At 41.4% G+C, this 144,179-nt stretch overlaps 1 protein-coding gene and 1 non-coding gene across 4 annotated transcripts; both read right to left on the bottom strand.

Moving 5' to 3' along the window:
• Positions 1-61,007: 61,007 nt before the first annotated feature.
• Positions 61,008-132,836, bottom strand: dipk2ab (divergent protein kinase domain 2Ab). Of its 3 annotated transcripts, XM_017705238.2 has the most exons (5): positions 132,625-132,836; positions 132,178-132,254; positions 113,330-114,236; positions 78,742-79,045; positions 61,008-65,770 (listed from the first exon to the last, which is right to left on the bottom strand). In XM_017705238.2, exons 3-5 carry the CDS (start codon positions 113,981-113,983, stop codon positions 65,439-65,441), a joined length of 1,290 nt encoding a protein of 429 aa, XP_017560727.1. In that variant the 5' UTR covers positions 113,984-114,236; positions 132,178-132,254; positions 132,625-132,836; the 3' UTR covers positions 61,008-65,438. The 3 variants fall into 3 exon arrangements, with proteins under 3 accessions (XP_017560727.1, XP_017560717.1, XP_017560735.1); XM_017705228.2 differs by having other exon boundaries at positions 132,178-132,836; XM_017705246.2 differs by lacking the exon at positions 132,178-132,254.
• Positions 118,468-118,574, bottom strand: LOC119263139. Its single transcript, XR_005130146.1, has one exon. It is a non-coding gene; the product is annotated as a U6 spliceosomal RNA (small nuclear RNA).
• Positions 132,837-144,179: the final 11,343 nt, after the last annotated feature.

Here is a 144,179-nt window from a genome sequence, read left to right as displayed (position 1 = left end):
TAAAAATCAGAAGAACATGTATCCATATCATGCATCTCTCTCTCTCTCTCTCTCTCTCTCTCTCTCTCTCTCTCTTAAACATCTACACTGATGCATCTTCTTGATACCTGTATGAATCTTATCCAGTCTGCTACGAGTTCCATTCCCCCCAACGCATCACCCATCTGAATAATGAAACACATAGGCACTGTTTCCCACAGTGTCGACTCCAGAGACAGACAGATGGTGAGATTAATCAGTAATAAACCCTCTGATGAGCATTACTTCCAGAATTATTAATGAGAGTCATACATTTGTGCATCTGCATGTCCTGATGACTAACTGCTTATTATGCATTCCCCTCAGCACTACAACGATTAAAATGTTCCGCCATTATTTTCCTACTCCATTAATTACTGTTTTTGTAAAGATATTTTCATGAAGCTTGTTTAAGGATTATGTGCAGGCCTCAATGCATAAGGCACTGAAATAGCAAATTGGGTCTCCCTTTTAAGCTAAAGGCTTTCAGCTAAGCTATATGGATCTCAGAGAACGTGATCATTTTTAGTGCTTCGTGGCACACAGTCATTGTGCTGTTCCATGTTATGGAGGTTCTGAAAGTGACCGTGACAGTGTTAAAGTAACTTAATAATGATGAGAACCGTGTCTCTCGTCTGCTTGGAGCAGAATATGGATGATGTCTCAGAAGAGCTGTGATGATGAGATTTGTCTTATTCATGCTTAGAAGTTTCAGCCAAATATGAATTTTGAATGTTACACTGCCTTTTACTCCATTTTTTTGTTTTAGTCATGAGGGAAGGCGGTGGGGGGGGTGTAGGGAGTAGGGGGAGAGCAAGGCCAACTGTGGTCTCTGGGACTTCCGGCCACTGATGGCTGTAGCATCATCAGGGATCAAACTCACAGTCTCCTGATGATAAAGCCAAGGCTTAGATGGTTGCCACTCTTTTTTATCAGTGGGCTAAGGATAGCTAGCATAACTCATCAGTCCAGGAGGAGGATGTGAACAGGCTGTTTAAGAGGCTAAATCCACACAAGGCTTCGGGCCCTGACTCCGTGTCCTCTGCCACCTTGAGACACTGTGCTGATGAGCTGGCCCCAGGCTTCACGGGAATCTTCAACTCTTCCCTGGAGTCATGCCATGTCCCAGCCTGTTTCAAGTCCTCCATCATCGTCCCTGTCCCCAAACCACGCACCACAGGACTTAATGACTACAGGCCTGTGGCCCTGATGTCCGTAGTCATGAAGACCTTTGAACATCTGGTTTTATCCCACCTCAAGTCCATCACCAACCCCCTTCTGGACCCCCTGCAGTTTGCCTACAGAGCCATAAACCTGGCCCTCCACTTCATCCTGCAGCATCTGGACTCCCCAAGAACCTACGCTAGGATCCTGTTTGTGGACTTCAGCTCTGCATTCAATAGTATCCTTCCCACTCTGCTCCAGGACAAGCTCTCTCTGCTCCATGTGCCCGAAACCACCTGCAGGTGGATCACAGACTTCCTCACAGACCGCAGTCAGCGAGTACGGCTGGGGAAGATTGTCTCGGACACGCGGACTTTAAGCACAGGATCTCCTCAGGGCTGTGTACTTTCCCCCCTGCTCTTCTCCCTGTACACCAACTGCTGCACCTCCATCCATGACTCTGTCAAACTGATTAAGTTTGCGGACGACACCACCCTCATTGGACTCATCTCAGTCGGTGATGAGTCTGCCTACAGGAAGGAGGTGGACCGGCTGGTGACCTGGTGCAGCAACAGCAACTTGGTGCTCAATGCCCAGAAGACAGTGGAGATGACTGTGGACTTCAGGAAAGCCACAAGCCCCCTGCCCCCCTTTATCCTTACCGACACCCCCATCACCACTGTGGACTGTTACCGGTTCCTTGGCACCACCATCACCCAGGACCTCAAGTGGGAGCTGAACATCAGCTCCCTCATCAAGAAGGCTCAGCAGAGGATGTACTTTCTGCGGCAGCTGAGGAAAGCCAAACTGCCGGCCCAGCTGATGGTACAGTTCTACACGGCCATCATCGAGTCCATCCTCAGCTCCTCCATCACAGTGTGGTATACTGGGGCCACTGCCAGGGAGAGACAAAGGCTGCAGCGCATTGTGCGCTCCGCTGAGAAGGTGATAGGCTGCAGCCTCCCATCTCTCCAAGACCTGTACGTCTCCAGGACTGTGGGGAGAGCGGATCGGATTATAGCAGACCCTTCTCACCCCGCACACGGACTATTTGATCCACTCCCCTCGGGCAGGAGGCTTCGGTCCATTTGGAACAGAACCTCCAGCCACAGGAGCAGTTTCTTCCCCTCTGCCATTGGACTCAAGAACAATATATAATCACGTCACTTACCTCTTTATAACCCTGCCCTGGTCACTTTACTTGAATTGCACTACTCCACCTGCACTGTTGTATATAGTACTGTTGTACATGCCTTTTGTATCTAACAGTTACCCAATAGCTAGCATAAGAGTGTTCAAAGAATAGCTAGCCCAAGAGGAACTATATTCTGCTCGAATATAAATGTACTGATTATATGCACCATCCTGTACACTGCCAGTAGATAAGCCTGCTAAAAAACTTTGAAAACTGATGGGTAGACTACCCATGACCACCACAGGTTGGTGAGTAGTTTAACTTAATGTAGATAAACAATGTTGTCATTTAGTTGTGGTGTTCAAGGCACTTGCTAACGATGGATGGATGGATGGATGGATGGATGGATGGATGGATGGATGGATCCTTTATTGATCCCAAAGGAAAATTAGCAGCCAGTAGCAGTCACACAACACAGTACAGTAATAGTAATAAGGGTATAGACATATAACAAGAATAAATATACAGATCCTATCTACAGGCATATATACAAATAAAAAAAATACAACAGTCTGTGATAACATCTATAACCTGAGATGAGAGATGCAATAATGACTGTATAAGAATTTACAGGTAACGGCATATAATGACCACACTGAATGAATAAATTTGTGCATATATTGTAACAAATAAAGTGTCCAGTTATGCAAGATGTGCAATGAGGTATGCAGAAAGTGCACTATGTGCAGCACGCTGTCTATATGTGCAAATGAATAGATAAACACAAGATAAGCATGAGATTCCGATTCAGTCCTCCTCTCTCTCCACCCTTCTCTGCTGCTGACTTTTTGCTTTTGATCTTGGGTACAAAATAATCAATTTTTAGTTATTTGTTAATTAGATAAAACAGGCAGGCAGTACACTTTAAACAAAACAATGCTTATAGGCAAAAAACATCTTGGTGACATAGTGGGTTGAGTTTGTTCGGTGTGGTCTGTGGTGTTATAAATGAGGAGACACTGGTTAAAATATGAATGGGAAACTTGTACCACTCAACATCTGTTTTTGGAGAAAGTCCCGCCTTTCAATAAAAAAATAGCCAATCAGCTTCCTGATTACACCATAAACAGCGATAAAGAGGAGTGGAGAACTGTGCAAGTGAAGTAACAAGAATGACCTGAAAAATTGTTGAGCTAAACGCTGCAAACTGTTTATGAGGGTTTTGTAAGATTTTCCAGTGACTTCAAATATGTTGTTTAAACAGTAATTTAAATTTCAGTTTCAAGTATTTTGGTCAGCCTCCATTCAAAGAAACAGGTCTAGCCTTGTACACCTGGAAATAACTGCCCGGTGGTGTTATATGCGTAATATGGCTGCTAAGTCCAGACCTTTCTGATAAGGACTTTGGAGCTGCTTGCTGAACAGAACTACTAATCAGTGCGTAGTTCATTCTGAGACCACCTCCTGACTATGATTGGTCCACTGCACAAAGCTGGCTTCTAGCAGCACTGAGTCACACCCTAAGTTCTTTTTAAATATACTTGCAATAGCCTGTTCTGCAATAGTGCAGCTTCATTTTGGTCTTTCATCATTTGAACTACACTCAGTCTCCTCATAATCAGCAATAATGCTAGCATACATTACCCACCTATCAAAATGTACAGTGTGTCTGCTTACATTAACAACTTGATCATTTGCAAGTGGTGACATGTTTATAATGATCTAACAGACAAAAAATGGCATTTGCAGAGTATCCATTGTGAGCCTTTCCACCTGAAAAAATACCATCAGAACCAGATTAAAACCTAATGGTTTTGCTTTCTAATGATTATTGGCTTAATGGTTACCATTAGAGAGCACTAGTTTCCTTTAGGACACCTTTAGATCCCTTTGGGAAACCATTAATTACATCTGGAATCAGTCCCAGAACACCTGTTAAACCATTAGAAGCCTTGGCACTTTGATATCAACTCATCAGGGAAACACAAAATTACTGACTATTAAACACCACCAGGAATCAACTGAAACTGTTAATGGTTTCTATGTTTTTTTTTCAGCAGTGTAAATTTCCAACCTTGCCTGTGTGATTTTACCTGTCAGTTCTGGTAGTTATTTGCCAGTCAGTTATTTACCTAAAAATCTCATTCCAATCACCTCATCAAAGTTGGCAGCCCTGCTAACAGTCACCCAAAAATAGCTAGCATAACTTTAATAGGGATTCGGGTATAGCTTATGTCGCTCTGAATTAATTGGAAAAGATGAACTAAATCTTAAGATCTTGGGTTGGGACTAAATTGGCCACTTTTTAGTTTATATAAGTATACTTCCAAGTATACTTAAGGTGTAAGAGTAGTAAACTAAGAGCACACAATCACAACCCCATTTCCAAAAAAGTTGGGATGCTGTGCAGAATGTAAATAGAAATAGAATGCAATGATATGCAAATTATGTAAACCATATTTTTAAAGGAAAATACTACAACGACAACATATCAAATGTTGAAACTGGGAAATTTTATTGTTTTTTTTTTTTCTTCAAATATATGGCCATGTTGAATCTGATACCAAAAGCACATTCCACAAAAGTTGAGACAGGCCCTGTTTACCACTGTGTTTCATCAATGAATATTTCTTGTCATTTTTTAATTTCATAATACACCAAATGCTTTCAGTGGGTGACAGATCTTGACTGCAGGCAGGCCAGTTTAGCACCTGGATTCTGGATTTTAATATAGAGCCATGCTGTTGTAATACATGCAGAATGTGGTTTGGCATCATCTTACTGAAATAATCAAGGCCTTCCCTGAAAAAGACGTCATCTGAATGGCAGCTTATGTTGCCAAAACGTGTATATATTGATCAGCATTAATGGCGCCTTCACAGATGTGCATGTCACCCATGCCATGTGCACTAATGTGCCCCTATACCATCATGAATACTGGCTTTTGAACTATGTGCTGAGAACAAGCTGAGTGGTCTTTAGCCCAGAGGACACCGTGTCCATGATTTCCAAAAAATAATTAAGTGCTGATTTGTCAGACCACAGGACACTTTTCCACTTCCTTTCAGTTAATTTTTAAATGCCCAGAGAAGGCGGCAGCATTTCTGGATCTGTTTATATTTGGTTTCTTCTTTGCATTTTAGAGTTTTACCTTGCATTTGTGGATGCAGCGACAAATTGTTTTCAGAGACAGTGGTTTTCAAAAGCTTTTCTGAGCCTGTGCAATGATTTCCACTACAGAATAACGTCTGTTTTTAATGCACTGTTGCCTGAGGGCCCAAAGATCACAGCCAGCATATATTGATTTTTGGTCTTGCCCCTTGCATACAGAGATTTCTCCAGATTCTCTGAATCTTTTAATGTTATTATATACCGTAGATGATGAAAAGCAAAAGTTCTTTGTTACTTTACATTGAGAAATGTTAATCTTGAATTGTTGCACTATTTACCCATGCAGTCTTTACCAGTCTTTTCTTGCCCCATCCCAACCTTTTTGGAATGTGTTGTTGGCAACAAGCTCAAAACAAGCATATATTTTTCAAAAAACAATGAAATTTCTCAGTTTCAACTTTTAATATGTTGTCTTTATACTATTTTTCAATTAAATATAGGGTTTAAATGATTTGCACATCATTGCATTTTGTTTTTATTTACATTTTGCGCAGAATCCCAACGTTTTTGGAAATAGGGTTGTGGTTTACATCTGCTGTGAACTACACTGTAAACGAATTTATAGTACTAGTTTACATATGAAAGTATACTTTGAAGTATTCCATGGATAAACATATATATTCAACTAGTTTACATCTATATTTTACTTTGTACTGCAACTATACTGTGAAGTTGGGTTTGCACAACTTCAGAATATCAACAGTTGCCAAAAGTTATATAATGAAATTTGAGCTGATGTCGACTAAACACTGATGACATCATGAATAAAACTATAGGGGAAGTTTACTTAAGTGTGCTATTAGTATCCTTCTTTTAAACTAAATATAAGTGGCTGTGCTCTCAGTTTACTTTTTATATACTTGGGTCATTCCACTAGAATGGTTCAAATTGGACTTTGACATTTTCAAATTTTTTGCTTAAATGTATCATTGATATGTAAACCTCACAGTCAAACATGTAACGGGGTTGAGTGTGACGGGGTTGTGATTTTTGCACAAAATGGCCGCTGCTCTACATACTGTATACCAGAGAGAGAGCACATGGCATGCATGAGATTCAGAATTAGCTTATAGTTTTGAAATAAAAAAAACTTTTATATATCTTATATATCTTTTATATATCTCTTTAAATATCTTTTTTTCATGTGACGGTGTTGAGTCACTGAGTTTGGCGACCACAATATCACAAGATAAATGACCAAAATTAAATAAAAGAAGGAAGCCACTTGCCTGTCTTTGCTGTCCTGTTGTCCAAAAGACTTGAGTGATGTCATTTCTTGATGTATATGGATCATATGGATCATACCATTGTTTTTGTGGGGGAGATTCATTTGTGTTATGGGGTTGAGGGGTTACTTAGGTACAGAACTAAATAATGTGATTTTAATAAATAATTATCAATTAATTTTGAAAAATAATATCACAAATAATTAAACACAGACAGTTGTTTAGGTTGACATCAAAATATATGGACTTTTTTATAGTTGTATTTGGTATATTCTAAGTATACTTTCGTTGAAGGCCATGAGGGACATGACAAAATAGGTGGTGTCAGCAAAAATAAACAAATAAACAAAGTTCTCATAAAAAGATCAAATTAAAAAAAATACACTGTATTAAAGGAGATATTTCAATGTATGTGTAAAGCTGTTAAAATATAGATTTTTGTGACCCAGTAGATAAAATACACCTAAAGAGGAGATGAGGACTCAAAATGTGCCATTTCCATGGAATGACCCACTTATGAAAGACATATTAGACAAAATTATACATAAGTATACTTGGCTTTTACTGATAATTTTAAGTATATTTGGCCTATACTCGTACTTATACTTGTATACACACATACTTGTATATACACTCACCAGCAACACTGCTGTGTCTGATCCACTTGTACCAGCACAACACACACTAACACACCACCACCACATCAGTGTCACTGCAGTGCTGAGAATGATCCACCACCTAAGTACCTGCTCTGTGAGGGTCCATGGGGGTCCTGACCACTGGCTATCAAAGTATCAGAGAAACAGATGGACTACAGTCTGTAACTGTAGAACTACAAAGTGCAGCTATACAGTAAGTGGAGCTGATAAAATGGACAATGAGTGTAGAGGTGGTCATAATGTTATGCCTGATCGGTGTACAAATATACACTAAACATACTTGCCAGTATAAGTCAAGTATACTTTAGTATAATTTTCTTTAGTGTATCTCTGATAAGTCGGCCCGGTGGCGTGGTGGGTAGCGCTGTCACACTGGCCTGTGTTCGAGTCCTTGGCCAGGCGAACAGCAGTCCTCTCTGTGTGGAGTTTGCATGTTCTCCCTGTGTCTGCGTGGGTTCCCTCCGGGTTCTCTGGTTTCCTCCCACAGTCCAAAGACATGCAGTCAGGCTGTTTGGACATGCTACATTGCCCCTAGGTGTGAATGTGACTGTCTGTCTGTCTGCCCTGCGATGGACTGGTGACCTGTCCAGGGTGTATCCTGCCTTTTGCCCAGTGACAGCTGGGATAGGCTCCAGCTCCCCCCGCGACGCAGAAGGAGAAGCGACTCAGAAGATGTGTGTGTGTGTGTGTGTGTGTATCTCTGATAAGTACATAAAAAGTAAACTGAAAGCACACTCACTTATTTTTAGTTGGACTGTGGACTACTACCCCACTTGAATAGACTTGGCTAAACATGGCTAACTCTTTTCGAATCTCACATAAAAACAGGTCAAGATCATGTTAATGAATAAGAAATGAAGGCTAGCATTTAGCATTATGTAAATGAGACCATGCCTGCCACCCGCTGGCTTTCAGTAACCGTTATCCAGCTTAATATATCTGGGGAACGTGCTCCTTTAAGTGGCCCGGGTGAAGGGAGAACCTTGACAGGGATGTTCCTGACATGTTAGCAGGGAATGTAGCCTATCCTAGCCAGTCTCCTTCAGGAAACTACAGAAAGAAAGAAGTTTTCCTTTGAAAGGAGGAATAAGGAGTAAACTAGATTAAGTTGGAAAGCCAAAAACTTCAGAGCCAGCTCAAGAAAGCTCTGTAAATTGATATTGATCCTGTTTGTAGCTTTGTTCCTAAAGCTCAGTAAAACCTGTCACCAATCCACCCCCAAAACCCCCCCACCCCCCACACCTCCATTTTTTTTTTCTTTCAATCTAGATCACCTGGCCACTCATCTTATCCATCGCAGCTTTAGGAATCACTTCTTCCCCTCAGAACAGAAATGTACTGTTATTATCAGACAGTGGGGATGAATCTGACCTAACTGCCTGTAATTGGATGCTCCACAATGGCAACGGTGGCATTTCCAGCACAATGGAGCTCCTCTGTCCCCCTCATGCTTATAATGAATTCATAATAAATTGGATTGTCCTACATAAACCCAGAGAATGAAATGAAATATTCAGTGACTTCATTTGAGAAATCCTCACACATTTTTTTTCTGCTTGCTTAAGATGAATTAATATGAAAGGCTGCTGGAAGGCAGCGGCAAGATTTATCAGGAATAAACAGACCCTCTTCTGCAGGCTATGAATCAGCGTTCTGTGTGACGCAGCCTTTGACCGGCTATGAATTGTCATGAGTTTGCCTCACAAGACGACAAGAAGGAGGTGCGCATGTATTTGTTTATGAGTTTTTTTTTCCTTCCCTCTTAACAGTATCCTGGCCTTGTTTTCATTAAGCACTTAATTCATGGAACATTCTAGACGGCACTCTCCTGCTGTCCTCCCACACTGAGCAGCTCCCTTTGCAAAGAATGCATACTGAGTAAACAGGAACTTAATTGAGGACATTGCCCACTTAACCCCTTTGCTGGCCTCCTCATTCATATCTGAGTTTCTGAGCTGGTTGGACCAATGCCAAAAAATCTGATTTGCACAATTCCCTCTACCTCAGATTTGCACAATTCCCTCTACCAATCAGCCAAGACAAGTTTATTGACTGAAGTTTACTCTTCTTTAGGTTTGCACTGAAGTTACTAGGCTAATGTTGCTATTAAGTCGTGAAAGTGACCTGCATGGCTAAATAATCCCACTCAAACCATGTCAAGCTGTTACATAATCTCAGACTTGCATGCAGGTTGACACTTTAACGTATTATTATCTACAAAATGGGTGAACGGACAGACAGATTTCAGGCCTTATGGTGGTTGCTACTGTTTTTAGCTACATACTAGGCCCTCTCCTCAAACAACTAATGTCCCTTTGACTCACAGGTGTCTTGAGCTCATCACTACCTGGATGGGACAGAGCTTTCTGCAGTTGAATAGAGATAAAACAGAGATTTTTTATTTGGGAATAGCAAAGAAAGGCACAAAGAACAAACTGTATTCAAGAGCCGTAAAAAATCTAAAGAACTAGTACGTGACCTTGGTGTACTAAAGGACTCTGACCTTAGTTTTAGCTGTCATGTCAAAGCAATTACTAAATCAGCTATTTATCACCTTAAGAACATCAACAAGCCCTGAAGAAACTCATCCATGCGTTTATGTCTAGGTAGCATAATAGCTAATCCAGGTAATTACATTAGCTGACAACTTCAGCTAAATTACTGCACTAGCTATCAAACTACATAATAGCCAACGGTTTCACATTGTTTTGCCTCTTTCATTTAGACACCACATTCACTGTCTGTATTGCTTCATTCTCTCCATCAGATGTGTATAGCCCGCCTTCACTGGACACTGGAGGAGTGAAAACACATTCTATGGAGTGACCAATCACGCTTCTCTATGTGTCAGTCTAATGGATGAGTCTGGGTTTGGCGAATGCCAGGAGAACGATATCTGCTTGACTGCACTGTGCCAACTGTAAAGTTTGGTGGAGGAGGGATAATAATATGGGGTTGTTTTTCTGGAGTAGGTCTAGGTCCCTCAGTTCCAGAGAAGGGAAATCGTTAGACATTTTGGGCAGTTATATGCTTCCAACTTTGTGGGAACACAAAGCAATGTCCATAAAGTATTGATTGTAATGTATTGTAGTGCACTTAGTGTTGTCTTGTGTTGTATTGTGTTGTATTGTATTGTGTTGTGTTGTATTGTATTGCACTGCTCTGTGTTCAACTCTGTTCCTTTTCTCTGGGTATCAACAGCGACTTTGTTTCTAGCAGTATCTGAGCTCAGGACTGTCTTTCTCTCTAACCTATTGGAAAGTCACAAAGATACTTTCTCTAGATAGACAAAGCACTTCTTGTAAGTCGCTCTGGATAAGAGCGCCTGCTAAGTGCTGTAAATGTAAAAATAAAAGCATGGCTGGGTGATTTCGGTGTGGAAGAACTTGACTGGCCAGAGTCCTGACCTCAAACCTATCAAACACCTTTGGGATGAACTAGAACGGAGATTGTGAGCCAGGCCCTCTCGTCCAACATCAGAGTCTGACCTCACAAATGTGCTTCTGAATAAATGGGCAAAAATTCACACAGACACTCTCCAAAATCTTGTAGAAAGCTTCCCAGAACAGAAGCTGTTGTAGCTGCAAAGAGGGACCAACTCCATATTAATGCCTATGGATTTAACATGGGACATCATAACTACTCCTGTAGGTGTAATATGTAACTGTCCCAATACTTTTGTCCCTATAGTGGATCACAATAGCCAAATTTTCCAACCTTGTTTACATATGTCTTTCTCATAGATGTAAATGCAGACATTACTCGATTATTCGGTTTTTTCTTTACCCATCTATATGTGTTTTTGGGACTTCATTGAACAGTTTAAGCTTATTTGAGCTTAAACAGCTTTTCTGCTCATGTCATGCATTCATCCTAATCTAACAGAACCTTGTGGGCTGTTGACTGTTGAGACTATACAACTATACAACCAGGTTCCAGTTTATGGAAAGATTTAGTTTGTAATAAGCCAAATGCTGAAGCGAGTTGCTAATGATGCTTGAATAGAGCTCTTTTCATTTCCCTTTCATGTGTTATAGCCATAGTTGAGCATGTAATTGTACAGGACGCCCACCTGCTGTTTGCAGATCTTTGATGTATTACTATCCCACCTCAAACACACTAAAAATACTCAAACCCAGTGAGGCGTGAAACACTTGTAATAGAATCGTCGCAGCACTCTATGGAAATTGTCAACAGAAATGATATGGTTTACCGCAGTCGGCTACAGAGCACAAATCGGAGGCGACTTTGAGAAGGAGGTGTCAGACTTATTGCTTAATCTGACCAGGTCTGTTCTGCTTTAGTGCTGTTCCTTCCTTTTTCCATATCTACTGAAAGTGCTTTGTGTGCTTGGCACTGAAAACCGGCAGCGAGGGGGAAAAAATGCCATCTATCTCAATAACCGCATCCTGTCTCACCTCAGAGGATTTCATTAGAGTCCACAATGAGTGCAGAGCCACAGAAAGGCTCCGGCTGGAGCTTCTGAAGCTGGATACTGGTGGCCTGCAAGAACTCTCAGAGAGTTTTCTGATTCAGTGCCACAGCAGCGGAGGACAAAACTGAGATTGATACAGTTTCATTGCTATTGTGTCATTCTTTAGAAAAGGCCTCAGGAGGGAAAGATGCTCAAGAATACCAACAGAAAAACAGATTGGCTTAGCACTATAATAAAGGGGGCTTTTATGTGAAGGGTAATTAGAATAAGAGGTTTGGGATGATGTCTGCTCCAGGATTAGAAAGGTATTTTTCATTTAGGTTCATTTTGAGAAGAAATGGTATTTTTCCGTTTCTGCTCCGGTGTTTTATGGCCAATTCCCTACCTTCTTTGGCAACAATGAAATAAAGGAATGACTAATATTGTTCTTCTGACATAGCATACTGTGCTATTAGTAGGCCTACAATAAAATTAAAATAATGCCAAATCAGTCACTGCTGCATTAATTCATTTTTTATTTTTGTACATTTAGTTAATAAAGCAATAAGCTTTGCTGTAAATTTATCACAGAAAGGTTGTCCTTAAAACTCTCTTCTCTGTGATGAAATCAGAGTAAAGCACAGCCTCAAGTGGCTTTATAAAACAGCAGCCAATATGAAATACGATTTTCCAGAAAATTATTTATTATTGACACTACATAAATCAACAAAAATAAGTATTCCACCAAGAAATATAGTTCCTTTAGGGCCCATGTGTCCCATGGCACAATCCAATCCAGCCCTGGAAATTATTTAGATTTTCTATTAATATTAGCCCATTTCCCATCAGCAGCACTACAGTCCCCAGCATGCACTGCAGCATAATTTGCACAGACACCCCACTACCAATAGCAATCTATGGAACAGCAGTTTTCTACCCAGTCGCCATGTCGACCATGTCATATCACCAGAAGTTGTCTTTCAGCTGCAGTTCAACCAACATAAACACTTTAAACCCTATAAACTCTCAAGAGCTCAGAAACTGATTCCAAGAATTAATGAACTTGTGGTAAGAATAGATGTCAGGTGTCAGGACCAAGCACAAGACTGACAAGTAGGGGACGTTTAAGAGACTCAACAGTTATCCGTAGCCTAAATATATCAAGTATTCCATGTAATATTTGAAGGTTCGGTACAAGTGGCTATATTTTGCTGTTGATGTTTTGGTGTATTAAAATATAAATGCCCTCTGACCCTCAGATTTGTTGAGATTTTTTAATATGGCCCTTTAATATGGCTTTTTAGCGGTTGAGTGCAACCATTGACCACCGAATGAGGAGACTGTTAGGTCACCCATCACTGTATGTTGTGGTCATTTCATGATTTTGTTGGTCATATAATAATAAACATATGATAATGCAGCACTGTTTAATGCAAAAATTAATCGTTTAAAGTTTCAAGTCCATTTAACATCAAACTGTAACTTTATAAGTACTGTTTGGTGACTAATTTACCACCGTGAGCTTTATTTAGGGCGGCACGGTGGCGTGGTGGGTAGCGCTGTCGCCTCACAGCGAGGAGGGCCTGGGTTCGATTCCCCGGCTGGGCGGCCAGGGTCCTCTCTGTGTGGAGTTTGCATGTTCTCCCTGTTTCTGCGTGGGTTTCCTCCGGGTTCTCCGGTTTCCTCCCACAGTCCAAAGACATGCAGTCAGGCCGATTGGACATGTTAAATTGCCCCTAGGTGTGAGTGACTGTCTGTCTGCCCTGCGATGGACTGGTGACCTGTCCAGGGTGTATCCTGCCTTCCACCCGAAGACTGCTGGGATAGGCTCCAGCATCCCCCGTGACCCTGACGGAGAAGCAGCTTGATGGATGGATGGATGGATGGATGGATGGATGGATGGATGGATGGATGGATGGATGGATGGATGGATGGACGGAGTTTTATTTAGCACCAATACAGCAGTGCCCTTCTTGTCACGCCGGGGCTGAGTCTTAAATGGCTCCCTGCTCCCTACATAGTGCACTACATAGGTATTTAAATACTGGATCCTGCAGCCCAATGGTGCAAAATACAGCTAAGAAATAGTCATTTGGGATTCAGACACACCCACACTCGATAAATGATGCACTGTAGAGGCTGGAATCGCTGAACTTTCATAGCTAACACATTATTTAGAGAATACTGAGCCATTTGGGATTCAGCCTCAGACATTTAAAGCATGTAATCATTCAAACATTTTTTAGTTAATCTTATCGTAAGTGCTTTAATTCAAGCCTGTTATATTAATGATGGAGTTATTTAGGCTGTTGGCTCTTTCAGCCTGTTAGCTAGCTGACCAGCCTAGTTCTGGTTAAGAACATAAGTTGTCAGCCCCTTTGTACTTCATTAGTACACTCGGTGGTCCATGCGAGCAGCATGAGAGTCAAAGATTATTCTATTGTGTAGTAATACGCAGCTCAGTTGTTGTGAGGTGGTCATAGGTGTGTGTATATTGTGGATTTCACCACGGCTTCAAATGCGACTCAGCCATTCAAATCACTGGAACTACTTTATGAATAAGATTTAAACCAGTTCAAAATGTTTTCATTTTTTGACCTAATTTGAAATGACCCGTTGCCATGACATGTTCTATCAAAATTTCATGATGAACGGACCAACAGAAATAGTGCAAAATTACTTGGACAAACATTTTTTCTAGTTACTTCCATTAAAAGTACATTTTTCTATCTCCTGTAAAGTTACCTTTTTGGAGATACAAGGTTTTGTTCGGACAGCAGTGATATACGTTATGTACACTACGTGGTCAAAAGCATGTGGGCACCCAAACATCACATCTATATGGCTATCACATCTATTCTATACTGAAAATTTGGTTGAGGAGGACAAACTGTGTAAGACAGACTCTGAGCCGATGTTTCAGGATCCATGTTCTGTGCTGCTTAAGTCAGTTCTAGAAATAGACGTCTTCCAATCCTAATGTTGGCATTGTTTCACTAGCTTGTAATTCAGAAAGTCTCTTTTTCACATTTCTAACAACACTCTCTCTCTCTCTCTCTCTCTCTCTCTTTCTCTCTTTCTCTCTCTCTCTCTATCCCCCCCCCCCCCCCCACCTCGTCTCTGTCTCTCTCTGGTTTTCTTTCCCTTTCCTCTGATCCGTCTTGTCACAATGAGGCGTCTCCCAGCCAGCTCTTCCTCACTGTTGGATTACAGATTTCCCCAGGGGTTGTTTTCTCTTCCCTTGCCACCCCCTCCATTTTGTCTTCCTCCACCCACATCCCCGCGTTCACAATAAGCCTCTTATCCGCTGTGCCCCGTTCTCCTCCGCTACAATACAGCTACCTTCCCCACCACTGCCATTTAGTGGGAGAGGTTAGATTCAGTTCTCCAAACCAAGTCTTTCAAACTGTCCATTATAATGAACCGAACATCTGATTCAGTGATTCACTGATTCACACGTCAAGTCAACTTTATTCTTCTCCAAGTACAATTCAATTTCACTCACTGAGTCCGATGTAAGCTGCTTCTGCTCACTAATGGAGTCAGACTTGGAATTCACAAAGCACAATCACTTAACAGAAAACCTAAGCCAGAGAAATATGTAAGTGAATTCAGTGGTTGTTACAATCAGTGCAGAACCCTCAGGGCCTTCAGAGCCTAACGATGTCTGGGAATTAAAAATACATGTCTGTGATTTTTGTTTAATGGAAACAATCATAACGCTTGTTGCATCTAAACTCTTTGTTTTGTAGTACTATTCCTATTGTGCAGTTAAGTTTGGGTTGGAAACAAAAAGGTACAAATATAGAGACACCAAATAGAAAACTGTGTAATAAGGGTAGGTAGACACAGCCAGTGTAGCTCTACCATTGGTCAGGTGAGGGGTTGGCAACATGTGACTCTTTTAGTGCCCTGTTGTGGCTCATAAATGGTCATAAATGCTGGAGATAATGTTGCCTAAAACTGCTAATTCACCCTTTAACCCTGAAAGCTGGCCCACAGACTGTTGGTCACCATTGCAATGACAATAACAATCACTATCTAAACAGCAAAGAATGAGATTTACGATGAACATCAATAATTTATTGCATTTAGAAGCACTCAAATGGTTTCCAGATACATTTAATCTGCAACAAGAAACTGTCAAAATACTAAAAAGTCATGAAGCTGGAGTCAGTTTTGAACTTTCTGAGTCCACCTTAAATGGTGCAGCAGTTACATTCTGGCACCTCAGGCACTATTTAAAGTGAAACAGGAAAATTAGATCAAGAAGCTGGCGAATGAGAACCTTCAACCTTCATTCAGCCTCATAAAAATGTTATGACATTTTTCAAGAAACGACTCCACTTTTGCGTAAACGTTTCCTGCTGGAGATGTGAGAAAAGCGGCTATAGCTGAACTAAAGTTTAAAGCAGAGCAAAGTAAGGCACAATCCCATTTCTTCTTTTTACCGCTACCCCTTGTTTTCGAGTGTCACCCTAACCCCTTGGAATGGAGTTATAAAAGGTAGTGGTTGAAATCTTGCTCTACAAAATGGGACAACCATCAAATAAAAAAAAAAAAAACATTTAAATCACTTCATTAAAATCTACTAGCGCTGTTCTGTGGGCAACCCGGCCCATCTTCAGCGATAGCAGAGAAGGGAAACGTTCAGCTCCTCACTGCTGGGCTTTAGTTACATTTAGGGTAATGTATGCAAGAGGGGGTATAAGACAATTATATATTATTGGCCACCGTTAATTCCTTGGTGATGAAGCTGAAGTTGAAGCTACTAGATGTTTAATATTTATTATCACAGTCTCCACTTTATTATATTCATAAGAACTTAAATCTCGTGTACATATTGTAGATTTCTCTGTATCTCTGTTTTAAATCATTAAAGTGTTTATTCTTTTACATAAATGGTTGCAACTGCAATTCCCTTTGGGATCAGTAAAGGATTCAGATTCTGATTCTGATTCTGATTCTGATTCTGAAGTCAGATATCCTTGTTCAAATTTTCCTGTTCCACCTTAAATGGTGCAGCTGTTACATTCTAGTGCTTCAGGCATCAATACTGCTGGACTATTTAAGATGGAATGGGAAAATTAGCTTGCTAGCTACCGAGACATTAGCATACTTTAAGCAATTTGTTATTCTTGTTACGAAGAAAACGAGCATAATACATTGAAATGACATTAAACTAAGACGATGTTTGTTGTAATGTTTAAAGGAGAAAATACTTACATTTGGAGATTTCTTCTGTCACCCACACAGCCATCTTGCCGGTTTTTCTTATTTATTTTTTGTTTCTCATAACACACTGTCGCTGAAAAACCTCTGTTTAGAGGGCCATATAGCCCTAACACTTCGCCCGACCCCTCTACCCCAACAAAAATTGGGAGGCCCTAACCCTAGACGTAAGTGTGCAAAACAGAGGGCTAAGGGCTAAGTGGTAGGGGCAAGGTGTGTAATGGGATTGGGCCAAAGTCTGCATTTTCATGTCTATTATTACATTTGGTGGTTTGATTTTTGTTGAAAGGACAAAACAGCTCTTCTTAACATTTGGGTTGCGACCCCTGGGTTAGGTCTCCAGTAGGTGTTGCATGTTAGATTAACCATGAACTTAATTAGGAAGTGACAGGGGAACAAATTATGCTTTGACCTTCTGAAAGTCTTGCATCACTGACTGTGCATACAGAGAGGAGTCTGAGCAGGTTTCAGTCAGTTGTTAGAAATGGAAAACAGCAGCAGCTCTGTAACAGGACTTGTTACAGAGAGTTACTGTAAATTATCACAGCACATTGGAGTTGAAACTATATAATGAATATTAACTTAAAGTGCAGAGTTTACTTTACATCCAAATCATATAATTATAAGTGTATAGAGCTATATTATCTGCTCATATTCAGCCAAATGCTTTAAAACTCACTGGAAAGCACTTCACAGTGCAGCAGAGTAAGTACCTGAAACATGCTTTTTAAAGGCAAATTAATTGACTGTTGTGCAATAGCAAAGTCAGTTACTTGACCTCAATCCAATCAAGCATGCATTTCACTTTTTGAAGGTAAAACTATAGTAAAATGTCCAAAGAACAAGCAGGAACCGAAGAAAGGCCTGGCAATGCATCACGAAGAAATAAAGCATCTTGGGGTTCTAGATTGCAGACAGTCATTAACTTGAATTCACTCTTTGCAATCAAGTACTAAAAATGACAATTTCATTAATGATTGTTAGTTTACCAATTACTTTTTGAGTCCCTAAAAATAGGCTGGGGGTCTATGTGTGACAATTGCTTGTAATTCCTACATCATTCACCTGATATAGAAATTAAAGCTGAAGGTTTGAGCAAAAAGTCATTATTTAATTTGAAATCCAATATGCTGTGGCAGTGAGCTAAAATAACTATTTTTCAATTATTTTACAGTTTTCAGTGTCTAAATACTTGTGGTCCTGACTGTATGTGTTAATGTATGTTTGTGCTTCAAAGAAAACATGAACATTGTTTACAAGCTTCAAATGTCTGGGTTAATCTAGAAGCATCTAAAAAGATGAACCAGCATTTGTGTAATGCTAAATTAATATTTTCAAACCCCATATGCCAGCAGAGTCTCCCAGGCCAAGGACAATCAGAAATTGGCATTATTGTAGATATTTGTTATTTATCTTTTTTTTTTTTTTGACCACATTTTCACAAGGCCCAAACACCAAGCTAGGCTAAAGTAATCACAGTTCACCACTGATCACAATGAGGTACTTTATATTATGATAAGTAGCCTTGCTGCTATGGCAAGATCAGCGTTGCCGTGATAGAATTTGTCAGGTTATGAATGAAAACTGTCAAATATTAAAAAGTCACAAAGCTGGTCAGCTTCTCATTCACCAGCTTCTCATTCACATTTTCCCCATTCCAAACACTTAAAAGTTGCGAAACTGGAGTCAGTTTATTGTACAAGCCTTCTCTGTCCACCCCAAATGGTGCAGAAGTTACATCACTTAAGGTGGAACAGGACAATTCAACCAAGAAACAGTTGAATGAGAAACTGACTTCAGCCTCATAAGAAAACACCACGTTAAGAGATTTTTACAAGAAACTTCCAATTTTATGGAAAAGTTCCTGCCAGAGATGTGAGAAAAGTGGCTATAACTAAGCTAAAGCTTAAAGTAAAGCAAATAAAGTCAAAAATGTGCACCAGCATTTACTAATATTATGAAATCCCATATGCTGCCAGAATCTCAGTCTACAGACTACCAGAAATGATCCCTATTGTAGATTATGATGATTTAAGTATTCTTTGCCATTATGGGAAGTGCAGTGTTGGTGTGGTAGAATTCATTATCATGAGGTTGTAGTTTTGATCAATGACTGCTGTTCAGAAAACTCAAGATTGTTATTAACATTTTGCAATGTGAAAAAAAGTTGGAGGTTAAAATGCGAAAAAGTATCATTTGCATTTTATCATCAACTTATCATATGAATATAAATTCTGTGTAGATGCTATAAAACATCTGAAGCTGTTGGAACAAAATAAATTGGTTTGATTGATTTATATAAAAGAACTAGTTCAAAATAACATTCATGGCATGGCTACTGCCAATGAAACCCATCTGTCAGTGGTAGGCTTTGTGGGCAGGTGGCCCACTGCTCCGGCAGAAAAGAGCCTCACAGCAGGGGACCATAGGACCCCTCCATCCCCATGAGACCAGGTCTGACTGGCCAGCAGAGCAGGACTCTGCCACAGCCACTTATCCAGGGCTGCTGTGTCAAGTGGCAAGCACATCTGAGTCAGAGCGAGATTCAGCTGAAAAAGGTTGCAGAAGAGCAAAGGAAAAAAAAGAAAAGGTAATAGGAGGAAGGAAACAAATAAACAGAGGTTTGTGCTTTTGATCCATCAGTCTAATGGCTTTAGGCCCACGCTGATGTTAGCCGGTGAGAGCACGGAACAGTAAACAGCAGCTGCCACGTAACTGCATGACTAAAGAATAGAGCCTATTTTGGGTCTATTCATTTTTTTTCACTCATATAATTTGTCTACATTGTGTTGATTTATTTACAATATGGTGTGCATGCATATGGGGATGTAAGTGATGAAATAATCTCATTTTCTAGGTTAATGATCCTTGTCAATACGCACTGTGGCCGAATGACAAATGTTACGCTTTCACACCCCTTCATTAATTAATCGATTTTAAGGTTTCTGTAGGCTGGCAGCTTCGACCAAACTGTTCATAACCTTGTGGTGATAAATTCTAACACCCAAACAGTGATTGTGCCTTAACAGCAAAGATTCCTGGTCATTTGTAAAACTCAATGATCTTTTCCACCTGAACGTGTGTAGTAAACATAATATTAATAAAAATAATAATATCAAAAGATTCTGAGAACCTGGAGAAATCTCTGCATGCAAGGGACAAGAACATAGACCAGAAGTTGCTGGCTGTGATCTTTGGGCCCTCAGACGGCACTGCATTAAAAACAGACATGATTCTGTAGTGGAAATCATTGCATGGGCTCAGAAACACTTTTGATAAACACTGTCTGTGAACCCAGTTCATCACTTCATCCATAAATCCTAATTAAATTAAATGCCAGTATTCATGATGGTATAGGGGTGTATTAGTGCACATGGCATGGGGAACATCATTAATATTGACACCATTAATACTGAATGATATATACATGTTTTGGCAACAGATGCTGTCATCCAGATGACATCTTTTTCAGGCAAGGCCATGATTTTGCATGTATTACAACAGCACTGATATGTATTAAAAGAGTCTGGGTGCTGAACTGACCTGCCTGCAGTCCAGACCTGTCACCACTGAAAACATCTGGCGCATTATGAAATGAAAACTAAGACAAAGGAGACGCTGAACTGTTGAAAAAGCTGAAAGTGTCTCCTCAGGTCCCAAACGCTTACAGAGTGTTGTTAAAAGAAGAGGTGATCAAACACGGTGGTAAACAAGCCCCCGTCCCAACTTTTTTGGAATGTGTTGTTGGCATCAAATTCAAAATGGGCATATATTTTACAAAAACAATAAAATTTCTCAATTTCAACATTTGATATGTTGTCTGTGTAGTATTTTCCTCTAAAAATGTGGTTTAAATGATTTGCACGTCATTGCATTGCATTTTTATTTACATTTTGCATAGCGTCACAACTTTCTAGGAAATGGGGTTGTACAAGAAATGATAAATATTCATTTAGAATCATATAAGAAAATGACACAGGTCAAATTCAAAGACAAACACCACAAGACTAAGTTTTAATTATATGCCAAATTAAAGAGATGCATTTTTAGATGCTTCTTAAAAGTGAGCACTGATCTCGATGAATAAAATTGACTAATTGTCTAATAAAAGGTGGAGTTCCACAGTTTAGAAGCAGAATAACTGAACGAGTCTCTCCATGTTTTCTGTATTTAACTGAAGGTATTTGCAGAAGGTCAGCATCTGCAGATCTAATATCATGTGCTGGAACAAAAAAATAGATTCTATTCTATTCATCTATTCTAGATAGTAATGCATACATACAGTGGAGTAAGTCTGAGAGTATTAGTGAAAGTGCTTCTATTTTGCATTCCTTTATAATTTAATACAAAGTTTTTCATTAAAATTTCTATTATCAGCACAAAATTCTAAGTGAACAGTACAATCATAAAACAAATAACAGTCAAATAACATAAATTTCAGCTTTTGCTTTAATGACACCATGCACACGGGCTGGCATGGACTCCACAATCTTGCTCAAAAGCCTCTGATGAGTAGATCAAATGTTCCTGAGAGCCATCTGAACACGAGACACAATGGAAGAGATAAAACAGAGAACTGACCTTTTTGTACAAAGGCCTCAGCATAGTCAATGTCACCAATTTGCTTAAATTTGAGTGGTGACCTAGAACCCTAGGTCCCATAGAGCAGAATCCTGAATATTTCTTCTTAATTTTACTTGCCATAACTTTTCTGTTTTCAATTCTACAAAATTTTAAAATGCTCTGCCATTTATTTTATAGTCTTTTAAGCTTTTACATGGCTTTTCACGCAATAACCTCAACACCTTTAGTAGACTATGCTGGGCAGTGCTAGCAGGAGACCAATCAACGATCAGCAAACTAACAAAAGCAACAGTGAACTGGAAATATCTAGTTCCCCTAAAGAGTCTCTACTACATCAAGAATCCAAAAGCTGTGAATAAGAGCAAGAGGCTAGAAACTTGGAGGAGTGTGATTGACTATATATATATATATATATATATATATATATATATATATATATATATATATATATATATATATATAATACACCAAGATTCACACCTATATGAGAAAAACAGAGTTGGCTTTCTGGCTATAACAGCCTCCACTCATCTGGTGAGGTCAGGCATTGATGCTGGATGAGAGGGCTCTGGCTGAGAATTCATCACAGTTCATCAAAGAGGTGTTCAGTAGGGTTGAGGTCAAGACTTTGTGCAGGTCACTGGATGTCCTCCACACCAAACTCATCAAACCATGCCTTTATGGACCTTTATTTGTGCGCAGGGGCGCTCATGCTGGAACAGAAAAGGGTCTTCCCAAAATTGTTTCCACAAAGTTGGAAGCATATAATTGTCTGAATTCTCTTTGTATGCTCTAGCATTAATATTACATAATATGCTGACAGCAAGCGAGTGCTCAATTGTAGTACTGCATAGCATTATAAAGCCTTCAGAATGTCTACACTGGAAATGTCAAGTGCAAACATCCACTCAAAATGTAAACAAACTGAGGCTGTATCATAAAATAGCTACTTAACTGCAAGAACATTGATTTAATAACATGTCATGCAAGTCATGTTTCATTTCCACATTTAACATCAATAGCCTAAATATGTTCTCTTCCGTTTCACAGTAATTCTACTTACAGTTGTCTGGGGCAGATGTAGCAAGGCAGAAATTTTACAAATGCCTCCAGGCAAAGGTGGCAACATATGACAGTGCCACATTTAAAGTTACTGAGCTCCTCAGTATGACCTATTATACTGCCAATGATTGTCTTTAACAATGTTGGGTATAAAAAGTTTAGAAAATGTAAGCTGACAAGCAAAAATGGCCTTTTTAGAATTATAAGATTCTGACTTTTTTTCAACATTGAGTTATTCACATCTTTTTAATTCTTATTCTTAGCATTATGCAAGGTGTTTTTTTTAGTTATGTGCATTTTTGGAGTCTATCTGAAAATCAAAAAGTTTTTAGAAATTACAAGTATAAACTTTTTCTGTTCCTTGAAAATCGTTGCTTCTTTTCATGTTTTGCCAGATAGTGCCTTATAATTCCAAACAGAAACTGGTTTTAAGGAGTAGAAGGTTCTGCCTGCATTTGATCCGTTGCAAATAAACTCATTTACAAATTGACAAATTTATGTCTAAAGCGCCCTCCCAACATTATGCATACAGTATACATTACACAAAAAAAGAGAAAATTCATTTAAGCAGTAGATCTATGTGGCTTAATTGTAGCAGCTGATGTTTAGATTACTTTACAGGAAAGCAGATTACTGCTGGGATGAAAAGGGAGATCCCTACCCCCACCCCAGTATGTGTCTAGGCTTGGTCTATCGCATGGCTGGCTCCCTGTGGAGTCCGGGATAGGGGAGGGAGAGGCCTTCTCAGACAGCCAGCCTTATTAAACTCATTACTGCTCACCGGGGACCCGGAGGCAGGGGGCATCCGTGCTGTTTATTTTTGATAACACTACTACTACTGCGCTCCAATTATGAGCGTTACAGTGATTGAGGCTGTATGTCCCTCAGCGCTGCAGTGTCAGCCAGAGTGCCACTCTGCTGTTTCTGAGATTGCTTTAACCAAGAGCGCATGGAGGACAGTCTGATTCATGAAGGTCTATGGGTGTATATGCATGGGTCTCACATTTTAATTTGATACTTTTAGGGTTTAGTTGAATCATATGTTAAAAGACCCTCATTCAACATAATCACAGTCTAATTTTATAGCTGTATGTAGTAAAAACCGTCATAATTCATCTTTACATTAACATCTTCCAACCTCTCTTAATCCTTTACAATTAAATATGTGCTGAACAAACCGTTAAGTTCAGATGTTCAACATCAGCTGCTCCCTTCCATGTGCAGATACTTTGAAAAATGTGCAATGATTCATTTGCTTCCCGACAGCCAGGAACAGCACAACGTTTAATTGTTTTCACACATCTTACTTGCAATAACTTCGCTACAGACTGTCTGCAGTAACAACACTCCACATCACTTCAACATGAATGGGCGGAGCTAAACTGCAACATGCTGCGCTGCAAAAAATGATATCTTGGCAAATAAAATCATTTTTGTTTCAAGCATTATTTCTTGAAATATTTTCCAGTGGAACAAGACAGTTTCATTAGATAAAATCAAGAATCTAGGCCTGATCCCATTTCTTAATTTTACCCCTACCCTTTGTTTTTGAGTGCCACTGTTGACTTCTGCTGGCAAGCGTTGGTTTCTTGAAGAACAAGAGCGGCGACTTTGTTGAGGAAAAAGAAGTTTAATAAACGTGCGTCTTCCCAACCCAGCAAGTCTGACTAAGCTTGCAAAACGATGGACTTTGTAGTCAGCAATGTAAACCACACCTTCTTGTTGACCGACCCAGAAACCCCCTACTTGATGGGCGACTGCCTCTACCTGTGTAATTAAAAAACAGGTGTTGAGGCCCCACCAGGAATTTACAGTCTCCAACATCTAGGAGCCAGGATGTGTCTGAGATATCCTTTCAACAAATGGCATTGCTTGATTGGGGATCTATAGATAACCAGATGTAAAATAGGATAACCATTGGAGGTCATTCCATGGCAAAGGGACACAGCCCCCACACATCACCCAAGAGAGATATACAAAATGAGGTTAACACAAAAGGCAAGGGAAAAAGAAGAAGGTTCAAGAGAAGTTACAAAGTTAATAAGTAGAAGTTACCAGTTAATAAAAGCAGATAAAGTAAAATAATATTTAACACCACTTTGCAAGGGGTAGTGGCTGAAATCTTACCCTCTGAAATGGGACCCTCAAAAAAAGAAGAGCATCACTTCATTAACAGCTACTAGCGCTGCTCTGTAGGCGACCCTGCCCGTCTGCAGTGGCAGCAGAGGAGGGTAAAGTTCAGCTCCTCACTGCTGGGCTTCATCATACGCCTTCAGAGAGGGGGACAACTATTTATTATCACCCACCCCCTAATTCTTCAGTGATATGAAGCTGAAGTCAGAACTGAAGTTGAATTTTTTGCCATTTTTTTCTTCTTTTCTTTATCTCAACACCCTACAGACTGGGCATGAATGCGCAAAATGGAGTGGTAAGGGCTAAGTGGTGGGGCAAGGGGTAAAATGGGATTGGACCCTAAAAGTAAGTTGATGAATCTTGTAATACTTACAATCTTAATGTGAAAATTTTAGACTAGATTTAAGCTGGCTTTACTTGCAAATATATCATTTTACACAGCATCAATGACTGACCATACTGTATGTAAATATATTCATAGTTGTGACATCACAACCAGTATTGGTTGAAAATGGGATAATTTACCAGCTTAGTTGTATGGATTGGAGAGGGAGCAAGGTTTGGAAACAGTAATCATGTTTACATCGTGAAACAACCATTTTTAGTTAAAAAGGCCATGAAAAATATGGATTTCCATTGCATAGTTCCTCTTAACCCTCCTGTCCTCTTCGCCTCCCGCCCCTTACTTTAGTGTTCCCGGTCAAAACTGACTGGTCTGTTTTAACTGCTCTTAAATTAGCACAAAAAACATTTTTCACCACCATGTTTTTATTCAACATTCTTTAGCTGTGAACAACGTCTCAAAGTAGTGTTTCACCTGAATTTATAGACTCAGACATAAAATAACTGCAGTGAAAACACAAATAGAGCGAGTGAGTTGAGGAGGTGTGTATGAGGATGAGTGAGTGAGTTGGGGTGTGTGTATGAGGATGAGTGAGTGAGTTGGGGGGGTGTGTATGAGGATGAGTGAGTGAGTTGGGGGGTGTGTGTGAGAATGAGTGAGTGAGTTGGGGGGGGGTGTATGAGGATGAGTGAGTGAGTTGGGGGGGGTGTGTATCAAATCAAATCAAATTTATTTATATAGCGCTTTTTACAACTGATGTTGTCACAAAGCAGCTTTACAAAAATGGGAATCACAGCACAGAGAATTCAGACAAAACACTGAACATAATATACAGAATATACAGAATATACAGAACCCCCGTGAGCGCTGAGGCAAGGAAAAACTCCCTCAGAGCTGGAGGAGGAAGAAACCTCGGGAGGACCAAGACTCACATCTAAAGGGGGGACCATCCTACCACTGGTCAGACAACTTATAAGTTAAACATTGAAAAGTCAATTTTACATCCACGCAGTTCTAATATATTCAGGTGTGTATAATCAACAGTGGAAACAATTAGAGTTCATATAGATTTGGATGTGATCCTTAGTGGAGAAGCTGCGTTCCAGAAACTTCCATCAGTCTGGTCAATCAGGGGGACAGGGGGACTTGAGGGTGGGACATCCATCAGTATTGGGCCGGACCGGTGGACAGTCAGTAACTCGGAGGAAGGAAAGATTTAGGAATTAGTTTAGACTGGATTTATGAAGAACAGAAAATGTAAAAGATTATCAGAGTGTGACTAATGACTCCGGCAGGTCTGAATATAACAGCCTAACTAAAGGGAGAGAGCCAGAAGGTAACATAGACACGGAGGCTCCCTGAGACACTGGCATTCACCCACTCCACCGTCCACAAACCTGAGTGACTGCATGTAGTGAGTGACAGCAGCACCAGCATCTCAGTTTACCCACAATTCACTATGTCCATGAACCCCTGGATCTGCAGCCTTATCTAAAGGGAATTAACATTAACTACCAAAAGCTAAACTAAACAAGTAAGTTTTTAGTCTAGACTTAAAGATTGAGACTGTGTCTGAGTCCCGAACATTATCGGGGAGATTATTCCAGAGTTGGGGCGCTTTATAAGAGAAAGCTCTTCCTCCTGCAGAGCTTCTCTGAATTTTGGGAACTACTAGGAAGCCAGCACCCTGTGATCTAAGTAATCGTGGTGGTTCATAATAGGAGATAAGGTCTCTCAGATACTCAGGAGCGAGCCCATGTAGGGCTTTATACGTTAACAGGAGAATTTTATAGTCTATGCGGAATTTGACTGGAAGCCAGTGAAGAGCTGATAGGACTGGACTAATATGGTCAAATTTTCTAGTTTTAGTAAGGACCCTGGCTGCAGCATTTTGAACTAGCTGAAGTTTATTTAAGTTACTGCTAGAACATCCTGACAGTAGCGCATTACAGTAGTCTAGCCTTGACGTAATGAAGGCATGTACTAATTCTTCTGCGTCATGTAAGGATAAAGCATTTCTTAGCTTGGCGATGTTACGGAGATGTAGAAAAGCTGTTTTAGTAACATTAGATATGTGTTTATCAAATGCTAGATCTGAATCTATGATAACGCCAAGATTTTTAGCTGTTGAACCAGGTGTGACTGAGAAGTCGGCCAGATTCAACATTAGGTGTGATAATTTATTTCTAGCAGCTTTAGGGCCTAATAGAAGAACTTCTGTTTTATCACTATTTAATAGAAGAAAGTTGTGTGACATCCATGATTTCACATCTTTTACGCAATCCTCCATTTTCTTTATTCTCTGTTTGTCATCAGGTTAGGCTGATATGAAGAGCTGCGTGTCGTCTGCATAACAATGAAAATTAACATTATGTTTTCTAATAACTTTGCCCAGGGGGAGCATGTATAACGTAAATAATAACGGTCCTAAGATAGAGCCTTGTGGAACTCCATATCTAACCTTTGTATAATTGGAGGGTATATTATTTACCCTCACAAACTGAAAACGATCGGTCAAGTAGGATTTGAACCACGATAAGGCAGTTCCAGTTATACCGACCATTTTCTCTAATCTTTCTAGGAGGATATTATGATCTATTGTATCAAAAGCTGCGCTCAGATCAAGAAGTACCAGTAAAGAAACGCAGCCTTGGTCAGCGGCAAGAAGCAGATCATTTGTTATCTTAACTAGAGCTGTCTCAGTGCTATGATGAGGCCTAAATCCAGATTGGAATTTTTCATAGATCTGGTTTCTTTGCAGATAAGAGCCAAGTTGTTGGGCCACAGCCTTTTCTAAAATCTTAGAAATAAATGGTAAATTTGAAATAGGTCTATAGTTAGATAGTACACTAGAATCAAGATTTGGTTTCTTGATCAAAGGTTTAATTACTGCTAGTTTAAAGGCTTTGGGAACATGCCCCAGGTTTAATGATGAGTTTACTATTGTTAATAGTGGTTTAATTATGTCTGGTAATACCTGTTTTAATAGTTTTGTGGGAACTGCATCAAGTGTACAGGTTGTGCAGTTTGATGAGGAGATAATTTTCTCCAGTTCTAACTGATGTAGTGGGTTAAAAACTTCCAACCTGACTTCGGTAGCTGGATTTTGTTCTATATCAGCCACACCAGATGACAGACAAGATGTGCTATTTATCTGTTGAATTTTGTCCCGAATATTTTCGATTTTATTATCAAAATAGTCCATAAAAGCATTGCTAGTGTGGATTGCTGGAATCTGAGGATCAGTACCTGCCTGATTTTTAGTCAGTTTAGAAATAACACTAAAGAGAACTCTAGGGTTGTTTTTATTAATCTCGATCTGAGAGGCCAGATACTCTGAGCGGGCTTTATTAATTTCTCTTCTATATTCAACAATACTGTCTTTCCAAGCAGAGTGGAATACTTCCAGTTTGGTTGATCGCCATTTTCGCTCAAAATTTCGTACTAATTGCTTTAAAGTACGAGTTTGGTCGTTATACCACGGCGCAAGTTTTTTCTGTCTCTCTTTTTTGTGTTTAAGTGGTGCTACACCATCTAAAGTAGACCGGAAGGTATTTTCTAAACAATCAGTTAGTTTGTCTAGTTCTGCTGGGTTACCTGGAGAGTACACTATGGTTGATAAATCAGGAAGGTTATCAGTAAATTGTTGAGCGGTAAAGGGCGTTATTGAACGTTTCATAGAGTAGCTGGGGGATGTACGTATATTATGACTAAGATGAAGTTTAAAAGAAATAAGATAATGATCTGAGATTACTGAGGTTTGAGAAAGAATATCTAGGTTATCTATGCTAACACCCAGGGTCAAAACCAGATCCAGAGTATGATTACAGTAATGCGTAGGTCCTGTTACATTTTGAGCAATACCAACTGAGTCTAGAATTGATGCAAAAGCCTTTTTTAATGAGTCATCAACTTTTTCAAAATGAATGTTGAAGTCTCCTACTATAATTACTTTATCACTACAAACTGCTAAATCTGCAGCGAAATCACTAAATTCTTTTAAAAATTCTACATAGGGTCCTGGTGGTCTGTAAATATTAATTAAAGAAAATGCATTCTGTTTTGTAATTGGATTAATTATATTGATGTAAAGAAGCTCAAAAGAAGTGAAATTATCATAGTGTTTCTGATTGACAGCTAGGGAATTTCTAAAGATTATGCAGACCCCGCCTCCTCTACCGGATGATCTGGGGTTGTGTATATAATTATAGCCTGCAGGGGTGGCTTCGTTTAATGCTAAATATTCATCGGGTCTAATCCAGGTTTCAGTGAGGCACAACACATCAAATTTCTGATCAGTTATGATTTCATTCACTATTACTGCTTTTGAATTTAGAGATCTTATGTTAAGTAAACCAATCTTTAGTTTTGAAGTGCTAGTGCTACAGTCTGGATATGATTGTTTAATATACGTTAGGTTATTTAGATTTACTGTTTGAGTTTTTTGACATTTATGTTTGACTCGGGGGACAGACACAGTCTGAATACATTGGTATCTAGGTAACGTCTCTTTGCAGCTCACAGACGGTCGGTTAAGCCTCTCTGTCTGCGGCCTGGTCCCGGCTCCGGTTTGTCAGCAGCTTCTAAGGCTACTGCTACTCTGCCGACTAACTAAGAGACTATGTGCTATGCTGCACGACAGTAAGGCAGCACCATCCCGCGTGGGGTGGACACCATCCCTACCTAAAAGACCAGGCTTGCCCTCAAACATTAGCCAGTTGTCTATAAAGCCCACATGATTGTCCGTACACCACTTGGACATCCAGCGGTTCAGCGAAGAAAGCCTGCTGTAAGCTTCATCGCCACGCCTCATTGGGATGGGGCCAGAACAGATTACCTCCTCGGACAGCGTCTGGGCCTGTTTAACCACCTCTTTAATATTAGCCTTAGTTACTTCAGACTGCTGCAGACGAATATCATTGGCCCCTACATGAATAACTACCCTCGAATATCTCCTATTTGCTAACAGCCTAAGGTTGCCACTAATGTCCGGTGCTCTGGCTCCCGGTAAGCAGATAACTCTAGCCGCTGGTGCCCCTAAAGGAGTAGCTAATTTCACGTGCCGGACGATAGAATCTCCTATCACCAGAGTACCTTTAACAGGCTCCTCAGCGGGTGCTTCACTGAGCGGGGCAAACCTGTTTGACACGTGAACTGGGGGAGCATGGTGTACAGGTGGGCTGGCTGTGGCCTTTGCAGTAGCATTAGCCTTAGCCTTTCGACTATGCCGCCGAGACGTTACCCATTCGCCCTGCTGTGGGGGCTCTAAGGCCGGAGTCGAGGGGGTACTAGCTCTCCCTGGTGTACCCGGGGCTGCTAACAGTGACCCTTGCTGTCTATCCCTTATTAAACCCCGGATACGCAGCTCTAACTTGTCCACCTTCTCTACCAGGCAGTTAACTAGCTTGCACTTTGAACAAACACCACTATCATTATGACTATCGGTGGAGAAGGGGTCTAAACTAAACGTGTGTATGAGGATGAGTGAGTGAGTTGGGGGGGTGTGTATGAGGATGAGTGAGTGAGTTGGGGGGGTGTGTATGAGGATGAGTGAGGGAGTTGGGGGTGTGTGTATGAGGATGAGTGAGTGAGTTGGGGGGGTGTGTATGAGGATGAGTGAGTGAGTTGGGGGGGTGTGTATGAGGATGAGTGAGTGAGTTGGGGGGTGTGTATGAGGATGAGTGAGTGAGTTGGGGGTGTGTGTATGAGGATGAGTGAGTGAGTTGGGGGGTGTGTATGAGGATGAGTGAGTGAGTTGGGGGGTGTGTATGAGAATGAGTGAGTGAGTTGGGGGGGTGTGTATGAGGATGAGTGAGTGAGTTGGGGGGGTGTGTATGAGGATGAGCGAGTGAGTTTGGGGGGGTGTGTATGAGGATGAGTGAGTGAGTTGGGGGGTGGTGTATGAGGATGAGCGAGTGAGTTGGGTGGGTGGGGGGTGTGTATGAGGATGTTCTCTGTCTGATGGATGAATATAGTCTGGATACCCATTCGTTTCCTATGGCGGTCACTTTTGCCCAGGAGCACCACGGGTGTAACGATTGGTTGATTAAACACTCAAAATTCAATGAAAGAGGTGATCACTTTTATATGTTCAAGTGCACAGTGTGGAGGATATCATAAGGCCTTGAGGCAATCAGATGTAAAACACAACATTTATGAGTGTTTTAAGTTGTAAATCGGTCAGAATTTGACCCTAACACACTTATTTGGCCCACTGGGACGAGAACTGCGGTTATGAAAATGTAGAATTAATGAAATGAAAATGTAGAATTAAGATTTTTGGTTGAAAATATGCTAATGCCCTGGCAGTGTTTTCTACTGCTTCTCTTTCTTCATGACACATTTTTTTTATTTGACTAATTTCAGTCGACTGTGCTGCTGAACAGCAGACCTTGACACTTGTAGCTAAGCCAAGCCTCAGCTGCACAAATCAAACTTCCTGAGAGAAAAATGTGAAAAGCCAAGCTACTTTTTCTCCATTAAACTTGTATGCTCTTTACAGCGTGAGCTCTCAGCCAGGGTGAGAGCCGTAATGCTGGTATAATTCTCCACTTGGGAACAAGTCACCAATCATGGCCCAGAACAAGGAGAAAATCGGAGATGAAAATGGGCCGCACTCGCACTCGCTCCAATTACATTCTCTCATATCACTCTGTCAGAAAATACATAGTGCCGAGCAAATTAAAACAGCTTGCTTAACCAACACCTCGGGCTATTCAGCTCTGCACTGCTTTGAAATCATTTTTCCTGATTCTGGCAGCAGTCTTTTATAGAGGGGAAAGTCATTCGGGTTTATTTGAAAAAATCCAATGCAATGCGCTCTGACTGAAACCACTTCCAAATGAAGTGTCTGCTAAAGTTTATTTAATCTGACAGTTCTCTTTCCTCTGTCTTCTCCTTCTTTTCACTGGGTCTGAAGGAACATTTTGTTTCCAAGAAATGGAAATGGTTAGATATGTCCTCGTCCTGAAAGCCTACACATTTGCCTAAAGCATATATCAGTGCATTAATATGATTATCTTGCATCTGACTCTTTTATAGTGGAAAGCAAAAGCTCATGCGGCCTTATTATATATTTGCCTGCACTGAGATTTAATGGAATGACACCTGGCCTTGTTTTTAATCACCGTTGTCATTATATTTCACCAAAGTATTTTCAGTTATGCTACATACAGAACAGCCCCCTTGATTTCTTTCCTAATCTCCTTCCTAAATCCCTTGTGCCATGATATTATGATAAGCTTGTGCATTTAAGCTGACCTCCGTATCACTCTGTACACAGCAGGAGCTCCGTCTCTGAAGGGAAAAGCCCCAGGGTTAACATCACCATGCTACCACTGATGGACAGCCTTCCAGGCTGATAAGAGACTAAGAGACTGCATAGCCCCTTTAGGCAAGTGGTATCGTTTCTGACCAGTTTGGCCCCTTGCCAAATTTCCATTATAACCCTATTTTATTAAAGCTCCATAATTCCAATGATATTAATATGAGCAATGTGACTGTATATCAACATATAGAATGAAACTGATATTGATTGCAAAGTGTTGCGTCTTGGCTGTGGAAGCAGAACTCTATAATGTTCTTTTATTTACTGGTAGAGGACCTGTACATTATTCAAAGCCCACTCAAATATCTACAAACACACTCATTACACCAAAACAGGTGTGGTCATTCATGTATAAGGCAAAAAAATAAATATGCTAACAACTGTAGTAGAAAACGGGGCTTTATTTGCACAGATCTGTCACATTATTTACATTTGATGACTGCAGTTATTATAGCAAACGCCTCTAACAGCTCCAGTAAATCTTCATATCTCACTTTCAACGCTAAAATACTAGGTGACATACAGTCTTGCCATTTTTTGCCGTTCTTCTTTTTTCATTTTTCTTGTTAATTTGCCTTTTATGGAAGTCGATTCCCACCACTCAAAATAAAAAGTGCCTAATTATGATTTTGTTTTCATTATAAAGTGGATCGATATGCTATTATTTTGCCATGCTAAGTCATTGTTTTGAGATTCTATTGCAATATCTTGTGATACTAAGTCATTATTTTGTAATTCTATCTCATTATTTTGTGATACTGTGATGGGGAGCGAGGAGGCGGACACACGTGCTGAAATAAGCGCAATTTATTAAGGGCAAATCCAAAATCTGGGTCGAGACAGTCCAGGGTGAATGAGCCAACACGGACAGATCGCGGACCAGACATGACATAAACCAGAATCAAACAAACAACACCAGGACAACACAGACAGAGATTTAAACAAAGACCAGTAACCAGACCAGGGAAAACACAGGGCTTAAATTCATAAGCGTAACTAGGGACAGGTGCAAACACAGGTGGAGACAATCAGGGTCATGTCATGAAACGAGGGGGCAGGACTAGAAAACCAAAACAAACGCACATGGACAGGACTGGGAGGGGCCAATCGTGACAGATACTCACTGATATTCTGTATCTTTACTTTGAGCTACAAAGTCATTATTTTAAGATGCTGCTATTATTCTGCAGTACTATATCATTATTTTGCAATTATATATATATATATATATATATATATATATATATATATATATATGGGTTGGGTGCAATGGTGGCACAGGGGCACTTACTATCCACAAAGGGGGCCTTATAATACACATGCTTAAGAACTTTTGCACTACTACAATGTACTGAATCATATCGAGCAGCAATGCAGTCAGAACCTCACAGTCATGTTGCCAAGACTACAGACAGATTAGAGTCAAACAGACGGCTCACCATCTCTGCTGGATTTGTTAAAGAATTGCACTATACCAAGCGAGCCAGGCTGTCGTGTTGATAAGTTTCACTGGATGCATTTTAAAGTTTGTGGTGTATTCAAAAGCAGCACACCTGCTACTCACCATCACAGCCTGTTCAAAGTCACTTTGAATCTTTTCATTTCTTGCTCATTCCAGCACACATTACACACCCCACGTCTCAGTGGCCTCAAACCTTAAAATCACTCTTTAGTCTGCCTCTTCTCCTTCATCTGCGCTGAAGTAGATTTAACAGGTGAGATCAATTTGCAGCCACAGCTTTCACCTGAGCTTATCTTCTCAGTCTTCTTCAATGAAAAGGCTGAAGTACACCTTCACTTCAAACCCTGTCCACCCCTCTTCTGCAGTCAAACCTTTTCCATGATGATCCACCAGCCTGAGAGCCGATCAAGATGACTACAAGAGCACCAGAGGCCTTGATCTCCACATGGACTTCAGGAGGTGGTTGCAGGGCTTCTGCTGCTTTCAAGTGGTCGGAGTTTTATCAGAACAAAATGAGTTTCTTACCAGAAAGCACCACATGAACGGCCTTCGAGGTTGGACGATGAAGACGGGTACATTGAAATGCAGCAGTTGTGATGTCAACACCTTTATTAACATGATGAAGGAAAGAACTGGACAGTACAAAAAGAGGAAGCAATCAGATAAACTACACAAATTAAGATTAAGTGACCCTTATTAGTCCCACAATGGGGAAATTTCACCTCCGCATTTAACCCACCTGTGCAGTGAAACACCACATGCACACTAGTGAGCACACACACACTAAGGGGTTGTGAGAACACTTGCCCGGAGCGGTGGGCAGCCCTATCCGCATCGCCTGGGGAGCGGTTGTATGACATATGCAGTTATATGATATGAATATAAGCAATGTGACTGTATATCAATATATAGAATGAAACTGATATTGATAGCAAAGGGTTGCGTCTTGGCTGTGGAAGCAGAACTCTATAATGTTCTTTTATTTACTGGTAGAGGACCTGTACATTATTCAAAGACCACTCAAATATCTACAAACACACTCATTACACCAAAACAGGTGTGGTCATTCATGTATAAGGCAAAAACATAAAAATGTTAACAACTGTAGTAGAAAACGGGGCTTTATTTGCACAGATCTGACACATTATTTACATTTGATGACTGCAGTTATTATAGCAAACGCCTCTAACAGCTCCAGTAAATCTTCATGTCTCACTTTCAACGCTAAAATACTAGGTGACATACAGTCTTGCCATTTTTTGCCGTTCTTCTTTTTTCATTTTCTTTGTTGAGCTGCCTTTTATGGAAGTCGATTCCCATAAAATTAAAAGTGCCTAATTATCACTTTTTACATTATAAAGTGAATCAATGTGCTTTTATTTTGCCAGGCTAAGTCATCGTTTTGGGATTCTATTATAATATTTTGTGATGCTAAATCATTATTTTGTAATCCTCTTTCAATATTTTGCAACCATACTGGCATAAGCTTAAAACCACTGCATTCATTACAGTGGAAAAAAAGGCATCTTGTCAAGTAAAATGATCTTGAATCTAGTCAAAATGTCTAATATTTCCCATTTTGAGGTGGTTGTGCACATAATATAAGATAATCCAGCTTATTTATAGATATTCTTTACTTGTTTTAGATAATTGTATTGAGTAAAACCTATCTCCCTATGCCGGCAGATAATTTCGCTGTCTAGAAGCACATTCACATTTCTTAAAACAAGAAAAAATATAGTAATATAGTGAGATAATTCCACTCGAACAATTCCTTATTTGAGAATTCAACAATTCAAGAATGGAAGTGTCTAGAAATAAGTTACAGTTGTGTATTAAGCTTACAACAATCTCAACAGGAGAAATATTAGATTTATTGACTATATGATCATTTTACCTGACAAGATACCATTTCTTGCAGTGCTGAATGTTCAGGAGAGGTAAGGTTTCAAACTCTAAGCCAGAGTCAAATTCTAGACCTTCTCAAATTCAAAATTTAGCTCACTATGCTAGAAAGTGTGCAAAAATAAGACATGTTGCTTCACTCCATTCATTCTCATATACAGGCCGTTACCTAGAACATAGTTGGGGTAACAAAGGATCTAATAATGAAGCAAGTGTTTACAACAGAAGCAGCCTGCAGAGGTGGTGCAGTATATGTGGATGTGTCGGCTAGTCTCATTTAAAGGATCGTTGCCAGGTAGAGCGTGTCCTTTTAGAGCACGTCAGGTCGAGGCCATCCTTAAGAGAAGTGGACTGTAGAGGAGCCGTCATCCACTGTCAAATGATCCGGTCTATCATAACTCCTGACCCTCAGTCAGCTGTGAGGCTGAAGTGTGAGGTTGAGGAAGGCGGCTATTAAGGTAAGTAAAAACTTCACAAACTCATATTAAAGAAAGGAAACCATGCTGTGTTGTACAAGCTCAGATTCAGCTTTGGCTCGTACTGCTTTCGCCAGTTTTACTTTAATTAGGAGCTCTGTTTTGGGTTCAGCTGCAGGTTTTGACTCCCTCATTGTTCCTCACTAAAATATTAACAAGCCCTCACATAGAACATAGCCTTTCATACTTAGCCTTACATAATTAAATTACTGCAAGCAAAACTGATGTGCTGACAACTTTTACACAGCAGTGCTAAAAAATATAGCTGGTCATCTACATATTGACGGGATACTCATTCAAAACATACTATGTTGCCAAAAGTATTCGCTCGTCTGCCTTCACACACGTATGCACTTGAGTGACATCCCATTCTTAATCCATAGGGTTTAATATGCTGTTGGCCGACCCTTTGCAGCTATGAAGGCTTCAACTCTTCTAGGAAGGCTTTCCACAAGATTTAGGAGTGTGTTTATGGGATTTTTTGACCGTTCTTCCAGAGGTGCTTCCTGAGGTCAGACACTGATGTTGGACGAGAAGGCCTGGCTCACAGTCTCCACTCCAGTTCATCCCAAAGGTGTTCTGTCGGGTTGAGGTCAGGACTCTGTGCAGGCCAGTCAAGTTCTTCCACACCAAACTAGCTCATAAACGTCTTTATGGACCTGCTTTGTGCCCTGGGCATGTTGGAACAGGAAGGGGTCGTCCTCAAACTGTTCCCACAAAGTTGGGAGCATGAAATTGTCCAAAATCTCTTGGTGCTGAAGCATTAAGAGTTCCTTTCACTGAAACTGGATTGCCAGATGGAGAAGCGTGATTCGTCACTCCAGAGTCCAGTGGCGGCGCTTTACACCGCTGCATTCAACACTTTGGAAACCCATTCCATGAAGCTCTTTACTCTGTTCTTGAGCTGATCTGAAGGCCACATGAAGTTTGGAGGTCTGTAGTGATTGACTCTGCAGAAAGTTGGTGACCTCTGCGCACTATGCTCCTCAGCATCCACTGTCATTTTACATGGCCGACCACTTCGTGGCTGAGTTGCTGTCGTTCCCAATCGCTTCCACTTTGTTATAATCCCACTGACAGTCGACTGTGGAATATTTAGTAGTGAGGAAATTTCATGACTGGACTTGCTGCACAGGTGGCGTCCGATCACGGTACCACGCTGGAGTTCAATGAGCTCCTGAGAGCCCCATTCTTTCACTAATGACTGTAGAAGTAGTCTGCAGGCCTAGGTGCTTGGTTTTATACACCTGTGGCCATGGAAGTGATTGGAACACCTGAATTCATTGATTTGGATGGGTGAGTAAATACTTTTGACAATACAGCCATTTATTTGGTACCAATTTTCACAAGAAATGGGGGCAACACATTTAAAAATATTCTCCACAAGCCCCTCCAAACTGGATCTGTTGCTTTTTCATAGTAGCTTACAACAGATATTAGGCATATTGCGTCCTCAAATGTTTCTGCATTTTGATTATTTTAAAAATTTAACCAAATCAGTTTTTGTACCTCTCTGACCAACTTAGCAGTCTTACTTAAGGCCTGTAGGTGCAAGCAGCCTTAATTCTGTATCTGAATATATTTGTATGTGATTAGTTGTGATGTCCAAGCTCTTGTCTGTCAACAGAAATGTCTGTCCAAACAGTCCATTTCTGAAATAAAGCCTTTTCGGCATTAGCTAGCTAAGCATTTAGCCGTCCCAGTAAAGTAGAAAACTATTCAAATGAATGTGCTAACAAAGGACATTAAGAGATACATTTGAATCTTTTCAAGCAATGTGGGACTCAATTGACTGACTCAGTGAAGGAGATTCTCCTTAAGGCATAAACAAGGTGCACTTGACACGTTTACAAGTGGATTCATGGTAAAAGCTTGATCCATCAAGTGGCCCATTCTGTGACCATTGGGGAGCCATTTGCCAAACAGACATGAATCCCTGTTTAAATCCTGTCTAATTCCTCAACCGCATCCTCTGTGACTGTGATTTGCTAGACACAAAATTACCGACGTATCAGCTGGAAAGCAAGACTACTGTGAGAGTAATGTTCTCTCATGAGCTTCCCTGCTAAGTCCAGAGTAAAAATGCTCTGTGAAACAGCCCACATCACGTTTGCATTTGTCTAAGACGGTCACTGTGTTATCTGTGTTTGTGTGTGTGCAGTGGAGAAGACGGACTGTGAGATGTGAGAAATATGGCCTGACCAGGGTGTGAAAATAGTCTAGTTAGCATGAACACATGACAGAAGATCAGACTTATGTATTCTTGGGTTTGACCACCGTAAGCAGCCCTTTTCATCTCTGCTGCAACGTCAATACTTCCTCTAACCACACAGTCTAACACTCTTGTGGCTCTAACAGTCTAACACTCTTGTGGCTCTAACAGTCTAACAGTCTCGTCTTCCATTTCCTGCAATGTCCAAATCATTAACTGCATAGAACATTTTTGTCATGCATTCAGATCCTTCCATGCAGATAATGGACTACATCTCCCAAGATCCTCTGGAGTCTCACGTGACTCCATACTCTCCACCGCGAACCTATCAGAGATCTCATGTTCCACACCTGCGTTCTAGTCAGGTGACAATTAGGTTAGACTATTTAAGCCCAGGCTTTAGGTGGTTACATTGCGAAGTATTGTTTCATTGAGACTTACTGAGTGTTCTTCCTGTGCACTGTTTGTTTTTGCGTTTTGACCTCTTGATCTGTTTTTTGACTCCTGGATTTTTGCCTTTTCCCTTTTGGTGCCCCTGCTTGTGTTTTTCGGTCTCTGTTTTTGACTCTGGCCTGGATATTGACTACGTTGCTGCTTTACCCTTTGGACATTGGTGATATGTTTCCTAATAAATCACGTTTGTGTTTTATCCGCGCTCGTCTGCGATTCTGTCCACATCACAATTTTATAGCATCTGCACCTTTAATATTATATCTGTATTATGCAGTGAAGAAGTCAAAATGCATTTGTTTGGTGAACTTTTACAATTTAACCTCATAAACTCATAGAATACAACATTGTAACGCATTAAAACAACTGACCACATCCATTTTCACTCTATAGACTGTAGCTGCTTTTATGCTGTCTTGCAGTGGCAAGAATAAAACACTATAACACTATAACTTTGACATTTTATAATACACATTATACGCTTAGGCCCAATTCCACTTCTTATTTTTACCCCTACCCCTTTTTTTCAAGTGTGACCTTGAACTGAGTTACAAGGGGAAGTGGTTGAAATCTTCCCCCATGAAATTGGACCCTCAAATAAAGAAGAACATTGCTTCATTAACAGACTAGTAGTCCTGCTCTGTAGGTGACCCTACCCGTCTTACAGTGATAGCAAATAGTTACATTTAGGGCCTTATATACCTTCAAGCTGGGGGGGGGGGGGCATGGGGGGTTGGGGGGTGACACTTATTTCTTATTGCCCACCCTTAACTATTCAGTGATATAAAGCTGACGTCAGCTATCTTGTTCAAATGTTTCCATTCCACCTTAAATGGTGCAGCAGTTCTGATGCCTGAGCACAGAATGTAACTGCTGCACCATTTGAGGAGGAACTGTAAATGTTGCCAGCTCAGTACTGAGACATCAGCATACAGCTAGAGATTATTATGCTCGTTATGAAGAAAAGGACCATAATACATTGAAACCTTAAAGTAAGATAATACAATGATTATCGCAATAATCGCAACGGTGAAAACACTCACACGTGTGGGGTTTCTTTGGTCGACACCACAAGTAATCAGATCCAAAACCGCTCATATGCAAGCAGTACCACATAGTATAGCTGTTACCATGACAACGAGCATCACGTGAGTCCAGTCAGAGTGAAATGAGCAGCAATATAATGAGTTTTTAGTTAGCATGCCACTTGTTTTTAATTTGATCTCTAGTTTGTGCGAACCCGTTGTCGTCCTTTTTCTCATATTCTCATCTGAACAGCTTGTTATAGCGATCTTTACAGCCACCCATCCTGCTCACCGCTTTTACGTCTTCCACAGTTTGAAGCATGAACTTCGTCTCCTCTGCAAACCAGTTTCTGCTCACGCCGTGCTGAATGTTATAAACTTCCAATATGATGCAAATGAACATAGTTAAACATCCGGATTGGGAATGTAATCAGATACAGGCCTTTACACGCCTGTTACTGGTCTATATAATGGATTATTTATAACATTATCAACCTCAGTCAATCAGAATGGCCTTATTAGGACTTTATACATGGATGTATTCTGTTCTGACTGAGCTATTAGTGAGATTATTAACAGATTATCTGGCTGCATGGAAACATTTTTCTTTCCAAGAAACGTGTTCTATGTCCTTTAAATACTGATACAGTAAAGCTTACTGTGTCATAATAACTATAAATAAATCTCATCATATCGCCCAGAACAGCTGATACCATGAAGCACTGCAACATTTATCAAGACCATGTGAAGGTAGATAGATAGCTAGATAGATAGATAGATAGATAGATAGATAGATAGATAGATAGATAGATAGATAGATAGATAGATAGATACTTTATTGATCCCGAAGGAAATTTAGGCTAGTATGTAGTATTTAGTATGTAGTATTTAGGTAGTATGCAGCATAAAATGCCATGTTTCTGTCATCGAGTGGTCTCGTATTGCTCATGGTGGTCCTGGAGGCAGATTACCGAAGACTACATTCTTGTATATGAAGCAGATGAGGATCGGATCATGTTGGCTTGACTGATCATTGTACCTCCCATCTCCCATTAGATCCGCTGAAGTGGACAGTTTGAACGAACTGGCTCTGTAAAATGAATCAAAGTTAGCTATTTTCTAGTGTATCTCCGTTAAGATGCCCCTCTGAGAAATACATTCAATAACACTTCATTTGATTCTACATACAGACTTTATAACACATGCATAAGCACTGAAAAACTGAATTTAAATAGAAATGATTGAGTATTTATGAACAGCTTTTGTCAGAACTCACAAGACAACACAAGATGTTTTCTTAGGTTAAAGACATTGTATTGACATAAGGGCCCTAAAATCAAAGCGATGAAAATCTGTTCCATTTATAACAGCATAATAAAGCTTCAATTTCAAGTAATGAAACTTAGAAGGCAGAGATTTAACACCACATACTCTGTCAGCTCTATGAACGATCTGATGAACGCAAAGTGCAAGTGAGAATTTTCATGCATGTTTTTTTTATAGCTTTCATAGAACATATGGTGTCCTTAACTGTGCCTCTGCCTTATACAGTATGGTCTCCATAACAGTGTTATAAATATAATAGAGATGCATTGTTTTAGTTTAAGGGTCCGTTCATCAATTCAGCATCATTTACTTCATTAAAAAATATTATGCTAACTTGGCATTACTGACATAAACTACATTACATATACATTGTTTGTAAATTTCATGATGCATGGACAAACAGAAAAGGCCAAACATGACTTGGAAAAAATTCTGGTTCCATTGACTTACATTGAAAGTAAAGTAGGTTTTTCCCTTTCTCCTGTAAAGTTACCATTTTGGAGATACGAGGTTTTGTAATAAAAGCAGTGATATACTCATTTTCTGTTATTGAATTTCTGTTTTTTTAACTATATTTCTATCCTGTGTATCTTAGTAAAATAAGTGTTGCACTTAAAATTCACTGCTAATGGCACCAGTTGACACAAATCGACGTATGAGATGAGGAAATCCAGCACATCTTCTGGTCAAGCACAGTCAAGGCCCTTCTGTAACCTGCAAAGCCATCATGAGGCATATCAGCAGTGTTGGTAAACTATGAAAACATGCTCCTGAACAGTTCAGACGTACACTATAGGACACTGACTGAAAATATCTTGAATAAAGTGGGGACTCCTCTCAGTGCCTTTTAATACAGTCTCCATCTTTTGTTCACACTACACTACCTTTTTTTACATAATCATAAACAATGGTTTAGATGTAAACAAGTCATTCCGAGTGCTTTGGTGTGAAAAGCTCTGTTCTAAAAAAATGAGTCAGAATTGTTCACAGTGGTGGTGATAGGAACCGGACGTCTATAGCCTCCAAAAGCTCCTTCATAGAAAGTTATTGCATTCACAAACAACTACTATTTTACCATCATCAACACTACATATAAAAACTCAGATGACACCAAGTTCTCTGCTTGTTTTGGAAAGCAAATATAATGGCTATCCATTGCGTTTTAGACCCCTGTCTCCTATCACCACCGCTGTGAAGAAATCTGGATCAGCTTTTCTTTTGCAGTTTGGCTACAATTTCACATCAGACCACTCTGAATGACTGTTCCATCATTGAGATGAGCTGAGAAGAAATTCTGAAAAATTGGTGGAATTCCCCTTTAAATGCAGGGTAATGCCTATTCAAGCTGTTCGGCCTCTGTAAACAATCCTCTTCTGTGACCCTGAACATCAGACCTCACGATGCATGACCGAGCACCGTGATCTCTTTCTCATAGTACAACAATGACAACCTCCCTTCACCGGCTTTTCACTCCACTCCATTGTGACGTCCATCAGCGATAGCATGGGCTAATTACAGCAGCAATGTGAACGACTGGTCAGATCATTGTGCTGTCACTTGGGCCACTTGCACTTCATCAAGAGGCACAGTCATGTTGTAACAGCTGCTCTTTAGCCACTCTAGTGCTATTTTCCTCCGCTTGGGTAAGAAAGTGCATATGTGGGGGTCAGGGTTTTAGACGATTTCCTGGCGGAGATGCTGCAGCAAGGGCTTTATCAGTGAAGCTTCAGCTCTTCTTCCTCCCATTGGTGTAATAAAAGCCCATCAGCTCGCTTATCCTCAAGAGATACTGTCGGGAAAAAAAGAAAACCCAACTGCTTTTTGAAGACGCGATCTTTTCTCTAGATAGAACCAGCATAAGACTGAGTCTGGAGCCAACCTCACACAAACACATTCAGGCCAAAAGACGAAAACATCCAAACAAATCCGGCTATGCCCAGGTGTTTCTCTCGTCCGTGTTAATTTGGTGATGAAATCCAACCTGTTCTCTTTTGCACACTTCCTCTCTTTCTCTTCTCACCTTTGTTCAGAGAAACAAGGCCGGATGAGACAAAAGCTCCACCAAGAGGGAATCGAGTTAAAAAGAATCGGATCGTAAAGTTACAAGCTCTCTGAGACGTGTATACAGCAGCGTGTCAGCACCCAGTCTGGGTTTCCGGCTCATCCACACACAGATGGCGAGTGGGAGCGAGGCTGGCTGATACCGCTTGGCTCCGGGTTTGACCCCTGTCGACCCTGACCTTCGGCGGGGGATTTAAAGAAGGCCGGTTTCACCCGTGGCCGTGTGCGACCCACATTGCGCTCACGGCTAATCCCTTTGTTTCTGAGATCTGTGAGTACCTCTGCAGAGCTAATCCTTTGCGTCCATTTCCACTGGGCATCCCGTCCACCTCTGTCTCTGACACGGTTCATTTCACCCATTGATAGTCACAGTCATGCTTGGCAAAAATAAAAGCACAATGATATTATTTCTCACTCGTAGTGCAGAGAAATTCTCTTGAATGTGCTGATTCTAAACTTTTAATCCACACCATGTTTGTTTGTGTGTGGAAGAGGACAGTTTTACAGAACTTGAGTTTGATTAAAAAACGACTGTTTTGCAGACAGAATTTGTTTGCCCTGTTTTTTTTCAAGTTTTGGAATCAAAACAAACTGAAAAAAAATGAAAGTGAAGGCTCAAACCTACTGAGAGAGAATTTATGTTGAATATAAATGTAAATTATTACCTCAAGTACTAATAATTTAGCAAAATGACAATATTAACTGTATGTAAATTCAAAGCTTACATGTTAGCTTCATAGTTGATACCTGACAATTTACAGCAGCAAAATATCCAGACACACACAGGGAGTACAGGGACACCCAGAACAACTGCATGAGGGGGGAAAAAAGGAGATACATTTATAGTACTGAATCATTTGGAGTAGTTATTAATAATTTATAGTAGTTACTGAATATTTGGTAGTTATTGAATAATTTACTGAATACTTTGGAGTAGTTACTAAACAAATCATTGTAGCTAATAAATGATTCATAGCAGTTACTGAATATTTGGTAGTTTCGGAATAATTTAAAGTAGTTATTGAATAATTTATAATAGTTATTCAATAATTTATAGTCGTTACTGAATAATTCATGACAGTTATTGAATCATTTTAAGTAGTTACTGAATAATTCATAGTACAGGGAGATTAATTCGAAAGAGGCCCTGAATACTCTGTAGTAACTCTCTAGGACAAATCGATCTGAACGAAACAACGTGCAAAGTGCTCCTCAGTATATGGAGCTTCAAACAAGCCAGTAAGCCCCTGCGCTGGAGCAATTAGGCGCCAGACAGCTGTTGTGATGTTTATGTGTCTCTCAGAAATCAGAGATCATTTCCAGCATTGCATGTAATGCAATCAATTACACATGAGTCAAGGTATGTAGTGTATTTTTTGGGTTCAGATTGCTTCATCATAACAGGAGTTACAACAGAATATTCAGGGCCTCTTTCAAGTGAATCTCCCTGTAGATACTAAATCATTAATAGTACTAACTCAATAATTTGCTACTGCAGATTTATAGAGGCTAATTTGAAGTACTTACTGAATAAGTTGTAGTTACTGAATCATTCATTGCGGTTAGTGTATAATCTGTAATGTATAACTGTATAAAGTGATTCTGAAATGCTCGTCTTCACAACTTTCAAATAATTAGCAGAAAACCTTTTGAAAACATTAAGAAATGTTAGATGTGTCCAGATGTGATCGAAATGACCTCAAGAAAAAGGTTCTATTAAAATGTAGATCCAGAATTCATCATATTTCAGAAATCAAATTTCAAGGGAGATGACTTGACAAAAAGGCAGTTTGTCTGAACGGGGATCCGAACTGGCTGTTAAAATCAATGATCGATGCGTCCCTAGTAATTACAGTATTTCAGTCAGGACCACTTCATCAAAGAACTCAATTTCCATTTGCTGTAAGTTATATAACCTGTCCAGGGTGTATCCTGCCTTTCGTCCAATGACAGCTGGGATAGGCTCCAGCACCCCCACCCCCCCCATGACCCAGAAGGAGAAGCGGCTTAGAAGATGTGCGTGGATGTTATATTTGGTGGTATGGCTCTGTTCTGGGACCCCCCCCCCCACACACCCACACACACACCCATCGCCACATCCCCCCATCAATTACAACATGCATGACATTGAAAAAGGCCGATACAGCAGTGAGGAGACCTGGTGGGAGTGGGTTCCAGTATGGTCTGTGGAGGAAGTGGCAAGCTCAAATAAGCCTGCTGAGGAATATAGCCAATCACATGCGTGGTCAGCGATCGCTAATAACAGCAGGTGATTGTGGCCTGAGCTTGACTTCGAGGCCTACCTGAGCTAACGCTACAGCTCATACACAGCACAACAAAAACTGTTAATGTGGCTAGTGATTCCAAACTTTTGCACAGCAGTGTAAGCCCTAAGATTGATACCTGTAAAATAAGCAGTTTAAAGAGTTAACCAGGAATGTGCTTCTGTACACCATATGTCTATGAACTGTTTTGCAAATTCTACATCATAAAAACACCCAGTGCAGACAGAGCGGAGAGCGGTGCTGATGGGATTATCTCTGAAGGCTTTAGACTGCGTCAAGCGCAGAGCCACCATCTCTTGAAGTTAAAAATAAGCTTCCTGAATCGAGGCTGTCCAAGAGGACAGGAACGCGGCCCACCAGCCTGCTCGACCTGGCAGGTCTACACGCTCACAAAGACCGTCTCCACGCATCTCCGTCCTGTCAACAACACACACGCTCAAACAACAGCTTTGTACCTCTAACGCTGCGCTTTATAGCACATCAAGGCGCCCCCACTCTCCCTCGCTGCGCTATCAGAGCTCGCTGACTGGAGACAGAATAAAATAGCTGTCTTTGGTTCCTCATCCGCTGCGCCGCTGCCAGAGAATCCCTCGGCGCCGTTAGCGGCCCGCGAGGCGTTTGAAGTCAGACTGGCGGTAGGGGAAGTGACACGAGCCGAGAGAGTGTGTGACACACTTCTGCGCTCTTCTTCCTGCTGCCAAGCAGACGCTCCGGCTGCGAGGAGTGGAGTGGAGTCGAGGCGAGGAGGGACGGCGAGAACAGAGCGGGAGAGATTATTCTAATCGATGATTTTCACTGAGCACACCGTCTCCAAACAGAGGGACACCTTTGTTGGCAAAAAGTGGATCAGTTGCACTGAGTAATAAGACTAATACACTAGTGTACCTGCATTACATACAGCGCTTGTTCTTCTTTATTTGGATCAGACACAGCACTGCAATAACACTGACCTGGTGGTGGTGTGTTAGTGCGTGTTGTGCTGGTATGAGTGGATCAGACACAGCAGTGATGCTGGAGTTTTTAAACAGTGTGTCCACTGACTGTCCGCTCTATTAGACACTCCTACCGACTTGGCAGTCGTGGGCTGGAGGTTAGGGAACCAACGCTGGTTCGATCCCCAGAGCCGACAGCACATGACTGAGGTGTCCTTGAGCAAGACACCTAACCCCCAACTGCTCCCCGGGCACTGCGGATTGGGCTGCCCACCGCTCCGGGCAAGTGTGCTCACGGCCCCCTAGTGTGTATGTGGTGTTTCACTGCCCAGATGGGTTAAATGCGGAGATGAAATTTCCCTGTTGTGGGACTAATAAGGGTCATTTAATCTTAATCTACCTTGGATATTTTTGGTTGCTGGGCTATTCTTAGTCCAGCAGTGACACTGGGGTGGTTAAAAACTCCAGCAGCACTGCTGAGAATGATCCACCACCCAAATAGTACCTGCTCTGTGGTGGTCCTCTGGGGGTCCTGACCACTGAAGAACAGGGTAAAAGGGGGCAACAAAGTATCAGAGAAACAGATGAACTACAGTCTGTAACTGTAGGACTACAAAGTGCAGCTATACAGTAAGTGGAGCTGATAAACTGGACAATGAGCGCAGAAAAAAGGAGGTGGTTTTAATGTTCTCTCTCTCTCTCTCTCTCTCTCTCTCTCTCTCTCTCTCTCAGACTGGTCTCCACATGGACAGGCGAGATGTTTGCCAAGCAGAGTGAGACTTGACCTTAATCGCACATCATCATCAGCTCAAACCTGAAGTGTGTGTGTGTACCATCACCACAGCGAGAGTAAGCGGTGTGCGCCCGGATCATCGAGCCACCCACAGCTCAGAGTCCACACAGCCAATCCGTTTTGTTTCTGCTCCTGGAGCGCTTCACACCTCAGACCCAACAGTAGCCAGACAGCTCACTTCTCACAGACCGTGAAAGACTCGCAAAGACGCGTGAACGGCTCAAGCTTTTAACCGAAGCGCCTCTGCAGAAGTGCTGTAGACGTTTTAGCGCTTGTCCTGCTTTTGTATTGTTGTGGGATGCTGCTAATGGCACCTCTGAAACCCAGGAGTCTCCTGAATAGACAGGGAGGGGAAACAGGAGGCAGAAGTGAAAGAAATACTGGGGTTTTTGGTAGACATAGGTAACAATAGGGTAATAATCAAAATCGTATCATTATTGATGTCAATATTGCATGTTATTATTAAATTATCATGCTGTTTTGTTCCTCAATCTAACATTAGTATAAAAGGGCCTGAAGTTTGAATAGAACAGTACACTAGGCGGTGATGATAAATGCTGTTTAGGCTCCATTCACACCTGCCATTAACTTGCATTCTGGATGCTCTGATCATAAGTAAACAAGTACAGGTGTAAACAGGGTGTGATGCATCTCTGAGGCATATTATGATCCAAACACTAAAACCACCTTCTGAGATGGACAGGGACGCCTATGGCCTTATAACATTTGTATTGTGAAAGCTGAACCATCTAGATGTGTCCCCGACTCCATAGAAGGACCTTAGCATGATCATTAGAGAAGGGACAAACAAGGACTCGCAGAAGTGAAGCAAAAGACTGATGCAGTGGTGGGGGGACACCGTCCTCCAGTCACATGGTTATTGGACAAGCATTAGAGACGAATGGAAAAGCCAGGTGTGAATGGTTAAATGTGTGAACCTACGATCAGATCACCCAAGACAAATGTGTGAACTGGGCCTTGACTGACTAGATCAGTTGGGAAAAGTCTAGCCATTCACTTACAACAGCACAAACCAGCAGGACAGTAACAGAAGTACTTGTCTGTTAGCTGCTTGTGAAACAAGTTAACAGCAGTTGAAAAGATGAACATGCTTAATAAGACGGACTCCAAATATCAACATTGACTCATCATCACATTTTCAACATTGAACGGCAAACCAGACACCGTTGATTTTTCAGTTTTGTGAACATCTGTTAAATTAATAACACACTGTTATCTGGACACCTTTACAGTCATAAATTGATAAGTAAATTAATTGGAAATGAATTCATTTGCAAAATAAATAAATCATTTTAAAAAGTAACATGACAACTATGTTAATTACATGTGACTCTGAAAATATACTTTAGAAACATCTCCTGTGTTGTCCACTTCAGAAAAAACGGCAAAACCCAAATATGAATTCAGAGAAAAGTGTTATAATGTGTTTTATTTTAGCCTAATTATAGTTTTGGTGTTTACTCACTAGAGGTGAGGCAGTGGTCAGTGCCAGGGTGGTGCTGCAGTGAACTGGTTTACCCAGTTAAACGTTTGGTACACCATGTCCCCAAACAGCAATTGTCCAACCAGAGGATAGAAACTAAGCAGGCATGGGCACTTCTGCCAAACTTTATGATATACCACAAATCTATGATGTGACTAAACTAGCCAACTAACTAGTTTAACTAGCTCTGGCTAGATAACTAGTGCACTAGTTCTATTCTGTTGTTACACCACTTTGATTATTACACCAGAATAAGTGTTAACTGACCAATACTTAACTGGTCAACTAGTGCTTTCAGTTTAACTCAAGGACTGATTTTGATTTCTACACGATTGTGCTCTGGTAGCTCTACTTAGTGATGCACAACTTTGAGTTAACTCCAATTTCTTACTCCTCTATTTGACTTTAACTGCACCAGAGCCAGTTAGAGCCAGTTTACAGCTCTATCACATCTAAGATATTTAGCCACATGGCACAGTAGGCTACAATGTCATGTTGCTTCTGTTGAGTGTAGCCTTAAGGTGTAGCATGTGGTCATTTTAAGTAGACTACATTATGCTACTGTCACATCTGTTACATTAGTTTTTTCATTCAATAAATTCTAAAGTTTTGTTTATATAAAATACAGTGTCTGATGTTTTCATGGGTCGTGCCTGTAGTGTTAGGCTTGTCAGTTGATGACTGACCAACAACTAATAGTGGTGGTTTATATGATGTTTTCAGATTTTGGCATAATTTGAAAATGCCCTTTGTTTACATTCTGTGTAAAATTCATGATGAATGGACCAAAAGACCAAAAGAATGACCCAAAATTACTTCAGAAATAGTCTCGTTCAATTGATTTCCATTATAAGTGAAATAGTTTTTTTTTTCCTTCACCTGTAAAGTTACCATTTTGGAGATACGTGGTTTTCTTCTGACAACAGTGATATAAGCAAATTACAAGTGAAATGAAACGTACCCTCTAAAACAGGAAAATCGTCAAGATTTATCTAAAAAAATATGTAAAATAGAACAAAAAATTAAACATTCAGAGCTCAGGCCTGAGTACAATATCAATGATATATATAATGAAAAGATGAACTGAAGTAAAAGAACCAGTTTAGATAGTAAACAATAAGAAAAATCATTTTTTAGAAAAATCAGTAAAACACTAATCAAATAAACCAATTCCAATAAAATATTAAATATTAAAATATATTAAAAACATTTGATCCTACTGTAGCGATGTGTAAAGCTCACTATTTTGAAAAGAAACTCTTCATATCATGCGATTTTGGCCCATAGCTTTTAGTGCCCCTCACACAACTGATGCCACACATGCTATTGAGGGTCAGTGCAGTGTAAATATAGCCTCAGAGGCAGGCAAAGCTGTGGGCCCAGAGAGGGGAGTGAGTGTCAGGAAGAGGCTGTGTGAAGGACATGGGACGGACCCGAGGGGCCCCACCACGTCTCCTGATACTGCGTCAGCATTTTGTTTCTGTGGCACACGTGCTAAATGGAGCCTCACTGATGCTCAGGACTACAGCATACAGGACAGGGAAAAAGGAGATGTTCACAAAATGAGACAGGGTCCCACAAAAGGCCTGATGTTCGCTTTCAGCCAGTAAAAAATCTCTGAATGCTTTATAAAAATCTGTGTCCTTAGATACACGTCGCCTGTCAAAGGGTCAGGGATAACTTGCCTTCTTTCTAAACATATATTTTCATACGGTTACTTTTCAGTTCAATTAGAAAACATACCTGCAAAGGTTTCATTAACACAAGCTCTGTGTTAATCCTTCAAATGTATTTATCTTCAACACTCAGCTTCTTGTTCATCAAAGCGTCTTCCCTGATGTGAAGAGCAGCTTTTACCTAAACAGTGATTTGACAGTGTTCTTTTCCAAACTATTGATAAAAGCACATACTGAACCTCTTTTGGCCCAAAAATGGTTTAAACACCTGAAAGGAATGAGAGCCAACATCACAACAAGGAGATAAAGTATGTGGGCTCTGGCTTTATTCCCAAAGTAGCACCGTCACTAAAATGACTTTTTGTGAATTATTTTGCTCCAAATAAACCTGAGGACCATCTCACAAGATAGGATTTCTTGCTTAGACACCTAATGTGAAGCTTCCTTTGATCTAACCCTGGATTTGGCGGATGGTGCATCACATTAATTGGGCTACATCACCATAGCAACCTATGCAGCACACCAAACCTGCTCCAGGCCAGGCTAAAGTTGGGATTTCTGATCATAAACAGCTCTTCTACCAATCAGAGACTGACGGTAGACCTCTATGGTCAGGTTTGCTTCTTCATGTCATTTTGTGGGATGAATCTTGTGAAGAATATGGCTTATTTAGCAAGGAAAGCAAAACATACTGTATAGATATTGACCCTCTGTTGCATGGTACTGCCCCATGGCAGTGCTGTTATATTCCCTACACACTTGAACACGGACGTTGGTTAATAAATCGCAGCTGATGAATGTCATTCGGAATGTCCTACAGCATTGTAATCAAACAAGAATCTTCAATATGCGACGACTGATGAGTGAAGTTTCCTGCCCGAGGAGCTTGGTCTGGAATCACCCTTAAAATGTCTCAACACCCAGTGCAGTACACATTACAAGGAACTATGGGAGTGACTGGGATGTATCTCATATCTAAAGCGAATGAGACAAATTCCTGCTAAGTCTTTATTATTGCAAATCAACAAATAAAACATACTGACTTACAGTACTCAGAACATTTTGAAAAGCCTAGTGTCCCCAGACTTTTGCAGGGCCACGTACATCTGCATCCAGTTCCTGAATTTGCACCCTGGAAGGGCTGCAGGTTCTGTGGTTCCTGACTAATTCTCAGCCAGCACAAATTAAAACAGCACGCCAGCTCTGCTGCTGTGTTGATGTTTGTTTTTTTCGCAGGTCAAGAGAATAGTCTTGCTTTCTACAGGCTTCCTCTCTTTTGTCAACACAAGCGTGTTTACAGATTTCTTACACAGCCTATTACTCTGGAGAGAATACACCTTTAATCAATGCTTTCCATCTGAAACTCCTCCGTCTCGCTGCTCGTGTATTAGTCATTCAGCCGTGATGAAAGCATAAGCTCACAAAACGCCGCTTGTCAATCAGCAGCCGTCGAGGGCAGCTCCTCGCTCTTCCCTCGCATTGTTCTTTCTCTTGGAAAGCTGCTTCTGGTCTAATCCTCCTCAGGAATGTGCTGCAAACGAGAAGGGTAAACACCTTCTGACTGACTGGCTGGACGGTCAGAGTAATTGGACCCTTAGTGTCCCATAGCCGGAGAATCTCCCTCGATGGAATCGGCCGGCTCTCATTGTCATTCTCTACGCGGTGTAAATGAAAAACTAAGAGGCCTGCGCTTTTTCCAGCTGCGTGAGAAAGCGTGTAGTATTGTGTGTTGTCTCCGAACCGTGGCATGTTGTTGCTCTATCAGAGCATGAGCAGAATAAATGGTGCTTGTAATCGCGGCCCTGGATGTTTGCAGACGTGCCTGGGGAGATAAGATACGGAGGTAGAGGAGGGAAACGTGGGACGGTGAGGAGAGAAAATCATCTGTCCATCCAAACCCACGGCACCTACACCCACCCCCCCTCAGGGCTGATGATGATGTTGGTTTAAACAGGGTGGGTAATAGGATTGGCGGCACGTGCCCCCCCCGCTGGCTAAGCTCTCCCCACTCTGGGCTTGACCTCTCCCTGCTGTGGGGAGCTGTGGGCTGGGAGAGAGGGGTGAAGCTGGGGTAAACGAGTGGGAGGCATAACACAGGCTGAGGCTGGAGAACGGACTAAAAAGAGAAGAAGCTTATTTACAAGCCAGGCTCACTCTTATAAATATAAGTTCCTAAAAGGATCTTAGCTTGGATGAACAGTTCTAGGAAAAACCTCGGTATGAACCCTTTATATTATGTGGAAGTTAAATTGCACTTTAAAAAGGACACACAGATGGTTCTCTGACTCCTTAAAAAGGACACATTCTTCAATTCAGTCCTTATAGATTATTATCTGTGAATTACTATGAATTACTCAGTAACTACTATGACATTAACATGTAAGGTTAGCAGAGCGAGGAATTGCTCAGAAGTCCTTCGATTTTATGGGGTCATAGTGAAGTGTGTAATGAAGTGTGCAATGACATCTGTGGATTTCTTTCCTTGTATAAAACAAAAGTGACACGTAATTGTCCCCACAGCGTTATAAAAACAGCATCCACACCGGTCCAAACTGTCTTAACCCTTAGGTTTATTATTCAGAAGATGTGATAATGCTGTTCTGTTCCTCAGCCTGAGCAGTAAAGAATGCAGTACATGAAGTGGCAATTGCAAGTTAAAAGGGAAGAAGTCTAGCCATTCACTCACAACACCACAAACCAGAAGGTAGTGGGCAATTAGTAGGGTTAGCTGGCGAGCTACAGTCAGTATTATATGGAGTGAAAAGGGTTCGGGTTTGAAAGAAACGTCCCAAGATGAGGAGACTGTGGCTAAATAAATATATTCAATGCCCACTTTTAAACAAATGATATTATATATTATACAAGAATAAGACTTTTGTTTCCTCCAAGGTTCAAAATACAATTCAGACTTTAAATCGAATGCATAGTTAAATTATAAGTACTGACATCAACTGATATGGAAGTATATATTGTCATGTAATGTTTGACCATTTAACCCAGCCCTAGTTTCCACAGTCCACAGTTCCTACAAATCAGAAGCCTGGGCGTCCTCACTGCTTTGAAGATGTGTGTTAAACACAATGCTTCACATGCTCTGTTTGACCTCAGCCCTCCTGGGAACTGAGATCTTTTTCACCAGCCAGTGTTTCCCCACTTTTCCCAGCACTGATGGAATTCTGAGCCCATCAACAAATCCAAAGCGTCTGTCACACTACAGCCTTCCCTGCACTTCTACACGTCTGCATCCTCATTCCACTGAGTTCACCCTAGAAAGACACCCTGAGCACATTCTCCACACCAGCCTGGCCCCACGCGCACACTAGGTTTCAGCGTCAAGACGCAGAGCCAGGCATGTGCCCTATACGTGTTATATATTTATATATTAGTGGTGTCAAAGTTAAGATGTTATTAATGAATGCCGCTCATTTCTTTTAACGCCATTAACACATTTTCCTAGTTTGACTCTACTGCTCACATACTGTTGCTATGACTCCGTGACTGCAGTCCTCACAAAATAACACAATTAATCACAATGAAGTATTTGAATCGTTTGACAGCTCTAATATATCCAGAACTGTGCGAAAGCTCTAGGCCCCACAGAAAATTTGATTTAAGAGGCAGTTTATCAGGCCATTAAGCATTTATTTGCTCAAATAAATAAATAAACAAATACATAAGATGGTAAGAAATACAAATATTAGCACAACAATTAGTCATTTTATGTCAACATGATGGGCAGTATTAGTTGTAATTCATCCAACAGCTGATTTGTCTAATCAAAACTTCATTGTTAAATTAAGTGTGATGGAACTGAATAAATCCATGATCAGAACAAAAACCCACATCCCTAAAATAGTAACTTTACAGGAGGAGGAATAAACGTTCTTAGTTTACAATGGAAGTCAATGGAAAAATATTTTTTTTGAAGTAATTCTTGACCATTTCCATTGGTCCACTTGTCATAACATTTTACTACAAGGCCAAAGGTAAATTAACTTTATTATTGTTCTGCTGCAACAGCTTTAGGTCATGAACTGACGGACAGGCATTCTCCTTCAGGATTTTCTGATAGAGAGCAGAATTCATGGTTCTATCAATTATGACAAGTCGTCCAGGTTCTGCAGAAGCAAAGCAGTTGACCATCAGGGTTATTTTGTGACCTCCCGGATGAGTTGTTGGGTGAAATTTTGGCAAGCCGGCCACTCCTGGGAAGGCTCACCACTGTTCCAGGTTTTCTCTATTTGCGGTTAATGGCTCTCACTGTGGGTCGCTGGAGTCCCAGAGCCTTAGCAGTGGCTGCGTAGGTCTAAAGACTGGTAGATTTCAATGACTTTGATTTGCATCTCATACTTGAATCTCTTTAGACTGTGGCGTTACATGCTGCTTTTTGAGACCTTCTAGCTTCACGTTGCCAGACAGGCTCTATTTGAGCGATATTTAGATTCATGCCTGGGTGTGGCTGGTGAAACTGAACCCAAGAGTCAATTGAATTTGGTTAATTGGTTGATTTTGTAGCTAAGGGGGTTTTTCACCTCTTTATGGTGATGGGGCAACTTCCTTATGGTGATGCAGGATTGTTGTGACAGTAGCCATTACTGCTTCATGTGAATCAGAATAAACATCATGTTTGAAATAATATCCCAGGTTACTTAATCAGAGTTTTGAGCTGTGCACCAGGTTTGTAATTGGAAACTTGTATCATAATGTATTGTGATGGTGGTAAAAAATTAATCGTACACCACAAATGCACACACATTATCTTCCTGCTCCACCAGCCGGGTGTTATTTTCCCTCTGACTACATAGCCCGGCTTTTGCATCTGCTAAAAATGGTCCCTTTCTCTGGCTCAGCCTGACAGAGCATTAAATAGACTTTTTATCAAGCCAGCAGAGGAAAGGGAAACTTCGCTTTCTTGTCGCTGCTCATTTCTCTTCTTCTGCTGCGGCGGTGGAGCAGGAAGCCATGAAGGTTCTCACTTCTCTGCCCTAAATAAGATATCTGGGTCTTTTTTTACAGCAGCCCGGCCATCTGACAGGCAAGGCTGCGGTCGCGTTCAGATTTAGATAATGCGGCCAGGACCGCCGCTGTGGCCCACATATTTCTTATTTAAAGCGCCTTGCTCTGATAGCAGAGCAGTGCTGAAAGCGCTTGGGCTGGACAGTGTGCTGATACTGCGCAGGTGGAATCACGACAACCACAACAATTACAGCGGCACTGCCGTCAACAGCTAACAGCTCTGTCCAAACCAGAGCTGATAGAGGCCGCGCTTTACTTTAGAACCGCCTCAGCGTGGGGTTAGAACAATTACACCGCGCTTTCCTCTCAGACACCGCTGAGACTCCGAACTACCTTTACATGATGTTCACCTTAAAAAGGTGTTTCTTAAAGGGTGGTTTAGTAACAGCAATGGTTATACACGGAACTGTCACGTCATTAAAAGCAGTAAATACCTGATTCTATATGGTTCTTTAAAGAAGGTACTACACAGCGCCAAAAAGGGTTCTGCTGTTGCTACCAGAGTTTGGAGGTATATACTTTAATAGTATATACCTTAGTATTAGTATTAAGTTGATATACAGTATTACCAGGATGGAGGGTGGTCTGGGAGTGCGGCATCATAAGTGACAAACGCATAATTAATTCATTATTATGAACATTTCAGAATTGAAAATAAGCAAAAAGCTTAGTTCACTTACATGGTCACCAGATAACTTCTCAGTTGCATGACTTTAAAGCCATCATCTCCCAAGAACAGAGTTTCCAATGTTTACATTTTTAATAGCGAAATACTTAAAGTGACCAGCAACTTGACGTCCGGCTGCAACACTTAGCTGCATAAGGAGACCCTCCTTCACTGCCAGCTTCAGTCATTTGTTCATCGGACAAAACAAGGCCTTCATCTCACAGTACCAGGTCGTATTGGAAGTTAGTACTGCTCCCTTTTTATGAGGGCGAGGATGAGTAAATGAGTATCAGTTCAGTTCAGTAGAGTATTCATCCCTACATATTTTAATTTCATAGAAAATAATTAGGTTTAAGTAAAATGACAAAAATACACATTTGCTTAACTTATCTGAAAAATAAAAGTCATCATCATATTAAGCGATGCAGAGTGAAAACATTTAAGCCTTCAGAGAAGCAAAGTCGAAGCTAGTAGTTTCTCTTGTTCAGTATTGGTAATTTGTCGTTAGCTCTCTGCTGAACGGGTCAAACTGCTCTAATAAGGGTGGAATAGACACCTTACGGAGAATAGAAAACCTGCACACGTTTAAAAAGAGCCTGTTATTGGTAACCAGACCTGTAGCACTGTCAAATTCTTCACCTAAGTGCGCTTGATAGGCACGGATTTCAAAGCTAACAAGAACACAGTGGAAATGGACGGACAGCCTGAGTCAGTCACTGTTTAATGAATTGTGTTTATTTTGCTGTCTCTGTGCTCCACTGCCCTGTCTGTTTACTGTGTCTAATAGTTTATTTACTGTATTTATTGTCCTGTTTCTAGTTTCATTTTTTTGCACACTTATATCTGCATGTTTGCTCTTTGTACTGTGTATTTTGTTCCATGTTGCACCGTATTGTTACTTGGAGGAATGTAATTTTCACTCCATCGTGTACTTGTATATACATGGAATGACAAAAGTCTCTTGCCTTGACTTGCTATGTGTAGTCATTTTTGCTCTTATGGTTTTATTTAATAACTGTCGTTATTGATCACGTTAAATAACTCTTGGTCAGTACTCTAGTCTTCATTTTTCTTCGGTTCTTCTCTATTTGCAGCGTGTTTAGTGAAGGTTTTTTCCACTATGCTCTCTGACACTAATTCACCGCGTTATGTTTGCACATTGCATCGCTGTTTTCCTGTTGTTATGGATATCGACCCCATCCTCACTGATCTGAAGCACAGGCGAACTGGCAGTGACAGACTAGCTTGTGTCCTCTCCTTCACTTGCATTCAAGTTAACCCTTGTTACCGGTCCAAACTGTCAATAATCAGTGAGAACTGTAGCGCTAAGCAGAGTGAGGACCTTCAGTGTTCAGATTCATTGGCAGGCTGTTTTGAGAAGAGATGTACAAACGCATGAGGTCAGACCTAAATGAGCGAGTCAGACGGTCAACGTATCGAAGTTGGCAGTTTATTTTATTTAGTTTAGTTTATTATTTAGAAATTATTAGATAAATGGTTTAACATGTATTGTGGGGCTGAGCCACATGTTTGAACATGTTCGATTCTGGCTACCTCAGGCACCAGCCTTTAGATGTTAATGATTCAAATCTGAGAAGACGAGCAGCTGGTGTTTAAACAGACAGAAGGAGAAATTAAACCTGTTCCTTGGTGTTTGGATCCGTGGCTTCATCGGCTAATTTGGCGCTAGCTTAACGAGACCCTGACAGTGCCACACACCACAGTCCAGGTTTGATTCTGACTAACTGCTGCTCTGCTGAAGCACAATTAGGTGACCAAAGTGAATGTCTGAGGTAGTAAAAATCGAGGGGTTGGTGATACTGTAGTGTAGTGGGTAACACCTCTGCCTTCTACACTGTAGACTGGGGTTCAATCCCCCACCAGGGCAAACACCCTACACTATACCAATAAGAGTCCTTGGGCAAGACTCCTAACACCACCTTCACCTACTTGTGTAAAATGATCAAATTGTAAGTCGCTCTGGATAAGAGCGTCAGCCAAATGCCGTAAATGTAAATGAGTGACCGGTGCTGGACAGAAATCCAAAATCAAACCTGCCCTGTGGCGGTTGGGACTGCTGCGTTTTGGCTAATCTAACAATAGCTTAGGCAAAATGCTAAGCTAAGCTAACAATAGCTTAACCAGCAGGCCGAACGTGCCACGCAGCACAGACCCGTTTTAAAAAGGTTCTTCATACTCGCACATTTCATTTACAAAAACAGTTTCATCCATTGACAGAGCTGATAGAGGCCACGCTCTACTTTAGAACCGCCTCAGCGCGGGCTTAGAACAACTACGCCGCGCAAACAGGCCCACACATACACTTGGCTGGTCGGTTCTAGGAAAATCCTGGAACTGGAACCTTTACATTATGTCCACCTTTTAAAAAAAGTAGTTCTTAACGGGTGGTTTAGCAACAGCAGTGGTTATATAGAGAGCTGCCACAAGTCAGTAAAAGCATTAAATGCTTGTTTGTGTATGGTTCTCTAAAGAAGGTTCTTTAAAAAGGTTCTACATAGCACCTAAATGGCTCTGCTTTTTCTACCAGGGTTGGGAGATGTACACCTTTAGTAACAGCAGTGGTTATAAACAGAACTGTGACAAGTCAGTAAAAGCATTAAATGCCTGTTTATGTACGGTTCTTTAAAGATGGTACTTTAAAAAAAAAAAGGTTCTACACAGCACCAAAACGGTTCTGCTTTTGCTACCATATATAAAACTTTGACAAGTCATTCAAAGCATTAAATGCTTGATTCTACGGCTTTTTTAAAAGAAAGTCTTCAGACTAAGTTTAAGTTTGAGACCCATACGTGTGGATATTTTCCTCCTCTTGGGTGTTTGGAATATTTTACCACAAATCCCAAATAAGTCGATTCACCACAGATGAACACTTCCGCGCTTTTGTAAGCCAGGGCTCCGACTAGCACACGTTTTTAAAGACGTACTGTTTGCGTTTGAGAGTTTTTTCCCCAGAAACTCCGCTTCCTCCCTCTCCCATCAGCCCCACTGATAAAAGCCCATGATTGGGATCATGTTTATTTAAATGAATGGGCACGGTGGCGGTCTCAAGGGTCCGATTCATTTTCTGAGGCACCGGCCTGCTCGGCCAAACCAGCAGCATTACTCCATGTGAAAAGGAAGAAGATAAAACATGCAGCTTTTTTGTAAAGCCATAGTGAATGTGCACCGTTTCCCCTCTTATTCCAAGCACTACTCATTGCGCCGAGGCAGGGTCGGGGGCTGAAGGCTGCTTATTTCATGCTGAACTGGAGCTACAAGGCTAAAGTAGCTATCCATAACAGAAGCTGAATCTCCATCAGACAGTACTGCACGCCGAAATCATCTCACTGAGCTGTCAAAGGGGAATTATACCAATGGTTCAATATTTCTGCATGCTTTGTTTTAGAGAAACAACTCACATGCTTCACAGTGGTGGTGATGGGAACCAGACATCTGAAGCTCCATCACAAATGGGTATTATATAATATGGTTATTTACATGAAAGCGAATACATTTGCCTGAGACACTGTTTTATGTTAGTTTTCAGAAGGTCCTGGCCTATTTTTATACTTAATAATGGTGGAGAGATAAATGCATGGCATTTAAGGTAAAACAGTAGCCAAAGAAAATTTTTTTCAGATGTTCTATTGTTTTACCATCAACATAAAAAAATTCAAAAGACTTGTGTAGGTCTGAATTCAAACGACATGCGGTTTTGGATATTGAATAAAATGGTTACATTTGGCTGTAATTGTAGACATCACAAGCCCTGGTTCCCATCACCACCACTGCAGAGAAATCTGAATGTTTCTATAGTGAAAATTGGTGGGATTGCCCTTTAAGTCATCTTCAATAGACTTGATTATGTGGTTTCTGACACTGAACGGCAATTTCCAACAAATATTATCTCTAAAAATGGACAAAATGTCTTGAAGCCTGAATGTTGACACTTTCCATACTCCAAGCTTGTCTTGACTGATTGACTATATTGGGGACACTGGTCCAACTGGGAAAAAACTGGGTTATTGCCAGACTCTCGCTATAACAAAGCTCGTTGCAAAACTACTGGGTGGAGTCAAAAAGAAAGACAATTATAGAGTGGGAGGCAGCTAAACTATTTCTGTTCTCCCTCCACACACACACACACACACACACAGCTGTAATTTGCTGTGGGCATTAAAACCAGTACCTCCCAGTTCCTTCACTAGAGTTTCATGCTGGAAAGTTTGCTTGGCTCTGATGAATGAGGCAACACTTTAACGCGCACACACACACACACACACACACACACACACACACACACACACACACACATACACACACACACACACACACACACACACAAATTGCTGTGGTAACGGGGCTTTTCTTAATGGTGGAGATCAGTCAGGCACTCTTAGCTACGGCAGCAGCGATGTCCTCACATTAGCCATCATACAACACAGCCGTCCACATGAAAAAGAGGACAGGGACACTCCAACCACAAGAAAGAAAAACCCTTCCACTGGTGGAAAGTGGGGTAAAAAGTATGTCAATTTCCTTCCAGTAAAAGATTGATGGAATGGGCACAGGCCTTTTTGGGGGGTTGGCGGGGGGGAAATGAAGACTTTGATGGTGAAGATCAGAGCTTATATTCACTAATGACCAGCATCAAAACCGCCACTGAGCAAGCGTTTCATTACCAGAGACGCAAAGGGAATCAAAACCAACCGAACACAAATAAAATACAACAGGCATGACATACATATATAGATATAGATATATATATATTCATTTATTCGATAGTTAAACCCACTGAAAGTTGTGAATACAACTTTCGAATGAAAGGCACAGTAAAATCAGACACTGCTGATATACTCAATGAAAAATAATTAATTACAGTACAAAAGCAGACAGTTATTTACGCACGTACAAATTCCTCTCGCGCCCCGCTCCTACAGAGGTGCCGATCAGTTCCCGGATGGAGCAGAGATGGATCTAGAACCAGGTAATTTAGAACAATGATGGCTGAACAACACTTATTGCTTTTCTATGCTGTAACATACAAGGTTGGACTTTTCAGATCAATGCCATCCAAACGTGCTCCTGAAGGTTTATCAGCCTGCAGAGCTTAATCCCAACCTAGGAATAGACCTTCAGTACCAGACGTGTGTTTGGATCCACCTGCATCTTAAAAGACATGCAGATCTAAAGGCTTATGCTTAACGTGTTCAAGACAAACATAACCGATGCCAATGATGTCAAAATTTCTTTCAAAAATAAAGATTATGAAATAAAAAAGGTGCCAGCATACGTGCTCTTCTTTAGTCCTGCATCAAGGCAAAGGGGGGCTACTCTGAAGAATCTCACATATCTCCACTTTTGCCATTTTCCAGTTTATGACACATTTTGAAAATGCCTGTTGCTCTTTACATTGTGTATAAATTTTATCATAAACGGACCAAAAGAAATGATCCAAAATGGCTTGGGATAAGTCTGGTTCCATTGACTCCCATTACAAGTAAAGTAGATTTTTTCTTTCTCCTGTAAAGATCTCATTTTGAGATACAAGGTTTTTTTCTGACCACAGCAATAATCATATATATGTATACACATTTCTTTTGATTTTACATAATTCAATACATGTTATTTCATAGATTTGACGTCTTCACTATTGGACTGTCAAAATTGGCACATTAATAAACGCTAGTGGTGTAATGGCACCTCGCCTAGATTACCCACCCCCCTAACTGGCTAGGTGTACAAAATGGTGCTGAACACTTCCACTATAAGCAGTGTGTGAATAACAGCACCTGCCAGCATCTCAGCTGGTGTTGCTCACTGACTTTCTACAAGAGAATTTACCAGGATCTGCCAAAGATCCCCATCAATGACGTATATGGCAGCGGCATGGATAAGTAAGGACGAATATGTTGTCATTCAGACTTGCAGTATTTTACCGTTCTAGGTCCTTACCGCCCTTTGAGTGTGTGTTCTGTACATAATTGTAGGCTCGGGAAAATCTGTGCGTGCTGCTATTGAGTGAAAGTGATGCAGCATCGCCTGTAAAGTAGAACTCCGAGATAGAAAAACGTGGTGGGAGTGAATCTTGTACATGACTGAAGCGGAGGAGCTGTTGGCCATTCATACTGAGAACATCACAGCCTGTTTCTCAGGACCTTCGGGGCAGATGTGTCCTGCAAAAAGACTATTTTATTACATTTTAGTTCAACATTACACATCTTGAACCTTGTTTTTTATTCGGGATCATGGGCAAAAGGGTTGTTGCTTTAAGTAATCTTTAAGTAACAAACGGACAGCAATGTTCTGTTCCCTTTATTTTTACTCATTCGAAAAACGATCCGATCCGTGACCCAGAACCTGATACGATCCGAACCGTGGGTTTTGTGATCTGTTGCAACACAAAAATGACTTCTGATACATTACTAACATCGCAGATTTTCCTCATCTGTCCTTTCGCACCATTCGCAGCAGTGCAGGCTTAAGCCCAGCGGCTTGTGTGCTGTATGTTGTTATGATGTTACGTTATCGAAAGTAATAAATACAGTCGGATGATAAAGCTGGAACAACAAGCACAACATTTTTCTTTAGGGTCAAATTTGGGTAAACAAGACAAACGCGGTTGACTGTGATTTACTAACTAAATCATCTGACAGCCTTACTAGACTAATATTCTAAAATGTGTAAAACAAAACAGAGAAAACCTGTAATGAGTAGATGTGTCCAAACGTTTTGAAGGGCACTGTAGTTGATTAAAGGTTTCAAGAACTCAAAAACTCAACTGTACCACTAAATATAGGTCAGCATTTTACAGGCAGTGAATACTCATTGGTGCTTGGATAACTCACTCAATACTACACTTGTCCCAAAAAGGCAGAAAGACAGATGTGCTGTAATGTGGTTTCAGATAAGGGGACAGATGAGACAGACAGTAGTGAACATAATTCTTTTACAATGTTTGTTTAGTGACAAGTTTTCAGTCCGTTTCGCTGGTTGAGCCAAGTTCATATTCCACTATTAGCTTCGCGGTTGCCATTGCGAGCGTAATAAAGCTTGTTCACAATGACTTGCCTTGCTACTTATATATTTCACATTTAATTCGTATAGATTTATGGCTGTTCATATCTTATGAGAACCAGCTAAACTGGTTACTAATCCTGCACGTTGCAATCGCTCAGCTAGGCGGAGGCTAAATGAGTGACTGGATGCTCAGCTTCTTCACCTGAATGTCGTTCAACAGTCAAATTAACATGTTTTTGGCCATTTCTCACTTAGCAAAAATCATTTCTTATTAAAAATCATTTTAATATCTTATAATCTTATCTTACGTTTTTCAAAAAGGGGTCCTGTGTTCATCCTTGACCTTTTATAACCAAACATGTCCATCGTTTGGAAAGTCCTGGTTTTATTTGTTTAAAAACTGTGAATACGCCTCAAACTCTCAAAACTGTCCATGACCGTGTTCTAGAGTTGATGTGGTCCAAAGGGTTAACAAAACCAGCCTTCAAATGCTCAAAAAGGACATGAATACCAACATAAACAAATACTTGAGTATTCAAATGACTCCAGCCAGCCTTAATTACATTACTCCTAATTAGGATGAAATTAAAATAGGGCAGGAACTAAGCTCTGCAGGTTGGTAGATCCTCCAGAAAGGAGCTGTTCACGAAGGTGATGTGAGAGAAACAAACATTTGAACACCTTCCATTCATTTAATATGAAACGTACAAAACTGGACTGATCACCAATCTTTGCTAGCCCCTCCTCCAAGGATCGATGCTCCATGAAATGATCAGTCGACTGCTTCTGCATCGGGGCCCGCCTACGTCATCAAACACACGCGCACACACACACATTAGATATACTGATCTAATTCACTGGTCCACCAAGTGTAAAATCAAACCAAATGTGCTAATTCATTAAAAAAAATAGGGAGATGACAGACTGATAGCTCAGAGCTAACTGATGTTAAGTGTCAGAGACATTTGATTAAATTTTGATTAATTAAATTTCAAAGCTGTGAAATTAAGAACGAATTTTAGGGTTGAGAAATCACTAATTTTCCAGTGTGCATGTATTTGAGAGTGGATGCATGGACCTCTTTCATGCTATGGTTTGCTACCACTGCACTGGGCCTCAGTGCTGCTGCTGGGACATTACTTATTCCTAATGGCCAATTAGAGGCCAAGTTTTGGCTCCACACTGATGGCAATGCATAATTTGGATTAACTTCAGCCTTCGTTGTGCTTGGTTGAATAACACAAGCAAAAAAAAAAGAAAGAACAGTAAAATAAGTTACTGAAATGACTGAAATGACTACGGTGACGTTGCCTTGGGCTTTTATGATCAGTTCAACGTGATAAAATGTACAGGGATTGGATCAACATATAGCCAGACATCTTTGGTATATGCAAAAGTGGGGTTAAAAGAACAGCTGCAGCTCATTCGCTTCCTACTCTTCTCATTTCCTTTGTTCTGTACACTCTTATCCCCTCTCTACCATGTTCTAAAGACAAACGCTGATTGCCGAACACCAGATCACTGTGATTCAATATGAGGAGAGGGATCTGGGGGTCCCTCCTGAGCTGCTGTGTGCCAATTTCTTCCAGCTGCCATTGTAAGCACACTCATATCTCATCAACCAGTCTATGGGATGAGATGCTACTCATAAAAAAAAAAATTAGCTGCTGCCTCCCTCGGTGGAGAGCAAACCTCATAATGATCCTTAAATGATGAACACAAGCTTTCGGATGAGTTCAGACTGTCAGAGACACTAGCAAGTTTCCATACGTGAGTAGAAAGACCATGTGTGACGGACGGGTGATCTGGAGTAGAGATAAGAACTGGCTCTCGAACTCTAGCAAAAGCTGCTTTTGAAGGATGACCTCCAGTCTCCATGGCAACAGCAGTCCACCACAGCAGGACATACCCCACCCATGAATAGTTACTCATGAGAGTGCACTGAAACGTCAGCAGGCCGGGACACAATGTGGACCTCGGAAGGTCTCACGAGTAAAAAGGAACCTCAGAAGAACCAAACAGGGTCCTTAGAAGTTCTTGGACGTGCTCCCCTCTACCCCCCAGTTCGTTCCCAAACGGGGATTCGGACGCTTCCGCCACACAGACAGTGAAAGTTGCTGATGGCTGGGGCCAGATGTGTTCGGGTCCATGGGCCAGTCATTACCTGGCCGCGCCACTGAGCTGGGTGAGGTACTCGCGGAGTTCTTTGGCTGCCGCGAACCGGCCATAGCGCTTTTTGGGGTTGGCGCACTCCTCCAGCATGGCCTCCAGCTGCCCATCTTTGGCTATGTGGGCTGGCGGGTCGTGCAGCAAGCCCCCCCGGCTGCCCCGCCACGTGGCGTAGCGGGACAGCAGGTTCTGGCAGATGGCGTAGTAGTTGTGGTCCACGGTGACCCGCGAGCACAGCATGTCTTTAGAGAACGAGAGACAGGCCTCTTTATCACACTCCTCAAACTTGCTCTCGTACCAAACGTCGTAGTTCTCCGGCTTATCTGTGGAGACAGGAAAGTCAGCAGTTACGCAATCCGTATTAGGAAGAAGACAAAAAGGAGAGCATTACAAAACGAAAACTTTTCAAAGGCCCATTTTAAAACTTTCACGACAAGACAGAAAGCACCATTCACTTGAAGTATAGCACAACTCCAACTTCAGGCATAATTCAATCATTGAGATGTAAGCAAAGTCATTCAGAGTGATTTAATGTGAAGTAGGTACTCTTATGGGATCTATTTTGCCTTACCACACCCTGCATGTGATGCTCCAGCATGAATGCATTCAAAAAACAAAAGCAAGCGTTTTAGGCCAACATCTTCTCAGAACTTTGATAAAACAATGTCTCAGACATCAGGCAACGTGTTCATAACCATTTCAAGTAATAACGTATATGTATTAAACTTTTCAGACGCTTGGTTCCTACGACCATCATTGTAACCAATTCTCACTCGTTAAGTTTCTCTAGAATGAAACATTTCACATCAAACCACTCTTAATAACTGATTATTCAGTCTATAGTATGTGCCATGAAACCCAACACCATCTATAACAGAGATCAGTTGGGGATCAGAGGAAATAAATTCCATTATATTGTAGTTATTCTGTGTACTTTGGCTGTTTGTTCATTTTTCTCCATTTTTAAGAAACCTGTGGTTACAGACCGCGCGTGGTAGCAGGGACTTTCTGTTTCTGTTGTTTTGCTGCTCAAGCAACTGGAACGTGAAAGAAAACTGGAATATTTACCAATTTCATTACCTTTATTTTTAAAGTCTCGGAATTTGATACTGTACTTTAGGCCTTTTTAGTCTTTGGGTGGGTGTGTGTTGGTTCAGCTTCAGTCAAACATTTCTGCCTTTTTTTTTTTTTTGCTTTCAGGTGAAAAACAAGAGCCACTTTTTCCATATTTGGCACATCTCGAATCTACAGGCCTGAAAACAGCTTTTAAAACTCGCCAAATTTTCCAGAATTGTGGAAACACTATACAGTGCTCTAATCAAACAATGAGGTTTTTGTATCATCAGAAGTTATAATGCTGTGTTTCACAAAGACATCAGTTCATGGAAGGGATTTTGTTGTTTTATGTTGTTTTTTCTGTCTGACTAGGAGCACATGGAGAGCACTATTTTGATTTAGACACATCACCCGAGGCGAGGCAATTACGAGCCTGTTCCTCTGCTAATAAAAACACAATTGGCCTCTCTCCATACAGCTTCCCTTTAATGCTTATTTTGTGAAGGGGTGGGGGGGAAGTGAGGGAGGAGAGGAAATAAATAACATTTTCAGCTATGAGAAACTCATCGGAGTTGCATTAACACAGCAAATCAATAAGAGTGAAAACACCCAGGAGACCACACTGCTCATAATCAGCACCTAAGAAGCTTAACGCACCCAGAATCTCTCCCTTAACAACAGCTCAATCAAAGCTCTACAGTGGGCTGCTATGCATCAATCAATGCTGGAGAAGGTGAGAGAGTTAAAGTGCACTATAGTGAAGTTCTGCTAAAGAGTCGGGATGGACGTTTCAGACAAATCTGATACTTGAAATGGTCGGGAATCATTTGAAAAATGCACCACCTCAGTCCGTTACCTGCGCTAATGTTATTAGACTAGTCACATCATAAAACAGCGAGTTTGTGAAGAGTTACTGCTACACAGCACTTCTCGTCAGATGTGTGATGGCCTTTAGACGGCAGCAGTAGTCTTTGTGTTTCCTTCACTGGACTAAAAAGATAAATAACTAACTACAATGTAAAAGGCAGGCTTTACACCGCCCTCTGGTGGAGTATAGACTTTACAAATCTCAAGATTCTTATGATTAAAATTAAGTGACCCTTATTAGTCCCACAACAGAGCAATTTCACCTCTGCATTTAACCCATCCGTGCAGTGAAACACCACATACACACTAATAAATGCACACACTAGGGGGCAGTGAGCACACTTGCCCAGAGCAGTGGGCAGCCCAATCCACAGGGTTAGGTGTGTTGCTCAAGGGCACTTCAGTCACGTACTGTCGGCTCAGGGGATCAAACGAGTGTAATCATAATCTAGCACTGATATTTCCTGCATGTGTTTTACTGAAGTAAATGATTTATTTTCTACTGAGGAACACCAATGAAAGCAGACAAAAGTGTGGAAGCACAATTTTTGAGGCTGAAGCTGGCTTGCTGTCTGAATTTTTCCATTCCACCTTAAACGGTGCAGCAGTTATTACAGCGCCTGATGCCAGACTGCAACTGCTGCGCCATTTAAGGTGGAATGGAAAAATCCAAACTGGCCTGGCAGGGTTATTTACACTCACCCTATGCTTTTTTTTGTGTAACTGAATATAAAAAAAAAAAAAAAAAAAAAAAAGAGTATATAAAATAAAGTTAACTAAAAAACATTAAGCACTAAAATACCATTCAAAAGTTTGGGATAAACTATTTCTAGGACGCTGTATATCCATTTGTAGCAATTTTTAAAACTAAAACAACAACAACAACAACAACAACACTTCTTCTTATTATTATTATAGTGTAAAACATTATTTATCTAATAAAGATATTAATCATTATATTGCATTGATATTTCTTGTATGCATAAAACTCACTCTCAGCTACGTATACAGGCACATGCAGTGGGTGCCCGCCTCAAATATACAGTTTTTTGGTTATAAACAAACTACATGATACACAATGTACTTCAATTACCTATTTATGGAAATTGACTGATGAATCATTTCCTCAAGGTTTGAAACATGAGGTTTAAAAAAAAAAAAGAAATTCTATTAAACTTTTTTTTTTATCTTCACAGCTCTCTACATCACTCTCGTCACATTTCCTTTCCACCAGCTCAGAATACAGTGGGCGGCTGGATGTTGAACTATGGTGAGAAGTTGAGGTGAGCTGAGTGACTTTCAGAGCATCATGAAGCTTCTACATCTCACACTTTCCACATCACGCCCGGCCTTCAAATCCGTTTCATTAGCCTCAGACCACCACCAAGAGAGAAGACCCTGTGTGTGTGTGTGTGTGTGTGTGTGTGTGTGTGTGTGTGTGTTTGCATGTGTGCACACGTGTCTGTGTGAGTGCATGTGTTCTCAAGGATAATGATTAGAATAGAGGCAAAAATTTCCAATTTTCTCCGTTCAAAGAACGCCGACGCTCCTTAATTCCCCCTCAAAAACACGCCAGCTGAATTTCTGCAAGCCAAATTCGCTGATTTCCAATTCAAACTAGTTCCAGTGTCAGACACAATCACTAGCAATATTCCAGACAACCCCCCCGAAACACCACTGTGCTCTCTCTCCCTCTGTCTAATCCGCCCATGAGGGGGGGAAGGGGCGACAGCTGATTTTTGGGGGGCGCGAGCCTAAAACCGGGTTTTCTGCAGGCTGAAAAGACAAAGAGCCACAGAGCAGAGGAGATTCTACAGCTCTAAAAACGCAGTGAACACTGAAACTCTTCACGCTCAGCTGAGTTACCCAAATATCCTGACTCCAAAAGACCAGAGCGCTTTACATGCCACAGTAAACAGCCGTTTTCCTGCAGAAATGATGATTTACACTTCGAGCAAAGCCTGCATCCAGCCTGCTTCCGGCCTTGTGATTAAAGATCACTCGGTGCACAACCCCAAACAGATGTCACGCTAAAGGAGCAAACACTGATATACACCACTGTTCAAAAGTTTTGAATAAAGAATCATTAATAATTGCCTTTTTATTTAATTAGTATCTCAAATGATAACTTGACAGGAGGAGAAAAACATTTCTTTTAATGTAAGTTAATGGAACCAGACGTTTCTCCAAGTCGCTTTGGGTCGTTTCTTTTAGTCCACTCATCATGTAATTTACACACAATGTAAAGGGCAACAGGCATTTTCAAATTATGTAACTGAAAAACAAGTTTCAAAAAAAAGTCATTCAGTGATACTGTGGTTGGGTGTTTATAGCATTTGTGGTCAAATGACCTGAGATTTGATCACTACTCTACAAATATGAGGCATCCTGGACGTTAATTTCATTCTAAAATTAAAGCAACACTAAGTTTTGGGGATTCCTGGTGGAAATGTGTGACTGCATGCAACATGCAGTAACATCAGTTCTGCTTCGTACCTGCTTTCAATGTAAGTCAATGGAACCAGAGTCATTTTAGGTCATTTCTTTTAGTCCTTTCATCATGAAAATGACATACATTGTAAAGGGAAACAGGCATTTTCAAATTATATCAAAAAACTGGAAAACATCAAACATGGAGATACGAGGTTTTCTTCCAACAACAGTGAAATGTTCATTTTACACAGGTAGATGAAGGATTTGCCCAAGGACTCTTATTGGTATAGTGTAGGGTTGTCATCCAGGCAGGGACTGAACCCCAGTCTACAGTATAGAAGGCAAAGACATTTAACGTTTTTATTTCTCCTGATTCAGTAACGCTACGCCTTTAAAATCCAAACAAAAAAGGTCTCACACAGTCCTAACAGAAGCAGTTTTAATGTGTATAATACTGCATTTTATATTCATTTAGAGCAATTAGCACTGTATTTAAAACACATCCTTCATGACTGGTGCTCTTGGGGTCGAATTATCGATCATGTCATCGCTATAATGGTCACCGTCACTGGCGAGACGGTAGGTAAGAGCTCTGCTCCTAAAAATAATATGAAGTGCGGAAACGGTTATAAAATACGTGAAAAGTTTGTAAAACAGTCTGTCTATATAAGTCGATTGGTCTGTAAAACAACAGCTTTCACAGTTTGTTCAGTATGTTCATTTTAGCGAGTGATTAGGTTGCCGTTGGATACAGAGTCGTCCGCCTCCTAACGGTAAACAGACTGCTTGGCTGTGGTGTCCACTGTGCTGTACAGGAGCTGAGAGCTGTAGTCTGTGGCTTTTTATGACCCCAGAGTTTTGTCCTTGGGTTTATCAGGTGTGTTCAATTCATTATTTTCACGTTATTAGTATCCTTCCATGTATTTGTTGGTTTAGTAAGCGCTGGTTCGGAATGTTACGGCCTATTACTGTTGCCATAGCAGCATAAGAGAAAATGGGTTCTTGTCAGTCGGATGTATAATAAATCATATCAAACCAAAACAAAGTAGGGCGGAATGATTTTGGCAAAATATCTAATTACAATTTTGCTGACCAATATTGGGATTTCGATTGCTTTCTATGAACTGAAGTATGGGCCTTTTTTGTGACTAAAATACCAGCATATCTCCAAAAGGATAACTTTACAGCACAAGGGGAAAACCTACTTTAGTTTTTTATGTTTATTTTATTTATTATGTAAGTCAATGGATATCCAACTTAATTTTGGGCCACTTCTCTTAGTCCAATCGTCATGAAATGTACATACAATGTAAAACACAAGGGGTATATTCAAATTATGTTAACTATACAAAAATTGAAAACCGACATAAAAATGGAGATACGAGGTTCTTCCCACAGCAGTGATATACTTTTTCTGCCTTGAGGCTCGAATGCTTAACACAATATGCCAGGCTGCCAGTGGTTGTGATGTCACAGTTCGGTTGCTTCTGATTCGTCTATTTCATCCTAAAGCAGATCACAAGCTCAATGTAATGATGTTACTTAAAATCTGCAATATTACCACTTTAGCTCTAATAAAAATTACAGTTCTTTTGATTTCAAAATTACACTCGTTTGAAATTACGATTTCGATAATTAACCGATTAATTAACGGATTTCAGCCCTAACACAAAATGATTTCATATTCTTAAGGTATCTACTCTATACGATCACTCTTCTTATGGTCACCGGGTGTTGTGTATGGCAAGACAAAGCTGAGAGCTGTAGCTTGTACATTTTTATGACCCCAGCGTTTTCTTTTTTTGTTTGTCAGCTAATAAACTTCTGTTAGATTAAAAAAATCTGTTATGGCAACTCCTGACAGCACATAACATCTGCCATGGCATGGTTATGTCAAGGTTATGTAAAAGGGTTAATGAAGCAAAGTGTTACCAGTCATTTTATGCCAGGGGTGTAGAGACAGACGCAGCCCATTATTTGATCCTAGATTCTTGGTGCACAATTCAGTGTTATTATAATGTTTTTGGGGGGGTGAAGATAAATGATAAATGATGATGGTCCTGTTGTACTGCTAACAGCTGGATTGAGGTGTTGCCCGTTATTGTTCACACAATGTAACTACATTAGACGGTATAATTAACATCTCCACAACGCTCACTGTCACAGTCAGGCATTGTGATAGAACAATAACACAAGGCATTTTATACTTACAGAACACGAAAGGGAGTGTTAATGCAAAATAACATCACAGCTGTGATTTGGTTGCCGTAGGTCACCACAGACATGATGTAATAGCCATAACACATGGCCTCAAGTGTTCCATTGCTTTTTATACAACAGTTAAATAAATAAAATGAGAAATTAATAAACTGGGCTGTGAACACGGCGCTTAATACGTTTTAATGTTTGCGGTTCCTTCCTCCAAATTAAAGTTCCTTAACAAAAAGCTTGTTGTTGCATCAAAGTAACGAGCTCCGCCCCCTCGCTGCACAGCCGGCAGTTTGTTCTCCAGCTCCACACAGACCGACTGACAGTTTGGGAATTTAGTCTCGTCTCATCTTCAGAGTCTGACCAAATCGGCTGCCGGTCAAATGTGATCTTAGAACTATCCATTTTCTGTTTGAGGCAAAGAAAGAAGTAAAAACATTTCAATGGCTTGAGCGTCTCCTACATCTGTCAAAGTCGTTGCTTAGCAACGGCGTCCCAGTGGAGCGATAGTGTTTGTGAATAAAAAACTGATGTTACGGTGAAATATCAGCAGTTAGAACACTTCTCAACCAATCGGGTCACGTGGCCGGAAATAACAGTTGTATAAAAGAATAAATATAAAGAGGGGTAGATTAGGACAACGTCACGATAGACTCAGCCAAGTGACTTGGCCAACAGACTAGTTCACCCCCTCTGCACTGTAAAATGAATGACTGAAGAAGCTCCATCAGTAACACTGAGCTTGGCTTTAAGCTGAAATATCTTCTGAAGAAATTTGCTAAAAACTGTAAAACATGTATGTCTCGCCAGCTTCAAACACCCTGATTTACATACAGCTCCCATATAAAATTCACTATGGAGACGTGAAAGTACTCCCCAGTTAACCTGCTGCTCACAATATATACTCATTTCTACAGAGGTGCTAGCAAATATGACATACCACAGGAATATCAAATAATATTGTATATTATGATAGATCATATATAGCTAATGTAACCCAAAAAGGTAGGAGTGTCTAACAGAGTGGACAATGAGTGGACACAGTGTTTAAAAACTCCAGCAGCACTGCTGTGTCTGATCCACTCATACCAGCACAACACACACTAACACACCACCACATCAGTGTTACTGCAGTGCTGAGAATGATCCACCACCCAAATAGTCCCTGCTCTGTGAGGGTCCATGGGGGTCCTGGCCACTGAAGAACAGGGTAACAGAGTATCAGAGAAACAGATGGACTACAGTCTGTAACTGTAGAACTACAAAGAGCAGCTATACAGTAAGTGGAGCTGATAAAATGGACAATGAGTGTAGAAACAAGGAGGTGGCCATAATGTTATGCTTAATGTGCACACACACACACACACACGCACACGCACACACACACACACACACACACACACACACACACACACACAGGACCAAAAGTCTACATATGACTTCATACAGCTAACTGTAACCCTGATTCTTAACAACTGAATGGTTGTGCACTTTTACCAGTCTTGAAAGCAAAGCATTAGGGGGGAATGTGAGCGAAAGCAGAGACTGGATTGGAGCTGGCAGAGCGGTGTTGTGGTAAAAGGAAACATGACCTTGTGAGCACAGTCCATGTCTAAGTTTGCAGGAAAGTACAGAGCTGCTTCTGTGAGCCTTTTGGCAGTATGACAAGTCACTGTTCAGGAGGGACTCTATCTTCACATGTGACACACACACAAACACCATCTGCTTCTTCCTCAGCGACAGACCCAACGCTCTGACGGGTGACCTCACTGACGTTTGAAGTATTCGCGCCGTCTAGATCTGAAGCTCTGCGCGGTGATATACACAAACACACACATATACACGCAGATAAGGAGCTTTACAGGGAAAACGCACCACTTTTCAAAATTTCTACATAAAACAGTGAAGTAAATCTAGTCATTCAGCGAGACTTGAGGTGAAATGCTCCGTTCTAGAGAAACTCACCAAGTGATAGGTGTTCACTGTAGTAGTCAGAGGAACCAGACGTCACAGAAAGTTATCACATGTAACATTTATGAATGTACTGCCTGAAGTCCGAGACACTGGTTTTCCTGATAGTTCTGAGACAAGATTTCGGCCTAAACATATTTTCAGAAACCTCGTCATGGCAGAGAGGTACATGCAGGGTGCTGTAAGGCAAAACGGTTCCCAAAGACAGCTTATTTTTTTAGATTTACCACTATTACCATCATCAACATTGCCTATAAACGCTGTTTTGTAGGCATGGTGAGCCCTGGTTACTATCATCTGCATTAAACCACTCTACACAACTTTACATGTCTATTATTATTATTTTATAAATAGATAGAATTCTTTTAGTTGATTTTCTAAAAATGATTGGTGAAATCCCTCTATAAGCATCAGCGGCTATATGGGTGGCTGCGGCAATCAGAAACCAATCTGTTTTGATATTGCAGCTGTGGAAAACAGTCATTAAGCAACCTCTACTGAAAGAGCACGCCTGAGTGTTTCCCTGTCTACGGGACACATCTCAAGGAAAAAGGAACACAACTAAATATATTCCAACACAAATCCAGTTTCACTGAGAAATTTGAAGGTCGTTGAAGGAATAAATTTTCTTATCTAGCGCAAACAAAATTCTACGTAAACCCCTCGTTTTACCAAGCCATGTGGGCAAGCTGTAGTGGCAGGAAGCACTGCATCTTATTTCCACTGACTTGTGTTGGGGATTAAGCAAAAAACAGTAATAATTCATTTAACAATGACCTTCTTCCAACTGTTGATGACCACTGTTCTGACTGGCTGTCTCGCATTGTGGGTCATTCAGAAACAGGCACTGATGGGCACTGAAACACTGACGATAACTTCAGTGTGAACGGGTGGGCTAAACTGCTGTAGGCTGAATAGGTGTGTATATTCAGAAGGATTGGTTTCAGTGATGTTTTCAGCTTAGTTTACACATACAGACTGGATGGGCTGAGGAGCTAGATGCACATTTTAAAACATTAGCAGTTTACATATTACACCAAACTCCCTAATTTCCCTACAAACAAGGGCATTTAGTTTTCCATATTATGTGCCCTTTAACATCCCTATAGATGAACAGACTACTGCAGAAGTATCTCCGCTCCTAGAGGGCCAGAACCTTTTGTAAAGCACAGTTTGGTGATTCCACGACTGAAACACACTAAACTTGGCAAACTTTGCTGGACAAACTGCCCCAGAACCGGAACTGAAATGCCACGAGCTACTGTATTGGACAACCTCACCAGAGGGAACAATAATAATCTGTCTTACTTGGAAAACAGTGAACTGCACTGCACTGCGATTGCGTCAGAGAGAGTTTGTAATAAATAAAAAAAGAGGAATAAACTTTTTGTGGAGTCATGCAGTTTTGCTGGGGAAAGATTTTTCCCCCAGAGTAAAGTCTGAAGGACTAACTGGCAGTAAGTCCTGTCACTGTGGGACGAGTACATCAATATGACAGCTCAGAGAGCGAGCGAGAGAGTGAGAGAGCGAGAGAGCGAGCGAGAATGTGATGGAAAGAGAAAGAGTGAGAGAGAGCGATGGAGAGAGAGAGAGAGAGAGAGAGAGAGAGAGAGAGAGAGAGAGAGAGAGAGAGAGAGACAGACAGACACACACACAGACAGAGAGAGAGAGAGACACACACACACAGAGACAGAGAGAGACAGACATACACACACAGAGAGACAGAGAGAGAGAAACAGAGAGAGAGAGAGAGAGAGACAGAAACACAGACAGACACACACACACACAGACAGAGAGAGAGAGAGAGAGAGAGAGAGAGAGAGAGAGAGAGAGAGAGAGAGAGAGAGAGAGAGAGAGAGAGAGAGAGAGAGACAGACAGACAGACACACACACAGACAGAGAGAGAGAGAGACACACACACACAGAGACAGAGAGAGACAGACATACACACACAGAGAGACAGAGAGAGAGAAACAGAGAGAGAGAGAGAGAGACAGAAACACAGACAGACACACACACACACAGACAGAGAGAGAGAGAGAGAGAGAGAGAGAGACAGAGACAGAGAGACAGAGAGAGAGACAGAGAGACAAAGAGACAAAGAGAGAGACAGAGAGACAGAGAGAGAGAGAGAGAGACTGTAGTACAGACCCTACCCACTACACTGTTCCAGCATCGTAAGGGACAGTTCAACAAAAATCTAATTTGTACACAGATGTAATTGATCAGCCCAGACATGTTTGGTATATGAGGTTTGCTTCTTTAGTTTCATGAGAGCTACGAGGCTAAATTAGCCAAAAAGAGATTAGATATTAGACACTTATAACCCACCAAGTAAGATCAAACTGCATACCTTAACCTAAACTTGAGCTAAGCTGTTAATTCCTGTCAAACACACTTTCCTCTGTGGTTTCTTTGGCATCTATAAAGCTTACAAGACTAAAACCAGCAGTAGCACATCTTGTACTATTGCCCCAGTCATGGCTGATTAGGTGTTTAAGATTAAGAGACCCTTATTAGTCCCAACAAATTTCACCTCCGCGTTTAATCCATCTGTGCAGTGAAACACCACATAAACACTAGTGAACACACACACTAGGGGCAGTGAGCACACTTGCCTGGAGCGGTGGGCAGCCCTATCCACAGCTCCCAGGGGTTAGGTGTCTTGCTCAAGGGCACTTCAGTCATGTACTGTGGGCTCAGGGGATTGACTCTGTGACCTTCCGGTCACAGGGCTGGTTCCCTAACCTCCAGCCCACAACTGCCCCTCTTATTTCGGGGGGGGGGGTGAATGATCTACATCTTTTTTTTTCACTAAAATATTCGTTTAAGTGTAGCCATTTGGCCAAGACGGACAAAAGCCACACAAAGCACACTAGGGGTCTGCTAATGACCCAAGCCCAATAGGACCAGACAACATATTAATTTTAGGGCCCCCAATGGGGACGTTTTTCACTTACAACATTGATGAGTGATTTTTTTTTTTGGATTTGTTTTCTTTTGAAGGAGTGTGTCTATGTAAATAAGGCCACAGCAGATCTTTTCTCTTTCTTGTTCAGCTGTTAAAGTGGCTAAATCCTAGTTTTTCCCTTGTGGTCCGTTTCTAACATGTGTGCGGTTTTATGAACCAAAACTCCTTTTTACGTGACCAAATTCACTTTATCCCTCTGAGTTAAGCAAGCTGTTTCTATTACTGCACCTTTGGGACTGATAAAAGATCAGTATTGTGACTGATTTAAAAAGCACTCCGTGCTGAAATACATAAAGACTCAACATAAATAGGCTGAGATAATCAGCTGTAGGCTGAACAAGTGCATGATTTTCTCAGGATATCACAGAAACAATGAATTCAAAACAGGCTGTCTTTGCAAATTAGTTTCTATATATGGACAGTATGGATAGAAGCGTGAATAGTGTGTTTTGAAACTAATGAAATTCGCTCTGCTCAGTGGTGTCTAACAACTTCCACACTGCCTGCACCTGTTTTACTTGATTTTGCTTAACTGTTAAAGTGATTTTTATGATTTTAGCCGTTTCATTTCTGGAACTGTGTTCTTATTTATTTGCATACTGCGAAGCTGTTTTCCATCTATTTATTTCATCGTCATCGTTAACCGCTTAGTCCCCGCAGCTTCCTCCAGCTCATTCCCAGGGACCCCAAGCTGCTCCCAGGCCAACTTGGAGATAATCCCTCCAGCGGGTCCTAGGACGATCCCTGGGTTTTATGATGGGTAGGTCATGCCTGGTACACCCCCATTGGTAGGCGTTCAGAGGGCATCCGGACCAGATGTCCGAACCACCTCAGCTGGCTCCTCTCAATGCAGAGGAGTATTCATTTCACTAATTATATTTTTTTCATTTATCTTATTGTCACTATATTTTATAACTATATAATTTACTATAATTATGGCTTATTGTAGGACTATTTTTATATTATATATTTATATTTTTTATATCCTATTATTTAGATTTTAATAGCTTTACTTCTCACTAGCTTTTTTTTTTAGCATTTGTTATGTTTTCACTGTTTAACTTGTCAATCCCTCATTTTTATATTGGCTCAGCTACACTGTAAATGAGGGTCTCATGGATTTTAAATAAAGGCTGATTGGTTGATTGACTGATTAAAGTATACATATTAATTCAAACTCTTTACCTTCATTTCAAAAAAGGGAAATACAGTTTTGCATGATAAGGGCCCTTTAAGCATTTCTAGCAGCAGTAGAGTTGATCAGAGGAGGGTGGATGCTGTTTACTATCAAGTCGGAAAGCAATTCCACAAAATGCTACTGATAAATACTGTTAGTGTGTTACAATAGGAGTAAAATTCCAGTTTATCCCAGTCGTTTTCTGTCCATCAACTCTTATTAGCACTGTGATAATCCAGTTCAGGTTTCAAATTTAGCAAGACCAGCCGGTCCGGTCCAGATTGATTTCATGCCTGTGCAGACCTCTAAGCTTGCACTGAACTGTGATTAAAACATTTGGTATTTGCATCAGTTCTCAGTTTCCAAAGGTATTTGTTATTCGCTTGACGGCTCGTATTGCACTGCAACAAGTCCCGCCCCCCCCCCCCCAAAAAAAAAAAAACTGATTTGAGCTACCCATCATGCTCTCCAAAACATAGCCTAAGGCTGCTGGCTTGTGCCTTTGAAGGACGTGGTGGGGAGTGGAGGGGAGGCAGCCAGACAGGGCAAAATTGAGAAAAGCAAGAGAGTGTGAAACAGACAAACAAGAAAGGGAAAAAAAACCCGCTCACTCTGTTTGATCAGTCTTTTGTCAGCCACCACCACGTTCTCGGCATCCACCACGATGACCTTGCCGTCCCGTGGGCCCACGGCGAAGTTGTCGAAGCTGACGTCCAGCAAATAGAGTGCGAAGTCGAAGTCGTTGTTCGTGAGCTGCTCAGCAATGTCCATCAGCTGCTTGGCCAGGTCCACTCGCTTCTCCCACGGCGCATGATAGAAACTCCACAGCTCCTCGCCCACGTAGTTCACGGCCACCATGCGCCCGCACGCGCCCAGATACTTGGCAAAAGGCCAGCCTTCGTCTGAAGGGAAGCTCTGAAGAATGAGGAAAAAAGGGAAAAGGTCTTTATTGGTTGCTCAGGATGCCGTTTTCCAGGTTTCAAATGAATCTGTGCGCCAAACAAACGTTAATTTCCTAAAACAATCTGTTGAACAGGCTGACATTAACGTTTCATAATTGCAGTGATGGATAGCTTCTCAGATAAAGGTCACGACTCAAATGTCTATAATGATAGCTCAAATTTTCCTGCTTTCATGGAACACAAATTCATCACATGTGTCAGACATAATGCTTATAACCTATTAAGCTAATTAAATTGTTAAGCCTTCTGCTGTTTTCATCCATTTTTGTCCATCAAACAGCTGCTGTTGTTAAATTCAAAATCTGCGCCAAGTGATTCGTGCAACAAAGCAAAAGAGGCCACGTTTAGGCTTTAGACAACTGACAATATTATCGCAAATCAGAGACATCAATCGCTACTGTGATAGGCAGTCATGGGCTGGAAGTTAGGGATCTGGCCCTGTGACCGGAAGGTTGCCGGTTCGATCCCCAGCACTGACAGTTCATGACTGAGGTGTCCCTGAGCAAGACACCTAACCCCCAACTGCTCCCTGGGCACCGTGGATAGGGCTGCCCACCGCTGCGGGCAAGTGTGCTCACTGCCCCCTAGTGTGTGCATTCACTAGTGTGTATGTGACGTTTCACTTCATGGATGGGTTAAATGCGGAGGTGGAATTTCCCCGGTCGTGGGATTAAAAAAGCATCACTTAAATCAAGGTGGGCGAGGTCAAAAAACATGAACAGGGGCTTAAAAGATTTTTACGATGTGATTACATCAGTTCATAAAAACAAAATGACACAGACTAAGGCCCAACCCCATTTCATCCCTTGCCCATAGCACTTAGCCCTTATCCCTCCGCTTTGCATGTTCACGTCTAGGGGTAGGGCCAAGTGTTAGGTCTGCATGGCCTCCAAACAGAGTGTTATGAGAAGAGAGAGAAACGGGCAAGATGACTGTGCAGGCGACCAAATAAATCCACAAATGTGAATGTTTACATTAAAAATGACGATAACCATTGTTTTATCTTAGTTTCACGTTGTTTCAGTGTATTATGGTCCGTTTCTTCATAACAAGCATAAAAAATTGCTAACAGCCTAGTCTTGGTAGCTGGCTAGCTAAATATCCCATCCTACCTTAAATACTCCAGTTGTAATGACGCCTGAAGCGCCAGAATGTAACTGCTCTATTTAAGGTGGAATGGGAAACTTGGAACAAGAAGCTGGCAAATAGCTTTACATCACCGAATACACAGGGGTGGGCGACAAGGAACTATCGCACTCCCACTTTAAAAGCCGATGATTTCCTAAATGTATCTAAAAATGCTCTTTTTATTGGTGGGTCACATTTTCATAGGGAAAATTTTCAACTACTACCCCTTGTAACTCAGTTCCAGGGAGCAAGGTGACACTCAAAAATAAGGGGTAGGGGTAAAATTAAGAAATGGGATTGGGACCTAGAGTCACAGTGACCCTTAGGCTGCGTCACATGGCTATGCTTTAACTGTTTTACTGTTGTAACAAGAAGCAATTTATGGGCTAAACACACACAATTTATTAACCCTGCAGCAAAAAAACACCAAACCACACCAAAAACTGCCAAACTGATCAAAAATAAAGTTACATTCTGACAAAGAACAACGTTTCTGATCAGAAAGCATGTTTATTTTTTCCAGTTTAAGCAGGTAAGGTGGTCTTGCAACATGACCAGCTGTGCTAAACAGCTTACCGGAGAAAGGTACCGGATCCTTGGTGTACGTGATCAGTGCAAGCAGCAGCCTGTAGACTGAATTTAGGGCTCTCTTCTCACTGAAAATGCACTCAAGACCGTGCTGGTGGCAAAGCTTTTATTTATTTATTTATTTTTTCCCCCTGAAGGCAGCCTACCCTCTGAAACAGTAGAAGAACCACCACATATTTTCAAACTGCCGCTAACACAACATCAATGGACAGCTCAACGTGCCTGGAGAACAACACGAACTCTAAGCTAGTATCACACTGAGTGATGGTGGATGAGGGTGGACCCTTCTACCCTCCCAGACAAAGAGGACAGTACACTCTCTTAGAGCCTCTGATTTCTTTAACTTTTCGCCCACTGTACTCGTGTGTGTGCTGTGCTTTAAGGCCAGACAACTCACAGGAAGGATGCTTAATTGTTATGCATTAACTGATATGACATACTTTCTATTTTACTCCATACGTCAACAACAGCTTGATCTTAACTAAAGGCATTCGCAGAGAAAATGAAGGCCTACTGTAGATTAGACTGCGTTCACGAATGACTCGAGATTAGGGCTGCATCGAGATGGGAATTGTGGGTCGATGGGTCACACTTCATTTGGATGGCCCCCTATAGACGCTCTACAGACACTTAAATCATTAACAAACGTTGCAGTGACGTTCAGTTGATTATTTATTGCAGTTAAGGTTAAGGTTAGGAGTAGGTGCAAGTTTAGTCGTGAGGTTAGTGTTAGGCTTTGGAGTAGGGTAAGATTAAATAAACTCTTTCCCACTGAACTTGTAGTTCAGTTGTATTTAATAGATATTTAGTTGAACGTTACTCACAAACAGACTGAGCCTTTACAAAGCTTCTGCAGTGGATCCTCCAAATAACACTCAACTTAAAGTTCAGTTGAATTTAACAGATATTTAGTTGAATTTTACTTAAAGATATACTGAGCATTTACAAAGCATCTACAGTGGACCATCCAGATAAAAGGTCATCTTTGGATGCCTATTTGTGACCTTTTTCATGTACATATCTGCCCATAGTGGCACATTAACGTATATAACGTATAAAAACTTGGACAACTTCTGCATCCATTTACAATACAGACACATCTAACTTATTTCTGTAGTATTTAAGTGTAATAGGCCAAAATATTCTGCTATTCTATACATCATCAAATATCAGACTGAAACATCTGTTACATCTAAACAGCCGTTGGAAACTGATCTTGTTTTTTAAAGCAATTATCTGTTGATTCTGATACTGTTGTGCATCTCTACAATTCCAGAAATAAAAGGCAGTAAACTGTCAGTCCTCTTATCACTGGGGTGGTACCCACAAGGGTAGATCTTAGTACCTCTAGTGGGGGAACTTTACCATAATCCATTGAAATGATATTTTCTAAGCTGTATTGATGCCACACACCCTGGTGGTTTTTATTTCTAACAGTGTAGTAGAGATCCCCGTATCCATAAACAAGGGGATACTCAGATATATTGAACCATCCTAGGAGGCTTATACGGTTTCCATAGTGACAATGTACACGTATTCCGCAGAGGGGTCATTAGATACAAAAAGCAATGGTTTATATTTATGTATCTAATCTTTTCAGGGCTGAACATATGGCCAGCCATATTACGGTGCTCCAGTAGCACACAGAGGTTAAGCACTGTCCTCAAGGGCACAATTATGGGACGTGAACAGTACAGCACACATGCTGAACCGATCGTGTTTACATTCACACCTGCCACCGGTGTGGAGCTGCAGCCTGGGGCGCTGGGCTCTAGCTGCTGCTTTTGCTGGGAATCGTGCCTCTATGTCTCTGGGGGAGTCCCCTCAGGCTGGACACTCTAAACTAGAGTTCCTCACTTCCAGGCCTGGAAGGCCACACTGCACAGTTTGGAGTGTTACTTGCCCCCCAGCTGCACTGTCCTACAAAAGTTTGGTGAGACTTACTGTTTCAAAATGCTTTATAAAACAAATGAGCACGTTTCAGTCTTGTTACAAGAACTTTGAAGAAAATAATACCGCTGTAAATATGGAAGACAGAAAAATATTACTGACGGTGCTACTTTGTGAATGAAGCCAAATGCCACATCTTTTACCCCCTTGTTGCGATCATAGTACTGAAGCCAAGTGGTCTTAGGCTACGTTCACACAGCAGGTAAAAGTGGTCCAAATCTGGTTCTCTCACCCAATTAGATTTTTAGGCTTGGCTCATCAGTATACTATACTATACTATACTATACTATACTATGCTATACATCATCAGTATCTAGTCTGAACAGATCAGCTCCTAAACTGATGCATAAAAGAAGAATGTTTTACGTTGCTTCATGTGGCTCAGCCATGAACGCCAGTCGCTCCTGTAGGGTTCAGCTTCATCTTCATCAGCATCACAGGAGCCATCAGCTGGGCTCATCACCCAGAATGTGTTTGAGCTCACCATAAAGAGGGCATGGTCACTTCTTTGGTCCTCAGATTCTTTAAACTTTGCTTTCAGACTTTTTAAACCTTTTTTTGACGCTGCAGCCTCATTCTCCTGTGGCTGCATTCAGCCTTTTCTTTCAACATCTATTTTTTTTTTGGTACAGAAGCATCAGCCTAAATGTTTGAGTCTCAGCAGCGTGAAATGATGATGAATATCGAGTTGGACTGACGTAAGTGTCATGAATTCCGATCTGGCTGTTCAGACTGAGGCGCATTGCTAAAGACTGGATACGGATCGGATTTCAGCCCCACATATGAAAGCGTCTCAAATCGGAATTGAAAAATGTCCAATGAAATGTGCTTGTTGCTGTTAACACTGCCACACAGATCACACATCTGTGCCACATATGAAGAAAAAGATCCGATTCGGGACACTTTTACATGCTGTGTGAACGAAGCCTTGGTGTCATTTCGTATTACTTACTTATTATTGTAATAAGTTACACATTGGAACAAAATATCCTTTTTTAGGCTCCATGGCGTAACACGCATCCGCACTCAAACCTTTCAGGTGTTCAAACCACCTCTAGGCCAAACAAAATCCAATGTGTGCTTTTAGAAAAACAGACAAATCGTTATTTAGGTAAAAGCTGCTTCACACCAGAAAATGTCCGTAAGTCGCTTTAAGCCGGAGTCTGATTCAAGTCTAATTTGCACTGTACAAAATGAAACCTTACTGAAATCCTGTCAGGTTCAGGCATAAAATCAAATAATGAGCCTTTCATTACAGAAAAACCTTCAGTGTTTGGAAAAGAAAAGAAAAAAAAAGAAGCAAAATAACTTGAAACAGTTGGTTAGTCTGTGATTTTTATAGTATGCCAGCAGAACTAATCCAGCCGAAGTTTTAAAGACTGTCTTCTGTAACTTACTATTTCAGATAGACAATTATGTTGAAGTTCTCAGGTTAATCTATCTAAGCACCAGAGGGAGCGCCAAAAGGCAAGCGCCACAGATCACCACATACATGATGTTACAATGATAAAATACAACCAAACAACAAATTTAGTCTCGTCTCATCTTCAGAGTCGGACCAAATCGGCTGTCGGTCAAATGTGATCTTAAAACTATCCGTTTTCTGTTTGTGGCAAAGTAAGAAGTAAAAAAACATTTAAATGGCTTGAGCGTCTCCTACAGCAGTCAAAGTCGTTGCTTAGCAACGGCGTCTCAGTGGAGCGATAGTGTTTGTGAAAAACCTGTGATGTTACGGTGAAATATCAGCACAGCTAGAAGGCTTCTCAACCAATCAGCTGGCGTGGCCGGAAATAACGGTTGTATAAACTGCTAGCTAGCATAACCGCAAGCCAACTGCAACTGTTTAAACACTTCATTCACTGTGTGCAGTGGTTCAGTTCTGTCCATCAGACTGCGGCTTTATCAACAACCAACAAACAAGCTTGTTATCTGAAGCCAGATTGAATCCGATGGCCCTGTGAGCTGCAGGATAACAGAGAAACTGACAGGCAAGTCTCAGGTCTGAGTCACGAGTCAATTATGGGCAGGTCAGAGTCGAGTCACAAGTCCATCAAATGTAACTCTGGTCCGAGTCGCTGACTTAAGTCCCTCCCATCTCTGAAGACACTTTGGTCCTGCTTATACTTGGTATTAACAGCATGATGTACAGCTGTTTACACCTGGCATTCTCATGCGTCTGAAACGTGCCTCTAGTGACCAATTACGATCAAAATTCACAATTAGAGGAAGGGCACCATGTGAATATACAGACTGTCACAAACGTTCAGCTCTCATTAACTGCTACTAATAAAAAACAGGACTGTAGACGAAGAAAGAACTGCTGTATTGACGCAACTGATCAGGCAGTCATTTGCTATTAGGCATGTATTGCTGCGCTTCAGCACTCGCACTACAAGCGTTCTGTGATCATGTGTGATCACACTGCCGATGGTGGCGAGCGATCAGATCATAAGGAGTCTCCGAAACACACCGGACCCCGTTACCCTGTTCACACCTGTACTTCACACTGCCACTGCTGATCAGATCTCTCAAGACGTGTGTGCCAATATGAACAGGACCCACAGAAGAACATGAAGCTGAGTGCTGAAGTTAAATATAGCCAAATAATTAGTAAATGGTTATATGCAGGTATTTTTCCTACAATGAAAATCAAACATTAATTCTAAAATGTTAAAATGAAAAAAAATAAAAAAACGGTCAAAACTGATCGGCGCTGTATTTAATAAACCAATTATGAGTGGAATCAGGTGCGCTGGAATAAGGCAAGCATAAAACCACAGTGCAAAGCTGAAGTAAATGACACATCTACACTGAATGTGTGATGTTTCTTGTCCATTTTAGGCTAATTTAACCATGACTTGTCGAAAGGTGGTAGATTGAACCACAGCATTTAGCCTCTTATTCTCCAGGGTATATTTTGGTTTGTCCACCAGAATTTACGTGACCAAATCATAAAGCAAATTATTCAGTAACTGCATGAAATAAATGAACATTTTTTAAATATTTATGTATTTATTTATGTATTTATGTATTTATGTATGTATGTATGTATGTATGTATGTATGTATGTATGTAAGTAAAAGCTCCCCTCAAATTAACAGAACATGTGTTGATATGATCCCACATATTCCTATATGCTTACAAGTTACTGCTGAAAGCCAAAATTCTCAGACGCTCTTTGTTTTAATTTATAAAAATATTTTTTACAGAGCAGATCACTGAAAATTTATAGTTTATAGTTTAGAGCCCAGATTTGGGGAAAAACGGCTCGACTTTCAGTGGAAAAACAAACTGAGTTCAGCTTCTTTTATTATAAGGGTTTAAAATGACATCACCGTCTATTAGACTGGAGAGAAGAGTTACAGCCTCACACGACGCCCAGCTTCTGAATGGAGCTTCTGAAATATGAAAGATATGAAGAATATGATTTTGGAACCAACGAGGTTCCACAGAGCACAAGAGGCTACGGTAAAACATCACCACGATATGATGTGGCATGTCAAAAATGAACATCCATCCAAAGTGGAGCTCCGACAGTCACTTCTGGTGTGAATGGCTTCGCTGACTTTGTTTTTTGGGTGTCGCTCTCTTGCTGTCGTTACTCATTTTTTTCGTCAGGTGCCATCTTTGTAATAAAGATATGGCCGTTATGGTTTTTATGGCTGGTTGTTGCTCTGTTACAAGCGAATAAGGCAGTGTGACGCTCAGAGATTTGTTCAGAGCACCAAAACCCAGAGATAAAACGTCCCACAGCCAGTCACGCTGTGAGGTCCGAACTGCATAATCAGTATATACTGCAATATTCAGTACACACAGTATTAATACTGTGGACACTTTGAAATAGTCACTGCATTTCACAGTTTCACCAGAGCTTTTTGGAGACGTACAGGAGCTCCTGGTTTTGCATCTCACTACAAAGTCACACTGCGATGCCAGGCTCTGTTTGATGTTTGCACAGCTGTTTTAGCATGATATTGGTCTGAGTAGCTTCACAGCTAAAGGTCTCATCGCTGTCCTTTCACACTTGTGCTATAATAACATAATAATGTTAGCTAGACTGAGTATCATCTGTCCAGAAAGAAAAACCCATATTGCCCATCAAGACTGTTGATAAAACAAGATTCCAGAACAATTATAGCCATTACAATTATACAAAGAACCATTGATATATATATATATATATATATATATATATATATATATATATATATATATCGATATATAGATATAGATATATAGACTTTTTACTTTCACTCCACTACATTTCAGAATCTAATATCTTTTTCCTCCATTACATTTTGAGAAATCTGTCGTTCCTTTTGGTTTCTGTGTGTATAAAAACGTAACATGTCAAAACAAGAGAAGCACAAAGCCAGAGCACCAATCAGGGCCCAGCGGTCACTTTGTTCTGAGCTTGTTTTGACCTGTTGGTCATAATGACTCAGTGCAGCACGCGGTTCAACATCAGTGCAGCAGCGTAAAACTTTGGGAGCACATATGTCGACCTAAACGATGAACTAACCTAACTTTGTGTAAACAGACCACAATATAGAAATATGTCCACATATGCAGGCGAGACTGTATGAATTCAGAAAAATAGTCATGCCAAACACCATTTCATTTCATAGTAAATGAGTTTGGGCTGGTTTATGTTTATGAACAGACGCCTACAGATCAACATAGTAAAGGAGCTCATCTGTGATCCTGAGTTTAAAGCCAGTTTTTATTCAGCTTGTAACTAATTTACAAAGTCATCTGAAACTGAAACTCTGCTTGTGTGTAAAAAGTGATTTCAGAGCCACTCGGTTCTCCCTGATGGAAACTGTTTACCTTCAGTGTTTTGTGCTTCTGATCATTTTAATAGACGTCAGCGTCACTAATTAATGACATTCTATTAAAAGACTGGTTTACCAAGAGAGACGCTGGAGGACTTCCACCTGAAATGAGTTCATGAAGCCAGTCTGGTTATAAAAATGATAACAGGACCAGATCAGAGCCAGAATTACTCTTTTAGTACTTTTACTTTCGATACTTAAGTACATTTGTAGACAAATGTGCAAAGACTTCTACTTTTACTGGAGAAGTATTTTACCTAGTAGTATATACATACATACACACACACACACACACACACACACACACACACACACACACCATATATCCACATATACATGTAGTTCTGTTGCCCTAATACAATAGTATAAAACTATAAACAGTAATAAAAGGTACGTAATTATTGTGATTTTACATATCATGGAAAAAGCACATTAAATTCTGAGATAAAAGGTTTGATGTAACATGTAAGCACTGTTTCAACATAGAGGTGGGCGATACGGCAAAAACGTATACTTCAAGAAACGTTCACGATATCTCACAGTATTTATTTTCAGGCATCTGATCAGCTTGAGCGGAGAAAGAACCAGCACTGCTACACTTTAAGCACACTAACAAAACCTGTAACAACAATGATTTGTATTGAGTATTTGCCATACTGTGCTGCACTGAATCCAGTTAAACAGCACTGATTCTGCTCTCTTTATAATGCAGCTGGTCAGTGTCCTACATCTGCTATATATTCCTCTTTGGTGTATATCATATATGCACATACATATATCTCTGACTCTGTGTTCTACACTTGAATATACAGTGTCAAATTTCAAAACGCACCAGTCAGAAGCAGAAGCATCTCATTTACACATATCTGTGCGTTCACGTCCAAGTTATAAGGAATGTTTCAGCCAGGACTGTTTTTTTGAGTGAGGTGTAATACAGGGCAGCCAACAAGATCAGAGCTCAGTCTTAAAGGCACAATAAAAACAGCCAGTTTGATTCGCTAAACAAAAAACTAAACAAAAACAACAAAAACAAGAAAAATATAGAAAATGAGCCCTTTAGTTTTTTTTTTTTGTTTTTTTTTTTAAAAAACAGGCACATGCTGATATACAAATCCACCAATTTTCTTTTTTATTACATATTTTTTCTTTTTTTTTTTTTCTTTTTATAACTTAAGGTATTGTTATGATGTACAGAATGAATTTACAATACAAAAACTACCTTTTCTGAACTTCCTCTTCCCGTTTCAAATCATGACCGTATACAAAATAAACAATAACAATAATAAAACGAGCAACGCTGAAGAGGGTCCGTCATAATCGTAGGACAAATCAAGGCACTTCATTTTACAAAGTTAGTCAGTCACTCAGTGCATTACTGCATGGCACCACACTTCTAAAAGCAGCGGTGTAGAGGCAATTCTAGCAGTGGAGGCTCATAATTGCCTTCAGCCTGTGGCCGCTGTGTTTTTGAAGGTGGACAGGGGTGAACTGCTCGCTAACGAGAGTCAACAGTGCAGGAAGAGAGGCCGCTCGCTTCGAATTTTGGGAGAAAAACAAACTCCTGCGCCGACAGCATGCCAAACAGGTTCATATTATTTCAATGTGATGTTATTTTTTCCCCTCTCTCAGATAGGCCCTTCATTGTGGATGCAGAGGACGTAACTGTCTGGAGAGACTCTACAGCCTCTTCTCTCTCTCTCTCTCTCTCCCTCTCTCTCTCTCTCTCTCTCCCTCCCTCTCCCCACAGTAAGTGGGTTTGTCTCGCAGGGCTCTAAGTGGGTATGTCTCATTACTGTTCCGTTGTACCATCCAGCGCGCTGTGGAAGGGCACAGGCAATTAGATATGAAAGGCCGCAAATAAGAGCAAAAGACACAGAAAACAAATGCATTAATTTGGCGGCCTAGCGAGCCCTCCGGGCAACACGGTCGAGTTTATTCAATCAAAGTGCCACTCCGTTTCTAATGACTCGCTTTCAAAACGCAGGAATCCTCCACTTTGTTCCGGTTCGGAAGCACGCGGAGCCGAGAGAAGGCAATAATGACTAGTGCTTCTTCCCTCTACTCCAGATTAATGATTCAAAACAGTCTTCATTGATATTGGCAGGCACTGTTGCGCACACAAAGGTAAGGCAGGGAGGGGAAAGGATCCCCATTTCATTTCACAGCTGCAGGAACTTAATAGCCTCCTTCTAATCGGCACCAGAATCAGGTTAAAGTTTGATGGGGGCTCGCGTGAATATTTCCTGATACACACGTTACTTTAAAAAAAACACATCCAGACGATGAGAGAACAGCTTAACTCCAGAACCGACACCCGAACGTTACTTTCACGGATTCTGGTTGTGGGCAGGTAAGTGTGTAAGCTTGTTTTAATACAATATGAAGAAGTGAGGTCAGTAGGAAGTTATGTAAGTGATGTTTTGTTGACCAAGTGAAAATAAGTTAACGCGTCCTCCTACAGAGAAACCATTCCTGCACAAAAAAAAGTTATATTTTATAATGTTACATTATAGATATAATAATATATATTTATAATGCACTTTAGTTCACATATTTAAAATTAAACTAAGTTTCTTATTAAGTATCTTCTTAATACTATTAATATTATTTTTATAAGTATTGGCAGTGGTGCTTCAAAGTTTGTGAACCCTTTAGAATTGTCTGCGTTTCATTTTTTTTTATATTTATACTGGATCATTTTTACTCAAATAAATGACCAAGTCTAATATCTTTGTCTGATTTGTTTCATTGGGTTCTCTTTATCTACGATTAGGACTTGTGTGTAAATTTATGCACAAATATAGAAAATTCTAAAGGGTTCACAAACTTTTAAGCACTGTTGTATAAACACTATATGCATGTTTGTTTGAATGCCTGTATACTTGTATATTACACACACACACACACACACACACACACACACCCACCCCTGAAATACTCCGGGAGGTTGTGGAGTAGCTTCATTAGACCGTGTCTGTCTGTTTTGGCTCTGCCTGTCTGTCTCTGCGTGTCTGTCTCTCTTCTCTCTTTCTCTCTGTGTCTGCGGTGCAGTGAAGAAGCAGGGTGGATCAGACGCTGGAGTCTTTGTCTCTTTATCTGAGGTCTGTGAAAGGGACAGGGTGGAGAACAGTGCCACCAACACACAGCACACACAGCAGATTCACTCACTTCCTCTCGCTCCCTCTCTCTCTCCCTCTCTCTCTCCCTCTCTCTCTCCCTCTCTCTCCCTCTCTCTCCCTCTCTCTCCCTCTCTCTCTCCCTCTCTCTCTCCCTCTCTCTCCCTCTCAGTAAACATGACGGCTAACTAAGCTCTACCAAATTAGAGCTCTGAGTCACTTAAAACCTCAGTGTGCAATAACAGCAATTAGCCCATGTACAATTAGCAATTAGCATGTGGCACAGCAGAGGTGGAGCAGTGAGTGAATGAGAGTATGAGCAAGAGAGCAATGGGGGGGAGAGAGAGAGAGAGAGAGAGAGAGAGAGAGAGAGAGAGAGAGAGAGAGAGAGAGAGAGAGAGAGAGAGAGAGAGAGAAATAGAGAGTGAGGGAAAAAGAAAGAGAAAGAAAGAGAGAAAGAAAGAAAGAGAAAGAAAAAGAAAGAGTGAGGGAGAAAGAGAGAAAGAAAGAGAGTGAGGGAGAAGGAAAGAAAGAAAGAAATAAAGAGTGAGGGAGAAAGAGAGAAAGAAAGAGAGTGAGGGAGAAGGAAAGAAAGAAAGAAATAAAGAGTGAGGGAGAAGGAAAGAAAGAGAGAAAGAAAGAGTGAGGGAGAAAGAGAGAAAGAAAGAGTGAGGGAGAAAGAGAGAAAGAAAGAGTGAGGGAGAAGGAAAGAAAGAAAGAAATAAAGAGTGAGGGAGAAAGAGAGAAAGAAAGAGTGAGGGAGAAAGAGAGAAAGAAAGAGAGAAAGAGAGAAAGTCAATCCTCTCTGTCCCTCAGCTCTGAAGCAGGAGGTGAAATTGGAGCCAGGGAGGCACGACTCAGCAAGAGGAGAAGCAGAACAGCCGGCCTAGTGCCAAGGGGGTGGGGGCCATGGGGTGCCCACCTTGTTGGAATATTGTACTCCCTCAGTTGGAAAATTGTGCCCCCTCAGCTGGAATATTAGAGGCTCCCTAAATACTGTGAACTCCTCAGTTAGAACATTGGGCCCACCTCAGCTGGAATACTCTGGACTCCTCAGTTAGAATAGTGGGTGTCCCTTGGCTGGAAAATTGTGCTCTCTCAGCTGGTACACTAGGCCCCCCACAATTAATGTGAACCAAGTTAGAACAGTGGGCCCCCCTCAACTGCAATATCGAGGCACCCTCAGGCGACATATTGTGAACTCCTCTGGTAGACTACTGTGCACACAAAACTGGAATACTGTGGACTCCTCAGTTGGAATACTGTGTCCCATCAGCTGAAATATTGTGGACTCCTCAGTTGGAATATGGCGCCTCATCAACTGGAATACTGTAGACCCCTCAGTTGGAATATTGTACCCAATCAGATGGAATACTGCGAACTCCTCAGTTGGAAGACTGGCCCTGACTCAATTTGAATATTGTAAAAAGTAGCACATCATTAATATTCCCAAAACAAGCTTCATCAATGGGAATATCCGCAACACTACTAAATCTGCAGAACCTTTGACCATTGTCAATTATTACTTATTAGTCAGTCCCACTACCCTGCATTCCTATTTTGTCCTCCAAGCCCATCTTGAAACTAATCAGAGGAAAACTGAGGGCTTTTTAATAGTACAAGCCAGTTAGACCTTTCAGTCAGCATTGTGAGAAAGGTTTTCTAAAAGACGGGGGAAAAAAAAAAGAAAAAAAAAACTTTAAAAGACATAAAGACTCAGGAGTTCATAAAATACTGACCAAAGTGTCAAAACCAATAGAAAAAATGTTTAAAAACATTTTTGAGAATATTAAGAAGTTATAGAAGTTTTCTTATGAGAAAATATTAAAAGAAACTTCTACAGACTCGTTTTTCTTGTTTTGAAGAGTAACATTTAACCTAATTTATTAAAAGGATTTTCCTTAAGGCCAAAATTCCTTTAAAATAAACAACACTCAAGATTTAATGGCATTGATTTCATAACTCCAGCTCCTGGTTTGCAACACATTTTACTGATGCTTTTAATGACCTACACTGCCATGCAGGCCTGCACTGATAACAGAATCCTCTTATTCATATACATGTGAGGCATCATCACAGCAGACAGTTAATGTTTCACTTCATCTTGGAATTGTTGAATTACTGAATATTTGGCAACTTCCATGATTCACATATTAACTCATCTGGTAGTAACACACACACACACACACACACACACACACACACACACACACCTCTACATTACAGCAAGATCACTATAAAAGAACAACATTAGAAAGATTTCACTTTATTTCGCTCTGTACTCCAAAAAAGTGAGTGATTATGGAAAAAGGCGAAGCGTGCAGACTCGCTGTCTCCCTGCAAAAAGCTAGCGCGTTCATCCAGCTGAGCTTTCCCAGTGCTCTTTAAACCCAGCAGAAGCCATTAACGATGCCAATGAGGCACTGAAGTGGTGAGAAATAAGAAAGCGGAGTGTAATACCCTGCATCAGCGTCACTTTACTAATGAAAACGCAGGAGGAAGAAGCAGACGTGGACTTATTTACACTCCTACTACATATATCAGCTTTTTATTCAGATAAATGGATGGAGAAAACGAGAAAAAGAAAGAGAGGCAGAATATTTCTTTGAATCTCTCCCTCTTTCTCTGACAAAGAGGCGAAGAAAGTCAGAAAAAATGAAAATACCAAAAGCAGAAGAGCAGTGAGTGAGAAGAAGAGAGAGAATGAAGTGTTTGAAGGGTCAGTAGACTTCCCCCCCCTCGTCTCCTTGAAATGGTGGGCTCTGGCATTCAGGAGCGCTGATGAGGCAGAATCGGTGAGAGAGCATGAAACGATACAGCAGCACCTGAGTCATCAGCAGGAAATTTCCATTTCTCCACACACAGATATAGAAATATAATAGACACACACACACAGATATAGAAACACACACACACACACACACACACACACACACACTACATTAGAGACCCACAGCGCTGAGTCGTCTTCTCGCAGTGGAAGGATGGACAGAAACACCTGTGGATGTTTTCAGATCTTTTCTCCTCTCTCTCAGAGATGAAGGCTGTAAGTGCTGTTTATCTGATGGGGACAGTTTTGGTGTCTACCAGGTCTTGCAGGGTTGCTAGGACTCCCATTTTCTCTGCATCTTTCAGTAACCCCTTTCTGAAGCTCCTGTTTTTTTCCTTTACCTTCCTTTGACTTTCCTGCCTCGGGTTCACTACGTGACTTTTAGAGTCTTAACCAATTATAAAAGACTGGGATCACACACTACTCAACTTTTAAGCCGTTGAGCCGAATTGCGGTACTAGGAGACCCAAATAAATAAATGTGGAGCTGCTGCTGCCGTTTCCTCTGCACTGCCAGAGTAAAGAAGCAGCAGGTAAACATGTTTAAGTGAGGATCATGGATCAGAGTGGTATCTTAGTTTTAAATGTACATAAACGCAGTTGTGTTTGTGCCTTAAACTCATTAATAAGCTTTGCTCCACACGAGACTTTTCACCATTTTTCTGTTTTGTTTGTTGTAATTTCTTCTTTCATGTTCTCAGTTCTCATTGGCTGTTGGAGGAGACTGTTCAGATTGAGTTGTTTGAGGTTGAGATTTCACTCGGAATCGGATTGAAGAAAAAAAAAAAAAAAAAAAAAAATCAAACGTTTGATGAACTCCGGCTGGTCTGAAATGCAATCGGGAAGCCAAAAATTCTGCGCCGCTCACAGACGCCTCAACTCCCTCTCACACTGTCCACCGACCCAAAAACCTGCAGACTAGAGCCAATTAGCCCGGACTCAGCCAAACTGAGAACTGGAGCTAAAATGTTTGGCCTCCCGATTGCGTTTCAAACCAGTCGGAGCTCATCAAACGTTTGATTTTTCTGTTTTGAGTGTAATAATCTAGTGTAAACTGATCAATGACTCAATCTGAACAGATTCCTACAACAACCAATGAAAACTGAGGGTGAAAGAAGAAAACACCGCAAGTAAACAAAGAAAAAAGGTGGAGCGTTTATGTACATTTAAAAACACCACACTGTCCACGTATTAAATCCATGATCCTCACTTAAACGTGTTTACCTGCTGTTTCTTTTCAGAGCGAACGGCAGAGAAAACAGCCGCAGCAGTTCCACGGTTATTTGGGTCTCTAAATAAATGGAAGAACACGAGAGTTTACGTTAGTTCAGAAACAGCTTAGAAGTTGAGTAGTGTGTGATCCCTAATCGTTTAGTGTGCGATTCCCAAAATTTCAGTCGCCCAAAAAAATCTGCAGAAACCAGTCGGTTTTTAAAGCAGCGTTAAAAGTCCGTTTAAAACCCGTCACAGCGAGCGTGAGCAGTAAGAGCGGACACGCCGCGAGCGAGTTTACTGAGCGCTGCTCACAAGGCAGAGATGTTTGAAATCAGCAGCACAGATACTCTAAATGTCTTAGAAGAACCTTCACTCTACCATATGAAAAAAACGCTTTGCTGCACTTTGGAGTTGTGAATAATTGAATCCATTCTCATGGGATTGGAATTTGAAAAGGAGACGACGCAGGCAAGACAAGACTTGAGCATTTTTTGTAGGTGTTCTACGTTAGCTTTATGGAAATATCAACATTAACAACCTGGAAGAAAGCAGTTCTATCAGCCAGAGATGAAAGCGAGCTCTCTTTATGTATTTACGAAAGACGGAGAGAGGCAAGAAGCAAATACAAACGTTTTTCAGTGACAAGCCACTCTCTGAATCCAGTTACAAACAGCTTATCTATTCCAGCACCACAACACAATCCAACACAATCAGGCAACCTGCCATCGGACTGAGCTCGAAAAGACAGAGAGTTGCATCCCCGAGCACTAACACAGCGTGCCTGAGCTCCGTAACATGTAACTTACCACCTGCTGGTAAGTTACATGGAGGAAAAAGAAATAAAACAGAGGGAAAGAAATAAAAAGAGGGGGAAATACAGAAAAAAAAGAACAGGAAAGAGATGGGAGATAGAGAGAGAACTGAAAACAAAAATTAAAGAAGAAGGTGAAATAAAATTCAGTAAAAAGATTTAAGACAGAGTGAAACTGGGAGAAGAAAAGAAAGAAAACGATTAGAGAGAGAGAGAGAGAGAGAGAGAGAGAGAGAGAGAGAGAGAGAGAGAGAGAGAGAGAGAGAGAGAGAGAGAGAGAGAGAGAGAGAGAGAGAGAGAGGGGGGGGGCAAGATGGACAGAATGAGAGAGAAAAAAAAGAATAAGAGAGACAAAAGAAAACAAGATTAGAGAAAGATAGAAACTGGAGAAAACGGGAAAGATACAGAAAGAAGCAGGGAAAGAGAGATTAAACAGAATATGAGACAAAGCAAGAGAAGAGAAAACAGAAAGAAAACAAAGAGAAAGATTAAAGAGAATATATATGGGAGAGCGAGAGAGACAGACAGAGAGAGAGAGTGAGCGAGAGAGAGAGAGCGAGAGCGAGAGAGAGCGCGAGAGCAAGAACCCGGTTGAAAATGAAACCCAGACTCTGACAAATAGGTGGCCTCTGGAGGAAAGGATGAAACCAGTGGAGTGAAACACGCAGGAACACACACCTGCGTCCCGACATCTGCTCACAACACCCTCACACACACACACACACACACACACACACACACACACACTTCCACACACACACACACGCACACACACACACACACCCTTCCACACACACACCCTTCCACACACACACCCTTCCACACACACACCCTTCCACACACACACACCCTTCCACACACACACAGGGCATGAGAGTGTACAGTACACAGTGTGGTCTACTTTCTAAAGAATGAGGTATAATAATACTTTGTTTTAGTAATTGTGTGCAACAGCAAAACAAAATGGTCCTTAGCAAAAAATAAAAAATAAAAACACACGAGCAAAACACCACTAAAAGACCTCAAAGCACACGAGCAAAACACCACTAAAAGACCTCAAAGCACACGAGCAAAACACCACTAAAAGACCTCAAAGCAAACGATCAAAACACCATTAAAAGACCTCAAAACACACAAGCAAAACACCACTAAAAGACCTCAAAGCACACGATCAAAACACCATTAAAAGACCTTAAAACACACAAGCAAAACACCAGTAAAAGACCTCAAAGCACACGAGCAAAACACCAGTAAAAGACCTTAAAACACACAAGCAAAACACCAGTAAAAGACCTCAAAGCACACAAGCAAAACACCAGTAAAAGACCTCAAAGCACACGAGCAAAACACCACTAAAAGACCTCAAAGCACACGATCAAAACACCACTAAAAGACCTTAAAACACACAAGCAAAACACCAGTAAAAGACCTCAAAGCACGTGACCAAAACACCAGTAAAAGACCTTAAAACACACGAGCAAAATACCAGTAAAACACTAATAATTAAAAAAAAATTAATAAAAACAAAAAAACCCACTGAATTCATACTGTGCATTCTACTCATTTTACACTGCTAGAATGTTCTCATCATTTACGCTGTTCTGGAATGTCCTCCCCCATTCACACTGTTCTGGAAGATTATCCCCATTTCACATTGTTCTAGTGGGTTCTATGCCTTTCACACTGTTCTAGAATCTCTCTGATTCATGCTGGTTTGTTTGGTTTATAGCTTGGTCTGTTCTAATTGGTTCTTTAGGGTGTTGCTGGGTCACTGAGATCTGACCTTAAGACAACAACCAAAGTGTGCACACCTTTAAACGTACAGGCTGTCTCACTATCATTCACTCTTCTTGGCAGGGAGTGGCGACATTCTCCACATTTCCCCCCTCAGGTACCCAGACGGGTCCAGACAAGCACCCAGCCTCAGAGAGAGAGCTAGAGAGCGAGAGAGAGCACGAGAAAGAGAGCTAGAGAGAGCTAGAGAGCGCGAGAGAGCGAGAGAGAGAGAGCTAGATAGAGCGAGAGAGAGAGAGCTAGAGAGAGCGAGAGAGAGAGAGCTAGAGAGCGAGAGAGAGCACGAGAAAGAGAGCGAGAGAGAGCGCGAGAGAGCGAGAGAGAGAGAGCTAGAGAGAGCACGAGAAAGAGAGCTAGAGAGAGAGAGCTAGAGCAAGAGAGAGAGAGCACAAGAAAGAGAGCTAGAGAGAGAGCTAGAGAGAGAGAGAGAGAGAGAGAGAGAGAGAGAGCGCACGAGAAATAGAGCTAGAGCGAGAGCGAGCGAGCGAGAGAGAGAGAGAGCGAGAGAGAGAGCGAGAGCGAGAGCGAGAGCGAGAGCGAGAGAGAGAGAGAGAGAGAGAGAGAGAGAGAGAGAGAGAGAGAGAGAGAGCACGAGAAAGAGAGCTAGAGCGAGAGCGAGAGAGAGAGCGCAAGAGAGAGCATGAGAGAGAAAGACAGACAGACAGAGAGAGAGTAGAAGGAGGAGGAGGAAGAGAATACAGTAGTTTTCTTACTCCTAACTTGGAAAACTCAAAGGCTGCTTATAAATCAGCAGTGAGCGGGGGTCCGAAAATAAGCAGCTCTAAATCCAAAGGTGAGAGAGGACTTTACTCTTTCCCCTAGTGCCCCTTCTTTACACACACACACACACACACACACACACACACACACACACACAGACCCCTTTGCGGTGGGGTGTGAGCTTGGTGGCGGGGGCAGGGCCTGGCTGTCGTTTTGCTGGCCATTGAAGTTTAAAGCAGGCCAGTCCACAGGGATGCTGAGCTCTACAGGGAGCCCCGCTAATTCCACCGCAAACACTCTCCTACTGCCCATCCCCCGACTCCATCACATTCACTCTCCACATGACTAGAGCAGGGCTGCAAATAAAAACAGCCCTCATAATTAATTTATCTATTATCTGATTAAACAACTAACCAAACCACTGTACGCCTTCTGAGGGTGGACTGATCTCAATACAGAATCAAAATATCTGAGAAATATGTTTGGAATAGCGTAGTGAAATGTAAAATGCCGTCACAGATACGCTGCACTGCTGCCTGCAGGCCTCTCATTTATCTTCTGGGGAAACCACTTTCAGTGATCAAATCATGCAACTGGGTGCTTCTATCAGAGCGAAGCATCAAGGTCAGATGACCACACTACAAAAAATAATTTGAATAAATTCAGTCAGGTGACTGTCAGTCAGTCAGCTTTAGGCTTTACCCCTTCAAAAACATAAACCAGAAGGAAAAACTACAGTCTCCAGCTCAGAAAGAGACACCAACCAGAAGAGAAGTTACGGTCTCCAGCTCAGAAAGAGACACCAACCAGAAGAGAAGTTACGGTCTCCAGCTCAGAAAGAGACACCAATCAGAAGAGAAGCTACAGTCTCCTGCTCAGAAAGAGACACCAACCAGAAGAGAAGTTACGGTCTCCAGCTCAGAAAGAGACACCAATCAGAAGAGAAGTTACGTTCTCCAGCTCAGAAAGAGACACCAACCAGAAGAGAAGTTACGGTCTCCAGCTCAGAAAGAGACACCAATCAAAAGAGAAGTTACGGTCTCCAGCTCAGAAAGAGACACCAATCAAAAGAGAAGTTACGGTCTCCTGCTCAGAAAGAGACACCAATCAGAAGAGAAGTTCCGGTCTCCAGCTCAGAAAGAGACACCAATCAGAAGAGAAGCTACAGTCTCCAGCTCAGAAAGAGATACCAATCAGAAGAGAAGCTACAGTCTCCAGCTCAGAAAGAGACACCAATCAGAAGAGAAGCTACGGTCTCCAGCTCAGAAAGAGACACCAACCAGAAGAGAAGTTACGGTCTCCTGCTCAGAAAGAGACACCAATCAGAAGAGAAGTTACGGTCTCCAGCTCAGAAAGAGACACCAATCAGAAGAGAAGTTACGGTCTCCAGCTCAGAAAGAGACACCAATCAAAAGAGAAGTTACGGTCTCCAGCTCAGAAAGAGACACCAATCAAAAGAGAAGTTCCGGTCTCCTGCTCAGAAAGAGACACCAATCAGAAGAGAAGTTCCGGTCTCCAGCTCAGAAAGAGACACCAATCAGAAGAGAAGCTACAGTCTCCAGCTCAGAAAGAGATACCAATCAGAAGAGAAGCTACGGTCTCCAGCTCAGAAAGAGACACCAACCAGAAGAGAAGTTACGGTCTCCAGCTCAGAAAGAGACACCAATCAAAAGAGAAGTTACGGTCTCCTGCTCAGAATGAGACACCAATCAGAAGAGAAGTTCCGGTCTCCAGCTCAGAAAGAGACACCAATCAGAAGAGAAGCTACAGTCTCCAGCTCAGAAAGAGACACCAATCAGAAGAGAAGTTACGGTCTCCAGCTCAGAAAGAGATACCAATCAGAAGAGAAGTTATGGTCTCCTGCTCAGAAAGAGACACCAATCAGAAGAGAAGTTCCGGTCTCCAGCTCAGAAAGAGACACCAATCAGAAGAGAAGTTCCGGTCTCCAGCTCAGAAAGAGACACCAATCAGAAGAGAAGTTCCGGTCTCCAGCTCAGAAAGAGACACCAACCAGAAGAGAAAAGTTACGGTCTCCAGCTCAGAAAGAGAGACCAACCAGAATAGAAGCTACAGTCTCCTGCTCAGAAAGAGATCCCAACCAGAAGAGAAGTTACGGTCTCCCGCTCAGAAAGAGATCCCAACCAGAAGAGAAGTTACGGTCTCCCGCTCAGAAAGAGACACCAACCAGAAGAGAAAAGTTACGGTCTCCAGCTCAGAAAGAGACACCAATCAGAAGAGAAGTTACGGTCTCCTGCCCAGAAAGAGACAACAAAGAGAAAAGAAACTACAGTCTCCAAATCTGACATATCAGCCAGAAGAGAAGCTTCAGTCCACAGTACCAAACTCTGCAACATGCTGCCCCCTCCTTGCTGAACACCATCTGACCCAGCCTATCAAGGGCTTCTGAGGAGGTTAATTCACTGGAACAGGAACATGGAGTTAGAAGTAGACTCCATTGGAAAGTAGATCTCCACATCCAGGGTTGAACAACACTGGACCAAAGGTTCTGCTAAAATGGCTCCAAAAGTGGGTTTTTTTTCTTCAAATTCTAAACTTTGTTTGGAGCATGTCTGGAGGCCAATCCATTCCTCTGCCTTGGCACTGGGTAATTTCAATTAGGAAACAGGTGGGAAAGGAAGAGAACATGTTTGGCCGGCCGCGCCGTCACTCCTCCAGCCTCGCAGGTAGCCACAGCTGATAGCGTACAGGTCTGAACCCAAACCAGAATTTGGCTGGCTGTGCCTGGAAAGCGCTGCTGACTGATGTGTACATGATCCAAAAGCATTATGGGACATGGGCACAGGAGGGTAACAGCAGGAACCAGCAAGGGAGAGCAGCTCTACATTTACTTAACTAAACACAGCTGCCGTGTGTGTGTGTGTGTGTGTGTGTGTGTGTGTGTGTGTGTGTGTGTGTGTGTGTGTGTGTGTGTGTGTGTGTGTGTGTGTGTGAGCAAGCAGAGGATTAGGGTTTGCAGGCCGCCAAGCTCATTCATGGGAAACACTCAGTGCGAACGCAGTCACACACGAGTGAGCACACACACACACACACACACCTCCTGCCACCCACCTCTCTCTACATGAGCCTTCATCTAGGGAGGGCAGCCAACAAGGGCTGGTCCCCTATCCCCACTCTGTCTTATACTAACAGGATTCGCTGCGGAAACAATGGCCACTCCACTATAATGAAAGACTGTCGGAGAAAGCCTTAGCTGGGTTAAGCTCTTCACACAAGCCTTTCCTCATGTGCAAAGTGCCTGGATCCTGCAGACCAAAACAAAAACAAGAGGCTAATTAAAGGCCTGCAATTTAAATACAATTTACAGTGGAGTCCCACCACCCCCAGCAAAAGACTGCGTCCAGCAATACAGCAGCTTGGGAGACCAACTCATTCACACACTCTAAGCCACAAAAGCTAAAAACCATGTCCGGAAGTCAAGCCGCCCCTAACGTCAGCTATTCAAAGAGACGTCTGCAACACTGGAAAACGAATCAGAGGTGAATGAAATCGCTCAGCCTTTACGCAGATCAAATGCGAGATGCTCCGAAAGTATATTTTCATAGCAAGCGTTGTCAGGCTGGACAAGCAAAACTCCCATTTCAACCTACTGAGAAACTTGTAAGTCTTCTTGTAAGTCGCTCTGGATAAGAGCGTCCGCTAAATGCTGTAAATGTATGTAAATGAGAAACTGTCGCTATTCAAAAGGGACGTTCCACCAATTCCAGTTATTCGGAGAGATTTGATGTGAAACGCTCTGTGCTAGAGAAACGTTCTGAGAGGTGGTGATGGGAACCAGACATCCAAAGAGCTTAATGCCTCTAAAAGCTTCCTTACATAAAGCCATTACAGGAGATGGTTGCAGATAAATTGCCTGAAATGTTGTTTAACAATGTTTACTGCTTTTTTTGAGCTCCTCCAGGAAAAACACTACAGAGATGTCCAGTTTAGAGGAGAAGGATGGAGGAGAACTAAACCAGCACACACGAGGAACAGACTGCGTCCAAACAGTCATCTGTATTCATTTTCACAAGAACTAAAGAAAATGCCGTTATTATCAGCGACCAAATATGGAACCTGCTGAGATCTGGTCTCACAACTCGACTCAGTTTCTTCTTTCTTTTATAATGATTGTTTATTAAACTTTAAATCTGCTGCGTATTTTATTATAAGCGTCTGTCAGTTACAGTTCACAGGTGTTGCCTCAAGGCGAGAGTTCACCCGTTTATACAGCCTTGTTGGCTGTTTTGGAGATAAACAGTTGTGGATGGCTGTGAGACAGGAAATCTAGTCTAATACAGGTTTTCATAAATTCTGGACAGTGATTCTGTCGCGCTGTCAGTGTTTAAGCTGACCGGCCTGACCTGATCCCTCCCCACATCCCTGCCTCTCTCTCCCTTTTCTTTGGCTTTAACTGTGAGAGGCTGTATATGTACACACATACACACACATACATACACACACACATACAATCAGAAGGATTAAGGATAAAACATACTTTACTTTGAATGTAAGACAATGGAACAAGACATTTTTCCAAGTCATTTGTTTAGTCCATTCTTAATGAAATGCGCGCACACACACACACACACACACACACACACACACACACTGTAAAGAGCAACTAATATTTTCCAAATCTGCCGAACGCTGTAAAATGACAACAATAAAGATACAAGGCTTTGTTTAGACAACAGTCATTTTTATATATATATATATATATATATATATATATATATATATATATATATATATATATATATTAGTCATAACATATATAATGCAACATTATTTGCATGCAAAATTAAGAAAACACTCCAAATGTAGGTATTTTTACTTTTTGGTATTTAGTAGGGAATCTTATTCAAAAGAACTAACAAAAGTGCCTTGACAGCCTGATATATTTAAACTGGTACAAATGGGCTACAATCCAAAGCCTGCCTGGACCAACACGCTGCCAGAGACAGGAGTCAGTGTTGATAACTACAGGGATACACGCACAAACAGAGATTACAAAATCTTACTAAGTGCAACAACAAGACATTTTAATAAGAAAGGAAGATTAAATGTTCATTTCAACAGATTTCAAATCAGACGAGTCTTCAGCTGATTTTTGAACACGGTGAGGAAGTTAATACCACTACCTGGGTTACAGGACAGAGAACACATGTTCGTCTTCCCTGCATCCTGAGGGATGGGGGAGGTCAAGCCAAGCTGTACTTGATGCTTGAAAGATTACGGCCTTCAATTTCTCATTAGGCTGAACAGGATTTTTAATAATGATAATTAAAGCATATCCAGCCTCATAACAGTGCTATGAAATAACACGTTTGTAGATAAAGAGTCAATAATAGGCAGCATTTAGCTCAGGTGTAACTTGGTCTCAAACATCCATTAAGCAGGCAGCGGTCATACATGAATGTTTACTATTTTTTGCAATAACGGTTCTTATTTAAAACACTCATTATATATATATATATATATATATATATATATATATATATATATATATATATATATATACATACACACACACACACACACACACACACACACACACACACACACATATATATATATATATATATATATATATATATATACATACACACACACACACACACACACACACACACACATACATACATATATATATATATATATATATATATATATATATATATATTATTACACACACAAACAGCTGCAAAGTAAAGTGATACGTTTTTAATCCCACAAACAGGGAAATTCCACCTCCGCATTTAACCCATCCGTGAAGTGAAACATCACATAGACACTAGTGAATACACACACACACACACACACACACACACACACACACACACACACACACACACACACACACTAGGGTGCACACTTGCTCGAAGCAGTGGGCAGCCCTATCCACGATGCCCGGGGAGCACTTGGGGGTTAGGTGTCTTGCTCAAGGACACCTCAGTCATGGACTGTTGGTCACAGGGCCAGTTCCCCAACCTCCAGCCCATGACTGCCCCAATACTCCAATAAGGCTTCAAGGCTCCTGGTTTCCCCCTGGAACTGAACAATGGATAAAAGTAAAGTTCCAACCATTTCAACCCAGAAGATGCTGCATTTGTTGGAAAACAGGACAAGAACACCACCCAAAAATGCCAGTAGTGCTAACCATTAACTCGCTCTAATTATTTCCCAGCTTTTCACATTAAGATAACGAAAGCTAACTGCAGCCTAAATCTCATAATTCACTCCCATTAAAAAGGCAAATAAGGCAGCTTGTTGAGATTCTGGAGGCAAAAGACCAAAGAAGAACCTGGCCCAAATCATTCAGATTCTACTGGGGTTTTTATTCAACATTCACACCAAAGATTATGTATTCAGTTATGTGCACCACACAGACAGCCTAAAGACAGCATGGGGCAGTGCGCACATACTGTACCCTCTGTCCTGCTGAAGAAGAAGGGAAAAACAAACAAAGCTAGCAATGACAAAGAGCAATGAAAAATTAAAACCGGTATCTACAGCAAAATGTAAAATACATGAGAAGAGAAATATGGAGAAAATATTTTCAATGCATGAAAAGTAGCTTAGAAGTGGACCTTTTTGGATTTCTGCCTTTATTTTAAAAAAAATATAAATAAAAAAAAAAGCATGCAGCCTAGCCAAGGATAGTCTACTGTTGCATTGTTTAGTATAGAAAAATATATTTAGTATAAACAGCCAATCAGAAATCCAGTGTGGATGAAATGCCCCAAGAACAAGTTGGAAGTGCAGTAAAAACCGGGCAGAACATTAGCAGGGAAGACGCTCAGCATCCGGCAACATCCAAGGAAATTTTGTGTTATTAGATTATCCATTTAGTTTCGAGCCCCTTAAAATGGGGGACTATGTATGGTATGAAACTGTCACTGGAGCCGTACCCTCAAGGGTACGTCTCGGTACCTTTAGTCAGGGAACATAGCTGAACCATAATCCATTAAAATTATATTCTCTAAGCTGTACTGACTCCACACACCCTGCCTCGCCTCCAGGCTTTTATTCTACTGCTCTGTTTTAAACTTTAGATTATGAAAAGGTACAAATACGAACTTTTCACCTGGAAAAACTGATTTAAGGTTCACAATCAGACCTTAAAACCACTGCTGTACCTTCGAGGGAACATTTACATTGTTTGTACTGTGATAGATGCACCTGCAAAGAACCTTTATTTAATCAACAGCTCTTCGCTGCTGTGCTTTAATTACACTTTGGGCATCATATGCCTTCAAAGAGGGGCTAGAAGACAAATATTCATCATCACCTACCACTAATTCGTTGGTGATATGAAGCTGAAGTCAGATATTCACCAGCTTCTTGTTCAAATTTTCCCGTTCCACCTTAAATAGCACAGCAGTCACATTCTGGTACTTCTGTCATCAATACTGCTAGACTATTTAAGGTGGCATGGGAAAGTTATCTAATTGGCTCCCGAGACATTTGCATGCCATTAGTGACTTCTTTATGCTGGTTATGAAGAAAACGACCATAATACATCGAAACAACGTTAAACTAAGAGACTATAATGGTTATCGTATTTTTTTTTAATGGAGAAAATTCTCACACTTGTGGATTTCTCTGGTCGCTTGCGCAGCCATCTTGCCAGTTTTTCTTTTCTTTTTTTCAGAACACTCTGGAGTGTGTCTCTGAAAAACCTGCATTTGGAGAGCCACGGAGCCCCAACACTTAACCCTACCCCTCTATCGCAACAAGAATCGGGACACCTACCCCTAGACAGGAACACGCAGAACAGAGGGCTAAGGGCCAAGTGGTAGGGGCGAGGGGTGAAATGGGATTGGGCCTCGGTTCAGACTGCGCTCTACTACTAGGTTTCATTCTGGCTAAACCAGAATGAAGATTCTGCAGCTCTGGCTGGTGAATGAGATCGAGATCAACAGGGAGATGAGATCACGTTCATTATCGTGTTAAGTAAACAGGGCAGCCGCCTTCATTTACTAACGCAAACACTGCCGCGTTTGTTCAGAGCTACATGCGTATTTGTTTTTTCCTCTCTTTTCTTCTCTTGCTGCCTGTGTGAGGGAAGCTAAACGAGGATTTGACTGCGCGCTATGCATTTTCCGGCACCCCACCCCCCTTTGGTCTTTCTAAATAAACCAATTCCCACCCATTTGACTTCTCCTTCTGTGGGAGCACCAAGGAAGCCCCCACCTCCCCCCCACCCCCCACAGCTGAATTCCCGGTCTGCGTCAGGTGCAGAAGAGGCCAACCCGAGCAGTAACCGGGACAACAGAATCGGGAAGCTGCCCTGACTGAGTTAACCCCAAGACCCGTCATCTCCTGTTGTCTGGATGGCTGAGCAGATGCTGCCAGGCTGGTCACATGTTCCCAGCTAACAGGGTCTGATGATGTAGCAGCTTAAAAAGAGGAAGGAAGGGGGGGAAGAAAAGAAAAAAAAAAACAAGAGAGAAAAGGAGCTGTAAAATTTAGCTAGGCAGCCCAAACCAGCCGTGCAGTCTATTAAACATGACTATGACCCGATGTGCTGCAGCTTTTCATATCAGCAGCAGGATATAGAGAGATGAAACGAAAGAAGCGTTCAGTCCCACAGAGCCCCCGTTTAATAACTAGCTTTGAAGGGAAATGTAGGTCACCAAATTTCTCACCTCGCCTGCATTCACGGAAACGCTGCCAGACTAATTGTTGGGGGTGGGGGGGGAGATGGGGGGGGGGGCTTTTTATGGTTGAAATTTGGCAGCTGAGGGGAAAGAAAGAAACAACAGTGAAGCACGAAGTGTTTGCGTTTCACAACATGGAGCTGTTGCTTCGATAACACACCGTTGTGCAATCATGCAACAAGGGCCCCCGACGGTCTCGGAAGGATTTCCTTGTTTCTTTTCCATCATTTCTGTCTTCCAAAAGCATTTGCTCCCTGAAGCCAAACTGTTTTCCTTGTGGCTGCGAGAGTGGCGTCGGCGGTTTTGCCAAGCTGGAAACAGCACTCGGGATTGTTTTCCACGGACAAAAGACGGAGACTGGTTTCTCACACAGCCGAGCACGAGCGGCAGGGGGAGATTTACGGCCAGGAGCGTCCCAGCACAGAGCGGAAAAACCAACCAGGAGTGTTGGCGCTGCCAGCACTTAAAGATATAGTCGGAAAATTAAAGGGCCCATTTGATGGAAAACTGAACTTGCCTTGGGTTAAAAAATAAATAAATAAATAAATAAATGAAATAAAAATAGTTTGATATAATAATACAGTCAAGTCCAGGTTTATTTATATAGCGCTTTTTACAACAGACGTTGTCCTGTTGAGCAGGAGGAAGAAACCTTGAGAGGAACCAGGACTCGAAAGGGGAACCCTTCCTCCTCTGGTCGACACCGGATAGCAAACAACAGCAGAGAATGAGATCTGATTAAGAGATTATGAAACCCTTATGAGTCCCACAATGGGGAGATTTCACCTTCGCCATCTAACCCACACACACACACACACACACACACACACACACACACACACACACACACACACTTAGAAATAAAGGTTCTGTGCAGGTACATTTTACATTCATGAAGGTACAATTTAAAATGTTCCCTCAAAATGGTACAGCAGTGGTTTTAAGGTCTGATTGTGAACCTTAAATAAAGATTTTCAGATGAAAAGTTTGTATTTGTATCTCTTTATAACGACATGTTTTAAGACTGAACAATAAAATAAAGAGAGATGAGACGGGGCGTGAGAAACATCATTTCAGTGGATTCTGGTACAATTATATTCCCTGACTAAAGGTACTGAGATGTACCCTTGAGGGTCCCACCCCAGTGACAAGGGGAGAACAGTCCCAATCACAGTTTAGTACCGTTTTCCCTGAATGGGTACTGTTCACTCCCCAGTGCATGCAACTCATACAAGGACATAAGCGGCAAAAACAGCTCGTTGTGAATTTATCGTTTTTGTGATGTCACAAAAACCAACACATTTAGCAATATTAGTCTATAGTAGTTAAGCTCCGCAACTGCAAAAGGCAGCCAATCAGAACAGAGGTCATTTACATATTCAGTCTTAAAAGCCCAGCCTCAAAAGCAAAATCGACATTAAAGCGGTTAAAATATGATAACAGTAGATCATTCACTAACAAACACTTCCCTTTCTTTTGACTGGGTTCTCTTTCACTCTTTCACACTCTTTCAACGCGACCACAATCATCAGACTTAGCCACTCGGTGGACTGAAGCACAGCCCACGTGGCACAACCCACCAGAGAGGTCTCCAAATAATAAGGCAGCTTTAAGCATCTTAAAAAGCCAATCAGAACAGAGGTCATTTACATATATCAGTCTTAAGGGAACAGTAGCTGGAAGAGTTCGGTTCTGAGGTGAAAAATGGAACCATGGTACCGTAAATACGTAGAGAACGCTGAACAACTACGGGTTTCATTAAAAACAATCAGTCCTGTTTACTCAATTATTTTTAGTGCAGTGACTCGTGGAACTCTGAACAAACATCACCGTGTTTATGGTTTTTAATAGTACCGTTTGAAAGTGGAACTACTTGTGCCTTTTTGTTTGTTCCACAATTAAAAACAAAAAAGAAATACTGTAATGATAATTGTGTAACGTATAAAACGCACTGTGATATTTTTGCCATACTGTCCAAGCCCATTTTCAAAAGGACTTGGAATTTCTGTCCAAAACTTCACACGCAAAGCATTTTCTGTCTGACTACATCTGGAGAGGAACACTATATAAATTTGCCATCTGGTCAAACTATTATTCCGATAGGCTGAATGACCCATTATAAATAGTAAACTGAGAGAAAGGAGGGATTAAAGAGGTGAAAACACCTGCTTGTATTAAACATATGCAGAGTGAAACGGAAAGTCTCAGAGGGTGTCGAAATCAACACTTTTCCTGACTAAGCTTGAGCTCCTGTGTGAACAACAAAGCCTGATTTGTTTGTGGTCGGATATTCAGCTCTCTGGATGGCTGTGTCTCCTTCGTGTGGTGATAGAAGCTGCTGTGGTGGCATGCAAAACTTTATCAACACCTCGCGCACTCTTGCTCTGTCTCCGTCTCTCTCCCTCTCTAGTTGTGTGTGGATCAGTTCGGCGTGTTAAGGCCTCAGGTGAAGCTTTGGGCCGAGCAAGCGGCTTTTACTTTTTTTTAAGCGGCTCTACAAGACCCTGTGTACACACACAGTCCGGATTTCCCCACACACTGCATTCAGTTCACAAGTTCACCACAAAATTAACTGTTTATGGGGCCAAAGTGCACAGAACCACGAGAGAGAGAGAGAGAGAGAGAGAGAGAGAGAGAGAGAGAGAGAGAGAGAGAGAGAGAGAGAATGAGAAAGAGAGAGCTAGAGAGAGAGAGAGAGAGAGAGAGAGAGAGAGAGAGAGAGAGAGGGAGAGAGAGAGAGAGAGAGAGAGAGAACGAGAAAGAGAGCTAGAGCAAGAGAGCGAGAGCGAGAGAGAGGGGTATATAGCTGGTGAATGAAAGAAAGAAAAAGAAAAGAGCAATACATCGAGGGACTCAAAAGAAAGAAAGAATTAAATAACAAAGAAAAGGAAAGTGTGATATTGAGAGAGAATAAGAAAAAGAAATTCTGTCTGTGGTTTAAAACGAGGAGTTTTATCCTGAAGACTGGACTACTACCGTTATAGCACTGATGGACTTATCTGGATATATGAAAAAGGGCACAGGCAGAGAGCGAGAGAGAGAGAGAGAGAGAGAGAGAGAGAGAGAGAGAGAGAGAGAGAGAGAGAGAGAGAGAGAGAGAGAGAGAGAGAGAGAGAGAGAGAGAGCGAGAGAGAGAGCGAGAGAGAGAGCGAGAGAGAGAGCGAGAGAGAGAGCGAGAGCGAGAGCGAGAGCGAGAGAGAGAGAGAGAGAGAGAGAGAGAGAGAGAGAGAGAGAGAGAGAGCGAGAGAGGACGCTAATCAGAATGTATAGATTGAATCAGTGAAGGACTGATCTCTCCTTTGTCTGGCCGAATGCCTGGCGGTGTCTGGGCCGTCCTGTGATAGATTGGGGGTCAGGGTGATGCTGAACATCTTCACACAGCCGTTCTTTTGTTGTCCCGGGTCTTCACGAGGCAGTCAATGCAAGCCAAAATTGGAATTGATTGTCTAATCAGTATGGGAAATTGTGGCCAATAGTGGACTTTAATATCTATTACTGCCATTCCACCACAAAGAGTAGCGCAGGGTGACGGACGATAATAAACTGACTCTGATATGAGGAATGAGGAAGCCATCTCTCAGACTTATAGCTGGTTCAATACAAAAGCAGTTTACTTTGCAAGGCCAGATCTGGAGGACATCCTGGAGATTTCAAGCCTATAAATACAGTTTAAAAACTCAAAAGCAAAAAGTCCATTAACAAACGAAAACTTCATAATACAAAGAAAACACATCACTGCAAATCCACCAATGAGGAATGAAGACACTGCAATTAAGCCGTTCCAAACAGGGCAGCCTAAGATTACAGGCGAAAAGCCATTTCTGACTTGAAATACACTGCAGCTTATGCAAGAAATATGACGGCGAAGGGGAGAGGGGAAAAATACAGAAGAATTAGAGCCTGTAATTTGCAGCAGCATTTTCCTCGCCCATTTGCACCCTTCCACGCTGACTGCCACCATTCTGCGAGGACAGTTATCAAGGGCAGTTCAAGCACAAACATGATGATCATCCAGTAACTCCATACATCACAGCCAGGAGCTTTCTGTCAGGGCAGAGCAGAACTGCCCAGGGCAATAAAACGATAACAATAAGAAGGGCTGGGCGATAAAACTAACAATTATCATGATATAAATTTCCTCGATATAAATATAATAAATGTTTGATAGACGTTCAATATAATTGACCACTCGCACACTTCTGCGTTCTAGCGACAACCCTGGAGGCGTTTTCTTCTACAAGGAAAGCGACACTACTCTGCTGTCGCCACGAGAGGGCGCACTTCCGAGCTTTCTGACAAGATTATTAAGTTAAGTGATACTTTTTTGATCCCCCAAACGGGGAAATTCCACCTCCGCATTTAACCCTCCGTGAAGTGAAACACCACATACACACTAGTGAACACACACACACACTAGGGGGCAGTGAGCACACTTGCCCGAAGCGGTTGGCAGCCCTATCCACGGCGCCCGGGGAGCAGTTGGGGGTTAGGTGTCTTGTTCAAGGACACTTCAGTCATGGACTGTCGGCCCTGGGGATCGAACAGGCAACCATCCGGTCACAGGGCCAGCTCCCTAACCTCCAGCCCATGACTGCCCCATTGGAGACGACGAATAAAAATGACGAGTAAAAGGAGTTGCCAAATATCCTTTGCCAATGTTTGAAACGTGGGGTTTGACGTTGCCTGTGTGAGTTCACGGTCGCCGATCAGTTCTCCTGTGACCAAGTACAGCACATTCACTTCTATACTAACATCCTAACAAGCTTTAGCAGAGTTAAATCACATCTGCTCCTCACAACTACAGCGCCGTTACAGCACAGTCATGTTTTTGCATTCCCAAGCTACAAACATGAAAGAAAGAAGTGGGTTCATGTCAGTTACAGCCCTGATTTTAATGAAAGTAAACTGAGGAAGCTGTGAGGCACTGGAAAGCGGGAGTGCCACCCAGGTGGTCTCTCACGGTCTTCAGATGCAGACTGAAGACACGTCTATTTATACAGCACTTAAGTATTTATTGTAATGTATTGTACTGCACTTATGTATTGCATTGTATTGTACTGCACTCTGTGCTCAACTCTGTTCCTTTTCTCTGGGTATAAAGAGCGACTTTGTTTCTAGCAGTATCTGAGCTCAGGACTGTCTTTCTCTCTAAACCTATTGTTAACTAGCAAAGATATTTTCTCTAGATATGCAAAGCACTTCTTGTAAGTTGCTCTGGATAAGAGCATCTGCTAAATGCTGTATATGTAAATATCATGGTATCATTTTTGGCCATATTGCCCAGCACTATAACACTATAACAATAACTATGAAATCTCCTTGACATTGATAAGGCATGTGGCATTTTGCGATAAAATGACTATTACTCAGTTCCTGAATCTGGTATTAACTACAAAGGCTAGAATTTTGTACAGCTGCTACCTCCATACATTAGGCAGCAAGGTGCATTTTTTGCATGCAAGAAGAAGTCTAGCCAATCACTCACTACAGCACAAACTAGCAAGATATTTAACAGTTTTAAGCTTAAGGCAGAAATTATGATGAGGTAAAATAGGGATGCATGATAATCATAGTAAAAATATCAGCACTGGACAGATCTTTAGATTTGAGAGAAATGTTCTGCACTCTGGAAGAACAGAACGTTTAGGCAACACTAAGTTACAACACTAACGTGTCTGCATTTTATTCTTTTCGCTGCATTTGTATAGCAGTGGTCACCACCCCTCTTTCTGAAGATCTGGTTTCCTGCAGATTTTAGCTCTAACTTGCATTTAACACGCTGCTCCTTCCCTTACATAACACTGATGCATCTGATCCAACCAAACAAGAACTTCTGAAGAAGTTAATTGGCTGGAGCAGGTGTGGCAGACTGTGTTTGGGACTAGATTCCACAGGAAGGTAGATCTCCAGACCGAAGTTGGTGACCACTGCCCTATTGAAACAAATGACAAATTTCTATGTAATGCTAATCCAGGTAAATGTAGTCCAATCACTGTTTTATTGAGATTTTTGTATGGCTACCAGATACTGTATGTACATCAAAAATATTGGATATTGGCAATGGCCCACAATTCTCATGTTGGTGTATCCCTAATAACAAGGGTTGCAATTAGTGGTTACTTAATCAATCGTGCAATTAAACTATGTCTTTTGCCATTTCCTCTCACTGTACACCTGTCAGAAAGACCTTCCACCTATGCAAAAAGCTATTTCTCCTTACATAAAACAACAAAAGCCATGTTGCACCTAATGCTTCCTATATTGCTGGGTGCCCAATGGATGTCCTAGAGATCCTACCATTCTGCAGAGTTCAGTTCCAGGCCTAATCTAACAAAGCCAATACAATTAATCAACACCTTTAACTTCAAATAAGTCAGGAATGTTAGAACAAACACTCCAGGACCTTGTGGGCACCCCTGCTGTAGCATATTCCCATCTGCCAAAGTGACCACATGCATCATAAGAACATCATAGGACACTGTAGAATACCTCTGTTTGTAAATAACTAAGACTGAGTTTTTTCCCAATAATTGGAAAATGATCATTTCCGACTTGTCAACTTCCTTGCAGCCATAGCAGCAGACCTACCTGCAGCACCAAGGGCTCCGGGTTGAACGCCAAAGTCATGAGTAGCTGCATCCTCTCTGTGTCTTTAAGGTTTTTCAGAAGGAAACTTCCAGAGTCCTTAGTTTCAGCGTATCGCCGGACTATCCGGTCCAGCAGTCTCTGGGAGGGGCAATGCACCAAGTCCGACCAGCCCTCTACCACATCTGGAGTCAGGAGCCGCACGTCTCCGTTAAGCCGAGCAAATTCGGTCTTGTACATGGCCTGAATGAGGTCACAGCGGGGGCGACCCGTGGCCCTCTTGCAGATTTTCTGGTCGATGTCGGCCAGCTCCTGGTTGGAGCCCAAGCGTTTGAGAACGATCCTTCGTGTGCCTTCCCTGGGCTCGCCATACTGGGCGAAGAAGACATTCTTGACATTGAAAATGTCCAGGAAGCGCAGGCGCCCCCACGTCTCGAAAGATACCTGGCCGTTCATGAACTTGCGACACCAGCTGGTGCCAAAGCAGGCCGGGCACTTGTTGAGATTGAGGAAACGGCGGTCCGTCAGCTCGTTCTTCTGGAAGGAGGCAAAGAGAGTGTGAGTGTTCATCAGCAGGACTACAGACAGGCCCAGGACCAGGAGCAGCTTCAGGCAGCGGTAGAGTCGGCCCAGTTTGAGGGGCAGGAAGCGCAGCATGGTCAGGATCAGGGTTGGTCGGGCTGTGGACCAGCAGGGGCTGGGACGAGAGGTGGAGGGGAAGGTGAGCGAGTTGCGTTGGGGCTGGGCCTCACTGGAGCTTTGTCATTGTGCAATGGACCTTTGTCTACAGCTGCTGAAGATGGCGATGAGGATGCTGATGCAGTCCCCGCTTGCACAGCCCTGGCCGAACCTTGGGAGACATGCTCTCAGGGCCGTTTCTGACCACACCACAGAATTCAGACAGTCAGGCCTGAAAAAGAACAATGAGACAGTTAGTGGACAGTTTGTAAACTGCATCACTAAAAGGTACACACTTGCTTCAAAACCTAATCTTTTAAGCCACCGAAATTTGGCAGGGTTGGATTGTAAACGCATGCACTTGCTTTCTTTTGTGACCAGCATTTTGATTTAAGACCACCTGTGCAAGAAGAGATTGACCTAAATAGCCCAAATGTGTGTTTTTCTTCCAGCGATGTACCAAAGCTGCTACATTTACAGGACATGACAAGTAAACTACCCTCCTAGTTCATCACACCCGACACAAGAAGCCTATCTAACCTGCTAAAAAAAACCCTGAGTTTACCATAGTTTTCCTTTTGCCTTTGCTGCAGCCTCATGGCCATGGCTGTAAATGTTAAAGCATTGGTTTTACTGTGTGCTGTGCAGGAACATCACAAACAGACAATACCAGACTCTAGCCATGTATTTGCAGCACACTGCCCAGTGTTATTAGCCAATACAGCACCATCGAAGTAAAGCCATGTGTTGATTTCATTCACTGGCATTTAAAACAGGCTACTGACGTAAAGCAAAACAACCAGGAGCTAAATTACAAAAGAGAATCTCCTGACTGGAGCGTTTAATTTGACTGCACTGTGGAGTTAAACTTGGAGGAAAATGCATTTTGTATAGTTCGTAGGCGTGCTGTGAAGACTGTGCCGTCAGGGCTGTATTAAAATGCAGTGAAAAGCAGCCTGCACACTAAAACGGCTAGTGATGTGCATTCTGGCTCTTTTCAGTGAGTCAGATCAATTAGCTCAGCTCACCAATAAAAGGCAACTCTTTTGCTTCCAAAACGGCTCTTCAAACTCCACTTTTTTTCCTAAATACTAAAATTAGCCAAGCTAGCAATATTTTCTCCTCTTTAACATTAAATAGCTCTTAGGCTTTGTTCACATAGCAGGTAAAAGTGTCCAAAATCCGATCTTTTTCCTTTGTATGTGACACAGATGTGTGTCTGTATGTCAGAATGAACAGCAAAAAAAAAAAGCCACACTGAATCTGACATTTTCAATTCCAACTTGAGACTCTTCCGATCTGTGGCGATGCAACTCAGCCTGACAGCTCAAAATTCATGCAACACTTATGTCACTCCAACTTAGTCATCACACTTTCTTCTGCTGAGGCTCGTACACATTTAGGGTGAAGTTTCTGTACAAAAAACACAGAAGAGACATTTCCAAAATCCTCAACGTAAAAGTCTAAAATTGAAAGAATCCGAGGACAAAATCCTCCTGTGATCCTCCTGTGATGCTGGCAAAGATGAAGATGAATCTTCCGAGAGTGACTGGCATTCATTGGCAGTCGTGATTGTTTACCTCTGGATGAGCCACGTGAAGCAATGTGAAGCATTGTTTGTTCGTGCATGCGGGTCAGCTTAGGAGCTGATCTGTTCAGGCTGATGTCACATACAGATCGTGTTTAAAAAATTTTGTAAAAAAAATAAATAAATAAAATAAATAAAAAAAAAAAAAAAATTGTGAGAAAATCAGATTTGGCCCACTTTTACCATCTGAGTGAACGTAGCCTGTTAAGATTCTAGTTAATAAGATACTGCATTAAATTTTAAAACACAAATTCAATGTGAAACTATCAAGACATTACAGTAGGAAAGGAATGTCCCACACACAGGCTTACAGGCCAAACCTGTAGGAACTGCTGGTACAAAAACAAATGGTGCAAATTAAAGTCAGAAACACAAAGGAATCTGCAAAAGAAGAAGATAATAAACACTAAAGTTTGTTTCATTGTATTCCTGTTTTTCCAAGTCAGGAGCACCTTGGCAAAAAGCTTACAGTTAAACCCAGTTTATACTTTGCGACTCTGTAAATATCAGTTATTTAAATGATGCCTTAGCAATACTGTAATTAAATATGGTTTTGCCAATAAAGCTTACAAAACTAACTGGCAGAGAGAGAGAGAGAGAGAGAGAGAGAGAGAGAGAGAGAGAGAGAGAGAGAGAGAGAGAGAGAGAGAGAGAGAGAGAGAGAGAGAGAGAGAGAGAGAGAGAGAGAGAGAGAGAGAGAGAGAGAGAGAGAGAGAGAGAGAGTCTCTATTATGCACAAATGAGCGCACTGAGAACTCGCCCTCTCAAGAAACGTGCACGCCAAGGTACCTGCCTCTGCAAAGCGAAGGCGCTGTTTTCGTGGTATTTCAGACGGCTTCACAAATTGGACGTTCTGGGGTCATTCGGCCACATGCATTACTCTCCCAACCGCAGTGACATGGATCCCTGCCAGACCAATAACCCGCCGAACACTGAACCAGCCTGACCCAGGCTTATCCCCAAAGAAGGATTCTGACAACCGCAGAATAAAAAAAAAATAACAATAAATAAAACAGGAAATAAGGAACGTGTCAGCGGAGGACTTTCCAGCCATCAATAAAAACAGCCGGGCGAAGATTCGTCTCCAAGACGTTTTATTACAGCAGCAGTCACGGCCGTCGCAGTGCTGCCGCTGCAGAGCGCAACACACGTTTGCATGTTGAAGCTCAATCACCTGCAAATCCTGTCCCATTCATTCTGCCTTTAAATGCAGAGGCTCACCGGTGTCTTGCGAAAGGAGCCAAGCTGGGCATAGTTTAACATTATCAGAGTTGCTCGGGTAAGTTTTAATCTCACTTTGAAGTCGTCGGCCTTAAAAAAAAGAAAAGAAAAAGAACCTGAGCATCACTAAAGTACTATGAACAGAAGAAATGGTTCCTTAGAGTCTAGAGTGAAAATACCTGATGCATGCAGGGAGTCAATGAGGCGCGGTGAAAAGAGAGACTGACAAAAGTCACCCATGTTTACCGGCAAGTACTGGTGAAAACCTGGTTACTGCATATCAATTTAGCACCAAACCCACCAACAACAGCCACCCGCACTCAAAAAAAAGATTTATGGCCATCATAAACATGAAGCAAGTAATTTACATAAAACTTATTTAAAAAAAAAAAAACATAAAACCACACTTTACTTTTTCATTCTGACTAGAAGCAACCCGATTTGGATAAATCCAAAGCCGATTTAATTCAATTGTATAAGACCTTCTAGATTTTCCCACTAAATCTTATTAGGAGGCGGTGCCCATGGACAACAGTAACAGGAAACGCATCATCAACCAGGAAACTTGAGTCAGCTGGCATGGTGGTCTCCTGCCATCCTTTGTTACTCAGAGCAACTGCAATGAATCAGTTTTAATGTTTTCGACCAGATATTAATGTTTCATTTTTCTTATTTTGAGAGATTCTCTAGACAACACCAGCGAGCCAGCTAGCTAACGTCCCTGCTAGGTCTGCTGTCATGGTAACGGGTACGAAACAGATGAAATGAAGAACGGAATTTATTGGCAGGGATTTATTGTGAAGCAGCATATAAAGTTGTATTCCATTAATATTCAAACCAACAGTTCATGGTTTTTGTAACTGTAGGTGACCGACATATTAGCATGGCATGAAGTGACCGTAGCTGCTAACTGGCATGATGGTCATGAGAGCTGCACCTCAACAGGAACATCCAGCATTCGCTTTAATTAGTAGTTCAGTTGTGAGTGAACAGAAATTTTAAAGCAGGGAATTCGATCACGGCTGAAATCTATAAAATTCCCTTTATTTCCTTCAGATTAGACTTTAAATGTGTCTTGTGATGCGTCTCAGCAAATACTGTATAATGCAGTTTGAACGACAGTAAATGTTTGTGAGTTTAACACGTTTACACAGTCTAAGTAATTCTGCTATGAATACAGAAGGTACTATTAACTCTAGAAATACATAAATGTTCTGTATAAGAACTTCATAAATCCTACAAGCACTTCTAATTTAAACGTTATTTCATTTACTCAGGTTTATTGAACATGATGGAGAAACAAATTATAATGCATTGGATTTATGTATTTAAATTGAATGGAAAATTTACATGTAATTATGCTTTAAGTTAAGTGATGCTTTTTTAATCCCACAACCGGGGAAGTTCCACCTCCGCATTTAACCCATCCGTGAAGTGAAACACCACCTACACACTAGTGAACACACACACTAGGGGGCAGTGAGCACACTTGCCTGGAGCGGTGGGCAGCCCTATCCACGGCGCCCGGGGAGCAGTTGGGGGTTAGGTGTCTTGCTCAAGGACACTTCAGTCATAGACTGTCGGCCCTGGGGATCGAACCGGCAACCTTCCGGTCACAGGGCCAGATCCCTAACCTCCAGCCCATGACTGCCCCCAAAATATGGAGCACTTCACGGATTTGCGCGTCATCCTTTCGCAGGGGCCATGCTAATCTTCTCTGTATGGATCCAATTTTAATATATGTGCTGCTGTAGCGAGCACAATGCAATACAGGCCAACAGTATGGAGGCAACACAAGCGAGGGATCAGAGAAGGACCACACGTCGACCGACTCACGACTCAAAACTTAAATGCCTCGACCACGAGCCCTGTGACTTGAAAATTTCAGCCTAAAGAAAAACCACAAACAAAACGGACTAAATTAGGACCGACGACTAGAGAGCAGCACTAACGGGGGGCGAAACTAATCCATTTCCTGCAGTGACTGAATTATATTTTGGTGACAAACTTAAATTATAATAAAAATTTATTGTCCTCCAAGAATAAAAACTAGCTACGTATTTTAGACGGAACTTTAGCAGGAATGGGGATAAACTTTGTCTGCTAACATCGCAGAAACGATAATGAAGTGACCCACTACTGTTTTTTCACAGCAGTTATTAATATTAAGAGCAACAGAAGAAATAATAAAATTGGAATTCCGCTTCTACACCTGTAACAAATCGTTGTAGCATAATTACTCACGACTAATTGTGCTAAACAGCCGGCTGTCACTTTCAGTGTAGCATTTTTTATTTATTTTGCATGTTATTTAAATAGGCAGCTGAATCTAATGTCAATTTTTGAATAAGATGTTATTTACTATTGAAACCCTGGCCAACAGGAAGGACTGGAGGTGTGCTAGTGCTTCATGTGTTCACCTACCCAAACAGCATGGGGTTCAGGTTTAACCTCATCAACTCCTTGGAAACCCCAAATCGCACTTTCATAACGTTCATATTTCATAAGCTCCATTCAGAAGCTGGGCGTCGTGTGAGGCTGTAGCTCTTCTCTCCAGTCTAATAGATGGTGATGTCATTTTAAACCCTTATAATAAAAGCTGAACTCTGTTTTTCTACTAAAAGTCGAGCCGTTTTTCCCCAAATCTGGGCTCTAAACTATAAACAGACGGCGTCTCTTCAGTGATCTGCTCTGGAAACATCACTTTTATAAAATAACACAAAGAGCGTCGAAGATTTTGGGCTTTCAGCAGTAAATTGTGAGCATGTGGTGATATGTGCAGATCATAAACACACGTTCTGTTCATTTGAGGGAAGTTTTTACAGATAATAAATATAAAAATAATTTTAAAATTAAAATTACATTTATCTTATGCAGTTACTTAATAATTTCCTGTACACTTTGGTCACGTAAATTCAGACGGACAAACCAAATATAACCTGGTCAATAAGAGGCCAATAAAAATTCTTCAGCTAATGTGGCTGTAAAGACATTGGAATCACAGACAGTCATAAAAATTCATGATCTTTCGTCCCAACAGTAAGCATGAGAATTTTACTTAAGACAATGGATAGAAATGTTTGTTTGCATTGAACAAAAATGGTTTGATGAAATGCCTGCAGCAACTTACTGACTGCTAATGAGTTTAGCCTCCACCTGATTCTCCCTTCAAACGCTCCTGAAGAAGCGATAAGCTCCAAGATGAATTAAAACAAAACAGTCGGTGTAAAAGCCTTATCAACAGAGTGCGAAGGCTCAGGGCAAACTAACGGGATAATCTGGAAAAGCTCATTTGTTTAAACTATGCCAGTCAATGTTTTGTGTTTGCTGTTGGCAAACTGCCTTCTCTGTAAAATTTTAAAACTTTTTATTTTAAAAAAAAAAAATAAATAAAAAAAAAAAAAAATCCCTGCTTGCTTCCACTCTTCCAGTTTTCCACCAGCTGTGTCTTTCTGAAAGAGAGGAAGTGCTTTCATTTCCAGCTTGGCTCTGCCTACATCATACCGATGCCACCTGAGGCTCTCGTCAGCAGGCCCTTATGACTGACGACCCTGCAAGGCCACTTAACATTCAAATGGGCTGCTTTTTCAATTAAAGCTCATTAGGCCATGCCTATTAAAAGCGATGGCTTTCGGGCACTCCGTTCATTACCCGCATGATCCAGCGTGATCAGCGAGCGTGTAGATGTTCTCTGCACATTTTAATGGAATCGCGAGGTGAGGTCGGGCGAGAGGGCCGGACGGAGCAGCACTTCAGATAGGAAGTGGCTGAAGGAAGTGACAGAGAGCACCCACACCAGTCAGCCTCACTCACTTCAGCATGAGTAAGCGCCGCCGGGCCCCGCCGACAGTGACCTGCACACAGAACTGCACACTTAAAGCAACACTGCACCCTGAAACAGGGTTTCCGACCAGAATGAACGGAAGTTAACAAGACAGAGCTGGTACTACATTTACATTTATGGCATTTGGCTGACGCTCTTATCCAGAGCGACTTACAGTTTGATCATATTACACAGGTAGGCGAAGGTGGTGTTAGGAGTCTTGCCCAAGGACTCTTATTGGGATAGTGTAGGGTGGTTACCCAGGTGGGGATTGAACCCCAGTCTACAGCATAGAAGGCAGAGGTGTTAACCACTACACTTTCCCAACTACGAAGGACACAGTACACTAAGCAGCTTCATATCGGATAACTGCGGAAATCTGATTATGATCGGATTATTGGGTGCGTTTACACGCACCTGATTATTCAAGAGGTCATGTAAACAGCACACTGATTCCTTAGGTCAGAGCAAGGTCTAGAAGTCCGATTTAAAATCGGATAAACGGAGCTGGATTTTGGCTCAGTAATCAGATTTCTCAGCTCGCGTGAACTCTTACTCTGATTTCTTTTGCATTTCTCAGTCGCATATGCGCGAAAACAAAACACGACCGAAAACGAGCAAGCAGTGTTGCCACGAGACGCAGAGAAACACTTCTGGAGCGAAGATGAAGCCAAATCCACGCTTGACGAAATGAAGGATTTAGATATTCATCGCCTAGCTGACGTATGTTTATATTTTCAGGTAAAGTGGTTCAATGTTAAAAAAAAAAAAAAAAAAAAAAAAAGCTGCTGCATAAAGTTTCAGGTTTATGTTATGTTTATGCCACACAAGTGAAATCTGATTACTGCCTGACTTACGTCGACCTGGAGTTTCCAGATTATCTCATTACTCAAGTGCATATAAATGCGTTGATCGAGTTACTAACAAAATAATGCAGCTACTCTGTACCTGCACTGTACACTTTATATACAGATCACTGTTTACATCTCTTTTTTTACCACTGGTACTTCTGCATTTACTGTACTGTACTGCAATTCACCAGCACATTTCTGTCTATATACCTGATACACTTGAATATCTGACTATGCACTAACTGTCTATACGTCCAATACACCTATAACACTTACCTATGCACATCTTGTTTACGTTCGACACCTGTGCCTACTGACTCTGCACATTTTGTCTGTCTCTTACTGTCTTTGTCTTTGCACTGTTTGCTATGCATCTTTTATTACTGCACTGGAAAAGCAGCCCGATAGTGTTTCATTACACTGTACTACCCTGTACTGTATAATGACAAAGTTGAATTGAATTGAAAATCTGATTTTCTGCAGTTATCAGATTATTAAATGCATGTAAACACACTGAGTAAGCCCTCAATTCATTTTCTGGCAAACAAAACTGAGAATAAGGTTAATAACTAACCTACTGATTATTTTATGTGTACATCAAGTGCCCCTAATAGCTGTGTAGTTACAAATTAACAACACATGGAACATCAGTAGCAACAGTAGGAATCATATCAAATATTTCTAGTTTATTCAGCAAATATAAATTATTATTTGATTAAATTGCTAATCAGATCATCATGTCTTTTGGGTCCTCTCACTTTGCCCCACTCACTTCGCCACCATCATTCAAAATTATTCACTTTTGTAGCTGCAATATAATAAGCTGTGCTTTTGTAATGTATTTTGCCATCGGGTTAAAGGAGAGTTAGATTTCTGTTTACAAAGCAAAAAAGGTCAAAAAAAGGTCAAAAAAAGGTCAGCACGTGGAGCAAATTATTTTTATATCACTTCTCATATCTCCATCGTGACGCTATAGTTTTACCAAAACATTGCATTTTATGTTCATGTCATTTAGTCCCATGTAGCCTTATTGAGCACTTTTCTCCTTTTCTCATTTTTCACAACGACTGTGTCTGCCCTTCCCTTCCACTCAGCCTCTTTTCCCTGGAATCCCTAGAATTATCCATAAAAATCAAATGTAACTGCCCCAATACACAGTCAGAAGAATGTATTGCAAATGTGGCTTCACTGAGAAAACCAGGATAGTTAGTAAACTCGCACAGCCGGTTAGATAACCTGGACAGCTTCCTAAAACTGTCCAGAAGGGACAAGAAACAACGGGTCAGTTTATCTGCACAGTCCACTTCTAATAAAACCGCAGAGGAAGGAAAAACAGCAGAAACTCAACAGAGAAAGAAACTGGTAAAAGAAGAAGTGCAATACATTTAGAAACAATGCCAAGACTGAGACTGCAGGGGCCGCATTCCAGAAGCATCCCATCTTAAAATCCGATGCATCAAGATAGGATTTTATACCAATTTGAATCATTACAGAAGCAAATTTTACCTTAATTTAGGAATCTTAGAGCATTTTCTCTCAGGTTAGGAAATCTCAACTTACTCGATCGAAGTCGACAATCAAGCGCCATGTCTGTTGCCTAGCAACCGTAGACGCACAGCTAAAACCGTTACCGATGTAAAAAGATCAAACAAAGCTAAACTGTTTCTCAGAGTCGTCGCTCCACAGCTTCGGTTTCATTTCCCAAACGTTTTAGCCGAGCGCACTAACGTTATTCCTCCTAATACACAGACACATATCCAGCTCTGTCTCCTCATTATTCACCACCGCCATGGCGATATCAAAGGTAATAAGAGATGGCGGAGATCGTGTCTGCGGCGTTTTACAAAAAATCCCTCAAGTCAAAGCACCGTTTTCAGTGTGGATAAATGCAGCGTCGTTACGCCAGTTATAGTGAACTGAGCTGCCCGACGCCTCACGAAACGATAGAAACAAAAAGATAGGACAGAATTTTCTATGGTCTGTCTAGTTAGGATGTTTATCTGGAGTTAACGGATAAGATTCTGAACTTAAGGACTGTTGTTCTGCAATAGCTTTGGTCCTAAATTCAGTCCTAACTGAAGTCGTCATGGTGACTAAACAGATAAAGTCAGATTCCAAACATGGGGAGTTTCTGTAATATGCAGTAAGCAGAGGACCTTCACACCAGGACTCACCTGAAAACAACTGAATTCCAAGCTGTGACGGTCTAAATGCACCTAAACGGTTAACAAAGACTGGACGTTCTGAGAAAGGATGCTGAGATTTATGAGATGGGATCCTGGCTTTTAGCACGCAGGCATCAGGGGACCACGCTGGAGAACAAGGATTAGGGAATGGATTTCTCTTCTGGAGAAAATGACCAGAGCAGGAACAACACCAGCCCTGCGGAAGACGATGTCCAGCTTTATTTCTGACCAACAAAACGCGAGCAAACGCAGCGCCGTTACGCCAGGTTTACACTTACCCGACAAGACGAGACAATGGAGCTTTAAAACATTGCTGAAAGCCTTGAATGCCATCACTAAGATCCAGCATCCACACCCTGAGTCAACAGAACAACGGCTTCACAAAGTCACTCAATAATTTAAGGATCTCGGTTATTTGGTTTCCATTGGCGTTTGGTTTTGGACAAGACTGCCAAAGTTCTAGCTGCTTCCGTTTTAACCTCCATCTCAACTGATTATGGAAATCACAAAAGCCCTTTCAAAAGTTTGTATTTTACAGGTTTGAATGCTCATTGATGATCAGAATGCATCCTACCCTTAACCCTCTACTGCCCGCATTAGGAGAGCAATTAAAAATATCCGATTCGGTTTTGACGTAATAAATTAAAAAACATTTTTTAATGATCGTGTGCACAGGGGTCCTTTTGGTCTATGCAGCTTTGAGGCAACCTTGTGCAAAAACAGGAAGAAATGGTACAGAGCCCTGCTCCACGAAATGGAGAAGTCTGCCTTGTGGCTGGCTCAATCTATCGCCCTTGCACAATGTTGCTTCTAAGCAACAAACATATTTCTGCAAATTCTAATAAGAAAGATTATGAATGTTAAAGAGCTTAAAAGTGTCCACTAAGAGATAGTGACCAAGTGTATGCCTTTTACTGACGCAAGCTCTGCCCTTTATTGTTAACCCCGCCATGGTCGTCATTAAATATGTATAATGCTATTGTCAAGTGAGGAAAATGGGTTTGTTGCCCTGAGGCAACACTGTGCAAAACAGGGTTAAAAACACTGGGCCACATTCACCATTATCTTAGGTTTTTTTTCCTTAAATCAGTTCTTAAACTGAAGAATCTGTGAAAACTGCGTACGTGGGTCTTCAGAAGAATGTTTGATGAATATGAATTCATTTTCCTTCTAACAACATTGTTCATTTCAGATATTCCTTAAACAGAACATTCCAGCTTCCAACTTATAACCGTTTCATGCACTCACCCCTTTTCACCATGGACGTCCCGAAGGGGCCGGGAAACAGATGTGCTGTAACGGAATATCAGATATGGAGACAGATGAGTCTGGCTGGGTTTCTGCTTATACAGATAGCAGCAATGATACAGACGTCAAAGATGTAAATCCTTGTTTATCCTTGTATTTTCCACAGTCAGTTTAATTTATCTCACGTCAGGGTTTCAAAAGCAGGGGGGAGTGAAAAGAGGAGCAACGCTCAGCCTTCAGTACCTTGGTATGACATTTTTCAGGTCATCTCGTCGGATGAGCGTGAGCTGAGCCTTGGGATGCACGGTCTCTGTGCTGCAGACTACAATCCACCCAAGAGGTCTTCTACTTTCCATTCAACACACAGCGCTTGCTTTTATTCTTTTTTTTGTAGGTCACAGTGATCAATTCACCTACCGTTCAGCAGGGACACCATATAATGCAGTACATAAGTAAATGGACTCCTGACCTTTTGTTAGGTCTCCTGTGTACGAACTGATGATGCAACGACACACAAGTGACGGATCAGCGGTTCACAGCCTGTAACACAACCCAGATGTAAATAGCCTCAAATTAAAGCGGACACTCTGCACTTAAACCTCATAGCTACAGCTTCATTATAAATTTAATATGTCAGAGCACAAAGCAGCACAACAACAACAACCGTGTCACTGTTCCACATAAATATGGACGGGTCTTTGTATTGACAGACATTGATAAACAGCAAAGTGCTCAGCAAAAGCAAAGCATTCGGGTCGAAACTGCTTACATGTTTTTAAATAAGAAAAATTTTTTACAAAATTTTAAAAAGATGCCTGCAAGCAATGGTTACACAAAAAACCCAACAATTTAATTGTTCCTAGCATTTAAGATTTTTAAAATTATATATTTATTTACTTTTTTTTAATGTTCTGATTATGCTACTATTGTCTTGTTATGGTATGGCCATCATACCATCATATGACAGGATGTTTTTCTAATCTCTTTTGCATCCATTATTATTATTATTATTATTATTATTATTATTATTATTATTACTGTAATTATCTCACTGCTAACATGTTGTAGCTCTTTTAGGGTGGATTTTCAGTTTTGATTTTCAGTTGAATGAACCAAAATAAAAAAAAAAAAAAAAAAAATTCTGGTTCCATTGACTTACATGAAAGGTAAACTATGTTTTTGTCTATGCGCACACACACACACACACACACACACACACAAACACACAGAGTATTAGTTGGTCTTGCATTTTCTGCTTCTCACGATCTGAATACTGAGCCAAACTGCTCACCCCAAGTTTGACTTGCAAATTTTTTTTTTAGTCCATTTCCTTTTTCAGTAACAGCCACACAGACTCATACAGCTCTTAGGAGACCCATTTTCTCAGCATCTTCTAATCCAAAACTTCAGTTTTGGAAATGCCTGTTCATTCATTTTCCTTTGACTTTCCTCTTCTTCATGTAAGTAGACCATCTTCAATCTAACTTTGAGTAATGTCTCTATTAACTTGCACTTAATGGCTTTTTTGGACAGGAAATTAGACAAATGAAGGGCAGTCTGTGATTTTTATATAACACTGTAGTTAAAGCCGTACATGGTTTAAAGAACATTGTAGAAATGGTTCAATATTGCACCAATTTTCACTTTTTTTCCCTATGAGTACAGCCCAACTGAACCCCAACAGCCAGACAACCCCTTACTTTATCAAGAATAACTCTACCAAAGCAAATCTGGTCACTTTTAAAACAATCACCCATTCATATTTCCATTTTGCCTCAGAATGCCAACCCTGAACCGCCTCCTTTAGCAGATCCACTACATTCATTCACAGATGTGTTCCATTAAACTTCACTCATTTTCCCTTTTCTGCCAGAGAAGCATTTTCATTTTCAACAACCTTGTTCTGCCCACTGGACTCTGGTTTGAATTACTACTCCATTACCCATTGAGTTTCTCCTCTCTGTCGCCCACCATTGGGCCGCTCATGCCCAGCTCGGGGCCCACCGAGTGCGCTTGCATCCACATTTACAGAGGAGAGTCCGCCTGTTTGGTACGCATGCCAACACGATGCCCGCACATTACCACAGAGCGCCGGGTGCAAACGGAGCAGAAAGTCACAAGCTTCACCAGCCCTTACAAATCACAGGAAAGAATGACATCAAACCAAATCAAACAAGCTGAGTCACACACAAGAGATAAACACAGCAAGATGAGGGCAGAGGTTCAGCCAAGAGATGCAATCTAAAGACTAACCGTCACGCAAATGAGGTTTGGGTAGGAAGTATGAATCAGATGAAAACTTTCAGGGTCGGGCCAAACTGTGAAGTTGCATAGTTCATCTAATCTTAAACTACATTCTCTTATCTTGCTTAAACTCATGACATCAAAAGAAAGTTTGTAACAGAATGCTGGTAGGAGACATCTGCCATCAGGAACATCTCAGCAACAGCAGAATACACAAAAGTATTCACAACATCCAGTGCACAACCCGTACGGCACATAAGCAACAACAATGAACAGTCATTTAACTTCTTTCCAGTTAAATCGGACAGTAAGCTCAAGTTATTCGTGTTTCTATATCTGAAAAAAGGCAGTAAATATATAAAATGACACAAAATCTAAAACATTTCAATATTTATTGTGTCCACTTTTAGCCTTTATTCCAGCTTCAATTCTCTTCAGGAGATCCACTTTCAGTTTCTCAAAGAATCTGCAGACACGCCTCCAAAGGTCAGTCTTAGAAGTTGGTCGATCATTTTCTGAAGTAATCAAACTCAATCAGTGATGTTGGGGTCTGGACTCTGGGGTGGTCAGTCAATTGAACAGCTTCTTTGTTTGATGTGTTCGTCTCCTTTTCTCTGAGGAGCTTCTTAACAGATACACATCCTTTCAGACCCACAGCGCCAAGTCGTCTTCACACAGTGGAAGGATGGACAGAAACACCTGTAGATGTTTTCAGATCTGAAGCAGCTTGATTTTCTCCTCTCTCTCAAAGATGAATGCTGTAAGTGCTGTTTATCTGCTGGGGGCAGTTTGGTGGTCTACTAGGTTTTGCATGGTTGTTAAGAGTCCCATTTTCTCTGTATTATTATTATTATTATTATTATTATATAAACACATTGCATTTTCTAAAACATGTGAATAACTTACACTCAATATCCATCTTAAGTAGAAATTTGTAGAGTAGAGTTTGATAAATTACTAGAGGCCACTCATTTTCTTTTAACACAAGCAGTTAACACAGTGTCCTGACCCATCTGTAGTAGCCCAGGTTCAAGCCCAGAATCTGTATCCGTACCCCTTTCATTCAAATACAGCTTTATGTGGCTTTTCAAGCAACACCTTCAGCAGACTGCACTGGACAGTTCTTGTGGGAGACCTACAGAAAAGTCAATGAGCAGCAAACTAACAAAAACAAAGGGTAAAAAGCTCTGGTTCCACTCAAGAGCTTCAACTGTAACAAGAATCAAGCGGTATGAACAACAGCGAGAGGCTACAATCACTGGGGCTCGACTCATTGGCTGAAACATGCAGTCACTGTTGATCTCCCCAGACATCTGCTATGGAACTTAGAAAGTGTATTCACCATGTAGAAAAATCCTGAATTTCATATTCAGGTTTATATGAACCCTGCATTTCACACCATAACAATAATGTTAATGAATTACTGAAAGTAATAAGCACATTCTGATGAGGCCCATTTTGTCCACTCACATAGCTACAACCAAATGCACTACTACTTCTCCTTCTCATATTATTATCCTCGAGATATACAGTACTGTGCCAAGGTTTTAGGCATCTAAGCAAATTTTTAAACAATTAACCTCAGCAGTGAGTTTGTCACAGTATACATTAGAATAAAGTCGTACTCATAATTCAAACAAACATACAAACAATAAAAAGGAACAAGAATTTCTTGGGTCCATATTTTTCCTTGACACCTTCACAGCCGTCACAGAGACTCGTTAATATCATCAATGACATCATGAGCTCAATTTACTGAGCACTGATTGGTCAAACCAGGAGCTGCTTTTTAACTACATATAATACTGGGCTTCCTCGAGGAGAGGAATATATATATAAAAACAAAAATAGTGCCTAAGACTTTTGCACAGTACTGTAGTTTTGCTTAACCCCAACTACATGTACGCATACAAGACTATATATAATATATATGAGAGTCGTGAGTGTCTGGGCGCCATTTCATAACTTTAGAATTATTTTCTAGTCCAGCTCTTAGAAAGCGCTCTAAAATGGATTGAAGGGGAATTCATTATTGCTATAATACCGAGGCCCTCACAATGGCCCCTTCACTGCGGCTTCACCTTAGAGTTGTACGAGGCCGGGACTGTAGTTGCCAAGGTTATCGACTAAGGGAGTCAATAATGTGTAATCACAAAAACAGCCATCCAGAGCTGAGCTACCTCAGTCCAGCAGCCGTGTGCACAATGAGAGACGGAAACAAATCCCTCTGCCTTTCCCGCACGCAGAAAAAGGAGAAGCGAGTCGTTTAGACCCTTATTCGTCACTTCGGGATTTAAACGAAGATGTCATCAGTATTCTCGTCTTGATCCTGGAGTGACAGCCTCACTTTTCTTTTTTCTGCTTGTTTGTTCCATCATATGCCCTAATGATAGTCTCTCTCTGGGTTTTCTGTGTGGTTTTCTTACCAGCAGCTATTAATACAGCATCTTGGCTTTTGCTCTATTATAGAGTTAATGTGCAAATACAGCCAGAAGTGACCAAGTGCTTCTGGCAAATAAGGGCGCATTGTGCGAGCCAGGCCAAACAAAGGCTTCAGACAAAGTAGACACAATGTTTGCCTTGCGTTCGGAACAAGTTTGCTAGAAGACCCCAGCCAGCCGCTGCAAACCGATACGGTGGACGGCGAAGTTTACAGTTGATGGCAAAAGTTCACAGAATGCTTACTAACCACATGGATGAGAATGTGCCTTCATTAGTGAGGTTATTAATAGGTTTCCTTCCTTGCTGTTGTAGAGATAAAGCCATCTGTTTCGGGAAGACTGCACAATATGGGACATTGTCTTCTCCGTGTCAGATGCAGAACATTAGAGTTAGAAAAGCACTACAATTGTGGTTTGGTGCAGAATTTGACGGGTCAGGATTAATACGTCCATTTAATGTCAATTTCGCAGTCTTTCTGACCTGTATGGAGATGCATAAAGGCCCAGACAGGACACTTTACCTCAGTCCTCCTTCTCTGCACGCACCCAGTCCTGATACAGAGATAATTTACGCAGAAGAGTCCGGTTACGTTGCTCCGTCTGCCAGAACTGAGCCAAGAAATGAGAGACTCCTGCACTTTAGAAAGGACCCGAGACGATGCGTCTAGTCCACAAGTCTGGATCCCAGTAACTTAAACAAAGGAGTTACGTCTTCTCTTATGAACGGATGAAATAAACCTTCTTCAGTCATACGATATTACACATTTTTGGCAAAAAAAAGAGAACGTTAGGCTGCAAGTGCAACAATTTGCAGCCCTGGAGTCGTTACGCTGTTTCGTCTGTCAGGATTGAGCCAAGAAATGAGAGACTTCAGCAGCTTCTGTACTTCAGAAAAGGACCTGAGACAAAGCCTCTGGTCTCTCTAGCCAAGGGAGCTTTTTCTGCACTTATGAACAAACAACATAAACCTCCTTTAGTTATGTTACACATACGCAAAAGAAAAGGAGAACAACAGCACGTAAGCCTCCAGTCCACCAGCCTCAATCACAGTGGCTCAGGCAAGAGAGCCTCTTCTACACTTAAGAACAGACTAAATAAATCTGTTTTACTTATTTTAGAAATACTCAAAAAAAAAGAAAGAGACAAGAACACAACGTACGCGCTACGCTTTGCAGTCCGGGGGTCCTACTGCGTTGTCCCATCTTGTCCGCCAATCTCAATCACAGTGACTTAACCAAGGAAGCTTCTTCAGTACTCATGAACAGACGAATAACGCCATCATTTTAGAAATACTCAAGAAGAAAAAGACAAGAATAGAATGAAAGTGCTACACTTTGCAGTCCGGGAGTCCCATTACATTGTTCTGTCTGAAATGAATGATTAAATCAGAGACAAGAAACGAGAGACTCCAGCAACTCCTGCACTTCGAGAAGATCTGAGACGAAGCATCTGGTACACAAGCCTGGATCGCAGTGAACCAACTAAGGTAGCTTCGTGTGCATTTATGACCAGACCAAACGAAACTCCTTTAATCACGTTATTACACATATTCAAACAAGAAAAGATAAGGAGGGCATGAAAGGCACTACATTCTGCCATCCTGGACATCCAGGACTGAGCCAAAGAACGAGAAACTCCTGCACTTCAGAAAAGGACCTGAGACAAAGCCTGTTGTCCATGAGTCTTGAGTACTGTGACTTAAGCACAGAAGCTACTTCTACACTCACGATCAGAGCGAATAAAACTCCTTTAGATCACGTTCAAAAGGAGAAAGACACGCACTACATTTTGCAGTCCTGGACTCCAGTTACGTCGTTCCGTCTGTCGGGACGGAGCCAAGAAGTGAGAAACTCCTGCACTTCAGAAAAGGACCTGAAACAAAGCCTCTAGTCCATGAGTCTTGATTACTGTGACTTAACCAAGGGAGCTATGCCTGCGCTTAGGAGAAAACGGCAAAACCTTCAGTCATGAAGAAAAGGCCAAGAACAGCATGGATGCCAATCTAGATCACAGCGAACCAACCAAGGAAACTTCTTCTGCACTTACGTTCAGCCCAAATAACACTATCACACACACTGGAAATAAAAGACAAGGGCAGCATGTAAGTGTCACATTTTGCAGCCAAGGAGTCCTGTTTGCTCCGTCTGTCAGGACTGAGCCAAGAAATTAGAGACTTCCGCAACTCCTGCACTTCAGACAGGACCTGAGAAGAAGCCTGTAGTCCTCAAGTCTAAATCAAAGTGACTTAACTAAAAGGTGCTTTCTCTACATTTAGGAGCAGAGAAGATAAACCTCCTTCAGTTACACTGTACTGCACATGCTGGAAGAACACAGATAAGGACGGGTGATAATTCTGCAGTCCTCAGTGCTTTAAAAGAGCCTGGTTAAACCATTTAAACCACGGAGGACAAGAGCCAGACTAACACAGCCAAACTAAGGCTGGTAAACTCACACCTCCGGAAAGCAACACGAGCATGGCATGTAAACAGAGGAGAAAAGGGTCAGAACAAAGGGGAAAGATAAAAAACGGAACAGGGCAAGAAGAACAACGAAGACGGACCGACTACCAACCTGAGAGACTTTCTTCTTCACTCAGTCTTCAAGTAATGTTTCTTCTGGTGTCATTTTTTGCGCTGCTGAGCTGAAATCTTCAAAACAAGCAGCAAAAAGAACCGCGGCTTTGGATATTACGGACACATATGGAGGAAAAAAGGAAAGGAAAGGGGGAATATCTGGCTTTACGGAGCTCACATCTCCCCCAGCCTGTAAACTCGAGTCATCTCTCTCTCCATCATGAAGGGGGGGAGAGAGAGAGAGAGAGAGAGAGAGAACAGAGAGAGAGAGAGACAGAAAGAGAGACAGAAACAGAGAAAGAACAGAGAGAGACAGAGAGAACCCAGAGAGAGACGGAGAGAACAGACAGAGAGAGAGAGAGAGAGAGAGAGAGAGAGAGAAGCCCGGTCTGGCTGACTGAAGGAGGGAGCTAGCCGCCTAGCCTGGGCGATAAACACGACATACACGGGGACGCAGCCCTTTAACTCCTCCCGCTCCTGCTAGTCCGAGCCGGTAGAGCTGTGCAGGGCAGCCCTGTGCGCCGGTGTGGCCGCTCTCATGCCGCCTGGATGCGCCGTGTGCTGGATAAGCGGGTGTGTGTGTGGCCTCGTCTCGGCGCTCCGCCGCTCTTCTTCACTCCGCGACTCTCCTCTCCCACACCGCACCATTTGAATTTACGACTCGCTAGCCCGCTTTACGTTATTGGTTCCTAGGCAATCGTTCCCGCGTTGCCATGGCTACGTCGGAGCGCTGGTAGCTCCGCCCATCGGACGCTCTTTCAGTCTGGTGGTCTCGCTGTTTGTTGTTGTTTCTCAACAAAATATGCTCTCAGTTTTAACTACTGCGAGTTCACCATAGAGACATGAACCTGTGGAGATAAACAGTTTCTACTCCAAGCTGGGTCAGTTACGTTCTTTCAGCTGAGCCTCATGCAGGTACTGGAGCAGTGGTTCCCAATGCTGGTCCTGGAGGACCCCCTGCCCTGAGGGTATTTCATAAAGAAGGGTTCCTCAGTTAGCCCGATAGCGTAAGCCCAAAGATGAGGACTGTCCAAGAAGAATGTCCCTCAGCTCTTTTCCTAATGAGCAGGCTTGACTTTGGCCTTACTACCTGGCTAAACTGAGAAATCCTGCTTTGTGAAATCCCCCCGGATTTCTCAGTTTAGCCGGATAACTTAAGACCAAAGTCGAGAATGACCAACAGGAAAATAGCTGAGCTTCTACCCACTGGCCACTTTATTAGAAACACCTACCTTGTACTTCCACTCACTGGCCACTTTATTAGAAACACCTACCTTTTACATCTACTCACTGGCCACTTTATTAGAAACACCTACCTTTTGCATCTACTCACTGGCCACTTTATTAGAAACACCTACCTTTTGCATCTACTCACTGGCCGCTTTATTAGAAACACCTACCTTTTGCATCTACTCACTGGCCACTTTATTAGAAACACCTACCTTGTACTTCCACTCACTGGCCACTTTATTAGAAACACCTACCTTTTACATCTACTTACTGGCCACTTTATTAGAAACACCTACCTTGTACTTCCAGACTGCCTTATAGGTCCAGTATGTATATGCACACAATCACAGATTTTGGTGCATCATTTGTCTTTCCAGGGAGATTTTATTGCCCAAATGTTTCTGTTTAATGACTCAGAATAAGACAAAATGAGACACTTGAGAAATGAGAAATGGTTTAGTGTAGCGGCAGATGAACACGAGCCGTATCATCTGCATATCTGAGCGCAAGGTGTCACTTTATTTAGATCTGTACTAAAACTGAAGAGGAGACACACGTGAGACGACCGATGTCTTCGCTCAGGAGAACCGTCTGAGCAGAAGGAGCAAAGACACAAGTCTCCTTGCCTTTCCTGTCAATCTCATTGATATTAAAGAGATGTCTTTTTGCTGGGGCTTTGGCATGTCTTGTACGTCTTTGCTAGGTTGAGAGTGAAACAGGACCACTGGTGAAGTACAGGGTGACTAACACAAAGGGGCTACAGCAGGGATGCCTAGTCTTATCCGCAAAGGGCTGGTTGCTGCAGGTTTTCATTCCAATAAAACTGGAGCACACCTGATCAGTTGTTTGAAGATCGTGACCAACTGATTACATGGGTAGAATCAGGTGTGCTCCAGCTTGTTTGGAATGAAAAGCTGCAGTCATGCTGACTCTTTGTGGATAAGATTGGACTCCCCTGAGCTACAATAAAGAGGCCGGCGTACATGTTCTGTGTTCTGAAGGAATAAAAGAGTGTGTGATTACACACTTTAAGGACGTGGTGTTGGCGTTGTGAAGTTCAGTGCCACTAACCTTGAAAGTTTAGATCAGTTCTTCTCGATTATGCAGTCCTGCACTGCTTAGTTTTGTGAGTCTCAGGAAATGAGAACTTTTTGCGCCGTCCTAGCCCCGATCCCACCTGAGCCAAGCGTGAAGATTTCTTGAAGGCACTGTACAGTGAATATCTACTGCAGTTTTGCTGGCACAGTGCAAATCTGTGGAATTTTGGAGAATCCTGAGGAAACAATGGCTTAATTTTCATAGTAACCCCAAAACAGCTGAGCTAGTCAGCTGGGATATGTTCGGTGTCTGAAGATTGCTGCTTTATCTTTGTACTGGAGCTACGAAGCTAACGTAGCTAACATGTAATGGATGCTAATAGCTACCCGTTTTCATTAAATCATTAAATAATTGCCTCAAACTGTGTCGGGTTATTTGGAAATGGATTCACTTTTGTGGTGTTCAACACTGTATGACATACTACCATCTATTATAATGGAGAAAAGCTAAGAACAGTAGTAGCCACAATCCTGAGGCCTGAATTTTGTATGTATTTTGGCCATTTTTACAGCAAGCTACATTAGCCTCCTAGCTCCAGGGCACATATCTTGTACTTCCACTCACTGGCCACTATATTAGAAACACCTACCTCGTGCTTACACTCACTGGCCACTTCAATAAAAACACCTACTTTGTACTGCTACTCACTGGCCACTTTATTAGAAACACCTACCTTTTACTTCTACTCACTGGCCACTTTATTAGAAACACTTACGTTTTACATCTACTCACTGGCCACTTTATTAGAAACACCTACCTTTTACTTCTACTCACTGGCCACTTTATTAGAAACACCTACCTTTTACTTCTACTCACTGGCCACTTTATTAGAAACACCTACCTTTTACTTCTACACACTGGCCACTTTATTAGAAACGCTTACCTTTTACTTCTACTCACTGGCCACTTTATTAGAAACACCTACCTTTTACTTCTACTCACTGGCCACTTTATTAGAAACACCTACCTTTTACTTCTACTCACTGGCCACTTTATTAGAAACACTTACCTTTTACTTCTACACACTGGCCACTTTATTAGAAACGCTTACCTTTTACTTCTACTCACTGGCCACTTTATTAGAAACACCTACCTTTTACTTCTACTCACTGGCCACTTTATTAGAAACACCTACCTTTTACTTCTACTCACTGGCCACTTTATTAGAAACACTTACCTTTTACTTCTACACACTGGCCACTTTATTAGAAACGCTTACCTTTTACTTCTACTCACTGGCCACTTTATTAGAAACACCTACCTTTTACTTCTACTCACTGGCCACTTTATTAGAAACACCTACCTTTTACTTCTACTCACTGGCCACTTTATTAGAAACACTTACCTTTTACTTCTACTCACTGGCCACTTTATTAGAAACACCTACCTTTTACTTCTACTCACTGGCCAATTTATTAGAAACACTTACCTTTTACTTCTACTCACTGGCCACTTTATTAGAAACACCTACCTTTTACATCTACTCACTGGCCACTTTATTAGAAACACCTACCTTGTACTTCTACTCACTGGCCACTTTATTAGAAACACTTACTTTTTACTTCTACTCACTGGCCACTTTATTAGAAACACTTACCTTTTACTTCTACTCACTGGCCACTTTATTAGAAACACCTACCTTTTACTTCTACTCACTGGCCAATTTATTAGAAACACCTACCTTTTACTTCTACTCACTGGCCACTTTATTAGAAACACCTACCTTTTACTTCTACTCACTGGCCAATTTATTAGAAACACCTACCTTTTACTTCTACTCACTGGCCACTTTATTAGAAACACCTACCTTTTACTTCTACTCACTGGCCAATTTATTAGAAACACCTACCTTTTACTTCTACTCACTGGCCAATTTATTAGAAACACCTACCTTTTACTTCTACTCACTGGCCACTCTATAACATCACCTGCCTTGTGCTTCCACTCACTGGCCACTTTATTAGAAACACTTGCCTTGAATTTCCACACTGCCTTCTAGGTCCACCATATATGTGCACGGTTAGAGATTGTAGCCCAGTTGTTATTTTAAAATGGACTTGCTGATGTAGTTTCCAACACTGTACAACATACTATTATCTATTAACATGGAGAAAAGCTCAGAGCAGTAGCAGCCCCAACCCTGAGGCCTGAATTTCGTCAGCAAGCCACATTAGCCTCGTAGGTCCAGTGCAAAACTTAGAAAAAGCAAACTTCACACACTAAGCACTTCTAGACTGATCGGCTACATTTTGGGTAAGAGGGGATTGATTTTGGGCCATATTATCGCCCGTCATATCAGTTTTGCTAGGTATGGTAGGTGGGTAAATGGGACCTCTCTGAAAAATCATCCCTTCACTGAAAGAATTCAGCAACAGGCCTACAGCAGGAAATATGGGCTAAAGTCTGGAGCTCCAGCAGCAGATTATGCCACACTTCCCGACTCCAGGGAATCCAGCTTTCAAAAATAGAAACACGTACATCACCGAGGGATTGGGGAAAGAGCCAGTAATGAAAGATTTATTACACTGTGGAGACTAAGAATGTTAAAATCGTGTTCAACATGTTTGTCTACTTGCCATAATCAAATGTGGGTCTACGTGCTATAATTCAAGCATATTACGATACATCCTTCCCTGTAATGTAATGGAAGTTGTCTTTATATACAGCCCCCTGTTAATGGGGGTGGGGGTTGGGGGGTTATTAAGCTGTTGTCAATCACTGTACTATAAATTCATTATAGACCATATATGGGATATATGGGATAGTTAAATTAAACACTGGAGGATGAGGTGATGGTGAAAAGCTTGTATGTGCTGCCCCCTTGTGGTACAGATGGCACATATCTGTCTTGAGTTTTCAGAGTTTAAATAATTCACGGAAGCTGGAATAGAGGGAGTAGATCTTATTTAAATATTTAAGAGCATTAAGTAAGTATCTTGTGCATTCACAGATACTCAGAGCAGATGGACTTTTACTCAGAGTTTGCTCATATTAAGAGTCTTGTTACAGCTAACAATTAGCATGCAAGTGCTTCTGTAATATAACAAAGGATTATGCAAAATAATTATCATTTAGAAAAGTTTTTGGATTCATGCCACTTTTCAGTTTAAACTCTCCCAAACAGGACAAGTTATATTCATTTGAGCAGCATCTCAATGGAGAGAAGAGCAGTGTTACTGTAAAAACTAGAAATTGGTGTTTTAAATTTAAAGCATTCGTAAGAGTTTTGAGTTTATTGCACAGGAGATATTAACAGATTGTAAATAAAGATGAAAGTTACTGTTCTCTAAGCTTTTTATTAGAAGTTCAGTTAATTGAAAATGGTAAGGTAGGTAGATTACTTGTAGCCTTGAGTGAAAACACTTGTTTTACTGTGTAGTTTTAGTGCATCTTCTGCCTCAGAACGCTGCATGTTCTGCCTCAGAACGCTGCATCTTCTGCCTCATAACGCTGCATGTTCTGCCTCATACTGCTGCATCTTCTGCCTCATACTGCTGCATCTTCTGCCTTATTACTCTGCATCTTCTGCCTTGTAACTCTGCATCTTCTGCCTCATAACACTGCATCTTCTGCCTCGTAACGCTGCATCTTCTGCCTCGTAACACTGCATCTTCTGCCTTGTTACTCTGCATCTTCTGCCTTGTTACTCTGCATCTTCTGCCTTGTAACTCTGCATCTTCTGCCTCACACTGCTGCATCTTCTGCCTCATAACTCTGCATCTTCTGCCTTATTACTCTGCATCTTCTGCCTTGTAACTCTGCATCTTCTGCCTCATAACACTGCATCTTCTGCCTCGTAACGCTGCATCTTCTGCCTCGTAACACTGCATCTTCTGCCTTGTTACTCTGCATCTTCTGCCTTGTTACTCTGCATCTTCTGCCTTGTTACTCTGCATCTTCTGCCTTGTAACTCTGCATCTTCTGCCTCATAACGCTGCATCTTCTGCCTCATAACACTGCATCTTCAGCCTTGTAACTCTGCATCTTCTGCTTCATAATGCTGCATCTTATGCCTCATAACTCTGCATCTTCTGCCTCGTAACGCTGCATCTTCTGCCTCATAACACTGCATCTTCAGCCTTGTAACTCTGCATCTTCTGCCTCGTAACACTGCATCTTCTGCCTCGTAACACTGCATCTTCTGCCTCGTAACACTGTATCTTCTGCTTCGTAATGCTGCATCTTCTGCCTCGTAATGCTGCAGTTTCAGTCCTCTAACATTATACAAATTTTAAACCCTGTAATCCTTCATAATGTTGCATCTTCGGCCCTTTGACGCTGCCTATTCAGCTCCATGAAGCTGTACCTTCAGCCTTGTAACACTGCATTTTCAGCTCTGTAATGCTGTTCTGTTACATTTAAAATCCCTGTAACAGTAGAAATTCATATGAACATTAATTACCTGGAACATTTGGGTAGAGCATAGTGTTATTTATTTATTTATTGTTTTTACTTTTATATGTTAAATATTTTCAGAGGCAAATGCCAATAATAATAAAAACAGAGCATATATTGTCCTGTAATGCGGCACCAGCCGTCCTTGGTTACTACGGAAACGTACCTTCACTGTGTGACCTGTATGTCTCATCGATGGTGATTTCCCATCACTCTGCGCCGAGGGCTTTCGCTCTCATGGGTTTGATGACCAGGGTCAGTGCAGGGTCTGTTCCAGCTGCTTCTTTCCCTTCCATTTCCTCTAGAGCTGATTCTCTGGTTCAATTCTCTATTGATTTTGTACCTGTGGCCAAAGCCTGTGTACAGCCACCGCTGCTATTTGACACCACAGAGCCTTCTATTGTATATTAAGACTTATGCTTTTCCACAATTTGGAACCTTTAAACTTTCATTGGTGTTCATGAGTCATTTGGTCTTTTACAGGCTTAAATAAGTTCATCGTCCGGAGCAACAAGTTATTCTTAGTTAAATAAGGCTGTTTCATTTCTGGTTCTGCAAACGGCAGCAGCTTATTAACGGTCCAACAGAGGCCACATCAGAGGCCATTAGGGTAGCCTGTAAGTTTGAGAGTGCCTTCAAGTCATTACACTCCATGCACAGAGGCCTTAGTAGGTCAAGATAAGCATTTCACTGCATTAGCAAGTCCATTACACGCTGGCCGTTAAGGGAGCAAAAAGCACTAAAATTTGTGGCCTGATTAAATTTAGCACTGCTCGATTTGCAAAGGCAATTAGTATCTACAGCACTCTGCCCTGACCCTTATGCCCTATCGTGTGGCTGTAGAAATATAAATGCAGCATTATTCATATCTCACCCTGCTCTGCCATTAGTCTCTCTTTAAGAGATTCTTTTTTTTTTGTTGATAAGCAAAAAGCTCTGTTTGAATAGAGCTCTTTGCCATGCAGATTACTGCACTCACAGGAAGTAATTTGTAGTAAAGTGAATAACGCTTGCACGATGATATTATCCGTTTAGGGCTTTGGCAGCTGTTAGCTTTGGATATCATGCTGTACAGTCTCTGAAGGAAATTGGCTGGGCTCTGTCCGCATTTTTCTCTCCAATTAATTCTCCAGGGCACCGTCCCCTGAGGCCTCATCACACCAATGTCCTTTTCCCCTGAAGGCATTTCATACTGAATCACTCTCGAACTGATCACACTAAACCCTCCTGAATCACATTTAGTCTCTCTCAAACTGATCACATTAATTCAGAGTGAGTCACATTGAATCTTAGTTCTCACACAATCACAGTGAATTACACTCAAACTGTTAATACTGAATCACTCTCAAACGGATCTCACCAAATCATTCTGAATCACTCTCGAACGGATCTCACCAAATCATTCTGAATCACTCTCAAACGGATCTCACCAAATCATTCTAAATCACTCTCAAACGGATCTCCCCAAATCATTCTGAATCACACTGAATCACTCTCAAACGGATCTCACCAAATCATTCTGAATCACACTGAATCACTCTCAAATGAATCTCACCAAATCATTCTGAATCACTCTCAAACGGATCTCACCAAATCATTCTAAATCACTCTCAGATGGACCTCACCAAAGCATTCTGAATCACTCTCAAACGGATCTCACCAAATCATTCTGAATCACTCTCAAACGGATCTCACCAAATCATTCTGAATCACACTGAATCACTCTCAGATGGACCTCACCAAAGCATTCTGAATCACTCTCAAACGGATCTCACCAAAACATTCTGAATCACTCTCAAACAGATCTCAACAAATCATTCTGAATCACACTGAATCACTCTCAAACGGATCTCACCAAATCATTCTGAAACACACTGAATCACTCTCAAATGAATCTCACCAAATCATTCTGAATCACTCTCAAACGGATCTCACCAAATCATTCTGAATCACTCTCAAACGGATCTCACCAAATCATTCTGAATCACTCTCAAACGGATCTCACCAAATCATTCTGAATCACACTGAATCACTCTCAAACAGATCTCACCAAGTCATTCAGAATCACTCTCAAACGGATCTCACCAATCATTCAGAATCACACTGAATCACTCTCAAATGGATCTCCCCAAATCATTCTGAATCAGACTGAATCACTCTCAAACGGACCTCACCAAATCATTCTAAATCACACTGAATCACTCTCAAACGGATCTCACCAAATCATTCTGAATCACACTGAATCACTCTCAAATGAATCTCACCAAATCATTCTGAATCACTCTCAAACGGATCTCACCAAATCATTCTGAATCACACTGAATCACTCTCAAACAGATCTCACCAAGTCATTCAGAATCACTCTCAAACGGATCTCACCAAATCATTCTGAATCACACTGAATCACTCTCAAACAGATCTCACCAAGTCATTCAGAATCACTCTCAAACGGATCTCACCAAGTCATTCAGAATCACACTGAATCACTCTCAAATGGATCTCCCCAAATCATTCTGAATCAGACTGAATCACTCTCAAATGGATCTCACCAAAGCATTCTGAATCACTCTCAAACGGATCTCCCCAAATCATTCTGAATCACACTGAATCACTCTCAGATGGACCTCACCAAAGCATTCTGAATCACTCTCAAACAGATCTCACCAAATCATTCTGAATCACACTGAATCACTCTCAGATGGACCTCACCAAAGCATTCTGAATCACTCTCAAACAGATCTCACCAAATCATTCTGAATCACACTGAATCACTCTCAAACGGATCTCACCAAATCATTCTGAATCACACTGAATCACTCTCAAATGGATCTCACCAAAACATTCTGAAACACACTGAATCACTCTCAAACGGATCTCACCAAATCAGTCTGAATCACAGTCAAACTGATCGCACTAAATCACACCAAATCACCCTAAAAATGATCACACTCAATCGCACTCAAACTGATCACAACGAATTACACTCAAATGGATCACATTGAATCTCACTCCAACTGATCACACCAAATCGCACAAACCAATCTCACTAAATCTCAAACCGATCACACTTAACCATCACTGTTTTCTCTCTCTCTCTCTCTCTCTCTCTCTCTGTCTCTCTCTCTCTCTCTCTCCAACAGTGCATAAATAACAGTAACAGGCACCTCTCAATTCCATGCTCTGGTTACAGCACTCCTTTTCTGACGTCTTTACACAGTGTGTTAATAATACCAACAGATTCAATAATACCAGTACACTCATGGCGGGCACCCCTGCATTAAATAAAATGTGAAGAGCAACTGGGCTCCTAGAGCCGACCTGCTGTCTCTGGCTGCTATACTGGGGATGGCTTCACAATGACAAATGCAGGGGTGCAGAAGGAAGGAACTGCTGTGGCTCATGTCAGATCAGATCAGATAAGGATTTATGAGAATGGCTTTCCTCTTTGAATGAATTTCCTCTTTGTTTTGTTTGGCCAATGTCTGATACCATTATTGTTAAATCTGTTTTACTGCCCTACTTAAATTCCACTGTCTGTATGTTATTGTCTCTAGCCTGTGTAGACAGATATCAATTTAGGACATGTGTGTGTATTCACCATCCATTTACTGCAAATGTCAGCAAAGCTACTCATATAGACGGCTGGGTTGGGATTAGGTGGTGCAATGTGTAGCAAGAAAACACACCAAAATCTCCACACCATTATACCACCACCACCACCACCAGACTGACACAAGGCAGGTTAGGTCCATGGATTCATCAGCAGGTGCGTTCGTGAAGTCACATTTGCTTTTAGAAGGTTTTATTTGGCCTGACTTCCACATTTCCCTTTAGCTGACATTTCTTAATGACAGCTCAGACATTGGAAATTATGAGCTGGATATATTTTAATATCGTTTTACCTTCTTCTGCATCTTGTAGATCATCAGGCATCTGTTTAGAGGAGCCCATGGTTGTTGAGTGTTATACAAGGTTTACGCACTGTAAATGTCATCAGCTGAAGACTCAGAAGAAAATGAAAATGAAGATTAAATTACAAGGTACAGATAAACACCACGAGACATTCAGTTTTAGCTAAATGCCAGTTTAAAGAGATACGTTTTTAGGTGCTTCTTAAAAGTGAGCACTGAGCTTGACTGTCTGATAAAGGGTGGAATTGAGTTCCACAGTTTAGAAGCGTAGTAACTGAAATAGCCTCTCCATGTTTTCTGTGTTTTACAGAGGGGATCTATAGAAGGCCACTGGTGATATTTCTCAAGTGATAAAAAGCTACTTTAGTGACCGTGTTTACATGCGGGGTAAAACCGGGGATCACACCCAGGTTTCATACTTCAAAGCTAAAGCTAAATAACCAAGTTTCTCAAAAATAATTTTCGCTCAGAGTTTCTGTACCAACGATCGGTAATTCAGTTTTTTCACGGTTTAATTGTAGAAAATGCTGCGACATCCACTGAGAAATATCTGACACACAGCTAGATAGTCTGTCTACAGAGTCTTGACCTTCAGAAGGAATAGAAATAGCTGGCTGTCGTCAGCATAGCTATGAAAATTTATACTATACTTCATAATGACATCACCTAGAGGTAGCATGTACAAAGAGAAAAGCAAAGGCCCTAAGACGGAACCTTGGGGGACTCCACAAGAAACAGCAAATCGTTTTGATGAACAATTTCCAAGTGGAACCATGAACTGTCTCTTATTAAATATGAGTTAAAGCATTCTAAAACTGTGCCCGAGAGACCAACTCAACATTCAAGATGCTGGAGTAAAATCTTGTGGTCAACAGTATCAAAGGCTGGACTAAGTTCTAATAAAACCAAAATAGAAGAATTTTGTGCATCAGCGCCGAGCCTGAGGTCATTCATAACGCGAATCAATGCTGTCTCTGTACTGTGGTTGGAACGAAAACCTGACTGACACTTCTCATGTAAATAGATATTAGATATGTATTTAGTTGTTTGAAAACAACTTTTTCTAAGACTTTAATTAGAAAAGGTGGGTTTGAAATTGGTCTAAAATGATTTAGTATGGAAGGATCCATGCGACTCTTTTTTAGCAGGGCAGTTTTAACAGCATCTGGAAAAACATCTGTTGACAGAGAACAATTTACAATAGTTAATAGATCACAGTGCAATTAAAAACCATCTTAAAGAATGAAGTAGGAACAGGGTCAAGATCACATGTGGATGAACTTAGTTTGTTTAAAATAGTTGTGAGCTCCTCATAGTTTATAAGAGAAGAAGATGTCACTACTGATGTAGCTGGTTTATCAGGAAC

The sequence above is a fragment of the Pygocentrus nattereri genome, chromosome 3, assembly GCF_015220715.1.
Source record: "Pygocentrus nattereri isolate fPygNat1 chromosome 3, fPygNat1.pri, whole genome shotgun sequence".
Lineage (NCBI taxonomy): Eukaryota > Metazoa > Chordata > Actinopteri > Characiformes > Serrasalmidae > Pygocentrus > Pygocentrus nattereri.
This window is presented reverse-complemented; position numbering and strand designations above follow the sequence as displayed.

Excerpts from the sequence above, each read along its gene's own strand:
- dipk2ab (XM_017705228.2), bottom strand. The coding sequence starts at position 113,983 with ATGCTGCGCTTCCTGCCCCTCAAACTGGGCCGACTCTACCGCTGCCTG. Across the intron at positions 79,046-113,329 it reads CGGAGCCCTTGGTGCTGCAG|AGCTTCCCTTCAGACGAAGG; the intron begins GTAGGTCTGCTG and ends CTCATTCTTCAG. Across the intron at positions 65,771-78,741 it reads CAAAAGACTGATCAAACAGA|ATAAGCCGGAGAACTACGAC; the intron begins GTGAGCGGGTTT and ends CTGTCTCCACAG.